Source organism: Anabrus simplex, chromosome 11, assembly GCF_040414725.1.
Source record: "Anabrus simplex isolate iqAnaSimp1 chromosome 11, ASM4041472v1, whole genome shotgun sequence".
Taxonomy (NCBI): domain Eukaryota; kingdom Metazoa; phylum Arthropoda; class Insecta; order Orthoptera; family Tettigoniidae; genus Anabrus; species Anabrus simplex.
The window spans coordinates 53,676,336-53,820,514 of NC_090275.1; the positions used below are offsets into that span (position 1 = coordinate 53,676,336).

At 41.0% G+C, this 144,179-nt stretch overlaps 1 non-coding gene across 1 annotated transcript; it reads right to left on the bottom strand.

Moving 5' to 3' along the window:
• Positions 1 to 7,445: 7,445 nt before the first annotated feature.
• Positions 7,446 to 48,056, bottom strand: LOC136883128 (uncharacterized). Its single transcript, XR_011018851.1, has 2 exons — positions 47,776 to 48,056; positions 7,446 to 7,990 (listed from the first exon to the last, which is right to left on the bottom strand). It is a non-coding gene; the product is annotated as an uncharacterized protein (transcript).
• Between the last annotated feature and the right edge of the window lie 96,123 nt (positions 48,057 to 144,179).

A 144,179-nucleotide genomic window follows, 5' to 3' on the forward strand; every position in this document is an offset into this window, starting at 1 on the left:
ATAGTACTCATAATAATGTTATTTGTTTTACGTCCGTCTTAAATGCTACTTCTTGACAGACGCCGGGGTGTGGGAATTATGTACCGCAGGAGTTCTTTAACGTGCTGGAAGCCAATGACATGGAATTGTTACCTTTGAAACAGTACACTGACAGAAAATATTGAACACACTGTGATAAAAGTGTACCTACATGGGAAACTGGAATTGTAAAATGATTATTGAATGCCCTAACATCAGTAATTACACAGTGTAAGCTATTGTATGCAATTGACATGCCCGAATTTATACCATAATTTGAAGCATTTTTGTATCCATTTTGACGTGACAAGACTGTACAAAGTGGTGGTGAATTTAACCGTTTTTAATTAGTCCTAACCTATGACATCTTCTGTTATACTGTGACCATAGTTTCCTCTCAAAGGAAAGTAGCTTCTCAGACCAATCAGTTACAAGATTTTTGGGCGACAGATTTAGAGGTGGATGTACTGTAGTTTGTTGAGTACAGTAACATTCCATAAATATGATAAGGTAAGTGAACTCTACAGTACATAAATGGGTAGAGTGCTTTCAGCATTGGCCTCACTAAGTGCCTCTTGTTTATTTTTTGCATTGTATGGGGAAGACTAAATCAGACTATGTGTACATAAAATTTCTGTAAGACATTGCAAAAGATACAACAATTTCATTACTAGCAGGTTTCGTATGTTCATGAAAAAATAGGTGCAGCTGATTCACTTAAGTAAAAGCAGCCCATGGTGTTCCCCGCGTGGTGGTACTAATTACAAGTAATCTCAAGTTTCTAATTCGATCATCCCTTGGTGGCCCCTTTTAGTCGCCTCTTACGGCAGGCAGGGGATACCGTGGGTGTATTCTTCGTCTGCGTCCCCCACCCACAGGGGTTTTGATTATTTCTATGCCGAGGGAGGTGCCTTGTTATATTGTTAAAGCATGACATGAACGAGTACTACATACAAAAATATGAACCAAGTACATGCTATGTGTTATACACATCTTAAGAATGTGCAGCTATTTATGCATTTCTAACATCTGTTACCTTACTTATTGATTTGTCCTGGGATTAATGATAGTTAATGTAAAAATAAATTGGATATATAAGAGGCTTGTAGTGGTGTCGCAACGGTGCACTAGCCGCCAGCGTCTTGGAAAGAATTCCAACTGACGAGCCCACTGCTACAATGGGGCGAAACGTTGGTAATTTCACAATTGAAAAGACCTAAAGAGCTTAATGTTTTTAAACAGGATGCTCTTACTGCATAAACTTAAATCTGTGTTTACTTCTTCTTCCTCTTTCAAAATTTATGTTTGTATAGGATCACTTTAGTCAGCCCATTATCATAGTCTCTTTGAAGGGACAGTTCGAGCCTTGCGGTCCTCCCAGTACTTTTTCGTGTGTTCTGATGTTTGTGCCTTTTCTGGTGTTTAGAACATTTGTGTTTGAGTTTCTTTCTTGTGAGTGTGAAGAGATGTTTTTGTCCTAGATTGTTTTGTTTTATTTTATTTTATCTGTAGTGTCTTTAAGAAAGCGGAGATTGTTATTAGTGGAATACTGTGTAGGAGGGATACTGACTGGAGGGTGATTGGGGATTTAAATGAGACTATGGAGTGGGTATGTGGAAAACTGGGAGTGAAATTTCTAGATCCTGATGGGTGGGTAGGAGACAGGGATCTGCGCTCAGATGGCCTTCACTTAAACCGCAGTGGTACGTATAAGTTAGGAAATTTGTTTGAAAGGGTAATAGGGAGGTACATTCAGGGAAACGGGGTGGCCTAGGGAGCGGTGATAAGGGAACAGGGAACTGGAAATCAAGTAGGGATGACATAAAATTGTTAGTGTTGAACTGTAGAAGTATTGTAAAGAAAGGAATAGAATTAAGTAATTTAATAGATATATATATTTACCACATATTGTAATAGGGGTTGAATCATGGCTGAGAAATGATGTAATGGATGCAGAAATTTTCTCACGTAACTGGAGTGTGTATCATAGAGATAGGATAGGAATGGTGGGAGCGGGAGTATTCATTCTGGTGAAAGAAGAATTTGTAAGCTACGAAAAAGTTAAAGATGAGACACATGAAATTCTAGGTGTAAGGCTCATTTCCAAAGATAATAGGCAACTTGATATATTTGGAGTGTACAGACCGGGAAAGGGTAGCACTGACACGGATTCAGAATTATTTGATAAGATAATCAGCTATGTAGGAAACAACACTGAAAGAAATGTGATTGTAGCGGGAGATCTGAATTTACCAGGTGTAAATTGGGAAGGAAATGCGAATGACAGGAAGCATGACCAACAAATGGCAAATAAGTTAATATGGGAAGGACAGCTGATTCAGAAAGTGATGGAACCAACCAGAGGGAAAAATATCCTGGATGTGGTGCTGATAAAACCACATGAGCTCTAAAGAGAAACTGAAGTAATAGATGGTATTAGTGATCATGAAGCTGTTTTTGTCGTAGTTAAAAATAAATGTGATAGAAAGGAAGGTCTTAAAAGTAGGACTATTAGGCAGTACCATATGGCTGATAAGGCAGGCATGAGGCACTTTCTAGAAAGTAACTATGATTGGTGGAAAACGGTAAATAAAAATGTAAACAGACTCTGGTATGGGTTTAAGCAATTGTTGAGGAATGCGAAAACAGGTTTGTACCTTTAAAGGTGGTAAGGAATGGTAAAGACCCACCTTATTATAATAGAGAAATAAAGAGACTAAGAAGGAGGTGCAGAATGGAAAGAAATAGAGTTAAAAATGGCTGTGGAAGTAAGGAGAAATTGAAGGAACTTACTAGAAAATTGAATCTAGCAAAGAAGGCAGCTAAGGATAATATGATGGCAAGCATAATTGGTAGTCATACGAATTTTAGTGAAAAATGGAAGGGTATGTATAGGTATTTTAAGGCAGAAACAGGTTCCAAGAAGGACATTCCAGGAATAATTAATGAACATGGGGAGTGTGTATGTGAGGATCTTCAAAAGGCAGAAGTATTCAGTCAGCAGTATGCAAAGATTGTTGGTTACAAGGATAATGTCCAGATAGAGGAGGAGACTAAGGCTAAAGAAGTATTAAAATTTACATATGATAACAATGACATTTACAATAAGATACAAAAGTTGAAAACTAGAAAAGCAGCTGGAATTGATAAGATTTCTGGGGATATACTAAAGACAATGGGTTGGGATATAGTACCATATCTGAAGTACTTATTTGATTATTGTTTGGTCGGAGGAGCTATAGGTACCAGATGAATGGAGAGTTGCTATCGTAGCCCCTGTGTATAAAGGAAAGGGTGATAGACATAAAGCTGAAAATTACAGGCCAGTAAGTTTGACATGCATTGTATGTAAGCTTTGGGAAGGCATACTTTCTGATTATATTAGACATGTTTGCAAAATTAATAACTGGTTCGATAGAAGGCAGTTCGGTTTTAGGAAAGGTTATTCCACTGAAGCCCAACTTGTAGGATTCCAGCAAGATATAGCAGATATCTTGGATTCAGGAGGTCAAATGGACTGTATCGCGATTGACCTGTCTAAAGCATTTGATAGGGTGGATCATGGTAGACTCCTGGCAAAAATGAGTGCAATGGGTCTCGACAAAACAGTGACTGAATGGGTTGCTATATTTCTATAAAATAGATCTCAGAGAATTAGAGTAGGTGAAGCTTTATCTGACCCTGTAATAATTAAGAGGGGAATTCCTCAAGGCAGTATTATCGGACCTTTATGTTTTCTTATATATATAAATGATATGAGTAAAGAAGTGGAATCGGAGGTAAGGCTTTTTGCGGATGATGTTATTTTCTATAGAGTAATAAATAAGTTACAAGATTGTGAGCAACTGCAACGTGACCTTGATAATGTTGTGAGATGGACAGCAGGCAATGGTATGTTGATAAACGGGGTTAAAAGTCAGGTTGTGAGTTTCACAAATAGGAAAAGTCCTCTCAGTTTTAATTACTGCGTTGATGGGCTGAAAGTTCCTTTTGGGGATCATTGTAGGTATCTAGGTGTTAATATAAGGAAAGATCTTCATTGGGGTAAATCACATAAATGGGATTGTAAATAAAGGGTACAGATCTCCGCACATGGTTATGAGGGTGTTTAGGGGTTGTAGTAAGGATGTAAAGGAGAGGGCATATAAGTCTCTGGTAAGACCCCAACTAGAGTATGGCTCCAGTGTATGGGACCCTCACCAGGATTACCTGATTCAAGAACTGGAAAAAATCCAAAGAAAAGCAGCTTGATTTGTTCTGGGTGATTTCCGACTAAAGAGTAGCGTTACAAAAATGTTGCAAAGTTTGGGCTGGGAAGAAATGGGAGAAAGAAGAAGAGCTGCTCGACTAAGTGGTATGTTGCAGGTTATAAATTTCATCTTCTTTGTCCGTATTGAAGATCTACTTGTGATACGAATTCTTATAATTTTGTAAATTACCACCTATTCAATACAATAAAAGCATAGTACAAACTTACATATTTATTAAGATGTTTATATGGTACATGTTTCGCTCCTTTTTCGTGAGCGTCATCAGCCAACTCTCATTCACTTAAGGTAGTATAAGATCATGAAACAATTCTTTTGGATCAAGATTATTCCTATAAAACTAATTGACAAATCTTATAACATTTTAAAAGTCACACAACAATAAAATTATGTCTTTAAGTTAAAACTTTTTGTCTAAAATCTATCTAAGTCTAACATTTTATTGATGAAACTCATCTGGTGAACATCTTTTAAATTGTTTAATAAAAATAAAAAAAAACTTTTGAGATCTGGCTAATTGTGTTGATTCATGTTGCTTAACTTGTATGATTGTCGTTAAAACTTCGTAAACTATATTGACAATTTTCTGCAGTTGATAATTGTCTATGTTATGGACATTTGACTTGTTCTCGTTGCTGGAGTAACATTTATACAAATGTATTGGTATTAATTTTATATTGTCAATAGGATTACATTGTTCATGAACAAACTGACAAAGAGGACAAACTGGGGCAAATATTCATTTATAGGAAGGGGAGTTAGGGATTGGAATAACGTACCAAGAACTACTTGTTGTTCTCAAGAGGCTAGGAGTAACACCAAACAATTACGCAGCAGAAAAAAAAATATACCAACAAGCCATTATGGAACGTACGAGAACATTTTAAATCCAATATCACATTAGAAAGTGTTTCATCAACAAGTTTGTTCACGAACAATATTATCCCATTGACAATATAAAATTAATACCAATACATTTGTATAAATGTTACTCCAGCAACGAGAACAAGTCAAATGTCCATAACATAGACAATTATCAACTGCAGAAAATTGTCAATATAGTTTACGAAGTTTTAACGACAATCATACAAGTTAAGCAACATGAATCAACACAGTTAGCCAGATCTCAAAAGTTTTTTATTTTTTATTTTTTAAACAATTTAAAAGATGTTCACCAGATGAGTTTCGTCAATAAAATGTTAGACTTAGATAGATTTTAGACAAAAAGTTTTAACTAAAAGACATAATTTTATTGTTGTGTGACTTTTAAAATGTTATAAGATTTGTCAATTTGTTTTATAGGAATAATCTTGATCCAAAAGAATTGTTTCATGATCTTATACGACCTTAAGTGAATGATAGTTGGCTGATGATGCTCACGAAAAAGGAGCGAAACATGTACCATGTAAACATCTTAATAAATATGTAAGTTTGTACTATGCTTTTATTGTATTGAATAGGTGGTAATTAACAGAATTATAAGAATTTGTATCATAAGTGGTATGTTCCGAGCTGTCTGCGGAGAGATGGTGAGGAATGACATTAGTAGACGAATAAGATTGAGTGGCGTTTATAAAAGTAGGAAAGATCACAATATGAAGATAAAGTTGGAATTCAAGAGGAAAAACTGGGGCAAATATTCATTTATAAGAAGGGGAGTTAGGGATTGGAATAACTTACCAAGGGAGATGTTCAATAAATTTCCAATTTCTTTGAAATCATTTAGGAAAAGGCTAGGAAAACAACAGATAGGGAGTCTGCCACCTGGGCGACTGCCCTAAATGCAGATCAGTATTGATTGATTCTTCAGATCCCTTGTTATTTCTCTTACCCATTTGCATCCTGTTGTATTCTTTGAGCCAAGATGATACTGTACCAGTTTTTTCTGAAGCCTTGAATCCCATGTTTTTACTATTCTATATATATCAGGGGCAGTGCATGGAATTGTTGCAGTGTTGCACAACTCCCAATAATTCATTTGTTGTCTTTTCTTCTAATTTTTTAGGTTAATAAACCTAACATACAGGTTTATTCTAAAATATGTTGAAATACAACCATCTTTGATCGTTTGATATATTAATCCTTCGCAATGGACCAATAAATGCTGTCGGCTTTGAATCAAACTCAGGGGGTTTGCTCTCATATGGCAACTTTCAAGTGGTAAACCTAAGTCTGTACGTAACATCAGGTAGCACACTTGCTAGTATCGGTCCTTGGGTGTTGCACAAGACCGGCAAACCTCCTATCGAGTAACAACTCCAAATATCCCCATTAGATTGCACCACTCTGCGGAGATGACTTCATGCCTGCTCTCTCTCCTCTCCCAACCATAATTTCTTTTCCACGCCACTAGAGTATGCCTTAGCGGTCCACCATCAATACCAGCAACATTTTGCATCAATGAAAAACAGGAGAGCAAATTTTCAGTTCAAGAGACTTACAAAGAATAACTGTAGTTAAACTTTGTAATTAGCCTCTTATTTTCTGTGTAGGAGTTCATTGCTTAATGATAATAGAGTTTCTCGTTATTTCTGTAAGCTTCTCACTACAAAAATTCTCATTGAAAAATTTGGTGCAATACCCAGCTTCCGATATCACCAGCTGCCACTGATGTGTATATACATCCCTTTAATTTCCAGATTATTTATGTGTTTGGTGAACCTGGTCACATCCACTTGTTTAACACAACAAGTTCTTGATTATGCCCTTGGGTTATCCAATCATTCAAAGTCAACTTTGAAACATTGCATCAATCAATAATCTAAATACCTGTAATGGGTAAGATTCAAATTCTATGGAGCATCATTGAATATTACATGTTGAAACACCGGGCCAGTTGGCCATGCAGTTAGGGGCGCACAGCTGTGAGCTCACATACAGGAGATAGTGGGTTCGAACCCCACTGTCGGCAGCCCTGAAGATGGTTTTCAGTGGTTTCCCATGCCACTGCTGCTTCCTTCCCATTCCTAGGCCTTTCCTGTCACATTGTTGCAAAAAAAAAAAAAAAAAAAGCCATCTTCAAACTTATTTGCCTAAAACAGAACAGAACAAAGAATCCCATATTTTTACTATTCTATATACATATCAGGGGCAGTGCGTGGTTTTGTTGCAGTGTTGCAACAATTGTATTTTTGTATATTTTTATAATATTATCCAAAATACTTTTTGATGTTCCTTTATATTAAAAATTATACTGAATCATACAAAGGATTACAAAAAATGAGTATATACACATGTCTAGAGATACATAATTCATCCTGTTTACATTCATAGTAAATATTCAGTACGTACATCAAAATCATGTCAACAAACTTGGAACAACAATTATTTTCTTTGTACTGGATTATTTTATAGAAACAATTTGTTGCTTTTTTTGCATGCAGATGGAATCACTAACCCATTTATTTAACATTTCACTAGCCAACACTTTTTTTCTTCTTCTTCTTCTTCAAATTCAAATAATCTGATTTCAAAGATCTGTTCTGTACAACAGCCATATTGATGGCAAAAAGAGGTACACTGGACGATACAATTTTTTAATAATATTAACAGAGAAAGAGAGAGAGATCAACCACAGCAAGAAGACTTCTCCTTGCTCAGAGTGTTGCCGTGACGACCAGAGTCGCGGAGAATGATGGAATCGTTGTGAGCTTCTTGGGCTTTGAGGTTTACCACCTTCTGCACCAAATATGTCATGGAATCCTCTGAAACAATGTGAAGCATATTACAGGGATTAAATTTATTGTTTCATTACCCCCTGATCACCACATACAAAATTATCAGGAATAGTTAATACTGTCTTGAATGTCACATCAGAGTGCATTAGAAAAGTAAGTAAATTTTATTGTTTAGTAAAGTATCTTCCTACTAGCTGTAGTACCCAGCGTTGCCCGAATAGTTTCTGAATATTTACCTTTAAGATTTGCATTACCAGTTATAGTTATGTGTGAAGTGAATTTTTATAGAATTCCTTTTTTGACTTGCAGATGGATATATTACGATTTATTATGTAGTTTTAGAATTATTTAGATGTGTTGAATTTCAAGTTTCAGATTATTTAATTTTCGAGTAATACTTCGTCCTTATGGAAGCTCGAATCGACTGGGAAGTATTTGATCCTATCAAAAATTAATAAGTGATAACTGTATGTATTTAGCCGTTGCTCTATAGATATGATGTACAGGATTTCAACTGTCAATGAGAGTGTCCACCTCGCCCCCCGCCCTTAAGAGATAAAAAATCTGAATTGTCACCATTCATCTCAGTGACCCCAAAAACTGTAGTTTCGACACTGTTTTTGATTATTTTTATATCTCACTCCCCCCCTCACCCTCACCCCAAATGGGGCTGAAAATGAACTTTAAAAAATTCGGAGTGTCACTATTCATTTCAGCGACCACGAAAACTATGGATTCGATACTATTCTAGATTATTTCTATACTACCCCCCCTCGCCCCCTGCCGACAAGGGTGCTAGGGGTGTCTTACCCCCACGCGGTTTGTCTCCTGATACTAATTGATAAGTGTACCAAGTTTGGTGAAATTGCTCCAGTGGTTTAGGAGGAGATGTGTCATTTACACACCCACGCACACACATACATCCATTTTTATATTTCATCCGCCTTTTGCCCCCACTTTGACTTTTAAAATATCTGGAGTATTACTATTCATCTCAGAGAACCTGAATTTTATGGATTTGAAACTGTTTTTAATTATTTCTATATCTCACCCCCTTTGCTCCCCACCTAAAAGGGGGCTGAACTTGGACTTTAAAAAATTCAGGAGTATTACTTTTCAACTCAGCGACCCCGAAAACTACGAATTTGACACTATTCTCGATTATTTTTATAACTAACCCCCCTGACCCCGCTCCCTTAAGGGTGCTAGGGACGGCTTACCCCCACAGTGCTTGTCTCCCGATAGTAAGTAATACGTGTACCAAGTTTGGTTCAAATTGCTCCAGTGGTTTAGGAGGAGTGTCATTTTCACACACACACACACTCTCTCTCTCTCTCTCTCTCTCTCTCTCTCCCTCCCTCTCTCTCTCCCTCTCTCTCTCTCTCCCTCTCTCTCTCTCTCTCTCTCTCTCTTATATGAAGTAAGATTTTTATACTTCACCCCCTTTCCATCCCCGTCCAAAGGAGTCCTACAAGTGCCTTACACAGCAGTATATTTTTTCCAGATAGTAAGTCTTATGTGTACCAATTTTGGTTGGCAGCTATGCCCAAACATACATGCATAATCTCGATGCTCTAGAATCCTGAAGCTGATGTTGCCATGGTTACGGCATTTCATTTCTTTTATCCGATTCCTAGAGCAGGGGTAGTGTAGTGCCAATATCTCCGTAATGGTTGGTTTTAGGGCCTTAAAACAGGGTTTTCGGGCCCATAGGGCTTACCGAGTTATGTTCTTTGCATCAAAAGGATTAAATTGAGCTTTGTCTCATCCTTATACGACAAATTCAATATTTTACCTATAATAGCCTATTATTTTTATATCTCCCCCCGTACCCCCCACCTCAAATTGTTTTCAAAATAAAATACAGCCCATGTTACTCACTGGCAATGTAGCTGTCTATAGGTGAAGAAAATTTTAAAATCGGATCAGTAGTTTTTGAGTCTATCCGTTACAAACAAACATACAAATATTTCCTCTTTATAATATTAGTATAGACAAAAGAACGATGTCAAATGTTTATATTTTGAACTTACAGTTTTTTATTACTTAATCCATTTACCCTCCAGGGTTGACACCCCCCGCCCACTCCCCTCTTCCCAACCCCTGAACTCAGTGAGAGATCCCACCTCTACAGCCTCAAGGGCAGCGTTCTGGTGTGTGAGACATTTGGTCAGGGATACAACTGAGGAAGAGTACTAGTACCTTGCCCGGGCAGCCTTATGGGGGATGGAAAGATTGGAAGGGAGAGGGAAGAAAGTGGCCATGGCTTTAAGTTAGGTACTATCGCAACATTTACCTGGAGAAGTGGAAAACCACTTTGTGAATGGTTGGGGTGGGGATCGAACCCCTCTACTCAGCTGACCTCCCGAGGCTGAGTGGGCCCCATTCTAGTCCTCGTACCATTTTTCAGATTTCATGGCAGAGTCAGGAATCCAACCCGTGCCTCTGGGGGTCGCAGCTAATCACACTAACCACTACACCACAGAGGCGAACATTTTCAACCTTCAATATCTACATTAAATTTCAATCAGTCTTCACTGATCTGCATTTAGAGCTGTTGCTGAGGTGGCAGATTCCCTATAAATCACTTCCCTAGTCCTTTCTTTGGGCCAGGCTCAGTGGCTCAGACAGTTGAGGTGCTGGCCTTCTGACCCAAATATGGCAGGTTCAATCCTGGCCCAGTCCAATGTATTTGAAGGTGCTCAAATACGTCAGCCTTGTGTCGGTAGATTTACTGGCACCTAAAATAACTCCTGCGGGACTAAATTCCGGCACCCGGAGACTCCAGATCCATAAAGGTAGTTAGTGGGACGTAAAGCAAATAACATTATTATTATGTCCAACAAGAACTAAATGCGAGCGCAGAACCGCGTCTCAGTATGGGGCCCCCGCTCAAACGTTTCTCCCGCGCGCAGTTACCCTCTGTGTCATTTGAATGATTCGATTTAAACAATCAGTTCTTAGTTTAGGCGGACCCGCAACCAAGTGCGCAAAAGGGTCAAACCCGCGCCGTCTGACAGAGGCCCTATCTAAGACATTTGGTAGGGTAGATCATGAGAGACTACTGGCAAAAATGAGTGCAACTTAACTAGACAAAAGAGGGACTGAATGGGTGGCTATATTTCAAGAAAATAGATCTCAAGAGAATTAAGAGTAGGCAAAGCTTTATCTGACCCTGTAATAAATAAGAGGGGAATTCCAAAAGGCAGTATTATTGAACCTTTATGTTTTCTTATATGTATAAATGATATGAGTAAAGAAGTGGAATCAGAGATAAGGCTTTTTGCAGATGATGTTATTCTGTATAGAGTAATAAATAAGTTACAAAATTGTGAGAAACTGCAAAATGACCTTGATAATATTTTGAGATGTACAGTAGGCAATGGTATGATTATAAACGTGGTTTTAATTACTGCATTGATGGGGTGAAGGTTCCTTTTGGGGATCATTGTAAGTACCTAGGTCTTAATATAAGGAAAGATCTTCATTGGGGTAATCACATAAATATGATTGTAAATAAAGGGTACAGATCTTTGCACATGGTTATGAGGGTATATAGGGGTTGTAGTAAGGATGTAAAGGAGAGGGCATACAAGTCTCTGGTAAGACCCCAACTAGAGTATGGTTCCTGTGTATGGGACCCTCACCATGATTATTTGATTCAAGAACTGGAAAAAATTCAAAGAAAAGCAGCTTGATTTGTTCTGGGCGATTCCTGACAAAGGAGTAGGGTTACGAAAATGTTGCAAAGTTTGGGCTGGGATGACTTGGGAGAAAGGAGGCGAGCTGCTCAACTAAGTGGTATGTTCCGAACTGTCAGTGGAGAGTTGGCATGGAATGACATTAGTAGATGAATAGGTTTGAGTGGTGAACCCATATATGCTCACCGCCCCATTTCTGGGGCAGCGTGAATTTTTTTTCAAAGAATTTATTTTGAAGGGAAGTTTGATATTATATTTCAGTAGAATTGGTACTCGTGGATATAAGATCTGTGTCCCTGCCAACATAGAGCTGCTCTCACAAAACAGTTCTTCATTGTTGACTACAGACCATCCCCAACGTGCAAAATGTCCATTCATAACAAGTAAGTATTTCAATTATTATTCTTAATATTTAATGTTTTTTGTAAAATTCCCCATTGCATATACCGGTACCTTATGAAATGTTGCTATAATAGAATATTGCTGGTTCTTCCTAATTGAAATGCTGCATCCATTAATTTCTTTCAATATCTCAAAAATGGGGCGATGGGCACGGGCGGGTACACCGGTTTTTATAAAATAATCTTCACGGCAGCGAATATTCTGCTGTATCAGAGGTGTTTTATGGTGTAATTAATGTATATATGAGCTACAAGTACTCTGCCCTATATCTTAAATACTGTAGCCTTAAAATATAAAATGCATAAAAGTAACCCAGCAAAATATTCTAAAAATAATTGAGAAAATCATTACTGGTATAGGCTATCATCTGTATTGCATAAGTGTTGTTACTATATTTGCATGTGTTTCTTGTCATATTTTTAGGTTGACTGTTGATGAAATGTTGGCAATTCTGGAGAGCGACGACAAACAATTTGAAAGTGCTACGGTATACAACTGTCCTCCAGAAAATCATTTTCAGAGTAATGAAGAAATTGCTGATGAAAATGGAAACATCGATCATTTATCTGGGAGCCAGCTTTGGGCTGAAGGAGAGTTGCGGGCTACTCCCATTACTAAAAATGGACTCGAAGATGTGGTGTTGGGATTAACAGAGAATGGGGTTGATACAACTAACTGTGCTGACCAAGTAGCATCATCAGTTAGTCACACTGAACAGATTACATCTTCAGCTAATTCTTGTGATAATTGCACTGTATCACCACCCCGGATCACCATTACGTGAGTGGAAACAGTGATATACCGATCAAACCAGAAGGTGAATGACCAAGACCAGTATTTGTAAATACAAATAAATCTAATAGAAGAGGTGTTTCGCCAATGGCCTTCTCGTGTATTATATGAATGTGTGCACTTAATTCCAAGTCTAAAAATTGTTGTGTATTTTACCTATACCTGCCCATGCCCACTGCCCCATTTTTAGGGTGGCTATTATTTTGCAACAGGCCAATGGGATAGTTATTTTCACTGTCTTACATCACTCTTCAGGCTCCTTATGTTACATTATAAGAATATGAAAGTAACTGGAAATAGAAAAAAAAAAGGTGGGCATATATGGGTTAAAAGTAGGAAAGATCACAATATGAAGATAAAGTTGGAATTCAAGAGGACAAATTGGGGCAAATATTCGTTTATAGTAAGGGATTGGAATAACTTACCAAGGGAGATGTTCAGTAAATTCCAGCCAATGACCTAGATGTTAGGCCCCTTTAAACAACAACAACAATAAATTTCCAATTTCTTAGCAATCATTTAATAAAGGCTAGAAAAACAACAGATAGGGAATCTGACACCTGGGCAACTGCTGTAAATGCAGATCAGTAGTGATTGATTGATTGATGGATTGATTATTTTCACCTACTTTAAGGCCAGTATTTACAAAGTCTCTTTGAAAGAGACTACTAAGCGAGACACTATTATTAAAAAGTTGCAAAGAAAACTTCAAAATGACTTGTACCATACAAACATAAAACGGACACATCTACCATGAACAAGCTGATGTCCGTACTTCAAAGTGAAGCCCAACAAGGTAGTATTTTTTGCTGGAAAATACTACCTGTAAAGTTGTTTGCAAGCTATTTCTCTTCCTGCGGGTGAAAGCCTGGTCCTCAGCCACATAAGGAAGGCTGAGGTACTCTAAAACATCATTTGTGACGTTACTAGAGAAGTTAAGCTATCCAAATCCCGTGCTGTTCAGCATCTGCCTCACAAGAACTTGCTTGCAAACGGTACAATTTTATTAAAATACTTTCTTTTTTCTCTAGAAAATAAAGTGTGAAAATTGGAATGAATCTAAACTTCTTAAACTTCGCATTCTTCTTCTGTAAAAATCTTGAAACCGCTCCTGGACAACTTAGCCTTTTTGTCACACAAGTAGGAATGAAAGAGTTTTGCAGCTTCACAATAAGCCTCTCAACAGAAAAGTTTTAATGAGTGACTGCTTGTTTATTATCTTCCGGTGAGTTTTAGATATATCTGAGCAACATGAAAGGTGTAAATATGCATAAAAAGAGTCAGTACTTTCTCTGATCTCTAGAATAAATTCATATGGTGCCCTCGTAATATTTAGGGTGCTAAAGCGCGATCCTGGAGGCAGAACTCTGGAGTCTATAGTTACCCAGTTGCTGTGCGGCCATCTCCTGGCCTTGTAAAATAACGTAGGTAATGGTTTTCACCGAAGTAGGCTATAGAGTACTTTATTGAGGAAGGTTTAGATGTTGTTGTTGATTGAGTCATCAGTCCATAGACTGGTTTGATGCAGCCATCCATGCCACCCTATCCTGTGCTAAACTTTTCATTTCTTCGTAACTATTGCATCTTCCATCTGCTCGTCATGTTCATACCTTGGTCTACTCCTACAATTCTTACCGCCTACACTTCCTTCAAAAACCAACTGAACAAGTCCTGGGTGTCTTAAGATGCGTCCTATCATTCTATCGCTTCTTCTCGTCAAATCTAGCCAAATCAATCTCCTATCACCAAGCTGATTCAGTATCTCTTCATTCGTGATTCGATCTATCCATCTTACCTTCAGCATTCTTCTGTAACACCACATTTCAAAAGCTTCTATTCTTTTTCTTTCTGAGCTAGAATATTTCCTGCATCACCTACCTTCACTCGACTGCACTCCATTACTTTTGTTTTGGACTTACCCAAGACTTCATCCATACCATTCAGCAGCTTCTCGAACTGTTCTGCAGTCTCAGATAAAGTAACAATATCATCGGCAAATCACAAGGTTTTGATTTGCTATCCTTGGATTGTGATTATCTTTTTAAATTTCTCTTTGATTTCCTTTACTGCCTGTTCTATGTAAACACTGAAGAGGAGGGGGGGGGCAAACTGCAGCCTTGCCTCACTCCTTTCTGGATTGCTGCTTCTTTTTCAAAGCCCTCGATTCTTATCACTGCAGACTGACTTTTATACAGATTGTAGATAATTCTTTGTTCTTGGTATCTGATCCCAATCAACTTCAGAATCTTAAATAGTTTGGTCCAATCAACATTAATGAATGTCTTTTCTAGATCTACGAACGCCATGTACATGGGCTTGTCCTTCTTAATTCGATCCTGTAAGACCAGGCGTAAAGTCAGGACTGCTTCACGTGTTCCTACATTTCTTCTGAAGCCAAATTGATCTTCTCCCAACTCAGCTTCAACTTGTCTTTGCATTCTTCTGTAAATAATACCTGTTAAAATTTTGCAGGCATGAGATACTAAACTAATGGTGCAATTGTTTTGACACTTGACAGCACCGGGTTTCTTGGGAATAGGTATAACAACATTCTGCCGAAAATCGGATGGTACTTCTGTCTCATACATCTTACACAATAAATGGAATAACCTTGCCATGCTGGTTTCTCCTAAAGCAGTCAGTAATTCAGAGAGAATGTCATGAATTCCAGGTGCCTTGTTCCTGTTTAGGTCTCTCACAGCTCTGTCAAACTCTGACCTCAAAACTGGGTCACCCATTTCATCAGCATCAACAACCTCTTCTTGTTCCAGAACCCCTTCATCTACTTCTTTACCTTGATACAACTGTTGGGTATGTTCCTGCCATCTTTCTGCTTTGTCTTCTTTCCCCAGAAGTGGCTTTCCATCTGAGCTCTTAATACTCATACACCTAGATATCCTTTCTCCAAAGGTTTCCTTGATTTTCCTGTATTTAGCCTCTACCTTTCCTTGGACTGTACAACCTTCGACATCCTTGCACTTTTCCTATCCACTTCATTCTGTATTCACCTGTATTCTTTCCTGCCCTCTTCAATTCTAGCATTCTTGTATTTTTGTCTTTCATCAATCAGGTCTAATATCTCCTGAGTTATCCACTGATTCTTAGTTGATCTTTTCTTCCTTCCTAACATTTCTTCACCAGCCATAATGACTTCATTTTTCACGGCTATCCACTCTTCCTCTATTGTGTTTCCTTCAGCCTTTTCATTTAGTCCTTGTGCAACATGTTTCTTGAAACAATCCCTCACACTCTTTTCTTTCAACTTATCTAGATCCCACCTCCTTGCATTTCTTTTCAGGGTTTAATTTAAGGACGGAAAATGATTGGGTAGAATGGTCGGGTTATGGGTGGATGGCTGAAGTCTATGTTTGGCTTCTTGAAAAGAAATGTTTACAGTACACATGTGTTTCTTAATAGCCGTATGTTGTTGCTGTACAGCACATCAAGAGGATCCTACCAGATGATTCTGATTACAGTGGAGGCATTTCACAAGCGTTTGTTGATTATTGCCACGTCGGCCACAACGAGGCATTTTTGCTCGACAGTTAGGTGCGGTATGCCCGTAACGCTGACAATGTTTGCAAATGATAGGATTAACGATGAAGACTTGAACATCTAAGATGACGCTAAAAATAGAAATCTGCTTTGGGAGAGTTTGAGTTTCAAATGTGATCTTCACAATTCCAGTCGGTACATACTCGAATGAGTCGGATGTAGATTTTCTTCTATTAAGGCACTTATAACCGGCACCGGCGAGTCTATAAATTGCTTAATTTCATCTTCAGATAAAGTCAAATCCGCTCCCCTTACTAGACCGACCCTGAATATATTGGAGGAAGGTATATAAGCTTTTAGATTTTTCTCACTGAGGATGGGGTGTCGCATAAAATTATTAGCAGCGTCAGCTCTGAAAAAGTTAACTGGATCCGATTTTCTCCTCTTCTATGAATAGTTTTGATGCTCGGAATTTTCAGCTCATAAAAGAGCCTACCCAGGGTCATTGGGTGTAAATTGCCCACATCTGTGGTGGCATTTGCTCCGACGAACACTAGGTAGGGGCTCATATGATTGCCAGGGTATCATGTCGCTGGTGGAATCTTACCCCTGGGAGTCTTTTGTGAATTATTATTCAGTTCATCGCCAGGCGGTGGGTTTTCAGACTGCTGAGTAGGGGTGCTTGGTGTTTGTGATGGGTTAGTAAGACTACCCGCTTGCGAATCAATAGAGTCATATGCCCCATTATTTGAATTGAGGATGATTGAATCGTCCATATCAACGGTACCATCAACCAATAAATCGTCACCCACTAGGAGGTTTGGATTACGATTACTTCCTCCTCTCCCACTGTCAAATGCTATTGTGAATGAATTACATTAAATTCACTATAGAACTCGGAATGTAGCACACGATATATAACACTAAATCACTATGCTACTAAGGTAGCAACTTGCACACGCTATGAACGACTACACTCGTCTGCGTTGTGAACGCTGCAGTCGGTGAGAGCTCGAATGCGACGAAATGGGGAACTCCTGTAACCCCTTTTTAATTAAAGACGACTTGGAACCTGACACTTTCAGCATAATTCATAGTGTATAGTGTACTACTCACCGCCGTCTCGATCCTCCTATACTGCTAGTGATGTGCGCGAGTGATGCCTGGAATCGCGGTACTCGATTCTTTCGAGTCCAGGCTCGGACTCGCTTCGCTTGCGAAGGCTCGATGATAGCATGACGTCACACGTTCGCTCACTCGCCGGCTCGTAGATGGATGAAGCATGCGTACAAGCGGTCGCCGAGGGTTTATGGGATTGCGACAGCGCGGTACGATATGAAAAAACTGAATGAATGCGCAAAAGGAATAACCTAAATTTGATAATTACTTGAGAACGATAATAATGCCACTTAATACGCATAATAAGATATGAAAATATCCGTTTACGGCGTCTCGCACACACTTCACTGAATATGCCATCTATTCTAATATTGATAATATAGCTTATCTGGCCTTCATAGCCCAACTTGGCCGGTTCGATACTGGTTTATTCCGCTAGTATTTGAAGGTGCTCAAATACGTCAACCTAGTGTCGGTAGAATTATTGGGACGTAAAAAATCTCCCGGGGGACTAAATGCGGTACCTCGGCATCCCCGCAAACCATACAAATGTACGTACTTGGACGTAAAAGTTATATTATTATTATTATTATTATTATTATTATTATTATTATTATTATTATTATTATTATTATTATTATTATTATTATTTCAAATCCCTGTCACGGCATGTATGTTGTAATTAGTGTATTTTAAACATGTGTTATTTGTAGACTATAGACGGTATTTCTGCACACATTGTATTGCTTCGCTACTGGTAAATTATATCTCATGTAGCCATTATGCATATACACGGGCGTAGATGTGCTAATATGATCGGTAGTATGACAGATTTATTGTAACCATAGCCTATTGCTAACCGCGCCAAAGCCTACAATCGTCCGGGGGAACAGGTGAATTACAGCAGTTTATATGTACATCATACTTTCGGCAGATATAATGTCGGGTATTAAGATGAGGCGTCCAGAATGTGACGCACGTTCACGCAGCAAATCAGCGGACAGAACGTCATTCTGTTCTAGCTAAACAGCTGACAGTTTGTTAGTAAGTCACAACCTTTAGAGCCTATGATGATGATGATAATAATAATAATCATAACTGTACCGGGCGGTACACCTCCACACCGTTTATTTAAAAGTTGCGCCATTTAAAACTCCTCTTCTGGAGGAAGTCTGAACTTTATCTACGGTCTTAAATTCCAAATTTCTCAGAAGATGTCACTACCTGGAAATTTTTGAGTTTGTGAACTGTGTCATTTTCGACGTACTTTTGTTTTGCTTGTATTAAGAAGTGTGAACTTTCTCTTCTAGAGGACACTACTGAAGATCTACAATAGTGCAACCTAGTGCGGAGTCAAAGAACTATTTTGTTGGAGAAAATTTAATTTCAAAAGTTTGTTCTTTGTTAAATTTCTTTCTGTCATTGTTTAAGTTGGCAATATTTACCCCTTTTTTTCCCCTTGTTATGAATGTATCCAATCCCGAAATTCTTCTATTAATTTCTGGCCAATCAGGGGTATCTTCCCCCAACTTGTATCTGTTGCGGGGTCCTACCCAATAAAATCTTTGTGGGAGGGTGTTTTCTTTCCCCTAACGCCTAGAATCTTCCACGAGAGGATATAAACTGCTGATTTTTGGGTCTCCGGGCCACTTCTGTTCCATCTTTCAGTGTGTAAAGTTCATAGCAGGAGGCGGGAAGCGCCTCTTTCCTCGGCAGCGGTCAACAATAAGGTAATGGCCGATTAATAACTTCTTTCTTTGCTAGCTCAGCAGTTTAACTTTCGGGGCGGGTTCTAAGCGTTCAACCATGTAACCTTTTCCTAAAAATGTAAAAACTACTGGTATCTATTCTATTTTCAAACGGCATATTGGGATAGAGAGTGCTTAACCCTCTCGAGCTCCCACTCACATCGTCTTGAGGTGAACTTATTTTCTCAACCAATTCTTCCGTAATGTAATGTAAATTGCTATTAAGTCACCTCTGTAGTATGGGATTAGCCCTTGTATCAACGGCCTAGTGCCAAGTAGGTCTTTATCAAGTGTATTAGGAGTGCAAGTTCGCCTCCTCTCAAATTGTTTTAGAGGTCATTTAATTAACCTGCTTTTCGTTTAATAGACCTCAGTAGATTGGGTATTTTACCCCTGTGTTTATGTCCGTTGAGGACAGCTTGAAGGTGAAGGTTGGTGTGGCCTGTGATTGGCTTACACTTTGAGAGCAGATTGCTCTTTTGAATTCGATATTGTATGCCTCGAGGAGGCTTTACTGTGTAATTTGGAGCAAGTGCTCCAGGGTTTGATTGGGGTCTTCTGCCCCTTTGTTAAAATTTGTATATCGGAAAGTTGGGCTAAGTGCTCAAGAAATGTGAACTCAGGGCTAGAAGCCCAAATTCTGTAATCCCTGTACTTGTACATTTCAAATTGTGTTTTCGGCTACTAAGTACCTGTTCTTTGTTATTACTTAATTTTGAAAAGAAAATATAACCTTGTTAAATTTTACAGTAACTTTGTTTCCGTAGTTTGAGACTCATTCACGCCCGCACCTTCTTTCTCCTCTACCTACCACCAAAACACGGTAACAAGTGGTAGCAGAGCGTGGTTGAATGGGTCTCAATTTTGCCCCTCTTGACGGTTAAACATTGCTTTAATTCAAACTCTAACCATTTTCTCAGTTGCTGGCATTTGTGAGTTTTTCAAAATCGTTCTGTCATCATGCCCGGCCCTCGCGATGTTCTCCTCCTTAACTATTTGCGCAAAGAGGAGTTGATATACGAGTTAACTATCAGAAACGTTCAATCTGGAGGCACGGTTGCAATAGACACTAACAAGCTTAGAGAGTCCCTTGATTTGCCCATTTCCATCCCCAATTTGGGAGAGAAAGAAATTGATGACTCTCTTTCCACGATCGTCGAGAATATTACTGGGCTAGCATCTGTAGTTAGTTTTTTTTGATGAAAATGATCCGTCTCCTAATCAAATTAAGCGTGTGCAAGGCAGACTATATCACTTTTCAAATAGAGTTAATGATCTGTTGTCTCTAAAGGTGAATGACGTTCAGAGGAAGGAAGCTAATACGCTCCTTGAAACTATTTCTGAATTGTCTAGTAAAGTCACTCTATTGTTAACCGGGGAAATTCCTCCCAAATCTGATCTACCCACCATAGTGAATGTAGGTAGCGAGGAAGAGTCTCCTAAGGGAGAAGTAAATAGGAAAACCCCCACTGCTCAAACTATCTCTGCCCCATTGGACACCGAGTCTGAACGCCGTGCATCGTTGGGTAACATCCGTTCTGAATTAACTTCCTTGCCATTGAAACCTTTACCTACTATGTCACCCGGGTTTAGTAGCTTGCCTCATCCATTGGCAATGTTGCTAAGAGGTATCTCTAAGTTTTCTGTCAACACCACCAGTGAAGTTATTTCATTTTTAAGATTTTTAGTTGAATTTCAGGATCACGCCCTTGTGTTTTCTCTTTCCCCTTGTCAGATTTTGCAAATTATCTATCCGTATGCTATTGGTGTTCTCTCAGATAAAATAGTTAGAGCCATTGCTGAACAGTCATCTATTGAAGATTTTCACGCACACTTGCTTGCAAATTTCATTCCTGCCCGCGCGAGGTCATCTCTGATTCAGAAATACTATTATCGAGTACAGAGGTTGGATGAAAACTTGGCTGATTTCATACAGGACATTAAGTTTTATACTAGGGTGTTTGCCCTTCATTTTCCTGAAGATCAGATTGTACAGGCTATTGTAGAGGGAATTTCACCTCCCTATAGGTCATATTTGTGTTTCGCGGCGTGCCCGCAAACTTTCTCTGAACTTGAAGCATTGGCCGTTTCAGCGGAAGGAGTTAGATATGCCGATTCTTTGCGTGTCGCGAAAGAACCCCCGCCTTCCTTTAGTAACACTCGGCCTCCACCTCGCCGACCAGTCAATCCCCGTAAATGTTATGCTTGCGGGTCGCCTGACCATCTGCGCGACAAGTGTCCACTGATCAAGTCAAGTGGGACAAGGAATGGAGCCGGGTCATCACAAGGCTGTTTTAAGTGCGGGGCCTTCTCACATATCGCCAAGAATTGCCCAAACTCAAATAGCACCCCCTCCTGCTCAACTTCCGGTGCAAATTCCAGCTATGCTAATAATAAAAAGTGACTAGTGGCTTCGGCTGAGTCGACTAATCCATCTTCCCGAGACTCAGCCCCTAGTAATCAGGTTGTAAATGCAGAGAAAGATCTGCCTTCAAATTCATCTTTTGAATGCCCTAAAGAATGTCTTAGGATTGCGGCGGATACCCCCGCACCTGTTCCTTTTCTTAAGATTGAGTTAAATAACGAGCCTATAACTGCTCTATTAGATTCAGGCAGTGTTTGTTCCATTATTTCGGCTGAATGGTACTCGAAATTGAAATCTGTTTGTAAACTTCCTGTCTATGACTCTTCCCCTATTCAATATGTTTCGGCTAATTCATCTCCATTAGAAATTCTAGGTTCCGTACTGGTCAAAATTCGTATTTTTAAATTTACATGGAAAATTAAACTGTTTGTGGCTAAGCACTTGTCTTGCCCCATCATACTGGGAGCGGACTTTATTTCTCACACTGGTCTTGTGCTCGATCTCCAGTCTAGGTCGTGCACATTCAAATTTGCGTCCAATTGCAATATTCCCTTGTTAAAGTGTAATTCTGTATCATGTTCATCTATTTCGCCTACCCAGGATGAGATGTTGTTAGACCTTAGACATCTACCTGAGGAGCAGGCTGATAGTATTCGTAAATTGTGTCAGTCGTTTCCTGAGGTGTTCTCTGATACTCTTGGTGTTACTGACCTTATTGAATACAAAATTGAGGTCACGGATTCGATTCCTGTCCGTTTTCCACCATATAGGCTATCTCCACCTAAAATGAAGGCTCTAAAAGAAATTATCGACCAGATGTTGAAGGATGGTATTATTAGGCCCTCTAAATCGGCGTATTCATCGCCTATTTTTCTAGTCCCGAAACCCCAAGGAGGCTTCAGGCCTGTCATTGATTACAGGGCTCTCAATCGGAAGGTGGTGTTGCAATCTGTGCCCCTTCCCGACCTTCATTCTTGCTTTTCATGGTTTCGTAAGGCCAAGTTCTTCACTATCTTGGACTTGAATCAGGCCTATAATCAAATTCCCCTTGCCGAAGAGTCTAAACACCTTACAGCGTTTGCCACGGACTGGAATTTATACGAATACAACCGCGTGCCTTTCGGGCTCCCCACGGGGGCAGCTGTGCTCACTAGGCTACTAGATAGGGTCTTCTCCGACATCAAATTTGAGTACTTATATCACTACTTGGATGATGTCGTCGTATTTTCAGAGACTTTTGAAGAACATCTAGATCATCTGCGAGAAGTTCTCGATCGCCTTCGTAAGGCTGGGTTAACTGTTAAGTTGTCCAAGGTTGCCTTTGCTAAGCCCTTTATGTCATTCCTAGGGCATATTGTGTCACCCGATGGTGTAGCGGTCGATCATTCTAGAACACAGGCCATCCGTGATTTTAAACCTCCCAAGGACATTAAAGGCATCGCCAGGTTTATTGGTATGGTGAATTTCTTCAGAAAGTTCATTCCTAACTTTGCTAATAGAGCGGCGCCCTTAAACCTTCTTCGTAGGAAAGGCATCAAATTCGAGTGGGGACCTTCTCAACAAGCCGCTTTCGAAGATCTGAAATTAGCTCTCTGTAATGCCCCTGTACTTGCTATGCCTGATTTCTCGAAGAAATTCATCGTCCAAACGGACGCGTCGTCGTCAGCTGTAGCTGCAGTCCTTCTTCAAGAGACTGAACTAGGGAGGCGACCCATCGCCTATGCATCTAGGACATTGTCAGCTCAAGAAGCCAAGTATTCCATCTATGAGCTCGAAGGTTTGGCAGTTTTATTTGCCTTAGAAAAGTTCCGTCTCTATCTGGAACATGTCAAATTCGACCTGGAGACAGATAACCAAGCCTTAAGCTGGGTCTTAGGTAGGCCGCGTCGTACTGGTCGTATAGCCCGTTGGGCCATCCGTATTTCTGCCTTCCAATTCGATGTCAGGCATATCAGAGGTACCGAAAATGTTATTGCTGATGGACTCAGCCGTATGTTTTCTAACGACGTCGAGACCCATGAACAGGTCGACAGTTCATCACCCCCCGAGTCCATGCTATCTGGTGTTAATGCCATCTTAACAGATGCTCCCATGCTTTTTAGGGACATTGAGAAATACCAACGTGAAGATTCGACGCTGGCTCCGATAATGGAAACCCTTTCTTCTGGGGAACATGTTGTCCCTTATGTTCTGAGGAATGGTGTTTTATGTTGCCCTTCGAGGCATGATAAGATGATGAAAGTTGTCGTTCCAGCTGTTCTTGTGCCTATGATCTTCAAGTATTATCATGAAACCCCATTAGGAGGGCATCTGGGTATCTTTAAAACTCGTGAAAAGATTCGTGAAAGGTTCATCTGGAAGGGTATGGACGGTGAAATTCGTGAACTTGTAAAAGCCTGTAAATCTTGTTTGCTTAGTAAACCAACCATGTCCACTAAGGTAGGCCTTTTGTCTTCTCATCAAGCGTCGCGCCCCATGGAACGCCTGTATATTGATTATGTGGGACCCTTCCCCCAGTCAAAGGGGAATGCCAACAAGTTCATCTTTGTATGTGTAGATGGTTTTACTAGATTTTCCTGGTTATTTCCGACTAAGCTGGCTACCGCTCAGTCCACCATTACCTGCTTAAATTCTATTTTTGCTTCTTTTGGTCCGTGTCAATATATTGTATCTGATAATGCTAAGGCTTTTACATCTAATTTATTTCGTAAATTCTGTTTTGACTTATCAATATCTCATGTAACTACTTCTGCTTATTACCCGCAACCATCTCTGGCTGAACGGGTTAACCGTAATCTCAGGTCCGCTCTCATTGCTTATCATCATGAAGATCCTTCCAGGTGGGACACGTCCCTGCATTGGTTAGCTTTTGCTTTGAATTCGGCGGTTCATGAATCTCACAAGTTTACTCCAGCTTCTTTGATGTTCAAGTTTGTTCCCAACTCGCCGCTCTCTAACCTCTGGTCTCTGAGTGACATTCTGCCCGAGACAATAGATCCGGACAACATTAAAGATCTTTGGAAGAAGGCTAAAGCCAATCTTAAAGTGTCTCATGAAAAGGTTAGGGAAAGGTATGATCGTGGACGGAGACCCACCCCTTTGAAGGTAGGTGACCAGGTTATGGTCAAAAATTTTGTTCCCGCGGGCAAGCTTGCCCCCAGATTTCATGGGCCTTGTATCATTCTCGATTTTCTTACGCCGGTTACCTTATTGTTAAGTAATCCAGCCACCGAGAGGATATTTAGAGTTCACCTGTCCCAGGTGAAACCGGTGTAATTTCTGTGTTAACTTGCTTCATATTATTTTGAAAGGATATGAAGGTTATATATTTTTTTTGAGTTTCACTTTTAAGGCATTCTGCACTACCTATAATATTTTGTTTCTGATGTAAGCATTTTGTAAAACCTGTCCCGACCCGTTAAACTGCCATTCTGTCCTTGCCACGGCCATTACCACGCTCCCGTCTCCTGCTCCACCTTACACTGTGGCTTCATAATATTTAATGCCATGGATATCTACACGCCGCCGGCCCCTCAACCTCTCCATAATGCCTGTACCCTCAATGAAGACGATGGTCCAACACAATTCTGCCGCCTAGCTTTAATGTTTCAGTGCCCCCGCAGCCGCGCAGCGCCGTGCAGCAACTGGGGAGGGGGATGGGCCCCCTCCTCTCCAGCGAGGCCGACATGTGCACGGCGAGCCGGAGCTCTCCTCCCGGCCAAGGCTGATGTGCGGCGCACGACCTGCTACTGGCCCGCAGCCTGTATATGTTCACCGCGGGCGCGGCGTATTTCAACACCTCTGCTCCCCTCATAGTGCGGGCGAGCGGTATCTCAGGGTACTTGAGGGGTCCGAGCGGCCTCCTTTCGACGCAAGCTGCAACGGCCGGTCTGGCCATCCAACTTAATCTACATCAACTACATGGACAGTCACCATAAGAGATAACTACACTTGGGAATTCAACAGCAATATTTGGTGGACATGGCAAAAGTTTCCTTCACTTTTAAGTATTAAAAGCTTATCTTCAGAAATTCAACTTCTATAAACAGAAAGACTTTACTTCACCTGCAACAACAAAATTTTGGAACCGAATTAAGAAATTTCTCAAATACTTCTGCAAGTTATCTGAATATCAACATCAAAACTTGGAACTTATTCTCAAACAAAAGTTTATGTTCTTCTGTGTTACCCCTTGGAGGAACTTTTGGGGGGGGAGGTCTGTACCGGGCGGTACACCTCCACACCGTTTATTTAAAAGTTGCGCCATTTAAAACTCCTCTTCTGGAGGAATTCTGAACTTTATCTACGGTCTTAAATTCCAAATTTCTCAGAAGATGTCACTACCTGGAAATTTTTGAGTTTGTGAACTGTGTCATTTTCGACGTACTTTTGTTTTGCTTGTATTAAGAAGTGTGAACTTTCTCTTCTAGAGGACACTACTGAAGATCTACAATAGTGCAACCTAGTGCGGAGTCAAAGAACTATTTTGTTGGAGAAAATTTAATTTCAAAAGTTTGTTCTTTGTTAAATTTCTTTCTGTCATTGTTTAAGTTGGCAATATTTACCCCTTTTTTCCCCTTGTTATGAATGTATCCAATCCCGAAATTCTTCTATTAATTTCTGGCCAATCAGGGGTATCTTCCCCCAACTTGTATCTGTTGCGGGGTCCTACCCAATAAAATCTTTGTGGGAGGGTGTTTTCTTTCCCCTAACGCCTAGAATCTTCCACGAGAGGATATAAACTGCTGATTTTTGGGTCTCCGGGCCACTTCTGTTCCATCTTTCAGTGTGTAAAGTTCATAGCAGGAGGCGGGAAGCGCCTCTTTCCTCGGCAGCGGTCAACAATAAGGTAATGGCCGATTAATAACTTCTTTCTTTGCTAGCTCAGCAGTTTAACTTTCGGGGCGGGTTCTAAGCGTTCAACCATGTAACCTTTTCCTAAAAATGTAAAAACTACTGGTATCTATTCTATTTTCAAACGGCATATTGGGATAGAGAGTGCTTAACCCTCTCGAGCTCCCACTCACATCGTCTTGAGGTGAACTTATTTTCTCAACCAATTCTTCCGTAATGTAATGTAAATTGCTATTAAGTCACCTCTGTAGTATGGGATTAGCCCTTGTATCAACGGCCTAGTGCCAAGTAGGTCTTTATCAAGTGTATTAGGAGTGCAAGTTCGCCTCCTCTCAAATTGTTTTAGAGGTCATTTAATTAACCTGCTTTTCGTTTAATAGACCTCAGTAGATTGGGTATTTTACCCCTGTGTTTATGTCCGTTGAGGACAGCTTGAAGGTGAAGGTTGGTGTGGCCTGTGATTGGCTTACACTTTGAGAGCAGATTGCTCTTTTGAATTCGATATTGTATGCCTCGAGGAGGCTTTACTGTGTAATTTGGAGCAAGTGCTCCAGGGTTTGATTGGGGTCTTCTGCCCCTTTGTTAAAATTTGTATATCGGAAAGTTGGGCTAAGTGCTCAAGAAATGTGAACTCAGGGCTAGAAGCCCAAATTCTGTAATCCCTGTACTTGTACATTTCAAATTGTGTTTTCGGCTACTAAGTACCTGTTCTTTGTTATTACTTAATTTTGAAAAGAAAATATAACCTTGTTAAATTTTACAGTAACTTTGTTTCCGTAGTTTGAGACTCATTCACGCCCGCACCTTCTTTCTCCTCTACCTACCACCAAAACACGGTAACAAGTGGTAGCAGAGCGTGGTTGAATGGGTCTCAATTTTGCCCCTCTTGACGGTTAAACATTGCTTTAATTCAAACTCTAACCATTTTCTCAGTTGCTGGCATTTGTGAGTTTTTCAAAATCGTTCTGTCATCATGCCCGGCCCTCGCGATGTTCTCCTCCTTAACTATTTGCGCAAAGAGGAGTTGATATACGAGTTAACTATCAGAAACGTTCAATCTGGAGGCACGGTTGCAATAGACACTAACAAGCTTAGAGAGTCCCTTGATTTGCCCATTTCCATCCCCAATTTGGGAGAGAAAGAAATTGATGACTCTCTTTCCACGATCGTCGAGAATATTACTGGGCTAGCATCTGTAGTTAGTTTTTTTTGATGAAAATGATCCGTCTCCTAATCAAATTAAGCGTGTGCAAGGCAGACTATATCACTTTTCAAATAGAGTTAATGATCTGTTGTCTCTAAAGGTGAATGACGTTCAGAGGAAGGAAGCTAATACGCTCCTTGAAACTATTTCTGAATTGTCTAGTAAAGTCACTCTATTGTTAACCGGGGAAATTCCTCCCAAATCTGATCTACCCACCATAGTGAATGTAGGTAGCGAGGAAGAGTCTCCTAAGGGAGAAGTAAATAGGAAAACCCCCACTGCTCAAACTATCTCTGCCCCATTGGACACCGAGTCTGAACGCCGTGCATCGTTGGGTAACATCCGTTCTGAATTAACTTCCTTGCCATTGAAACCTTTACCTACTATGTCACCCGGGTTTAGTAGCTTGCCTCATCCATTGGCAATGTTGCTAAGAGGTATCTCTAAGTTTTCTGTCAACACCACCAGTGAAGTTATTTCATTTTTAAGATTTTTAGTTGAATTTCAGGATCACGCCCTTGTGTTTTCTCTTTCCCCTTGTCAGATTTTGCAAATTATCTATCCGTATGCTATTGGTGTTCTCTCAGATAAAATAGTTAGAGCCATTGCTGAACAGTCATCTATTGAAGATTTTCACGCACACTTGCTTGCAAATTTCATTCCTGCCCGCGCGAGGTCATCTCTGATTCAGAAATACTATTATCGAGTACAGAGGTTGGATGAAAACTTGGCTGATTTCATACAGGACATTAAGTTTTATACTAGGGTGTTTGCCCTTCATTTTCCTGAAGATCAGATTGTACAGGCTATTGTAGAGGGAATTTCACCTCCCTATAGGTCATATTTGTGTTTCGCGGCGTGCCCGCAAACTTTCTCTGAACTTGAAGCATTGGCCGTTTCAGCGGAAGGAGTTAGATATGCCGATTCTTTGCGTGTCGCGAAAGAACCCCCGCCTTCCTTTAGTAACACTCGGCCTCCACCTCGCCGACCAGTCAATCCCCGTAAATGTTATGCTTGCGGGTCGCCTGACCATCTGCGCGACAAGTGTCCACTGATCAAGTCAAGTGGGACAAGGAATGGAGCCGGGTCATCACAAGGCTGTTTTAAGTGCGGGGCCTTCTCACATATCGCCAAGAATTGCCCAAACTCAAATAGCACCCCCTCCTGCTCAACTTCCGGTGCAAATTCCAGCTATGCTAATAATAAAAAGTGACTAGTGGCTTCGGCTGAGTCGACTAATCCATCTTCCCGAGACTCAGCCCCTAGTAATCAGGTTGTAAATGCAGAGAAAGATCTGCCTTCAAATTCATCTTTTGAATGCCCTAAAGAATGTCTTAGGATTGCGGCGGATACCCCCGCACCTGTTCCTTTTCTTAAGATTGAGTTAAATAACGAGCCTATAACTGCTCTATTAGATTCAGGCAGTGTTTGTTCCATTATTTCGGCTGAATGGTACTCGAAATTGAAATCTGTTTGTAAACTTCCTGTCTATGACTCTTCCCCTATTCAATATGTTTCGGCTAATTCATCTCCATTAGAAATTCTAGGTTCCGTACTGGTCAAAATTCGTATTTTTAAATTTACATGGAAAATTAAACTGTTTGTGGCTAAGCACTTGTCTTGCCCCATCATACTGGGAGCGGACTTTATTTCTCACACTGGTCTTGTGCTCGATCTCCAGTCTAGGTCGTGCACATTCAAATTTGCGTCCAATTGCAATATTCCCTTGTTAAAGTGTAATTCTGTATCATGTTCATCTATTTCGCCTACCCAGGATGAGATGTTGTTAGACCTTAGACATCTACCTGAGGAGCAGGCTGATAGTATTCGTAAATTGTGTCAGTCGTTTCCTGAGGTGTTCTCTGATACTCTTGGTGTTACTGACCTTATTGAATACAAAATTGAGGTCACGGATTCGATTCCTGTCCGTTTTCCACCATATAGGCTATCTCCACCTAAAATGAAGGCTCTAAAAGAAATTATCGACCAGATGTTGAAGGATGGTATTATTAGGCCCTCTAAATCGGCGTATTCATCGCCTATTTTTCTAGTCCCGAAACCCCAAGGAGGCTTCAGGCCTGTCATTGATTACAGGGCTCTCAATCGGAAGGTGGTGTTGCAATCTGTGCCCCTTCCCGACCTTCATTCTTGCTTTTCATGGTTTCGTAAGGCCAAGTTCTTCACTATCTTGGACTTGAATCAGGCCTATAATCAAATTCCCCTTGCCGAAGAGTCTAAACACCTTACAGCGTTTGCCACGGACTGGAATTTATACGAATACAACCGCGTGCCTTTCGGGCTCCCCACGGGGGCAGCTGTGCTCACTAGGCTACTAGATAGGGTCTTCTCCGACATCAAATTTGAGTACTTATATCACTACTTGGATGATGTCGTCGTATTTTCAGAGACTTTTGAAGAACATCTAGATCATCTGCGAGAAGTTCTCGATCGCCTTCGTAAGGCTGGGTTAACTGTTAAGTTGTCCAAGGTTGCCTTTGCTAAGCCCTTTATGTCATTCCTAGGGCATATTGTGTCACCCGATGGTGTAGCGGTCGATCATTCTAGAACACAGGCCATCCGTGATTTTAAACCTCCCAAGGACATTAAAGGCATCGCCAGGTTTATTGGTATGGTGAATTTCTTCAGAAAGTTCATTCCTAACTTTGCTAATAGAGCGGCGCCCTTAAACCTTCTTCGTAGGAAAGGCATCAAATTCGAGTGGGGACCTTCTCAACAAGCCGCTTTCGAAGATCTGAAATTAGCTCTCTGTAATGCCCCTGTACTTGCTATGCCTGATTTCTCGAAGAAATTCATCGTCCAAACGGACGCGTCGTCGTCAGCTGTAGCTGCAGTCCTTCTTCAAGAGACTGAACTAGGGAGGCGACCCATCGCCTATGCATCTAGGACATTGTCAGCTCAAGAAGCCAAGTATTCCATCTATGAGCTCGAAGGTTTGGCAGTTTTATTTGCCTTAGAAAAGTTCCGTCTCTATCTGGAACATGTCAAATTCGACCTGGAGACAGATAACCAAGCCTTAAGCTGGGTCTTAGGTAGGCCGCGTCGTACTGGTCGTATAGCCCGTTGGGCCATCCGTATTTCTGCCTTCCAATTCGATGTCAGGCATATCAGAGGTACCGAAAATGTTATTGCTGATGGACTCAGCCGTATGTTTTCTAACGACGTCGAGACCCATGAACAGGTCGACAGTTCATCACCCCCCGAGTCCATGCTATCTGGTGTTAATGCCATCTTAACAGATGCTCCCATGCTTTTTAGGGACATTGAGAAATACCAACGTGAAGATTCGACGCTGGCTCCGATAATGGAAACCCTTTCTTCTGGGGAACATGTTGTCCCTTATGTTCTGAGGAATGGTGTTTTATGTTGCCCTTCGAGGCATGATAAGATGATGAAAGTTGTCGTTCCAGCTGTTCTTGTGCCTATGATCTTCAAGTATTATCATGAAACCCCATTAGGAGGGCATCTGGGTATCTTTAAAACTCGTGAAAAGATTCGTGAAAGGTTCATCTGGAAGGGTATGGACGGTGAAATTCGTGAACTTGTAAAAGCCTGTAAATCTTGTTTGCTTAGTAAACCAACCATGTCCACTAAGGTAGGCCTTTTGTCTTCTCATCAAGCGTCGCGCCCCATGGAACGCCTGTATATTGATTATGTGGGACCCTTCCCCCAGTCAAAGGGGAATGCCAACAAGTTCATCTTTGTATGTGTAGATGGTTTTACTAGATTTTCCTGGTTATTTCCGACTAAGCTGGCTACCGCTCAGTCCACCATTACCTGCTTAAATTCTATTTTTGCTTCTTTTGGTCCGTGTCAATATATTGTATCTGATAATGCTAAGGCTTTTACATCTAATTTATTTCGTAAATTCTGTTTTGACTTATCAATATCTCATGTAACTACTTCTGCTTATTACCCGCAACCATCTCTGGCTGAACGGGTTAACCGTAATCTCAGGTCCGCTCTCATTGCTTATCATCATGAAGATCCTTCCAGGTGGGACACGTCCCTGCATTGGTTAGCTTTTGCTTTGAATTCGGCGGTTCATGAATCTCACAAGTTTACTCCAGCTTCTTTGATGTTCAAGTTTGTTCCCAACTCGCCGCTCTCTAACCTCTGGTCTCTGAGTGACATTCTGCCCGAGACAATAGATCCGGACAACATTAAAGATCTTTGGAAGAAGGCTAAAGCCAATCTTAAAGTGTCTCATGAAAAGGTTAGGGAAAGGTATGATCGTGGACGGAGACCCACCCCTTTGAAGGTAGGTGACCAGGTTATGGTCAAAAATTTTGTTCCCGCGGGCAAGCTTGCCCCCAGATTTCATGGGCCTTGTATCATTCTCGATTTTCTTACGCCGGTTACCTTATTGTTAAGTAATCCAGCCACCGAGAGGATATTTAGAGTTCACCTGTCCCAGGTGAAACCGGTGTAATTTCTGTGTTAACTTGCTTCATATTATTTTGAAAGGATATGAAGGTTATATATTTTTTTTGAGTTTCACTTTTAAGGCATTCTGCACTACCTATAATATTTTGTTTCTGATGTAAGCATTTTGTAAAACCTGTCCCGACCCGTTAAACTGCCATTCTGTCCTTGCCACGGCCATTACCACGCTCCCGTCTCCTGCTCCACCTTACACTGTGGCTTCATAATATTTAATGCCATGGATATCTACACGCCGCCGGCCCCTCAACCTCTCCATAATGCCTGTACCCTCAATGAAGACGATGGTCCAACACAATTCTGCCGCCTAGCTTTAATGTTTCAGTGCCCCCGCAGCCGCGCAGCGCCGTGCAGCAACTGGGGAGGGGGATGGGCCCCCTCCTCTCCAGCGAGGCCGACATGTGCACGGCGAGCCGGAGCTCTCCTCCCGGCCAAGGCTGATGTGCGGCGCACGACCTGCTACTGGCCCGCAGCCTGTATATGTTCACCGCGGGCGCGGCGTATTTCAACACCTCTGCTCCCCTCATAGTGCGGGCGAGCGGTATCTCAGGGTACTTGAGGGGTCCGAGCGGCCTCCTTTCGACGCAAGCTGCAACGGCCGGTCTGGCCATCCAACTTAATCTACATCAACTACATGGACAGTCACCATAAGAGATAACTACACTTGGGAATTCAACAGCAATATTTGGTGGACATGGCAAAAGTTTCCTTCACTTTTAAGTATTAAAAGCTTATCTTCAGAAATTCAACTTCTATAAACAGAAAGACTTTACTTCACCTGCAACAACAAAATTTTGGAACCGAATTAAGAAATTTCTCAAATACTTCTGCAAGTTATCTGAATATCAACATCAAAACTTGGAACTTATTCTCAAACAAAAGTTTATGTTCTTCTGTGTTACCCCTTGGAGGAACTTTTGGGGGGGGAGGTCTGTACCGGGCGGTACACCTCCACACCGTTTATTTAAAAGTTGCGCCATTTAAAACTCCTCTTCTGGAGGAATTCTGAACTTTATCTACGGTCTTAAATTCCAAATTTCTCAGAAGATGTCACTACCTGGAAATTTTTGAGTTTGTGAACTGTGTCATTTTCGACGTACTTTTGTTTTGCTTGTATTAAGAAGTGTGAACTTTCTCTTCTAGAGGACACTACTGAAGATCTACAATAGTGCAACCTAGTGCGGAGTCAAAGAACTATTTTGTTGGAGAAAATTTAATTTCAAAAGTTTGTTCTTTGTTAAATTTCTTTCTGTCATTGTTTAAGTTGGCAATATTTACCCCTTTTTCCCCCTTGTTATGAATGTATCCAATCCCGAAATTCTTCTATTAATTTCTGGCCAATCAGGGGTATCTTCCCCCAACTTGTATCTGTTGCGGGGTCCTACCCAATAAAATCTTTGTGGGAGGGTGTTTTCTTTCCCCTAACGCCTAGAATCTTCCACGAGAGGATATAAACTGCTGATTTTTGGGTCTCCGGGCCACTTCTGTTCCATCTTTCAGTGTGTAAAGTTCATAGCAGGAGGCGGGAAGCGCCTCTTTCCTCGGCAGCGGTCAACAATAAGGTAATGGCCGATTAATAACTTCTTTCTTTGCTAGCTCAGCAGTTTAACTTTCGGGGCGGGTTCTAAGCGTTCAACCATGTAACCTTTTTCTAAAAATGTAAAAACTACTGGTATCTATTCTATTTTCAAACGGCATATTGGGATAGAGAGTGCTTAACCCTCTCGAGCTCCCACTCACATCGTCTTGAGGTGAACTTATTTTCTCAACCAATTCTTCCGTAATGTAATGTAAATTGCTATTAAGTCACCTCTGTAGTATGGGATTAGCCCTTGTATCAACGGCCTAGTGCCAAGTAGGTCTTTATCAAGTGTATTAGGAGTGCAAGTTCGCCTCCTCTCAAATTGTTTTAGAGGTCATTTAATTAACCTGCTTTTCGTTTAATAGACCTCAGTAGATTGGGTATTTTACCCCTGTGTTTATGTCCGTTGAGGACAGCTTGAAGGTGAAGGTTGGTGTGGCCTGTGATTGGCTTACACTTTGAGAGCAGATTGCTCTTTTGAATTCGATATTGTATGCCTCGAGGAGGCTTTACTGTGTAATTTGGAGCAAGTGCTCCAGGGTTTAATTGGGGTCTTCTGCCCCTTTGTTAAAATTTGTATATCGGAAAGTTGGGCTAAGTGCTCAAGAAATGTGAACTCAGGGCTAGAAGCCCAAATTCTGTAATCCCTGTACTTGTACATTTCAAATTGTGTTTTCGGCTACTAAGTACCTGTTCTTTGTTATTACTTAATTTTGAAAAGAAAATATAACCTTGTTAAATTTTACAGTAACTTTGTTTCCGTAGTTTGAGACTCATTCACGCCCGCACCTTCTTTCTCCTCTACCTACCACCAAAACACGGTAACAATAACAATCGAATTATTGACGACCGATGACTGAACAACATCAATCATCAGCAGCAAACATTGCACTCCACACCACAAAAATATTCTGTGGGTGACCCTGAATGCCGTGCACTCCAGTACAGTAGATTTTAGTTCTAAGGCATGTCCACAGATAGCGACACCAGTATGCTTGGACTCGAGTCTGGAGTCGAGTAATACCGATTCTAAGGGTCGTATCCATGAACGAGACTTTGACTTCGACTTACGTAAGTTCACTAGTTGAGTTTCGTGGAAGTCTGTTTCATAGACGCAACTTTTACAAAGTAGACTCTGGCGTAAGTAGACTTCGGTAAGTTACGATGTGAAGAATTAGATATGAAGTTGGCAATGAAAACAATGAAGAGCAGTATAGCATCTCCCATCACTCAATGTTTTTTCTCAATAAAGTAGCAGAAGAAGAAGAAATTCAGCTGTTTCCTGCGTTATAGATAGCGTTATAGACTCTAAACTCAATCCAATCCACTTAATACAGTTAATTTTTATTTCTCGACGATGGATGGAAAGAAAAAATTGCCAGCCTTCAACAACTATGAAAGGGAGGTGTTACTAGAACTAGTGAAAGAGAAGAAAGATAGCCTATAGTTGAAATGGAAATCAATAAAGTTCATCTGGTGTTTGACCATGCCCTGGCAATTGAAACTAAAAATCCCTTTCCTATTACGGAAAACCTCAGCATGGTTGCCACCTGGACTTATTATTGGTACATGGGTGCAATCAGTCTAGCTCGAGCGGTCGAGGAGAGAGGTTGCGTAGCGAAGTGCGTGCTGTAAACATGGTCGGCATTGAACAGTACCGGGCCGCTATTGGGAAATGGCAGGCAAGGCAGAAGAAGGAGGCCAGGAGTGGATTGGTGACGGACGGATTGAAAATGAGTGAAGCGGTGCTGGTGGTGACAGTGATAGCAGTGTTACTGGTTATTGGGGGGGTGGAAGTAAACCCAGGCCCAAATACCAGTGGAAAATATAGTACGGAGGATTTGGCCGCACTCAGGGTGGTTGTAAGTGAAGTTATGCAGGAGAAGTGTCAATGGGATAAGGTGCAGGAAATAAAGGACATGATGGAGGAGCAGAGAAGGGAGATAGGGAACATGAAGAAATGGCTTGAAACGAAGACAGAGGAATCGAGCAGGAGAGTGGTCAATAACGAGAAAGAAATCGAGTTATTGAGAGGGGAAGTGAAACATCTGAAAGAGGAGGTGATGAAGATGAAGAAAGAAGCGGAGGGGTACAGGCAGGAGAGATTGAAAAAAGCCATATTTATATATGGAATTGAGGAAGGGGCGAGAGAGAGCAAGATTGAGCTGATATTTAAGGTGGTGGAAGCTATACGTGATGTTATGAAGATAAACTTTAGTGAGGTAGACATTGATGATGTAGAGAGAGTTGGTAAAATCAAAGGTCGGAGGCCAATTAGGGTTAAATTGTTCTCAACCTTAATGGCAGATTCTGTGTTAAGGAACAGCAAGAATTTACAAGGGCGGAAAATAGGGGTGAAAGGAGACATGGGAAGAGAAGGAAGTGAAAACGCGAAGATCTTGAATAGGCACCTATGGAGAGCGAGGAACCAGGGGCTAAAGGCCCGAATAAGAGGTCTGAGGTTGGAGGTGACAAACGGGCGATGGGTCAGAGTTCATTCAGTGACTAAGCTAAAGGAAATGGACGAAAACGAGAGGGTTGAGAGTGGTGAGAGGACAAGGCAAGATGGGAAGAAGAAAGAAGAAAAGAAGAGGAGGAGGGACGTGGCAGGAGAGCAGGGCATCTCGGAAGAGAATGGGCAGTGCAGCCGGGAGACAGAAGACCAAGATAGTGAAGTGGACGGTGAGAGTGGGTCGAAAGAAACTGGGAGAGGAGAGTGTAGAGGTGCAGTGAGTAAGAAAGGACAAAGGGAGGTGGATTCAGAAGTCCAAAATAGTGAGGGGGTGAGTGGGGGTGAGCAGCAAGAAGGGGTGAGTACAGGGTGCAGTGGTGTAGTGAACAACAAAGGTCAAGAGGAGACAGATCGACAAGAAGGTAAAAAAATTATGAGTAAAGTCAGGAGTAAGAGCTTAAAAGACATATGGGGAAAAGTACGTAAAGGGATGGAGGATACAGAGGGAGAGAGGTCGATAAATACTAGAAGTAAGAATAGAGGGGGAGACCTAGAAGGGAGGGAGGGAAAGTTATAACAATATTGGAAGATAGGATGTGTGAATATTGAAGGAGTAAGGAGCAAATTAGGAAACAAGAAAGTTAGGGAAGTAATTGAAAGTTTCGATGTTGTGGCACTCTTGGAGACGTGGTTGGAAACAGGGAGGGAGATTGCATGGAAGGGGTTTGAGATAAAATATAAATATAGAAGAAAAGAGAGGAATAAGGGACGAGCACCAGGAGGGATGATAGTTCTAATTAGGGAAGAAATTAGTGAAAGAGTAGAGGATATAGAGACCGATATGATGGAAACCATATGGCTGAGATTGAATTTGGGAGGGAGAGAGGGATGGAGGAAGAAAATAAATCTAGCTTTTGTTTACTGCCACCCTAGTAATTCAGAATATGCAAATAAATATTTTTTTGAAGAGTTATTGGTGGATATTGGTAGGATAAGGGGAATGTATCCAGGGGAGGAGGATATGTTGTTATTTGGGGATTGGAACGCGAGAATAGGAGAACAGAGCCCAGTTTATAGTAGGGAGGATGGAATGTGTTTGTTAGAAAGCAGAAGGAGTGAGGACAAAATTACAAATAGTTATGGAGAGAAGCTCCTAGAGATGTGTGCTGTGGGAAACTTGTATATTCTGAATGGGTGGATAGAGGGTGACAGGACGGGGAAATTGACATATGTTACGGAGAAAGGGGGTAGTGTGATAGATATGGTTTTGAGCTCGGAAGGGATGATTGAGGAAGTTGTAAGTATGGAAATAGGAGATTGGATTGAGTCACACCATTTCCCGGTGAGGGTTATGCTGAAAAGAGAGGAAGAGAAGTGTACAATGAAGGAAAATGAGACAAAGGATAAACGAGGGAGGGGTTATAATAAGTATAAATGGACAGAGAAGGTGGGCCGGGATTGGAATAGGGTAGTAAAGGAGGAGCTACATCTTCTGAAATATGGGTGGGAAGGGGCGTTAGAAGAGAATAATACTGATAAAGCCTTGGAATTGTTGCTACATCCAATAAAGATGATAGCGCAGAAGGTGAAAGCTAGAAAAGGAAATAAGAAAGAGGGAGAAGAATGGTTTAATAGGGAGTGTGAAGGATTGCGGAGGAAGGTGATGGATGCGTTAGGAGAATATAGAAGGAAAGGTGGGAGCCAAGAAAGGGAGTTTTTCTGTAGATTGAGGAAGGAGTATAAAAAGAAAATCTCTGAGACAAAAAAGACGTGGTTAGAGGAACAAATGGAAGCCATAAATAATGACTGCAAGACTAACAATTTTGAGAGAGTCTGGGATAAGATTAATAGAATTATTAAGGGTGGAAGGAATATGGAGAGAACGAGTATTGAGGAAGTGCAATGGGTCAGGCACTTCGATGAATTACTAGGAAAAAAGGGGGGTGGTAGATGGAGAGGTTCGGGAGAAGAAGTAATTTGGAGGAATAGGGGAGTGGCAATTTATGACTTGGATAAAGAAATCACAAGAGAGGAAATCCGGGGAGTGATAAGCAGAGCCAGAGCGAAGTCGGCCGGGGGGTGTAATGGTATAAATAATAAGTTTTGGAAGGAAATTAGTAAAAATGAGATAATGATAGAGGGCATGGTGAAACTATTCAATAGGATATTCGAGGGAGGAAATTACCCTAGGGAATGGGAAACAGGAATTATATGCCCTATATACAAGGGAAAGGGTAGTAGGAACAATGTGAACAGTTATAGGGGTATATCTTTGTTGGATTCTTTGAGTAAAATATATACTGGGGTGCTAGCGAACAGAATAAGCGGGTGGGCGGAAGAAAATGAAATTTTGACAGATTACCAAGGGGGATTTAGGAAAAAGAAAAGAACAGTGGATAATATAATGATAGTAAAGACTATTTTAGAAAAGTATAAGAATATGGCTAGAAGTACGGTTTATGTAGCAGCAATAGATTTTGAGAAAGCTTTTGATAAGGTAAATAGAGAGGCCCTACTAGAGAAATTAGGAAGGTTAGGGATTTCGGAGAAGATGTTGAGGAAGGAATATATAGGGACGTCAGGTTTTGTGTAAAATTGGGAGAAGGGAGAATGAGTGGACCATTAGAGTCCAAGGTGGGTTTAAAACAAGGATGCAAGTTATCGCCCATACTGTTTATTTTATTTATCAACGATATTTTAGAGGGGTTTGGGGCAGAAAATTGGGCTGTACCAGTAATTAATGGTTTGGAAGTGCCAGGACTGATATTTGCGGATGATGTGTTATTGATGACGTTAACTTCAGGGGCGATGAATAGGGCCTTAGAGTCAGTGATGCTATTTGCGAGGAAATGGGGATTGAAAATTAATGGAAATAAGTCTAAAATATTGGTAGTACAGGTGAACAAAAGAAGAAAGATAGAAGGGAATTGGGTAATTCAGGGAGAAAGATTGGAACAGGTAAGGAAGCTGGAATATCTAGGAGTTATTTTTAATGATAAAGGAACTTGGAGTGACCAGATCAAAAGAGTGAAATATAGAGGATTGGCAGCCTTAGCCTCAGTCAGAAATTTGCTACTCAAGTACCCGGGGATCAGTTACAAAACACTGAGACTCGTGTTCAGGTCGGTAATCGTGGGGAGGGTATTATACGGAGCAGAAGTTTGGGGGCTGGATGAGAAAAGAGAGGAACTAAGAAGGATTGTTAGTAGTTTTGCCAAGTTAGTGATGGGCTTACCGAGGTGTACAGCAAATGTAGGGGCGGAATTAATGTGTGGGGAGGATTTGGAATCAGAGGGTGTGAAAAGAATAGTTAGATATTGGATGAATTTAAAAAGACAGGAAGGTGGGAGAGTTTTACAGGCAGCATATGTACAGCAATTTAAGAGCATGTATAAGGGTGGATGGTTAGAAAAAATAAAGGGATATTTGGAGAGGATAGGATTAGGACACCTGTGGGGGGAGGTTTGGTCAAAGACAGAAGTGAGAGGGATGAATATACTGGAAAGGAGAATTAGAGATATCCATAGGCAGAAATTATTGGGGGAAAGCAGACTAAGAAATTCGCTGACTGTTTTGACGAAAATAGAGGAGATAGCAGGGTTGAATATTAGATACGTTGATAGGTCAAAACGATATGGGATGATGTGGTGGCTTTTAGGTCTGCCAAGGAATAAAGGCTGGTTACAGGGCAGGGATAAGACAAGGTGTGTACTTTGTGGAGATGTGAATGATGAGTTTCACTTGCTAAGAGACTGTGAGGTAACGAGGGGGTTAAGACATGGATTATTGAGTGCCGAGCATCGGGAAATACTGGGGAGAGGGGATGAGAACGCAATACTGAGATGGATTATTAAACAATGGGAAAAAGGGGGTGAATTGAACAGGTATTTTTGTGCGACAAAAAAGGCCTGCGAGAGTAAAATGAAGGAGAGTGAGTTAGAGGGTGGGCAGGGGAATAGGGGGGTGGAATAGTTATCTGTATAAGGGAAGGGGATAGTATGTTAAAATTCTAATGGATTAGGGAATATAGGGACTGAGTACTTAGTTAGGCGGAGTTGGGTAAGAGGACAGGATTGCATGGTCTGTTTGTTTTATGATATGTTAGTAATTGTTATTCATTGTAATTTTATTAGGTTATGATGGTAATTATTTGTGAAGGCTGAAATGTGGTAATGGTGAAGTGGTATATTTATTGTTGATATGTGGAGTTGGAGGAGTGGTGGTATAAATATGGTAATGGAGAAGTGGTATAGGATGAAGAAATATGTTGGAAAGGTGTTGGTATATGCGTGACTGGTATTGGTTATTCATTGTAATTTCATTAGGTTATGATGGTAAATAATTTGTGAAGGCTGAGATGTGGTAATGGTGAAGTGATATATTTATTGTGATATTTGGAGTTGGAGGAGTGGTGGTAAATGTGGTGTTGGAAAAGTGTTATATCGTTGGAATGTAGTGTGAGAGAAGTGGTGATATAAGTAGAGGTGGTATATAATGTGGAGTTGGTGCTGTATTGCTGAAATGTGGTGTGGGATGTATTGAAGGTTTAGTATTTAGGTGATGTATGGTTTGGTACTGAGATGGTTTATTTATGGTTGACTTCGTGGGAGTTGGGAGGTGGTATTATTGTATTGGTGTCTGGTATAAGTATTTAATTTCTGGAGCTGGATAGAGGTGAGTTTATTGCTATTTTGTAAATTTTGGTTTGTTTGTATGGAGAGGAGGAAGAAATATGATGTTGGAGAGGTGTTGGTATGTGTTGTATTGCTGAGATATGGTGTCGGAAGCATTGGAGGCTTAGTATGTATGATTAGGTGATGTATGGTATGGTATTGAGATGGTTTATTTACGGCCGAATTCGTGGAAGTTGGGAGGGGGTATTATTGTATTGGTGTCTGGTATGAGTATTGAATTTTTGGAGCTGGAGAGAGGTGATTTTATTACAATTTTGTAAATTGTGGTTTGTTTGTATGGAGAGGAGGAAGGAGTGTGATGTTGGAGAGGTGTTGGTGTAGGCGTGATTGGTATTTGTTATGCATGGTCGAAGTTTTTGGGGGATGGAGAGGTGATTTTATTATGGAGTGTTGTGGCGGAGTGAAATGATATGAAGCAATGTTAACGCTGATTGGTAAAAGCTGTGGTATGATGGATTGGAATGCAATGACGGAATATTGTTGTTATTATTTAGACTTGTACTATAGGAGGTGGAATCTGAAAGATTGAATGCAATGTTAGTGTCATGGCTGGTTTGGTATGCAATAGTGTAATGTTGCTGGTGTAGCTTATTTTGGAGTAGGTCAGGGAACAATAGAGGTGATGAAAATGCTGAAGCAAGAAGGTCGCGTGATGAGTGGGTACGTGTGAGTGATAACAAGCAGCAAGTTGCAACACCAGCAGCAGATTGTAAACATAGAACAGGCTGATGAGGTGTTCATTTCATTTTATTTTGTATGTGGTGGAGAGTGGTGGCTTGGGTTGGACTGCGTTTATTATTAGTTTATTATTAGTTATTTATTTATTTATTTATTATTATTGTGAACATGTATTCGGGGCTGAACGCCTGTTTTGTTCATTAATAAATACAAATACATGGGTGCAATCAATAGCTCCAACCACTCCAGGGAAACGGGATCTTTCATACACACGTCGCGCATTATTTCGACATTCAGCTTCATTTGGGAACGAAACAAACTGTGGTCTCTTTCGGGCAGTCGGGATCGATATTCTTCTGATTATTCTACATACTCGTAAATCAGCGGAATCAATTTGGAATTTACCTGAAAACCATGGAAGTGTGAAAGGCTATTGTATTTACCATAAGGATGCATTAATCTGTACTGATCATCCCTTAACCTAACTAGATAACACGATGAGTAGAAAGTGAAAAACTGTGCGCTATAGTAACAATAATTTTACTCTTACCTGTAGCATAATATCTTAACGACCGGGCGATTTGTCCGTGCGGTTAGGGGCGCGCGGATGTGAGCTTGAATCCGGGACATAGTAGGTTCGAACCCCACTGTCGGCAGCCCTGAAGATTGTTTCCCGTGGTTTCCCATTTTCAAACCAGGCAAATGCTGGAGGGCTGTACCTTTATTAAGGCCACGGCCGCTTCCTACCCATTCCTTGGTCTTTCCTATCCCATCGTCGCCATAAGACTTATCTGTATCGATGTGACGTAAAGCAAATAGCAAAAATAGTTAACAAAATTAGCAACTGTATCATTGGAGGTATGGGTGATCCTCGATTATTATGTTTCTGTAATTCGTCTTCAAACATCGTTAGTACATCTAATACTGTACGTTTGTCGAATCTATATCGTTTTCTGAACTCATTTTCTGTATAAAATTGAACTGGGTTCCGTGCATCTCTTATAATACGCCGAGGATTCGGCACAACGTACTAAATAATTTCCTGGATCTCTTCAATTTCGTCTACAAAATTAACTACATCGGCAATATCTGCCATTTTATTGTTTTTCTTATCTCAGAGTCTACTTATGTACGGAACATCGGCGACTTGGAAGTAAAGTCGCCATCTAAGTTTACTTACCTCCAAGTAGCGATTATGAAATGGAAATGGCGACTTACCGCCTTCTAAGTCTAGTCTAAGTCAAAGTCTCGTTCATGAATACGACCCTTAAATTAGAGCACATTACTCGATTCTACTCGATTCCGTCGCTAGCCCATCACTATATACTGCCTGCTCTATGCGAGCCTTTTTGCGACTACGCTGCGACAATATTTCTCCGCTAGATGGCAGACATAGATGCACAATGGTCTAAACTTATTCTAATGACGACAGCCTACAAAACACTATGCAGTATGGTCATATGTTCACTGAAACTCGTAAATTACATCAGTAATATTAAATATCGGCTATATTACCTGCACGAAGTCGCAGTTGGCCTCTTCATGCACAATTTAAAGATTTTCCTGGACGAAGGCTTGGAGTGGTACCGTACTTTTTGTGTTCTTGCCAACGCAATATCAAATAATAGAGGTCTTACGAACTTGGTTAGGATAATATCACTAACATTTTGCTGATGTTCTTTGACCTCACACTGTAACAAAACACATTCTGAAAGTTTTTTTAATATTTGTTTTACGTCGCACCGATACAAATGGGTCTCATGGCGATGATGGGATAGGAAAGGCCTAGGAATGGGAAGGAAGCGGCCGTGGCCTTAATTAAGGTAGGCCCTACAGCCCAGAATTTGCCTGGTGTGAAAATGGGAAACCACGGAATACCAACTTCAGGGCTGCCGACCGTGGGGTTCGAACCCACTATCTCCCGGATGCAAGCTCATAGCTGCGCGCTCCTAACCGCACGGCCAACTCGCCCGGTATTCTGAAAGGGAAGACGTCGCAAGTCCTCGTATTACGCTCATACGCTTGAACGACTTTGACAATAGGACACATCAGTTTAAACGAACTCTTGGAAATGCTTCACCAGAGCAACAAAACTAGGATTTGGGTATCGAACTCCTCCTCTGTCTTTATGTATAATCAGTTCCTTTTAGAGGTGTCGAAGCTCTAGGCAGTGAGATGTTGCTGACACAAATGTCACACTCCATCCTCTCTTCAACAACACGAACCTAGTACCCGCAAGTTAGGATTTGATTTCCTGTTTCTAGTTTGATTGGAATATTATCGTCTGGAGATCTGAGGTTGTCCAAAATGTCTAAACATGAAGGCGTTTTGTGATTGTCCGTCACAATTTTTATCACAAGGAATCCACTATCCTCCATGGCTTTAATCACCTTCTGGAAAAAAAATCCGCAGCCTTTTTCCAGTCATTCGACCGGGCCAGGAATGGAATGAATGAAGCCCCCATCTACCAGGGAGGATAGGAATTGTGCCGGCTGGCGAAGCCTGTCGCACCCCTCCGGGGCAATGATTAATGAATGACAGATGAAATGAAATGATATTCGAGAGTGTTTCTGGAATTAAATATGACAGGGAAAATCGGAGTATCCGGAGAAAAACCTCTCCCGCCTCCGCTTTGTCCAGCACAAATCTCACATGGAGTGACCGGGATTTGAACCACAGAACCCAGCGGTGAGAGGCCGGCGTCTACCGCCTGAGCCGCGGAGGCTCCATCAAAATCTGAAATAAGGTGTGAAGGCACAGATGCGAGAGTAATCTGAGGATATCCAATTACTTCCTTCATTAGGTCCTTGCCTAGATAAAGCCGACAGCCGCTTTTCTCTCAATTTTCTTCTAGACGGTATTTCATGGAGTCGTATATTTTCTGGCTGCGAACAACCCTGCCGAGATTGGCAACATGGTATACAACAGTTGAATATTTCGGGGAAAGAATCTGAAGTTTCAGTTCTACGAAAAATATACCTTGCACGAACGGAAAGAAACAAGTACCAACACCTTAAAATCACTTTTGAAATATCTAGAAACATAACATAATTAATTCATTTCACAGTTCTATTCAAAATATATCTTGTACAAACGAAAGTGACCAGACACGTTTACTCATTGTACAAAATAACTCAGGTTTTCACACACATTCATGCACTGACAGCGAAGATTGTGCGTCTACTGCTGCACTCTTACGGCGATTTGGAGAACTATTGGTAGTCGCACCTTCCTGTGTTAAACTACAGTAGGGCCCACGAGAGTTGAAGTCTGACGTTTAGCGCCACCGGCGAGAAAAAGTTGACTAACGCTGTTCGAAAATGGCCTGTTGCTATGGCAACGATAACAGAGTTGCAACATTTTAGGACGCTATCACCACGTGGGTTGGCTTGCTCTCAGTACATTTTATTGCTATTTTCTGAGCAATTACGGGGAAAAGTCTAAATGTCTCCTTAATTCCATTATTGTCATTCATATTCTGACTGATTTCTTTTCTCGATGAAGTATCGTCTTCCTATTGTGTTCATTATACCGTAGTTTATTCCTGAATTGTACAAGTACCGTTAACAATCGGCGTTAAATAATAAAAAACTATCAATGTGGGTAGTGTTGTTCTATACTGTAATTAACATGTGCATTTGTTGAGGTTATTGTCAGAAACTGATGTTTTTGTAAGTGATTATGAAATCTTTTATATATATCGACAATGTCGTGTTCTGTCTTAAATGCTGGAATTATTAACACGAGCTTAGGAACCGGTCAAGGGTAAATGAATTGCATTAGGCCTAGGCCTACATGTTTTATTAAACACTCGGCCTGTCTGAAAGGGTGGTAGGCCGCAAATGGAGTTAACTATGACAACGCAGCGTACTTCGTAGTTAGAGCTTTCGCCGCTCACCTGTCAGACTTCAACTCTCGTGGGCCCTACTATAGTGGCATAGAGCAGGCAGTATAAGAGGATCGAGACGGCGGTGGTACTACTACACTCAGTTTCAAGGCCGTCCCGCTAGGTGCGTTGGCAATATCTCGCAAAACGGCACGTATTTTCTACAGTGTATTTGATAGCATTACTAGCATCGCCCATACCTCAGTCATTTTCATACAGTATCAAAGCCAAAGATGGGAATGTGACAGGTGAATGAAAATAAGTTTATTTCAGCCCATACCAGAAGACCTAGTGCACTGTAAACAATAAATCTCGCCAGCAAAGGCATGGTACTGTACCTACGTTCTGTAAAAGTTAGCTCTGAAGCGGGGCTATAGTTGACAGTATATGCCAACGACCTATATTATACTAGTGTAATACGCCGTATGCCCTCTGCTTAACTCTATATACTCTAATGAGTATGATTTCTCGTGTACACCTGCTCTATCTCCCCCTCTCCTCTCTGACTACGCTCGTAATCGCGAACATAGAAGATTCAACTTGATGATTAACATCATAAGTCTTCACTGACAGAAGGTCATCCTGTTCGTTGCTTACGTATCCAGCCTTAAGTTCATACATTAAAATGCCCGATTTATGCGTGAGAAATGTGTGAAGACGTGACTGCAACACATACCAATTTAAGAGTTTGTTGCAGTGAGAAGTGTGATCACAAATCAGAAGAGGCACTTTGGAATGTTTTCTAATAAAGGGCTGTAGGTAGATCTAGTAGAAGATTATTGTGTAAGCAAAATAAAATGAATGTCGTCGTCTTCATCTTAAAATGCCCTTTACACGCCTCCTTTATGCCAAGTTGATAGAGACTTTTCTAACATGTATTTCTTTCTAAAATATGCTGCTGTTGGTTCATCTTTTTCTTCTCACGGTCAACTTCTTGTAACTGTTCAGAGCCTGTTTCAAATCGTATGGTTGGATTGATTATAAAACCAGACTTGATTTTTCTTATAGACATGATGATACAGTATAGGCTTTTTGGGCTTATGCCGTGTCAAGAAAATAAGGCGAAATTCTTTACGTTTTGCAGAGAACTGTGCTCTGCGTCATCAGAAGAAAATCTCGACTGTCCACGAGAAAGGCTTCTAAAATAATGGCTCTAAGTTTATAGACGTTATAATAGAAGTGGAAATGGTACGTTCGTTGATTACAATAATGCTACTGACGTTAAATTGAAATTGAGACTTGTACCTAAATGAAATGGTAGGGGCCCCAAAATTGATGGTCCACACAGGGCCTCGCGTGGTGTCTTTACTTGAATCATCTACTAATTCCCAACGAGCTAATAACAGTGCGTCCTCTTACGCTCTAAAAACGTGATTTACTTCCCTGGTTTTAGAACATAACACACCATAAAAGTAGGCCTACATTAAAAATGATAACATATCTTGTGCGTCAATGAGGTGACAAGGAAAGCATAGTACCGTAGATACAAATACCTAAGTGACAATCGAAAGAGCTTCCTGGAACAATAAACCTTATCGGGGTTATATTATGTTAAGTTACGTTAATCATTAACAATACCACCAAGTGCCACTTGCGTCGCTCACGAAACTCAAACCATTGGAACATAGTTACAACAAGACCGACTCCAATCCTCAGACCTTAATGCTAGTCTCGATCGTTCAAAGATGGCAAATCGAGTAGCCGGAATTGTTGGAAATGTCGGTTCGTTTTGGTTTGTTGTTATCGTATGTAGTCAGTGTAATTTTATGAAAGTTGACGATAAATGTTAGTTTCTTTGTAGATTATAAGTTCAAGGAAGAAAGCCACTGGTGGGGTACATGAATTGTCTGCTTCGCTCTTCTTTAATGAACTTGGTTTTACATTGAATTGTCAGCAATTTTATCTGCGAATCGCCACTGGTCTATACTACTACCAGTAAATGTTTTCATTCCTCCCCTGAAGGGCGAGGCGGGCCTCCTAGATAGTGGCGCCGTCTCTCAGGCTAGGAGATTTGCTACAGTGAAAGAGATGTGCGGATAAAGTGACAGGGTTGGCGGCCGTGGCCTATCTTAGGAAATGTCCCGGCATTCGCCTTAGTGCAGGAGAATGGAAAACCATTCTCAGGACAGCCGACGGATGGGACCGGCCCATCTCCGTCTTCCGAATACAGAGGCGTAGAACCGTGGGCACCCCTCCTCTGCTCGGTTGTCCGGTCGGAGTGGAGAGCTGTCGGACCACGGGCCAGCCGTGGCGACTCTGCATCAGCTGACCTCTGTAGCTCTGCACAATACATTAGTTCTATACCTTTTAAGTATTCATCCTGTGAAAGGGTGACTATTGGCGACAGAATTAAATCGTGATTGAATGATGAGATCTTACCAATGTTTACATTCTCCTTGGCCGACGTCAAGAACCAAGCAGCAATACCGTTCTCTTTACAGAACTTGGTGATTAAGTCATGAGGAACGCTTGTGCCATGGATGTCACATTTGTTAGCCAGCAGCACGATTGGAATGGGGCAGCCATCGTGTAACGTCACCTTCTCTCGAAGGTCGTTCAGCCACTGCAAGAAAAACACAATTTTGTATCAGTCTACACTCTTAATGTGATTGATTTGAAAATTACGGCTGAGTTCTATCTACTGTGAGACTCTATATGCTCCCAGAGGTGGGGTGACGGAACACTAACCATTAAGTACACCCTAACTTGGAAGTTAACGATCATTAATAAGAATTTCAGAAAATGTCAATTAAAAAACTATTTATTAGGATGAATAACGTGACGGCATATTTATCAAATCTGAACTTACGGAAGCAAAAGAAAAATTGAATTAAATAAATTTGAAGAAAATGAACTGCTACGCGGAGATTTGCAGTAATTTATGCCATTAGCTCACCATTTGTAGACCGTTACCTGGATACGATCTCTATAGCAGCTGATTTTGATGGAACTCTAGTACAGGCGTCGTCATTACCCGTTGTTGGTACCAGTCCTATTTCTGATTCGTGCATAGTCCACTAGTTGTACTACGATTTTCCTGACTTTAACACTTCCCGCAATACTCCTTACAAAAATTGTAATGAGTCCTAATTTCAATAGCAAAACCACCTTGGGTTACGTTCATGGAGACAATACACTTGTATTCTTCCGTATTACAGAACTGTAGCGTAACTAAATACATAACAAAATTTCTCCTGTCCTATACCAGTCAAAACCGGTCTCTCGTTGACTTTAACTCTCGTCATTGAGATAATCAGGTCTCAATGAGAGTAATTTTGAGTAGTGCTCTACTCAGATGCTAAGTGAACTAAGTTAAGATCTTCAGCAGTTAAGACCTTGTCCGATGTAAGACGTACAGCCCTCCTCCGATGTAATGATAGATTAGAATTGTACGATAGGATTGTCTCTCCAGCTCTTGTCGTTGATGTATATAGTCTCCAAAGACTCCCTCCATCAACCATATCACATGGTCCAGTAAGATCTGATGTACTATCCCTTCTCCTATCCATTGCTGTATATCCATCATCTTGTTCCATAACGTCCATTCACACAGGTTGAACTTTCCCGGGCAATCAAAGCGTCAGGTAGCGAGCTTCGAAAAGTAGGCATTAAGAAGGCTTCAACTGTGTCTTCAGAGTATGGAAAGGGCAAGGTCTCTTGCAATCTTGATGACGTACATTTCCTGGTAATGGACTAAAATTAGCATGGTGAGTCCGGTCACCTGACCTCGGCTACTGGAAATTTACTGCAAGCTATTAATACGAATGATGTAATACTATACTTAAGAACTCGTTCGTTCAGGATACGTTATAGCCGTGATACAAAGAAATGAGATGATGTGTCATGGATGAATAAAAACCCTATATATAATCATAATAATTTAAAATGATGTATCACTGATTAAATATATACATATTTCCAATTAATTACACAGTTTGATCATTTAGTACATGCTGTGATGTTCCAAGCATCACATTCGCCCCTCTGAGCCCGATACAAGTGGCACTTCACTTGAGGGCTCACACCTGCACTCTGCCACTTACATTTCACTTGTGTTTACACTTGTGTGTAAAGCAGCTCTAAATTCCGTCATTGTACAACATAACACATGAAACAATATCTTACAAAATTATATCTTGCTCTCTTCTATGACTGTTTGTTATCTCAATGATTCCACATACAACTTAATTACAGCAGATAATATTTAACACTTCAAAATTTCCTAAAATAAACATAATATTATAACTTAGCGATCCTCTGATGTCTCACTTTTTCAAATGTTCATCATATCTTGCTGATTTCATGAATCCAGTGTATGCAACACTTGACAATACAATTTACACCGGTACAAAATTAACATAAAGATAATATACTGTATTACTCTTTCAAGTGTTTTACACGTTCTTGCTGTACAACTACCACTTCATACACGCTAACACATCCACGTGGTTTTAGCCTAGGGTACAATTATTGCAAGTCTTTAGGATGAATTCATGTAGTCTACGGGGAATCTACAATATTAATGATCCTTGTATTAGTACATCAAATTCTAGATTACCACATACATGGCATTACATAAGGAGAACAGACGTAACCTTGGTAATGAATTCATGTCTATCGTACACACACACACTGTGCACATATCGCATAGCTAACTCGGCAACACTTCAAATGATTTGCTTAGTACGAAAATACACTACATTTCAAAGGTATCTAGCTAAAGAGTGCAGCACTGAGGTTTCGGATGCAAGATGGCGGATGACAGATGTGACGTACCACATTTCAAAGGTAAGTAGCTAAAGAGGGCAGCACAGTGCTCTGTGGTTTAAAGATGGCGGATGACAGCTGTCAAAAAAGCACGTGGCTTTGTTTACCACACGCTAGTTAGGTTAAGTTGGTACCACTAAGGTTTAGGCCCGTCAAGATGGCAGTACTGAGGTTAGCGATGCGTTGTTGTCTGTCAAAAAGCACGTGGCTGTCAAAAAAACACGTGGCTTTGTTTACCTCGCACTAGTTAGGTTACGTTGGCACTACTGAGGTTTAGGCCCGTCAAGATGGCAGTACTGAGTTTAGCGATGCGTTGTTGTCTGTCAAAAAGCACGTGGCTGTTAAAAAACACGTGGCTTTGTTTACCTCACGCTAGTTAGGTTAAGTTGGCACTACTGAGGTTTAGGCCTGTCAAGATGGCAGCAGTGAGGTTAGCGATGCGTTGTTGTCGATGACAGCTGTCAAAAAGCACGTGGCTTTGTTTACAAATTCAAATCTCCCGCCAAAATTCAAATTTCCCGCCAAAATTCAAATTTCCCGCCAGAATTCAAATTTCCCGCGGGAGGAGGCGCCAGAACCATCCAATTATACTACTCCTGTTGTGTTATAAGCTTCGTAAATCTTTCCTCCATTTTCTTTAATTATTAACAAAATTATTTGCGGAAATACGCACAAAATGTCATTCGTCACGGCTAACCGATTTGTATTGCGCAACAGCAAGTAGTAGCGATCTTGTATGTGCTATGAGGATGGGTAGCAGGGGTATATATAATTAATTGGTTAAATTTATTTATTTATTTATTTATTTATTTATTTATTTATTTATTTATTTATTTATTTATTTATTTATTTATTTATTTATTTATTTATTTGCACCGGGATGAGTGGCTCAGACGGTTGAGACACTGGCCTTTTGACCCCAACATGGCAGTTTCAATCCTAGCTCGGCCCGGTGGTATTTGAAGGTGCTCAAATACGCCAGCCTCATGTCGATATTTACTCCTGTGGGACAAAATTCCGGCACCTCGGCGTCTCCGAAAACCGTCAAGAAGTAGTTAGTGGGACGTAAAAGCATTATTATTATTATTATTATTATTATTATTATTATTATTATTATTATTATTACCGTGTTTTAGCGGTAGCTAGAGGTGAAAGAAGGTGCGGGTGTGAACGGGTCCCAAGCTACAAAAGTAAAATTAATTTAAAATTTAACAAGGTTATATTTTCTTTTCAAGATTAAGCAATAACACATAGAACAGGTACTTGGTAGCCGAAACACAATTTGAAATGTACAATTACAGAGATTACAGGATTTGGGCTCCGAGAGCCAAACACACTATTCTTGAGCTAGAAGCCCAACCTTACGATATACAAAATTCAACCAAGGGGCAGAAGGCCCCAATCATGCCCTGGAGCACTAGCTCCTCTTTACACAGAAAAGCCTCCTCGAGGCATACAAAAGTCAAAATTCCAAAAGAGCAATCTGCTCTCAAAATTTAAGCCAATTACAGGCCACACCAAACTCAACCTTCAAGCTGTCCTCTAAGGACAAATACACAGGGGTAAAATACCCAACCTACTGAGGTCTATTAAATGAAAGGAAGGTTGATTACATGACCTCTAAAATAACAATTTGAGAGGAGGCGAACTTGCACTCCTGATACACTTTGTTTAAGACCTACTTGGCACTAGGCCGTTAATACAAGGGCTAATCCCATACTAAAGAGGTGACTTAAAAGGAAACAATTTACATTACGTGAAGGAAGAATAAGTTGTGAAAACTAAGTTCACCTCAAAACAATATGAGTGGGAGCTCGAGAGGGTTAGCACTCTCTATCCCAATATGTAGCTTTAAAAGAGAATAGATGAAAAGAGTAGTTACATTTTAGGAAAAGGTTACATGGTGGAAACGCTTCGAACCCGCCCCGAGAGTTAAACTGCCGACCTAGCAAGAAAAAAAAAGTTATTAAGAGGCCATTACCTGGTGTTGAACTGCTGGTGAAGAAAGAGGCGCTTCCCGCCCCCTGCTATGTACTTTACACACGAAAGGATGGAACAGAAGTGGCCCCGAGACCCAAAAATTAGCAGTTTAAATACTCTCGCGGAAGGTTCTAGGCGTTTTAGGGAAGAGAACACCCGCCCACAATCACTTTATTGGCTAGGGTACAGCAACATATCCAAGTTGGGGGAAGATACATCAGATTGGGCAGAAATTAATTAAAGAAATTCGGGATTGGCTAAATACAAAACAAGGGGAAAGAGAGGGGTATACAGCCAACTTAAACAATGACAGAAAAACATTTAACAAGAAACAAACTTTTGAAATAAAATTTTCTCCAAAAAATAGTTCTTTCACTCCGCACTAGGGTGTACTATTGTTGATCCGCAGTAGTGTCCTCTAGAAGAGAAAGTTCACACTTCTTACTACAAGCAAAACAAAAATATGCCGAAAATGACACAGTTCAAAAACTCTAAAATTTCCAGGTAGTGACATCTTCTGAGAAACTTGAAAATTCACACCGTCAATAAAGTTCAGACTTCCTCCAGCAGAGGAGTTTCAACAGGCGCACATTTTAAATTAGCGGCGTGGAGGTGTACCGCCCGGTACAATTATTATTATTATTTTACCAAGGTTATGGACACTGATGTACTATTCACCCGCTTTCCACGCGCATTCGTCAGTCTGGCAGTCTCCTTAGTGTGCAGTCAAATACTAAATGATTTTTAATTGTACGTAAATTCACGTCGTACTTCTCTTTAATTCTAACGCATGTGTAATTTCGTTCCTTTGGTGAAACGTGCATTTCATAGTATTCAATCAAAATGTCAGAAAAAACTATTATTACTTTACTGAAGTTTGTAAACTGTCAACTTTTACCTCTCTGTCGACATTCCCTCAGACATACACATAGCTACTTCCAGGGCAAGGATAGCTAATCTCATCTCTCCACACTTCGCCAGTCCACACTTTTTTCGGCTGGGTGGCCATTCTCTCAACAGCTACTCAGTCGGCCTAAGAACAATCAAACGGGCAGACGCCTCGTTGGCTGTCGCCTTCCCGCTCAACATGTCCTCCTGCCTCGTCAAGAATGTGGACACCGCTTATTCGCCATCTGAGATTCGCACCTTGCTCAACAACTTCGGCAACTCCTTAGTAGATGTGGTTCTCCGCCTCCATGATGCCTCATCTGGTCACCCGTCTCCAGACATTGTGGTCTTTTTCCACTATCCATCGATAGCATCTCTCTACACCACTAAAGGCACCATCAACCTCTTTCACGCTAAGCATATAGCTCTCCCTACTCCTGCCCACATTCTACACCAACTGGCCTCAGATCCCGACTTCCCTCTCAAGGTCCCGTTTCCTACTACTATTCCTGCTTCTGTCCATCCTTCCTCATCTACCACTACTACTACCACCACGGTTACCATTTCCGTTCATCTTTCCCCAGTTTCTTCCGTCTCCACTCTTACGTCTAGTCATCCCTCTCCGTTAATGTCTACACCCACCACTTCCTCATCTATGACTCTCACGAGTCCTCAGTTGCCTCCTGCCGACTTCGTAGACACTGCCACCACTGTTCAGCCTGCCTCCGTCAGAGAGTCTGGCGATACCACGACTCATCATCCTCCGTCATCTTCAAGCTGTGTTCTTCGTGGCGTTGACCCTACCATCACTGACCGAGACCTCTTGAACGATCTCCACCTGGCAGGCGTCCCGGTACGGCGAGTCATCCGCATCTACAACGCCCAGGGTCCGACGTACATGGTTCGCCTTCAGCTTCCCACCAATGAAGACGTCAACCGCTTGCTCAGCACCGGCGTCCATCTTCACCAGCGAACTTATCGTGTGGAGCCTTCTCGCTCCCCACCTCGCGTAGTGCGCTCTCCCTCCCATCCCCCCTCGCCTCGTATGCGACCAGCACCGCCACCCACCCCACCGACGCAGATCATCTACCCCCCTGTGCCACAAACTCCTTTCAGCCTACCGCCTCCTTCTATTCTGGAACTTCTTCGCCTACTTGCCACATCCGTCACCAATCTCACAACCAACCCCTATTATCTACTCCTACAATATTACCCTTGTCCTCCTCCTTATCACTTCCTTCCGATCTCCCAACTTAACGTTGCGCAAACTCTGTAAATATGTACATCCCTGTGAATTTCTGTCATTTCTGATTTGCGCGCCCGAGATACATTAATAAAGTTTCGTCCCTTACCTCTGCTGTTTGTTGGGGTCCGCTCATGCGGGGTGCTTTGTGGGTCCCCCCTGGGGTCTGGCTTGTTCTCGCGGTGCCCCTGCGCCACTCAACACTTTTGTGCCCCCTCATGGTATGTACCAGACATACCTCCTCTGTTTCTTCGGTTTTTCTTAAACTATTCTCCTCTATCTACGGCCAAAGAGCTAATAGTTTAGCTGTCAGCCCGCCCTCTCCTCGTTTGAGGGGAGGGAATGAAATAACCCCTTTGATTGATTGATTGATTGATTGATTGATTGATTGATTGATTGATTTCCCTCAGAGAGCATCAAGAAACTTACCATTTTGTAGGGTTTTCTCCCCAGTTTTTATACCCCCGCCCGCTATATGCATAAACCTGGGTAATTTTTGTTGTCCGTACATTCTGCCCCCCCCCCCACTTCTAATTCCCAATCGCTGCTACTGCTGTAATAGCATCTAGGTGGTGAGTTCCGGCACTTTTTTCTCATAGAAGGTGAGCCCTGCTTATTACAGTTTCTCCCTAATATCACTAAGTGAAATCCAGCTAAATGTGAACACTCGTATTTCTACCCAATTTGACATGAATGTTAGAATGTTAATTTATGAATATGCGAAGGCTATACTGTTCCGTTCGTAAACACACTGACCTAGGGTAAAGTACGTCACCAGCAGCCGTTTGCCTTGACGAAGTGGCCAGTGTCCTAGGTAAGTTCCCTAAAGGCTCCGCAAGGTTAGTAACATTATAGCGAATGATAAATGAGGTTGTGTGTTCATTATTAATGCCTGGGACACACCGGTCCACCCTCAGAAGTGTATTTATGTTTATAACCTAATATAATGAAGCACGCGACATTTTCCATGTTTTCTGCAGATTTTTGTTTTATTTTATTTCATTTGTTTTCATTCCCCAATCTGAAGGGGTGGGGCGGGCCATCTAGAGGATAACGCCCTCTCTCTGACCAAAAGATGCGGGCGGGTTGGGGAGGTGTGATGGAAGTAGGAGGTGGATAAAGGATGTGAAGAAGTAGGAGATGGGAGAGGAATTGTGCCTATACTAGAGTAGAATGCAGCCCGGAAGACGGTTTGAAGAGGGTTGCGCAGTAACATTCGCGCGCTTTGTAGTATGACGTGTTTTCCGCTGAGCCAGTAGAATCATTTCAGTAAGAGGTGCCTGTTTGTGCTGGTCACGAGTGAATGTTTCGAGTTTTATTTGTAAATATCATAATCAACGAATTTAGGGAACTATTTGCGTGTGTACGATAGATCCAGGAAGAGCAAAAAGACAAGTATTCCGTCGACAGGCGAGGGAAATTGTATTTAAAGTGTATTTGTATTTGGTAAGCATGCAGCAGTAGGCGTTCATAGGCGGAGAAGGTGAGGAACGCCATGTTGCCACGCTTCAAAAGAAGACAGCACTCGCGTGTGGTATCGGCCTGCAAACAGTACAGAGGATAAAACAAGCTTCGGAAATAAAAATAATGCGGTGTTCAGGTCGCCAGAGAAGAACCCTTAGAGGAAGAAACCAGTGACGGTCCTCGATGATTTCATTAAAAATGTTCTGCGTACAACAATATTGGATATGTATAAAAACGGCGAATATCCTACGGCATTGAAACTGGACAGTTCATTTACCTTCCTTAATATCTCGAAAATTTTCCTCAATACTTTCGCGGGGTTTGATGTTAAAAATTAATTTGGACTTTTAGGAAACGTTTAAGCCCACGAAAAATATAGGTCATCGCTTTGGAATTAAAGATATAACTGGATGAAAAAATGTTTGCACATACATGCTGTTATGAGTAGCCACATTGGCATCACCGAACCGCATACTTCTGTCTCTCTCTGCGCAACGAAACCGCCTTCCGGGCTGCGTTCTACTCTATTAATAACTAAAGTTGGTATATGACATCTCTTAGAGGGAGGTCCGTTTACTGCCTGCCGAGGTGGGATAAAGGGAGTGGCTGTGTGGCTGCCATGGAAACGAGGGTGGGGCGACTGCGGTTGCCATGGAGATAAAACTTCTGGGCAGCTCGTCTTGCTGGGAGTTGGCAAACCTCTCACTTCACTTGTGAGTTAGATCTTGTCGCCAGCAGTTCAGTGTGAGTGGCATTCTGTTTCTGTTTTGTGGCCGTTAGTAAGGTACTCTACCGCTGGGTGGTGTTGAAAAGAGTACACGTGATTTTTGCCCCCTCCTCCCGCACCCTTTTCCCCTTGAACTCACTTTTTTCTTACTTGTTTTACGTTTTATATTTATGCCAATAAGGTGTACAGAGACAAATTATAGGACAAATGGCATGTTGAAGGATTTGAGAGGCTATAGTTACCACCCTGTTAAAGAATAATAATGTTACTGATTTTACGTCCTGTCAACATCTTTTACGGTTTTCGGAGATAACGAGGTGCCAAAATTTAGTACCATAGGCGTTCCTCTACGTGCCAGTAAGTCTATCGATACGAGGCTGATGTATTTGATCACGTTCAAATACCACCGGACTGAACCGGGATCGAACATTCTAAGCTGGGCTCAGAAGGCCAACGTTCTACTGTCTGAGCTGATCAGTCCGGGCCCTGATAACCGAACACGAGACCATGTCAGTCATAGTCTGGCCAGGTAGTCTACAATAGAACACAGCGGTGTGAATGAATGAACGAACAAGTGAGCTGGAAGCGAGGGGTAGGAGAAAGGAATGCAGGAATGTGGCAACACCGTGAAATGGCACGTGCAATGATCCTTCCTCCAGCCCCAGCTGTCAGAATGCTCCTTTCGGGTGTAGATCATCATACCACTTCCACCAACCTGTCTCCGCTCGACCGAAACCACGTTCCATAGCCTTCGATGAAAATCGGCGTACACGCGCTCGGGCGTCGACGTGATGAACCAAACATCTGGACTCATCGGACAAGGCGACCTTTTTTCAGTTATCCATTGTTTAGTGGAGATGATTTTTTGACCATCTCATGCACTGTTTTCGGTGGAGTGCAGTCAGCGTTGTGGTACGACTGGGTCATCGACTTCGCAATCCCATCCGCAGCAATGTTCGATGAACCGTGCGCTGGGAAACATTGCCCTGGCCATTACCGTTGTATCTGTTGACGATTTCCTTAACTGTGCCCCCCGCGATCGCTCCGAACAATGCGCGACAGCCTCGGCTGGCCTGTGGCACCTATCAGCCGCTGTCAACACACGGTTGGACGATGTGGTGTTGTTTGCCCACCGTTGCACCACTTTCGATACGTGCTTACAACAGCGGCACGAGAGCAGTCCTCAGGCCGCGTCTCCTCAGAGACGGTGGTACCAAGGTGGCGTGGCTTCGTAATTTGCCCTCTGTTAAACGCGGAGAGATCGGCCGCTTTTCCCATTCTGAAGCCAGACACACTACTGACAGCAAGCCTGTATAGAGCCCATCCATACAGAGTGTAACAATAAGAAAATATGTTATATGGACTCGTATTTTTCATTTTCTATAACTCCACATAGTGCATTAATCACAAACAGGAACAGAACGTACTATACTTGGGGCCACCTTTTGAAAAGACCAAAAATGAAGTAACGTCATTACCTCGTCACACTCGTCTTGGTTGCCAAATGACTCGGCGCGTGATTGAAGGTTGTACTCCAACACCAGAACACAGCACAGCTGACCGATTTACCTTGAGCATATTTTGTTACGAATGAAGCCATACTTTTCAGTGTCGACTTAGTTAAATAAATAATGCATCGACGTATTCGTATTTGTGGAGTCCCATACCATCACTGGTGTTTCAAACAAACTATGATAGTAATTGCACCCACACGTCAAGACATCTACTGAATAAGTATGGCAACTCCGCATTCGCGACAGCATTGCCGTAACTCACGCTGACAGGAAGCATGAAACACACGCGCCCCGTTGCCGCTCTCCTACCATGTGCCAACACCGTAGGCGCAGCCCCCCCATCTCCCTCACCCGCGTCTCCCCCTGTTCTATACCATCGCATCCGCTTTTAGTCTGCCCAAAAGATGGCCCGTAGAATAGAACACCACATTAAACTCTTTCTTTCATGTAATTTTCAAAATGCCCGCCATCGCACTGAATCCCCGATTATAAATGGAGAAAGCAACCACAGAACTTAAAACAAGAACCTTTAATAGACACCTTAGGCCTACTATCAGTGGCGTGCGGTGAACACGTTTGTTACCCCAGCTAAAAAAAGAAACACAGCCCTGCCACATTATTATTCCCAAATTGGTATTCACGGCAGCATCATAACATAAGCTACAGCATATTTTAAACAATGACGTTACAGTTTAACCCGGTGACGCATCGTAATTGTACACTCATGGTTTTCACGGAAGTGTTCTGGGACTTCATTGTTTCTTAACTTCAAATCATAAACTAAACTGAGTGAGCAAAATATACTGTACATGAAATTTTACAGTTTCACTCGCTTAGTGAGTGTAAGTAAAGCGGCAACAGACGTGGGAAAGTATTCCTCGCGACGAATAACACTGTTATATTCACGAAGAATGCCACAGAACTCCCGCAAACTACACCCATACAAAATTCTTGTACTTCGCGCTTGGCTCTGTGTTCTTGCTAGGCAACCCTAAATATTTTCCTAGAAATGGCTATCTATGTAGGCCTACGTGTGTATGTTCAACCTTCAGCCCTAAGGCTGGTTGGATCATCAACAGCTCCGCCATTAACTGTCACAGAATGCCTAGGCATCACTGAACAGGCGTACTAGAGAAATGAGGAGCGAGGTAGTTTACCGTTGCTTTCCTCGCCGAGCCAGAATTTGCAATTACATATCAGTCTGCCAAGCCCACTGAAATGCATGCACCAACCGATCCTATGAGCAACACTTTCACACCATTCATAGCAGGGACTTGCTGCAGAAGGAATGGCACTATTATTATCGCTCATACCTCAGTCACTTTCACATTGTCAAAGCCAAGGATAAGGCAGAGACAGACCAACGAAAGTAACAAAATTGCTCTAGCCCATACCAGAAGACATAGTACACTGTAAACACTATAGTTCAGTTACACTGACTGACAGAGCAAATGCAACACCAAGAAGGAGTTGTTCGAAAGGGGTGAAAGCTGGGGAAAAAACAGAGACGGCACGGACGAATAATTGATGTTAATTTCAAACCGATATGCAGGTTACACAATGCGCACGGCATCGACTCAGTAGGATGTAGGACCACCGCGAGCGGCGATGCACGCAGAAACACGTCGAGGTACAGAGTCAATAAGAGTGCGGATGGTGTCCTGAGGGATGGTTCTCCATTCTCTGTCAACCATTTGCCACAGTTGGTCGTCCGTACGAGGCTGGGGCAGAGTTTGCAAACGGCGTCCAATGAGATCCCACACGTGTTCGATTGGTGAGAGATCCGGAGAGTACGCTGGCCATGGAAGCATCTGTACACCTCGTAGAGCCTGTTGGGAGATTCGAGCAGTGTGTGGGCGGGCATTATCCTGCTGAAACAGAGCATTGGGTAGCCCCTGAAGGTACGGGAGTGTCACCGGCCGCAGCACATGCTGCACGTAGCGGTGGGCATTTAACGTGCCTTGAATACGCACTAGAGGTGACGTGGAATCATACGCAATAGCGCCCCAAACCATGATGCCGCGTTGCCTAGCGGTAGGGCGCTCCACAGTTACTGCCGGATTTGACCTTTCTCCACGCCGACGCCACACTCGTCTGCGGTGACTATCACTGACAGAACAGAAGCGTGACTCATCGGAGAACACGACGTTCCGCCATTCCCTCATCCAAGTCGCTCTAGCCCGGCACCATGCCAGGCGTGCACGTCTATGCTATGGAGTCAATGGTAGTCTTCTGAGCGGACACCGGGAGTGCAGGCCTCCTTCAACCAATCGACGGGAAATTGTTCTGGTCGATATTGGAACAGCCAGGGTGTCTTGCACATGCTGAAGAATGGCGGTTGACGTGGCGTGCGGGGCTGCCACCGCTTGGCGGCGGATGCGCCGATCCTCGCGTGCTGACGTCACTCGGGCTGCGCCTGGACCCCTCGCACGTGCCACATGTCCCTGCGCCAACCATCTTCGCCACAGGCGCTGCACCGTGGACACATCCCTATGGGTATCGGCTGCGATTTGACGAAGCGACCAACCTGCCCTTCTCAGCCCGATCACCATACCCCTCGTAAAGTCTCTGTCTGCTGGAAATGCCTCCGTTGACGGCGGCCTGGCATTCTTAGCTATACACGTGTCCTGTGGCACACGACAACACGTTCTACAATGACTGTCGGCTGAGAAATCACGGTACGAAGTGGGCCATTCGCCAACGCCGTGTCCCATTTATCGTTCGCTACGTGCGCAGCACAGCGGCGCATTTCACATCATGAAAATACCTCAGTGACGTCAGTCTACCCTGCAATTGGCATAAAGTTCTGACCACTCCTTCTTGGTGTTGCATTTGCTCTGTCAGTCAGTGTATTATGAGTTTCGACTTGACGTTTGAGCGCTGCCTTTTGGCGGAGGGTAAGTGAATTAATCAACAGCCAATCATAGGCAGCCGATCGCTCCGATAGAGCGCGTTAGACTCCAGTTCTGGTTAGCGGTGTTGTCGACCTGTTGTTTACTGTAACCACGTGCTATCAGCTGTGTGTTATTGTGCTCAGTTCTTTTCGCGGTCTTTGTGTGTCTTCGTGCTAGGTTGTTGTTCGTTTATATTTCGTAGTGTAGAGTTTATAAATGAACTGTTTAGTATTTTTAATATTATAACGCGTTATATTGTAGTGAATAGTGTGTAACAGGTGATCTAGTTTATATAGTAGCTTAGTTTAATATTTCGTTCGGTAGTTATATAGTAGGTTAATTGTAGGCCCGTGTGTGAATTTGATATTCTGTCACGTTGACGCCTACGTCTAAGGATGAAGCTCCCACCAAGAGAAGAAAGCCCTTCGGGCGCGGTACTCCACTACGGAGCCAGACCCGCGAAATTGTAATGTTAGGGAGTCATTCTTGACAAAGCACCAACAATGGCGGCTAAAAAGAATGAGTTGATTAAGTGGTTGAAGGAGCACAATATTTTGGTTCGCGATGACATGGGGAAGGGGAACTTATGCATCTCTTGAAACAAAACAAGCCCCAGTGCCCAGTTTATGTGGTGCATGAAAAAGCCAGAAGGAACGGGCATAATGTAGTTCACCTTCCACTATACCATTGCCATTTTAACGCCATAGAACTGATTTGGGCCCAAGTGAAGGATTATGTAGCTGAGAATAACCGACTCTTCACAGTTTCGGAAGTTGAAAGACTTATTTTCGAAGCCGTGGGCTGTATAAGTGCGGAGGACTGGAGCAACGTTGTGAGACACACGAAATCCGAGATAATTAAAGCTTGGAAGAAAGAAAGTCTCACAGACGATTATGTTGAAAACTTTATTATCTCTTTAGGGTCAAGCGAGTGTGAAACCTCAACAGACGATGAAAATGCCGATAGTGACTCAGAAATTAGTGGTATATTCGCTTTGAAGGATTATTTCCTTCGTTACGGGAAACTGAATCTAACAGCAACGCGAGATCTTCTGCATGGTGAGTAGAAATTTAATTTTTCTCACGTTTTATCTGTTCGAGCATTGATATATTTTTATCTTGTAGCCTTATGCTAAATGTGTTGTGTATTATTGCTCATCTTGTGTGACTCGTGTATGTTGTTACAAAGAATAACTGATTATGGACTTATATTCCAGTATTTACATTTCTGTTCGTGTTGTGTATCGTCAATCAGCTGTTTGTATTCGTAGCAATTTGGCACCACCGTCTGACTTCCGGCTAACTGTCAAGTCGAAACTCATAAAAACAGAACTATAGCTCCTGCCAGCAAAGGCATACAAATGGCTACACTGTTAACATACTGATATTTTTCTTGCATCTTTTGATGCCTGGCGCTGAACACTTGGAGTGTTAACTGTTACAACTAACTGTTTTTACCTTACGCAAGCTAGCTGGTCTGTCGCCATACGACGCTGTAAGTCTCGAGGGTGGTCCATAGCCCACCCGGAGGCTTCACGCGCAGACGTCAACACAGCGACTTGAATTTCGGTGGGTAGGTCTCTTTCGCGCCAACAAAGAAATCCAGCTCGCTGGTGAGTGGTCAACTGCTGTAGAGTGAGTGGATTGTCGAGGCAGCTGTACTTCCACAATGTAGGTGTTTGCAGTTTTTAAAACTTGATAAAAAGGGTTCTTAAGGAATAATAAGAAAGTGTAAATACAAAATTCTTTGCCCTAGCAGCGCCGGGGTAGATGGGGTTCAGTGCACACCACCGCTTACTATTATAGACACCTGCAAAGGATGGAAGACTAACCAGCATAATTCACAGAGCCAAGACACGTAAAAAAAAAAAAGACGTCGCTTTGGTATAAACAGGTCAAACAAAGCTTGAAACTTTTAACATCGTTAAAGCAACAATTCGTGACAGAAAACTTTCCGAAAATTGATAGAAGAAAATTCACAAATTGAGTGTAAGAAAGGATTGAGACGAAAATGATCAGTTAACAACAACAATACAGAGGAAAATAAAGAGAAATTGAAACGGAAGGAATCTCTCAAAAACCCACTAAGAAGCCCCGAGAACCTAAGCTGCAAATCTATTTCGAAATGTACAGTTAGCTCATTAGAAAATAATAATATAATTAAGAAAACGACTTACCAGAGTTGCAAATTAATCTTCGTGTTACCATCCCACTGCAGCGACTTGATAGCGAAATCGGCGCCGATCGTGATTTTGTAGTTCGATGAGAATTTCCCTGTTAACAGACAGAAAATAAGCCAACTTAGTACAAATTGAAGATTACTTGCTTCAAGTAATAACCCTAGTTTTACGGTGGGAGAGAGGTTTTCCATCAATGTAGTGAGTATACCTTCACATAAAAATGTGAAGTATTGTGAATAACTATCGTTATTACCAGAGCTCGGATTCGAGCATATTAGCATGTAACGTTCCAGACGTCACAGTGTAATTATGTTAATTTTATTATGTGTAATTAATTCAGGAATTTAACGTCATGATATTTATCTTGGTATGTAATTTTATTATAATTCATGTTTAATCATTTGCTCACTATCATTTCATTACTTTGTAACTACGACTTGTAAACGAGGGCTGGATATCCTAATATTCACTTTGATTCTTGCGACATTCGTTTAAAATTAACTTGCAGTAGATTTCCTCTATCTTGCCACATCACCGAGGAAGAAGGACAAATTTAGACATCAAATTCTGGGAAAAGCTAGCACGTGTTCAAGCACTGTAACGACAACTACCGTATTTCGACCAGAATAATTCAAACTGATCACCGCCTATATTTTCAAAGGAGCGTCATGTTGCCATGGATACTGAATGAAAGGGCTAATAGAAGAACAGTTGATATCTTGGTTGGGACCCATCTACTCTAATATCTGGAGTGGGGAGAGACGTGTCAACTGATTGGACCACGTGTAGCGACCTGTAATTAGCGCCAGAGAAGGTTATAAAAGGGCGTGTTGGAGCTCTTGGCTTCATTCTTCTCGATTCTGCATTCGTCTTCTGCATTCGTTATTATTAATCTTCTTGATTCTTCGATCTTGTATTTCGCTGTAGGTCTGAGAACTTGTCTTATGGTTGTTGTACCATAGTGGACTAGTGTGATAGTTTATCACTTCTACATTAATTACTTCATTACCACGACGTGGTACTTAGGAATTTCTGAATGAGGGGTGTATAGCCACTCTCATCAGGAAGTACGTACAGCTCGGCTACTAGACCGGTTTGTACCAGTCTAAGACAATAGGTAGTATTAAACTAGATAGAAATGAAACTTCAAGGCACATTTGCAGTAAAGTTGGAAGGATTATTAATTGAGTATCCTCTCCACATAACCCAAGGAGGTTTTTCTAACTATGACTTAGGGCTCATCTCCAATATATGGGATAGAGCATAATAGGGAGTGTTAGTGTCGAAGCCATCTTCCAGTTAGTGGTCGGTGCACTTAGCAAGGCAGGAATGGTACTTAGCTGCAGATGAAGATATCTCAAAGACGACCGGGGATGTTCCAGCTACAAGGATGGAAGCTTTCCAAGGACCAGCAGAACAAGACTACATGGTGAGCAAGCGAGTTAAAAATATTGCAAGTTTTCGCGAAGTAGAGTCATTCAACTTTTTGTTAAATTCATTTCCTATTTTAAATTCAGTTCTCGTTAAACCGTCGTCATTTATATTCAATATAATAAATAGTATTTTTCTAGTTCACTTTAATCAATCTGCCTTAATTAGCCTTTTGATTTCTAATTCTCCTGCTTAATGATTAGTGCACTTTCACCCCACCCCTGTGATAAGAGTCCGTCCAAGCTTGATTATAAATTTTTATCTTTAAGTCATCAACTTAAAGATTGGCGCCCTTAGCTTGCATGGTTGCATTTCTCGTTCAATGATTGTTCTCCGAAAGGGGAAGTCACAAGCATACTTTTTCCTGAATAGTACACATTGAAAGAAGCCTGTCGGTGGTATTTTCATCTCTCTGGGACAAACATAATTTTAATTCATCGAGCACATAAATGCATAAAACAGCGGTTTTTAGAATAGAAGCATATAAATGTAGGTCTATTATTGTGGTTTTCGACTAAATAGTTTATTTTTCTTCGAATTCACCTCCGAATTCGGGCTCTAACCATCCTTAAGGTTCGAAAACAGAAATAATTATTAAAAAGCCTATCTGGTGAGAGAATCGCAGGTTTTTAACCTTTAGTGAGGTCATTCACACGCCCTATCATTGGCCTCTGCCGTATTAGAGTGCGACTCGACAGATAAGCTCTGGAAGCCCCAAGCACCCTTTCACTTTGAAATGTGAGGTATTTTAGTGGTGTGCCTAGTTTGGGAACCAGAATTGTTTAGGTGGCTTTTCCCATGAAGTGATGGAAGATCCGACCCGGTCAAGTGAAGTTTCTGCATTCTACTCTCAGTTCTCAGTTCGTAATCGTATCCATACGTACCTATCGTGTTCTTGTGATTTCTAAGTACGCGATGCCTAAAGTTAAGGAATCTTTGAGTGTTTTACTCCGACGATTTTTTGCAAAATGTGCGAGAAAGAGGTAAGTTCATACTGACATTTTCACATCCACGTTCTTAAAGATATTACAGGTCAAACAATTGAAATTTCAAGTAAGCCCTATGCGCAGCATACGGTGCCTATCTACTAGGTAAGTAGAGATAAGTCTAAGAATTCGGAGTGTAGACCCGTTAGATCCTCAGATTTTACATTTCCGAGGTGGAAATTGACATTTGAATTTACTGATTTTTCATGGGATTTACTGCAATATTTGAAAATAATTTCATAGTCCTCAATGCTTTATTTTTGTTCATTCAATGTATTTTTTTCTCACTTACCTATCTATTTATTTTCAGATCAAGATTTCGAAGGCTTTTCAATTTTCCCAACATAAAGCCACACGTGGGCACTCAGCAAAAGTCGAATAACTTTAAAAAAGGAAATCGAAGAAACAAGCGCCGATACAACCTCTGTTCAATCAGCATCAACACTCGGTCGAGTTCTCTTCCAGAGTTTGTAGGGCGTTCTTTAAGCGCCAACATACCCCTCTACAAGGTCGAACATGCTGAGATCAGAGCTCTCTTCAAGGACCTTACAGGAAGACAGTTGCCTCATGAGTCGACCCTACGTAAAAATTACGTTTCTTCAGAGTATGAAAAGGTATGAATTAATGCACGATTGCCGTATTCCGCATTCTCGTTTAATTTAGAAGTAATTTTAACACGGATCTGTCGTAATGAAGGTAATCTCTCGATACCTTCATTCCATGAAGAATATTCATTCAGGTACTTTTATCACCAGGTTCTACACGCATTTATGGACGACATCGGGAACCACCCAATTTGGTTATCTATCGACGAGACCACAGACAGTTGTGGAAGATACATGGCCAACGTTATTGTTGGAAAACTCAAACGCGGTGAACAAGGGAAGGGCCACCTAATTCTGTGCAGGGAGCTGGATGTGACAAACCATGGTACCATTGTGAGAACAGTGCAAGTAGCTCTGCGTAAGTATATTTTTGTAAATTTATTTTCCGAGCGTTTTGCCAAAGAAGAATAAGTGCAGTCTGGCTATAATTTCAATGCATGCTACGTATGCTCAGTGAAGACTCTGATAGTTCTGATAGTTAAATATCTCTTACAGTCGTACGACATGTCAGAATACCATTAACAGAACGGTTCACCTTTCATTTTATGCATTCCTGTTTCAGGCTTGCTGTGGCCAAGCTTTTCAGATGAGGTAAACAAAGTACTCGCATTGGTGACTGACGCTGCTCCCTACATGATTGTGGCTGGGAAGAGCCTCAATCTTCTCTACCCGAAGGTGATACATGTTACTTGTCTTGCCCATCCAATGCACAGAATTGCGCGAAAAATCGTCCATCGTCAACAGCGTCATTTCTTCGGTGAAGAAAATTTTCGTCCAGGCTCCTTCTCGAGTCCGTGCCTTCAAGACGATGCATCCAGATCTCCCTTTACCCCCCAAGCCCATATTGACGTGATGGGGAACTTGGATCTTGGCTGCCTTGTATTACGCTGAAAATCATAGGGCAATTGAAGAAGTAAGACTATCTGAAATGTTTAAAATCTTCTCATTTTCGAGGTTTTCTCTATCACTCTTTTTATACCTTTTATGTTTACTTCATCATACGGCGCCTAATTTTGTAATTTTCTCTGTTATTCTCCTCGGCTAATGTTTTTCAATTATTTTTTTTTCAAGTAATCAATACGTTTGATGAGGCAGACACACTGATCTCTATAGAGATCAGTGGGCGGACAGCAAGTACATTGCAAAAGCTAAGGCTGCTTTTAAAATAAAGGGCTTGATGCCATCCTTGACTGTCATAAAAGCCTACATGAGCGTCATTCCTGAGGCCATCCTGAAGTTGGAATCGCGAGGGATGGAGTTTGTTGAAGTGGCCGCTACAATACAAGGAGTCATCCAAGAACCCGACTCGTGGCCTGGAGAGACTGGAAAACCGTGAAACAAAAGTTGGAATTCGTGCCGGCTCGAAATTCCGGTTGGAGTGCAGCGTTGAACTTGGAGAGGATGCTGCGTGGCGAGTCTGCATCGTCAGAGAATTTTCTGAACTACTCTGCACAAAAAGCAGCATGATTCAAGTATTTAGGGGCCTACCTCTCGTGTCAGTTGACGTCGAAAGATCGTTCTCATCATTGAAACTTTTATTGACTGATTGAAGAAAATAATTCAAAACTGAAAACATAGAAAAAATTCTTGTTGTACAGAGCAATGCAGACCTACTTCACTGACTCACCTAATTCTCAACATTTTGTAAATGAACTTTTAAACTGTAACTTTTATAAGAAAACTTCTCATATATACAGGGTGAAGCGAAATTCGCGCACTCGGGCGTCGCAGCGCGACTCCTCTCATACCAGCAATAAAAAATATCTCTCACAAAAGTTTGTCCTGCGAGTATATCCGGGAGAAAAAGGACGTTGAAGAGTGGCAATCTGGCAACACTGTAACCACTACCTCTGTCAGCACACATTACTCGTGCTGTATAGTTGGTGCAGTGGATAGAGTTTTGTTTTAGCATGCTGGAGATTGAGGGGGTCGATCCTGGGTTGAGGCGTATGTTTTTTATTTCGTGAATGTAGTCCACGTGGTACGGTATCTGGCATCTTAATCGTCAACAGCGATTGCAGCGTGTCCTCTAGAAACCATTTGCACTTACACACTACGATCCTAGAAAGGCACGAACATTCGTTTTCATTGGTCAGCTTTGAAAGACGCCCTTTCCACGTTGTGGGCGTGAATTTATTCGCACCACTTCATCTACTAGGTCCGTTACTACGTGTTCAGCGTTACTAAATTTTGTAAATGTAGGATACATGTGACCTAAGAAACGGTGTCTTACTGTATTACAGTATGTAATGTCCGAGGGAAATTAGCAAATAAGAAAGTGCGCCTCAACCCAGGATCGAACCCTCTTCCTCCTGCATGCTAACCCGAAACTCTATCCACTGCACCAACTGTACAGCACGACTAGTATGTGCTGACAGAGGTAGTTACCCTACATGTAGTTACAGTGTTGCCAGATTGCTACTCTTCAACGTTCTTTTTCTGCCAGATATACTCGCTGGACGAACTTTTGTGAGAAACAATTTTTTATTGCTGGCATGTGAAAAGTCGCGCTGCGACGCCCGAGTGCGCGAATTTCGCTTCACCCTGTATACTTGAAACTTGAATGCGAGTATATCGCAGTGTATCATACATACAATTAGAAAATAAAGCTCGTATATAAAGATATGTTATGGTTTTTTTCGTTTCACTTTCCTTTCTGTAGTTTTTAACGGTGTTTTTCGAGCATATCTATGGAGCATATAATGGGTTTTTCGAGCATATCTATCGAGCATAAAACACATGGGTTTCGAGCATGCGGCCGTGGCCTTCATTACGGTACAGTCCCAGCATTTGCATGGTGTAAAATGGGAAACCACGGAAAACAATTTTCAGGGCTGCCGACAGTGGGATTCGAACCCACTATCTCCAGGATGCAAGCTCACAGCGTGGGTTGGCGACCAGAGGGTCTTTAGCTGAGTCCTGGCATTGCCTGTGCCAGGCTCCTCACTTTCATCTGTCCCACCCGACCTCAGTTGATTAACTCTTGTTCATTTCAGACCCCGACGATATTAGGTCACTAGGCCTAGGGAGTCTTTCATTTTCATGCCCGTAGTGGACTCTGTCTTTCTTTGGCCAATACCTTCATTTTTCTAATTGTCGGATCCGTTCTACTCCCCATCCCCTCTGATTAGTGTTATCGGAGGATGATTGTCCAGTTGTACGTCCTCTCAAAACAATATTCACCACCACCGCTGTGACAACAATGGTGCGGCACCACATTCTCTATGCGGTCCGTCCTTAATGTTGTAAGTGGCGGCTGCATTAATATCCTACTTTGAAGGGGGTATGCGAAGTAGCTCCTTTGGGAAAAGCTTTCGCATTACTGGCCATCCGCATGGGCGTTTGCAAGACTACTTTTTATTTCTTTATTCTCTCGACCGCGCGTCAAAATTTCTGTTTTATTTTATTAACTTCTCCATTTTGTACCTTGAAAGCCTTGCAGGCGGCCATGGACCGGGGGTGACAGTGGCTCTTGAGCGGCAGTGGTCTAGCGCCGGGGATGTCTTGGTATGACCGCGACAGAGTAACCAGTGCCGAAAGGAGATATGGGATTGCCTGGTGGGTTTAGGGAGGTTTCTCGTAACTTCTCCTTTACGGAGGGGTGGAAGTAGCTGGCAGAAGACTAGCCTTTGCACCTCAAGTTATTCTGTACTCTTGTACTAGGCTATGTTCCTGCATTAGTACTCGCTTGTCGGTCATTTTTCCAAACAGGTAGGTCACCACGGGCTGTGAGGCGGGGCGGAGCCTCACGGCACCCACTCCATAAAAAGGACACATAGGCAAATCTTGTCGAGCTGGGCTGAGCGATGACCGTCCCACCAGGCTTCCAGTGATTTCCATCTCTTCGGATCGTTGATGAAGCGCGAGGATGAACGTCATGACGTGGCTTCAGAAACTGGAAGCAGATTTCTGTCTTGGCAACATCGATGACTTGATGTAGAGGAACAAGAGCTTCGATAAGAATAGTGAGTATGTTGAATAGCAATGTGTACTACTATGTATTATTTTATCTGCCTGTAAAATGAAGTTTCTCCGTGCAAGAACTTGTTTCCTTAATTTGTTAAAGGTACATTTGTACTTATAACACATGGTGCCCGTCATCGTTGAAGGGTCTACCTTACAAAGGCTGCATCACTCTTAATAACCATACAAAATACACCCTGGGGTGTAAAAAATTCCCTGTACTTGCGGCAAGGTATTCGTTGGCCAAACATTCCGGTTCCATTGGTACTCGTATCAAGGAACACCAACGTATTATCCTTCTCATCCAGACAGACAAATCAGCAATAGCTGAACGCGCCCTATCAACGGGTCATGATGTCGCGTTCCAAGATGTTCGACTACTACTAACATGTTCTCATTCCTTCCTTGAAGAAGGAGGTGAGCCTCTTAGACGGTCATGCCATCTCTCAGACCAGGAAATTCTTGGAGAAAGTGAAGGGGTAGGCCTTCGTTGCCTATACTAGGAACTGTCTCGGCATTCACCTTAGTGTAGGAGAATGGAAAACCACAGAAAACAATTTTCAAGGCAGCAAGGTGGGAACCAGACACACCCACAGGATTTTATTGGTTAATGTTCACAGTTACACACAACATCGGAGAAGAAGCACAGGATTGGCAGCTCAAGATGGCGGATGACAGCTAACAGAACTTTTCAAATTACCCGCTACTACAGAGAGCTCTGTTCATTAAAAGATGACAGCTAACGAAATTGCCCCGCATGAGGGCAGCACGGTGCTCTGTTCATTAAAGATGTCGGATGACAGCTAACGAAATTGCCCGCAGCATAGTGCTCTGTTGGTTAAAGATGGCGGGTGACAGCTGTCAAAAGAGCATGTGGCTTTGTAGAGCACGTGGAATTTGCCGCCACAACAAAGAGGGCAGCACTGTACTCTGTTGCTTAAAGATGGCTGTCAAAAAAAGCGCGTGGGTTTGTAAAGCATGTAGAATTTGCCGCCACCACATAGAGGGTAGCACGGTGCTCAAAGATAGCTGCTGTCAAAAAGCATTTTTTCAAATTATCCGCCGCCACATTTCAAAGGTATCTAGCTAAAGATGGCAGCACGGTGCTCAAAGACGGCGGATGATAGCTAACAGAACTTTTCAAATTGCCCGCTACTACGTGCTTAAGGTAGTAGCCATAAAGAGGGCAGCACGGTGTTCTGTGGATTAAAGATGGCGGATGACAACTGACGAATATGCCCGCAGCACGGTGCTCTGTTGATTAAAGATGGCGGATGACAGCTGCACATGGCTTTGTTTCCAAACAAGAGCACGTGGAATTTGCCGCCACCGGGCAGCACTGTTCTCTCTGGATTAAGGATGGCGGATGACAGCTGTCAGAAAAGCATATAGGTTTGTAAAGCACGTGGAATTTACCGCCACCACATAGAGGGCAGCACGGTGATTAAAAATGGTGGATGACAGAAAAGCGCATGGGTTTGTTTCCAAACAAGAGCACGTGGAATTTGCCACCACCACAAAGAGTGCAGCACTGTTCTCTCTGGATTAAAGATGGTGGATGACAGCTGTCAGAAAAGCATATAGGTTTGTAAAGCACGTGGAATTTACCGCCACCACATTTCAAAGGTAAGTAGCTAAAGAGGGCAGCACGGTGCTCAAAGATGGCTGCTGTCAAAAAGCATTTTTCAAATTATCCGCCACCACATTTCAAAGGTAAGTAGCTAAAGAGAGCAGCACTGTGATTAAAGATGGCGGATGACTGCTGCACGTGGCTTTGTTTCCAAACAAGAGCACGTGGAATTTGCCGCCACCACATAGAGGGCAGTATTGTTCTCTCTAGATTAAAGATGGCGGATGACAGCTGTCAAAGGTAAGTAGCTAAAGAGGGCAGCACTGCGCTCTCTGGATTAAAGATGGCGGATGACAGCTGTCAAAAAGCACGTGGCTGTCAAAAAGCACGTGGCTTTGTTTACCACGCGCTAGTTAGGTTAAGTTGGTACCACTAAGGTTTAGGCCCGTCAAGATGGCAGTACTGAGGTTAGCGATGCGTTGTTGTCTGTCAAAAAGCACGTGGCTGTCGAAAAACACGTGGCTTTGTTTACCTCGCACTAGTTAGGTTAAGTGACAGCTGTCAGAAAAGCACGTGGCTGTCAAAAAGCACGTGGCTTTGTTTACCTCGCGCTAGTTAGGTTAAGTTGGCACTACTGAGGTTTAGGTCCGTCAAGATGGCAGTACTGAGGTTAGCGATGCGTTGTTGTCTGTCAAAAAGCACGTGGTTGTCAAAAAAACACGTGGCTTTGTTTACCTCGCGCTAGTTAGGTTAAGTTGGCACTAGTGAGGTTTAGGCCCGTCAAGATGGCAGCAGTGAGGTTAGCGATGCGTTGTTGTCGATGACAGCTGTCAAAAAGCACGTGGCTTTGTTTACAAATTCAAATCTCCCGCCAAAATTCAAATCTCCCGCCAAAATTCAAATTTCTCGCGCCGCGGGCGGAGGAGGAGGCGGCAGAACTCTCCCATTATACTACTCTCTAAGCTTTAAAATAACATATTACTCCATTATTTAGTAGTGTCATCTTTTGATCAACGTCCCAACTTCTTGTACTAGATGTTTAATTTGCATGTGATAGATAGCGTTCTTCAAGGCGCTTCATTTAAATGTCCGGGGTTGAAGTGTACCTCCCGGTACAATTATTATTATTATTATTATTATTATTATTATTATTATTATTATTATTATTATTATTATTATTATTATTATTATTATTATTATTATTATTATTATTATTATTATTATTATTATTTGGGGATTGCCGTCTCATTTAGATGGAATTTAGAAATGATCTTGGTGTGGGGGAATTTGGACTTAAGTGTTGGCAGCACTGAAAGCAGGGTGCACCACGTGCAGGTGAGGTTGATATTTGAGTAGGACAGATTCATCCTACCCCTTACAAGTGGCAAGAATCATTCTTTGGAAGTATATATGTCTGATCATATATTTCCATTTTTGGGTAATATTCGCCTATTTTTAAGAGCATATTTGGGCGATTTTTATTCATAAACATCCGAAGCCTATTCATAACAGTATCGCCATCACATGTCTGTAAAGACGTTTGATACACGACGGCGATAAGTAAATGTTCGGTAGGAAGATAAATAATGTGCCTTGATAACAACTACAACTTCTAGCGAGCGTTGAAAGGTATGGTAGTGTGTGTGATTATAAAAAGCAGAGATAAAGAACTGGGTAGTGATGTTGATAACACGTTGTTGATAAAGAAGTCTGTTGTTCACTTAGGCTGTATAAGCACGTCATAACATAATCCACTCTCAGCACAGCTGGATCATTAGGCTTATCTCTGTCGGCATACGAGCAGATGGCTGGCAGCAGTGTATGTAGGGCAGAGTGAGATTTCCACATTCAACAACAACAAAAGCTCTGTACAGAAGTATTAAAACAAGTTGATTCGAAATGTTGCAAATGACCAGACCAGATGCCATGGCGCAATAGACCCGAAGGACCTTGGCATACCAAGCGACAGAACGCCTGCAGATTACGAGGTGTCGTGTGGTCGACACGACGAATCCTGTCAGCTGGCATGAGAATTGTTACGGAGGTTTTCCGTGGTAGGTAGAGGTGAAAGAAGGTGCGGGTGTGAATAGGTCTCCAGCTACGAAAGCAAAATTAATTTAAAATTTAACAAGGTTATATTTTCTTTTCAAAAACAAAGAAATAACAAGCATGGCAGGTACAAAGTAGCAAATCAAAAAGGGTAGTTACAATATTTACAGGAATTGGGCTTCGCGCCCTGATTTTACACTGCTTGGGCAATCAGCTCAGTTTTACCCCAAACACGAGTTTTAACAGAGGGGCAGAAAACCCCATTCATACCTAGGAGCCCTTGCTCCAAATTACACAGAAAAGCCTCCACGAGGCATACAAAACTCAATTTTCAAAGGAGCCACTCGCTCTCAAAATTTAAGCCTCTCCCAGGCCACACCAAACTCCACCTTCAAGTTGTCCTCACTGGACATAGACACAGGGGTAAAATACCCAACCTACTGAGGTCTATTAAATAAAAATGGGCAATTACATGACCTCTAAAATAACAATTTGAGAGGAGGCGATCTTGCACTCCTAATACACTTGTTTTTAAAAACCTAATCTGGCTCTAGGCCACTAATGCAAGGGCTAATCCCATACTACCGAGGTGACTTTAGAAAAGAGCAATTTGTTTTACATTAACGAAGAATAGGTTGAGAAAATAAGTTCACCTCAAGACAATGTGAGTGGGAGCTCGAGAGGGTTAGCACTCTCTATCCCAATATGCAGCTTAAAAGAGAATAGAAGAAAAGATCGTTACATTTTAGGAAAAGGTTACATGGAGGAACGCTTCGCACCCGCCCCGAGAGTTAAACTGCTGAGCTAGCAAAGAAAGAATTTATTAATCGGCCATTACCTTATTGATGACCGCTGCCGAGGAAAGAGGCGCTTCCCGCCTCCTGCTATGTACTTTATACACTGAACGATGGAACAGAAGTGGCCCGGAGACCCTAAAATCAGCAGTTTAAATACTCTCGCAGAAGGTTCTAGGCGTTAGGGGAATGAAAACACCCTCCCGCGATGATTTTATTGGTAGATCAATAAACCCCCTACACAATACTAAGAAGAAACACATAATTGGTGGGAAATTAATTCAAGAAATTCGGGATAGGCTAGATTTAAAACAAGGGGAAAGAAGGGGTTAATATTGCCAACTTAACCAAAGACTGAAAAAATTTAGCGAAGAACAAACATTTGAAATAAAAATTTCTCCAACAAAATAGTTCTTTGACTCCGCACTAGGTTGCACTATTGTTGATCTTCAGTAGTGTCCTCTAGAAGAGAACGTTCACACTTCTTACTTCAAGCGAAACAAAACCACATCAAAAATGACACAGTTCAAAAACTCAAAATTTTCCACGTGGTGACATCTTCTGAGAAAGTAGAGAATTAATAGCGTAGATAAAGTTCAGACTTCCTCCAGCAGAGGAGTTTCAACTGGCGCACATTTTAAATTAGCGGAGTGGAGGTGTACCGCCCGGTACAGACCTCCCCCCCCCCCCCAAAAGTTCCTCCCGGGGTGACACATGAAATTGTTTGAAAACAAGGTCCAAATTTTGATGTAGATATGGAGATTAATTGCCAAAAAAATTTATAAGATTTTCTTAATTTGGTTTGATTTAGTTTCAAAATTTGTTGTTGCAGATGAAGAATAGTTTTTAAGTTTGTAGAAGTAGAATTCTGAGGATAAACTTTTAATACTTAAAAGTGATGAAAAATTTTGCAATGTCCACCAAATATTGCTGTTGAATTCCCGAGTGTAGTCATTGCTTATCGTCACTGTCCATGTAGTTGAGGTTGATGAAGTTGGATGGCCAGACCGGCCGTTGCAGCTTGCGTCCAAAGGAGGCCGCTCGGACCCCTCAAGTACCCTGAGATACCGCTCGCCCGCACTATGAGGGGAGCAGACGTGTTGAAACACGCCGCGCCCGCGGTGAACATATACAGGCTGCGGGCAAGTAGCAGGTCGTGCGCCGCACATCAGCCTTGGCCGGGAGGAGAGCTCCGGCTCGCCGTGCACATGTCGTCCTCGCTGGGGCCGAGGGGGCCCTTCCTCAAACCCAGTTGCGGCGCGGCGCCGCGCGGCTGCGGGGGCACTGAAACATTAAAGCTAGGCGGCAGAATTGTGTTGGACCATCATGTTTCTTTTGAGGGCACAGGCATGTAGAGAGATTGAGGGGCCAGCGGCGTACAGATATCCATGGCATTTCATCTAAGCCAGCCACTGTGTGTAGTGGAGCAGGAGACGGGAGCGTGGTAATGGCCGTGACAAGGACAGGATGGCAGTTTAACAAATCGGGGGAGGTTTCACAGAAATGCTTACATATAAAATAAAATAGAAGGAGCAGAATGCCTTAAGAGTGGAACTCAAAAAAATATATATATAACCTTCATATTCCTATCAAATTATATGAAGCAAGTTGACACAAAATTTACACCGGTTTCACCTGGGACAGGTGAACCCTAAATATCCTCTCGGTGGCTGGATTGCTTACTAACAATGTAACCGGCGTAAGAAAATCGAGAATGATGCATGGCCCATGAAATCTGGGGGCAAGCTTGCCCGCGGGAACAAAATTCTTGACCATCACCTGGTCACCTACCTTCAAAGTGGTGGGTCTCCGTCCGCGATCATACTTTTCCCTAACCTTTTCATGAGATACCTTAAGATTGGCTTTAGCCTTCTTCCAAAGATCTTTAATATTATCCGGATCTATTGTCTCGGGTAGAATGTCACTCAGAGACCAAAGGTTAGAGAGCGGCGTGTTGGGAACAAACTTGAACATCAAGGAAGCTGGAGTGAACTTATGAGATTCATGAACCGCCGAATTCAAAGCAAAAGATAACCAATGCAGGGACGTTGTCCCACCTGGAATGATCTTCATGATGATAGGCAATAAGTGCGGACCTGAGATTACGATTAACCCGTTCAGCCAGAGATGGTTGAGGGTAATAAGCAGAAGTAGTTACATGAGAGATGGATAAGTCAAAACAGAATTTACGAAATAAGTTAGATGTAAAAGCCTTAGCATTATCAGATACAATATATTGGCACGGACCAAAAGAAGCAAAAATAGAATTTAAGCAAGTAATGGTAGACTGAGCGGTAGCCAGCTTAGTCGGAAATAAGCAAGAAAATCTGGTAAAACCATCTACACACACAAGGATGAACTTGTTGGCATTACCCTTTGACTGGGGGAATGGTCCTACATAATCAATATACAGGCGTTCCATGGGGCGCGACGCTTGCTGAGAAGACAAGAGGCCTACCTTGGTGGACATGGTCGGTTTACTAAGCAAACAGGATTTACAAGCCTTTACTAGTTCACGGATTTCACCGTCCATACCTTTCCAGATGAACATTTCACGAATCTTTTCACGAGTTTTAAAGATACCAAGATGCCCTCCTAATGGGGTCTCATGATAGTATTTGAAGATCATAGGTACAAGAACCGCTGGAACGACAACTTTCATCATCTTATCATGCCTCGAGGGGCAACATAGAACACCATTCCTCAGAACATAAGGGACAACATGTTCCCCAGAAGAAAGGGTTTCCATTATCGGAGCCAGCGTCGGATCTTCACGTTGGTATTTCTCGATATCCCTAAAGAGCATGGGAGCATCTGTTAGGATGGCATTAACCTTAGATAGTATGGACTCGGAAGGTGATGAACTGTCGACCGGTTCGTGGGTCTCGATGTCGTTAGAAAACATACGGCTGAGTCCATCAGCAACAACATTTTCGGTACCTCTGATATGTATAACATCAAACTGGAAGGCAGAAATACGGATGGCCCAGCGGGCTATACGACCAGTACGACGCGGCCTACCTAAGACCCAGCTTAAGGCTTGATTATCTGTCTCCAGGTCGAATTTGACATGTTCCAGATAGAGACGGAACTTCTCTAAGGCGAATAAGACTGCCAAACCTTCGAACTCATAGATGGAATATTTGGCTTCTTGAGCCGACAATGTCCTAGACGCATAGGCGATGGGGCGCCTCCCTAGTTCAGTGTCTTGAAGAAGGACTGCAGCTACCGCTGACGACGATGCGTCGGTTTGGACAATGAATTTCTTCGAGAAATCAGGCATAGCAAGTACAGGGGCATTACAAAGAGCTAATTTAAGGTCTTCAAAAGCGGCTTGTTGAGAAGGTCCCTACTCGAATTTGATGCCTTTCCTACGAAGAAGGTTTAAGGGCGCCGCTCTATTAGCGAAGTTAGGAATAAACTTCCTGAAGAAATTCACCATACAAATGAACCTGGCGATACCTTTAATGTCCTTGGGAGGTTTAAAATCACGGATGGCCTGTGTTCTAGAATGATCGACTGCTACACCATCCGGTGACACAATATGCCCTAGGAAAGACATAGAGGGCTTAGCAAAGGCAACCTTGGACAACTTAACAGTTAACCCAGCCTTACGAAGGCGATCGAGAACTTCTCGCAGATGATCTAGATGTTCTTCAAAAGTCTCTGAAAATACGACAACATCGTCCAAGTAGTGATATAAGTACTCAAATTTGATGTCGGAGAAGACCCTATCTAGTAGCCTAGTGAGTACAGCTGCTCCCGTGGGGAGCCCGAAAGGCACGCGGTTGTATTCGTATAAATTCCAGTCCGTGGCAAACGCTGTAAGATGTTTAGACTCTTCGGCAAGGGGAATTTGATTATAGGCCTGATTCAAGTCCAAGATAGTAAAGAACTTGGCCTTACGAAACCATGAAAAACAAGAATGAAGGTCGGGAAGGGGCACAGATTGTAACACCACCTTCCGATTGAGAGCCCTGTAATCAATGACAGGCCTGAAGCCTCCTTGGGGTTTCGGGACTAAAAAAATAGGCGAAGAATACGCTGACTTAGAGGGCCTAATAATACCGTCCTTCAACATCTGATCGATGATTTCTTTTAGAGCCTTCATTTTAGGTGGAGATAGCCTATAAGGTGGAAAACGGACAGGAATCGAATCCGTGACCTCAATTTTGTATTCAATAAGGTCAGTAACACCAAGAGTATCAGAGAACACCTCGGGAAACGACTGACACAATTTGCGAATACTATCAGCCTGCTCCTCAGGTAGATGTCTAAGGTCTAACAACATCTCATCCTGGGTAGGCGAAATAGAAGAACATGATGCAGAATTACACTTTAATAGAGGGATATTACAATTAGAGGCAAATTTGAAAGTGCAAGACCTACTCTGAAGATCGAGCACAAGACCAGTGTGAGAAATAAAGTCCGCTCCCAATGTAATGGGGCAAGACAAATGCTTGGCCACAAACAATTTAACTTTCCATGTGAATTGAAAAATACGAATTTTGACATATAAGGAACCGAGAATTTCTAATGGAGAGGAATTAGCCGAAACGTATTGGATCGCCGACAAACAATAGTTAGGAAGCTTACAAACAGATTTCAATGTTGAATACCAATCAGCCGAAATAATAGAACAAACACTACCTGAATCTAAGAGAGCTGTTATAGGCTCGTTATTTAACTCAATTTTGAGAAATGGGACCGGTGCGGGGGAATCCGCCGCAATCCTAAGACACTCTTTGGGAGCTTCAAAAGATGAATTTGAAAATTGCTCGTTCCCTGAATTTACAACCTGTTTACCCGGGGCTGAGTCTCGGGAAGATGGATTAGTCGACTCAGCCGAAGCCACTAGTCACTTTTTATTATTGGCATAGGTGGAATTTGCACCAGAAGTTGAGCAGGAGGGGGTGCTATTAGAATTGGGACAATTCTTGGCGATATGTGAGAAAGCCCCACATTTAAAACAGCCTTGTGATTACCCGGCTCCATTCCTTGTCCCACTTGACTTGATCAGTGGACACTTGTTGCGCAGATGGTCAGGCGACCCGCAAGCATAACATTTACGGGGATTGACTGGTCGGCGAGGTGGAGGCCGAGTATTACTAAAGGAAGGCGGGGGTTCTTTCGCGACACGCAAAGAATCGGCGTATCTAACTCCTTCCGCTGAGACGGCCAATGCTTCAAGTTCAGAGAAAGTTTGCGGGCACGCCGCGAAACACAAATATGACCTGTAGGGTGGTGAAATCCCTTCCACAATAGCTTGTACAATCTGATCCTCAGGGAAATGAAGAGCAAACACCCTAGTATAAAACTTAATGTCCTGTATGAAATCAGCCAAGTTTTCATCCAAGCGTTGTACACGGTAATAGTACTTCTGAATAAGGGAGGACCTGGCCCTAGCCGGGATGAAGTTAGCTAGCAAATGGGCATGGAAATCCTCAATAGATGATTGCTCGGCAATGGCTCTTACGATTTTATCTGAGAGAATACCAATAGCATACGGATAGATAATTTGCAAAATTTGACATGGAGAAAGAGAAAACACAAGGGCATGATCCTGAAATTCAACTAGAAATCTTAAAAAAGAAATTACATCACTGGTGGTATTAACGGAAAACTTAGAGATACCTCTGAGCAACATTGCCAATGGATGAGGCAAGCTGCTAAACCCGGGTGACATAGTAGGTAAAGGTTTCAATGGCAAGGAATTAATTCAGAACGGATGTTACTCAATGATGCACGACGTTCAGATTCGTTGTCCAATGGGGCAGGGATAGTTTGAGCAGCAACGGTTATCCTATTAACTTCTCCCTTGGGAGGCGCTTCCTCACTACCTGCATTCACTGTGGTGGGTAGATCGCTTTTGGGAGGAACCTCCCCTGTTAACAATTGAGTGACCTTGCTAGATAATTCAGACATATTTTCAAGCAGCGTACTAGCTTCATTCTTCTGAACGTCATTCAACTTTAGAGACAACAGATCGTTAACCCTATTCGAAAAATGATATAGCCTAGCTTGCACACGCTTAATTTGATTAGGAGAAGGATCATTTTCATAAAAAAAACTAACTACAGAAGCTAGCCCAGTAATATTCTCCGTGATCGTGGAAAGAGAGTCGTCAATTTCTTTCTCTCCCAAATTGGGGATGGAAATGGGCAAATCTAGGGACTCTCTAAGCTTGTTTGTGTCTACTGCAACCGTGCCTCCAGATTGTACATTTCTAATAGTCAATTCATAGATCAACTAATCCTTGCGCAAATAGTTAAGATGGAGAACATCGCGAGGGCCGGGCATGGTGACAGAACAATTTTGAAAAACTCAAAAAATTCCAGCAACTGGGAAAATAGTTAGAGTTCGGAACAAACAATGTTTAGCCGTCAAAAGGGGCTAAATTGAGACCCATTCAACCACGCTCTGCTACCACTTGTTACGGAGGTTTTCCGTGGTAGGTAGAGGTGAAAGAAGGTGCGGGTGTGAATAGGTCTCCAGCTACGAAAGCAAAATTAATTTAAAATTTAACAAGGTTATATTTTCTTTTCAAAAACAAAGAAATAACAAGCATGGCAGGTACAAAGTAGCAAATCAAAAAGGGTAGTTACAATATTTACAGGAATTGGGCTTCGCGCCCTGATTTTACACTGCTTGGGCAATCAGCTCAGTTTTACCCCAAACACGAGTTTTAACAGAGGGGCAGAAAACCCCATTCATACCTAGGAGCCCTTGCTCCAAATTACACAGAAAAGCCTCCACGAGGCGTACAACACTCAATTTTCAAAGGAGCCACTCGCTCTCAAAATTTAAGCCTCTCCCAGGCCACACCAAACTCCACCTTCAAGTTGTCCTCACTGGACATAGACACAGGGGTAAAATACCCAACCTACTGAGGTCTATTAAATAAAAATGGGCAATTACATGACCTCTAAAATAACAATTTGAGAGGAGGCGATCTTGCACTCCTAATACACTTGTTTTTAAAAACCTAATCTGGCTCTAGGCCACTAATGCAAGGGCTAATCCCATACTACCGAGGTGACTTTAGAAAAGAGCAATTTGTTTTACATTAACGAAGAATAGGTTGAGAAAATAAGTTCACCTCAAGACAATGTGAGTGGGAGCTCGAGAGGGTTAGCACTCTCTATCCCAATATGCAGCTTAAAAGAGAATAGAAGAAAAGATCGTTACATTTTAGGAAAAGGTTACATGGAGGAACGCTTCGCACCCGCCCCGAGAGTTAAACTGCTGAGCTAGCAAAGAAAGAATTTATTAATCGGCCATTACCTTATTGATGACCGCTGCCGAGGAAAGAGGCGCTTCCCGCCTCCTGCTATGTACTTTATACACTGAAAGATGGAACAGAAGTGGCCCGGAGACCCTAAAATCAGCAGTTTAAATACTCTCGCAGAAGGTTCTAGGCGTTAGGGGAATGAAAACACCCTCCCGCGATGATTTTATTGGTAGATCAATAAACCCCCTACACAATACTAAGAAGAAACACATAATTGGTGGAAAATTAATTCAAGAAATTCGGGATAGGCTAGATTTAAAACAAGGGGAAAGAAGGGGTTAATATTGCCAACTTAACCAAAGACTGAAAAAAATTTAGCAAAGAACAAACATTTGAAATAAAAATTTCTCCAACAAAATAGTTCTTTGACTCCGCACTAGGTTGCACTATTGTTGATCTTCAGTAGTGTCCTCTAGAAGAGAAAGTTCACACTTCTTACTTCAAGCGAAACAAAACCACATCAAAAATGACACAGTTCAAAAACTCAAAATTTTCCACGTGGTGACATCTTCTGAGAAAGTAGAGAATTAATAGCGTAGATAAAGTTCAGACTTCCTCCAGCAGAGGAGTTTCAACTGGCGCACATTTTAAATTAGCGGAGTGGAGGTGTACCGCCCGGTACAAGAATAATAAAACTTCGCCAGGGGAGAGGTTTGAATACAGACCTCCGAGCTAACAGGATCGCGCAAAAGCAAGTACGCTATGGTAACACTGGGTGAAACCAACGATGTGTTTGTATTTGAAGCTGATTTCTCGGCTTGGCTCTCAAAGCCATAGCGTAACCGTTGCCAACAGTATGATCTTTAAAAGCCAGCCCCGCGGTGTAGGGATAGCGTGCCTGCCTCTTACCCAGAGGCCATGGGTTCGATTCCCGGCCAGGTCAGGGTATTTTACCTGCATCTGAGGGCTGGTTCGAGGTTCACTCAGCCTACGTGATTACAATTGAGGAGTTATCTGACGGCGAGATGGCGGCCCCGGCCTAGAAAGCCAAGAATAACGGCCAAGAGGATCCATCGTGCTGACCACACGACACCTTGTAATCTGCAGGCCTTCGGACTGGACAGCGGTCGCTGTTGCGCCATGGGGTTTGTTTGTTTTTTAATGATCTTTGAAAGTGCAAGGAAGCAGGTTATACAGTAGTATATTTGCAGACGCTTTCCGGATATAACTTCCGAGTTACCGCATTGCGTGGCGTGTGTGGTCATTCAGTAACACGAAGCGCATCAAAATAGACGTGTTGTATTAACTGGTGTTTTCTTTTAAGTTTTTGTGTTTTCTGAGATGGATTCGGTATCGGATAGTGTGATGACTGGACTTCTACCTCGTCAAAAAATAGAAAGCCATCGTTTAAACCCGAGAAGGCAAAAGAGAAAAATAAACGCGTATGTGCGTATAAACCAACACACCATCTTATCTCCTAATGAAAGTAATGTCCACAAGGCGTTTTACTTTGCAAGAAGACGTTCTGCACATCTCATGGATGAAGGGTCTTCAACCCACAGATTGAAAAAGAAATTGTACGAGTAGGTACAATGAAGATGATCTTAATGCCTTTTTTCTATGTTATTTCTGCAGTACTCGGTTGCTGAATTTTGTAGTCCCGTATGGATCAACAGTGCACACGTAGGAAAAATTGATGTCCAGTTAAATGATTGAATGAGGACAATATTAGGCACTCTCAAATCCACGCCACTCAAGTGGCTACCAGTGTTATCCAACATTCATCCTCCACACCTTAGAAGGTTAACAGCTCTAAAAAAGGAATGGATAAAATTATTATCTACAAGATATTAGAATCGTTCCGTATTGACGGTTTTCACTTTACAAAGGCGAAAAATGAGAGTATCCTCCTAACTCAATACATCATATTTTCCGTCATTAGACGGAGCAAACAAATTCAAACATGTTTCGGCTCGCTTAGCCATCTGACCCTTTATAATAAGGCAAGACACCAGCCAACATTATGAAACAATAATGAAGAAAGGGACTGCTAGATTGATAATATATTGAGAATGCTGCTGTTTCTAAAGCTTTAAATTCCATTGGTGTTTTTTCCTTGTCACAGGCTTTTCGCCTGCACGTTATACCAGGCATGGTTTCTCAAAAATGTTTGTTCCCGCTCTCCTCCTGACCAATTTGATGTAATGGGTTTCTACAAGGATGATTTCGACAGTAATTTCAACCTGTTTTGTCATTGTTACTAAACCAATATTTTGTAAACTATGAGGTCCACAACCTCACCATGTGCTACTATTGTTCATTTCCATCTGCATCATTTGTTTTTTCATTCCTTTGTTTCTTAGGTTAACACAGTTTTTAGTTTCAATTATTATTTTAAATTAACACCTGTTTCACTGAATTTTGTCGCAATGAGTTGTTTTTTGCTCTGCATATTGATGTAAATATTGTATATTTGTGCTAATTTTGTTTCCGTCTAGGCTCTCTTTTGTTTTTGTTTTTTTCATTTGCTCCCTCATTATGTTTTTTAGCATTTTTTCAACTTATATTATGTCAATTATTCCAACCCCCCTAATTTTTCACTGAAGATGGCTTAAGCGAGCCGAAACATGTTTGAATTTGTTTGCTCCGTCTAATGACGGAAAATATGATGTATTGAATTAGAAGGATACTCTCATTTTTCGCCTTTGTAAAATGGATAAAATGTATTGCAAATGATTTCTTACCCATACATCAGGACTGCTATCCCCAGAAGCAAGGGAGATCCCTCATGGCAACTAGGCAAGAGGTTGATTGAATCAAAGTACAATATGGACGACACTTGGCGGGAAGAATGGACTACATCAAACCCTGATCAGCTAGGACTGATCACCGATCCCTACAGGAAACATCCTGGCTTCGATCTCTCAAGAAGGATATGGATGTCTCTGAACAGAGTGCGGACCGGTCACGGGGGGGAAACTCCTAGCCCTCAGTGTGACTGTGGTGATGCAGTGCAGACAATTCATCATATTGTGACGGAATGCCCAATACGGTCCTTCAATGGAGGATATGAAGACCTTCAGAATGCAAGTGACGATGTAGTGAAGTGGATTACTTCTCTGTGATTGTGATTTTTAGTGATCGTGAGTGGATATTACTAGATATTTATTACTTGTATGTAGTTTTACCTTTATATTTGTAACCGTATCCTCTGCATGCCATAGGAAATAATAAGTAAGAGTACTCTTGGTCAAAAAAGGAGGGAATGTGACAACACTATGCTTTTGGATATGTTCACATTTTTGTCGTTTTAAAGTTACTGCTTAAAATGTAGCCGTCCTCAAAAATTGTTGAATGCCCTCCCTTTTTTGATTGTCATGTCCCTCATTTCTTCCTTCAACAGTTGGCTCACATTCTTTCCGACCACTCTGTATTAGTAAGAGAGGCTAATGTGAGTCTTCGGTGCTGTAGAATACTATTGTAAACACCTACCATGAACTCTCCCTGCCCCATTAGGACCTCCGCGGCTGATTCAGATTGAAATTCAGTGTGTGTATTTAGCTGCTGAGAACAGCCGTGTAAAAGCTGAAGTCATGAGTGCGTTTGGCTGAGCACTGCGTCCTGTCAAATGGTTGAGGATACGTTTCGCTGTGATGTAACGCGTCTCTTCACCTCATCCAGTTATGAGTTCCCACAAAAAGGCAGACTGGATGCAATGGTAATAAGATCCCGCGACAGCAAAACCAAAGAACCGGTTCTTAATTCTTACATCAGAAAATTACTATAAGTCGCGACCCATGAAAACATTCTCTTTATTAATTCTGTTTTAGGCCTAAGGGTGCGCTGGTTTGTAACAGAGCTAAATTTAGACTAGTCTTGTACGTTTTTGCTTTCGGAGGGTAGGAAAGTTCAAAATAGTCGCACGTAACCAAGCTCTCTCTCAAATTTGTGGTTTATCAGTCGGGAGATCTGATTACAACCGTATCAAGTCTGCTATACGGAACGCACTACGTTAAAACTGGAATATTCTTCCGGGAATATTTATCTTTCATTATTATTAGTCGATGAGACACGTTGAAACAGAAGGATAAGGTGCTCCAAAATGTACTTTACAAGTCAACATCGACTTTATGTATCTTACCATATAAATTGGCATAGAACGGAAAAGAGAACAGAACTTGATGTATGTGAATCACCAACAAAAAAAGTTTTGTTCAGTCCAGGGGCGCAAAAATCTTTTTTTTTTACTATTTGCTTTTACGTCGCGCCGACACATATAGGTCTTCTGGCGACGATGGGATAGGAAAGGCCAAGGAATGGGAAGGAAGCGACCGTGGCCTTAAGCTACAGCCCCAACATTTGCCTCATGTGAAAATGGGAAACCACGGAAAACCATCTTCAGGGCTGCCGACAGTGAGGTTTGAACCCACTACTCCCGGATACAAGCTTACAGCTGCGCGTCTCTAACCGCACGGTCAACTCGCCCGGTTGGAAATTGGTGGGAGTGCTCTAACTCGAAATTTAACAGCAATGGAAATGCAGATTTATGTGTTTTTGAATGAGCAATACTTGTTAGAAAACATTAACTATTATTTCATTAGACGCTTTTTCAACAATAATGAATGAGCACAAACAAAAGTCCACATAAATTCACATAAAAACCTCATAAAAGGTAAAGGTGTGTTTTAATCATGAAAGAGTAAGATATTTTACATTTTAAATATATGTGAATTAAAAGAATGGAAGCTAAAGAAATACAAATTGTGCGTCTAAAATCTTAAGTTAGGCAAATTGCCTCAAATTTGGCGCTTATTATTAGTATAATAATAAAAGGGAAACTGAACATCTGAAGCCTTTAGTACAAAATTTAAAATCTTTGCGGAATTTGTAATTCTCACTCATGAAGATTGTGCGCCTATGAAAATGTTTGCCACAGTTTTCAGGTTCAATTTTTATCTTACTAGCATGCACCCGTGGCTTTGTTCGCGTTCATTAATTCAACCGTTAAATGTTGTTATGCTCGACGATACCGAAATGTAAATATTAGCCTATATGCCAGAAAACTGAATCTTAATGAAGCTCATTGTAGTTCAAGTTTCATTATGATACAGGTTCTCCACCAGTCAGAGTTCAGATTTTCATTATGATACAACTGTTTGACCAATTAGGTAAGGATAGCATCGCACCTGCGCTCAACGCATTAGCTTCGCACTTGTTTCCAAAATCAAACATGTCGGACACACATATTAACATCAATGAATGAATGAATGAATGAATGAATGAATGAATACTGATCTGCATTTAGGGCAGTCGCCCAGGTGGCAGATTCCCTATCTGTTGCTTTCCTAGCCTTTTCCTAAACGATTTCAAAGAAATTGGAAATTTATTGAACGTCTCCCTTGGTAAGTTATTCCAATCCCTAACTCCCCTTCCTATAAATGAATATTTGCCCCAGTTTGTCCTCTTGAATTCCAACTTTATCTTCATATTGTGATCTTTCCTACTTTTATAAACACCACTCAAACTTATTCGTCTACTAATGTCATTCCACGCCATCTCTCCGCTGACAGCTCGGAACATACCACTTAGTCGAGCAGCTCTTCTTCTTTCTCTCAATTCTTCCCAACCCAAACTTTGCAACATTTTTGTAACGCTACTCTTTTGTCGGAAATCACCCAGAACAAATCGAGCTGCTTTTCTTTGGATTTTTTTCCAGTTCTTGAATCAAGTAATCCTGGTGAGGGTCCCATACACTGGAACCATACTCTAGTTGGGGTCTTACCAGAGACTTATATGCCCTCTCCTTTACATCCTTACTATAACCCCTAAACACCCTCATAACCATGTTTAGAGATCTGTACCCTTTATTTACAATCCCATTTATGTGATTACCCCAATGAAGATCTTTCCGTATATTAACACCCAGATACCTACAATGATCCCCAAAATGAACTTTCACCCCATCAACGCAGTAATTAAAACTGAGAGGACTTTTCCTATTTGTGAAACTCACAACCTGACTTTTAACCCCGTTTATCAACATACCATTGCCTGCTGTCCATCTCACAACATTTTCGAGGTCACGTTGCAGTTGCTCACAATCTTGTAACTTATTTATCACTCTATAGAGAATAACATCATCCGCAAAAAGCCTTACCTCCGATTCCACTCCTTTACATATATCATTTATATATATAAGAAAACATAAAGGTCCGATAATACTGCCTCGAGGAATTCCCCTCTTGATTATTACAGGGTCAGATAAAGCCTCTACTTCTACTTCCAATATTCCACAACCACACGGCACATTCCCGCAAATTCGCTTCGCCAACTGTACAATAAACAATTTATGTTTGAAATAAAGCTAGGTTATGATAGCCTATCGAAGCTTTGAAAACATATGACATTGTCAAGGTCTCTGATCCACTCACGGAAAATCAATAACCCAGCGCATGCGCCCTGCGTTATGTTCAGCAAACTCAACTGTCAAGCGATATCTCGACAGAAATTTATGAATTTCGGTATTTAAAAAATGGAGTTATAATTATCGTCGAGCATAAACAGTCGTATGGAAATTATAAAACTCGCTTCGCTCGTTTTAGAAACATACTCGTGTCTTAATTATTGTCAGTATAGGCTTGTTGCATAATGTACTGTTAAACCATTCACTTAAAAGCAAAATAAAAACATGATATTTATTAACACTGTTTTTACATAACTTGTATGAATTACGTTACTTTAATTATGTTACATTCAGTGTTTAAGAAGCCGGATAGTCTATAAATTATTAGGAAGGGGCTGCCTGGCCGAGGCGGTAGGCGTGCTCGGTTCGCCCGGAAGGACGTGGGTTCGAATCCCCATCAGGAAGTCGTAAAAAATTTAAGAAACGAGATTTCCACTTCCGGAGGTGCATATGGTCCTGAGGTTCACTCAGCCTACACCAAAAATGAGTACCAGGTTGATTCCTGGGGGCAAAGGCGGCCGAGGTTAACAATGGTGGAAACCTTTACCTTCCACTCCTCCAAGGGCCTTCATGGCCTGTACGGAGGTGACTTTGCTTTACTTCCGTTAGGAACTAAGATGTATAGAGTGTTTGCCTATTCAACTCTTGAATAACCAATGCACAGTTGACCGAAGATCGAATCCTACAACGTTTATTGTCCTTGTGTCTTGTTGATGCACACAGCGAAACCCAAATGAACGGGAAACTGCATATCAGAAGGGATGAACTGAATCCCAAGAATGAATACTACAGTACTTCGCCCGCGGCATGTCCAGTTGATAACGTTTACAGCTTCATTTCTCGGAGCTGGAATTTCTCTTTGACACAGCCACGCGTGAACATTTTAAGCGAAATAATGAATATCGGGAAAATATGAAATAAATAATTGAAACAATAAAAAAAATACTCAAATAATAAAGGCCTGTATAAAAATTCATCTAAGAATACGCCTCTGTTAACAATTTCAGATCTCTGCTTGCTGTAGATTTGGCTGGTCATCGTATACGTACACACAGACAAACAGTTCCGGATATTACATAATGAATATGGTTCTTTGTGTTTATGACCGAAAATGGCTTCTTACGCCATGGACTTAAAATGACTCCTTGACTTATATTACCTATCTTCTTATGTACGTTGCCTAGCGACAGTGAATGTATGCATGTAATCCTGATGTCAGCACGATGGATTGTCATATCCCAACTCAAGTTTTCCGACGGTTTTTCGTTCATAACTCACCAATAAAAGCGAAAATTAAAAGTGCATCTTAGAGGTGCATTCGGACCCACTTCCATCTACTTATGTTAAAAATTTCAGATCTCTGCATGCCGCAGATTTGGCTGGGCATCGCGGGCGCACCCACACTTCCTTTTATTATAATAAACTAGCAAATGTACCCGTGCTTCGCTACGGTATTCTATATTGTATACGGATTTCTCCGTAAATTACTGAAAATGCAGTGAGTACGACTAAATAAAATTTCACCTACAAACGGACTTCACCATTAGACGACCCGTTCAGTGTTCTACATGGCTGGTCCTATGACATTTTCCCGTATGTAATATATTTATGGGTTAGAATCAGTTATTCATTGAATGGGGTGAAATTTGGTACGGTTTTCACACACTAGTTTATTTTTTTTGATACTCATGTGAACTGGGAATCATAAAATTTTGCGAACGTATGGCCATTGGACATGTCACTGTGCCTGCCCAATGTCATGATATCATCTTTCGTATAAGTGTGCCGAACAATGAAATACACGTGTAAAAAGTACGACATTAAATTGAACTCAAGAAATGCAGTACTATTTAAGAAATAAGGAATAGAGATACGACAAAATGCCATAGTCCCAAAGTTGTAGATCTCTCCAAATTAAACGCGACATTTTGTGATACGACTTGCGGTTTAGCCACCAATTACTCCGACAGGAAGGTCTGCACCGTCGTTTAAATTGCATCCATATTTCGATATTTTCCGGGGCCAAAAGTTATATATTTTCATAGCTTAGAATATTTCCTAAAAAGGAAAGAGTGTCCAGCTTTCGGGATTAGCACTCGCATACATACTGAGTAATTAAGGAAGAAAATAATGCAGCTAACAAAGCTGACATTAATAGAAAATGGATTACAACTGAGGATAGCCGGATGACGACAAATGTGTAAATACCAAGTAAATGTGTTGGAAAATCAAAGGCCCCTCAATAAATTATGCTGGTGTGAGTTATGGATGTAAGAAATCGGTAACAGAGGATAAATTTAGGCGCAGGGATTCTTAGGTAAACAGATAAGAAGATGACTAATGGTGTTATTACTTAAGCTATTCGAGGACGGTTATAACCTCCAACGATATTCCGCCAATATCCCGCAGAATGGCTGATTGACGCCTCTCTTGCCTTCTACCCAAGGAACAACCACGAATTTAAAGGCATGATGAGGAAAATGGCAATACGTTACTTCCCTGCTGGCATGCAGTCAGAGACGTTGCCATGGTAACCTGTAGGTTCGTTGTCGGTCTGTCGGTCACTCAATGCAGAGTATGATACCCGCAGAAAATAATAAATTTCTTTGTCATATGAAGAGTAAGGTAAATTATGAACATAACGTAAGTTGTTTATAATGAAGATGCGTTTCACATACGGTCCACGAAGTTTACAGAAAATCAATAGTATAAGAGAAAATGGAGGAAAACCGTTCTGGTTTTCCTATAAACCCCTCGTCTATTTAAAGATTTTAATATGATATGCATATCGAAACCTTCCTCCGGATGAGTATAATCTAAATATGAAGTTTGGCTGAGATCAATCTAGCCGTTTTCGCCGTGATGGTGGAACAAACAGACACGAAAAATAAAAACCACCGATTCGGTCTTGAGTTGACCTAAAACGGATAAATATCTGAAAAATTGACAAGACAAACGAAATTACAGACAGCGGACCCCCTACAACTTTATTTATATACTAGCGAATGTACCCGTGCTTCGCTACGGTATTCTACATTGTATTCGAATATCGAAGTAAATACTGTACATGCAGTAAATAAGATTGTTTTAAAATTGTATTGTATTGTATTGTATTGTATTGTATTTTATTTCGTCCAACTGATCATACAGTGATATGGGACACGTCAATAATCATATTTACAGTAACAAAGGATAAAACAGTAATATACATGCCATGATAAATAAAGAGAAATATACAATGTGGTAAAGAGGCACAGATTTATAAAATAAAATAAAAAGTGATACATAAGTTAATTTTCAAGAGCTAAGTATTCTTCAATAGAATAAAAACAATGGTTAGAAACAAATTTGAATAATTCTTTCTTAAATTTTGAACATGGTTTTATCTGCTTAATGCAGTCTGGTAATTTATTAAATAAATGTACTCCTGCATAACTCAAACTTGATTCAAATAGCTTAGTTTTGTGTGGTTCTATGTGCAGACTGTGTTTATTTCTAGTATTATACCTATGTACATCAGAATTTATGGTGTAGCTGTTTACATTCTCCTTCATATATACAAGTGTATGGAAGATATAAAGGCTAGGCAATGGTAAAATAAAATAAAGTTTAAAGTATTTCTTGCAGCTTGTCCTCCTGCCGACGCCGGCCATTCCTCTAATTATTTTCTTTTGTAACTTAAAGATGACTTTGCTATATCGTGAATTCCCCCAGTAAATGATTCCATAGGTTAGTATAGGATGGACATATGCAAAATACATAATTTGGCAAGCCTTTAAATTAAAACTATTTTTCAAAGACATTATCATGAAATAAATTCTACTAAGCTTTTTCCCTATAAACTCTGTATGTTTATCCCAGGTTAATGATTCATCCATCCACAAGCCAAGAAACTTTGTTGATGATGAGTACTCAATTATGGTCTCTCCAAATGATATTGGACTAACTTCCATATTTAAATTAATCTTATGGTGAAATCTAATCACAGAAGTTTTCTGTTTACTTAAAATTAATTTATTATCCTCAAGCCAGCTCAGGATATTACTCACTATATTGCCTGCCTTCAATTCTAACCCTTCAGAACTTTCATCAGCTACAAAGACAGTAATATCATCTGCAAACAAAGTTAATTGCACTCCTTGAATATCATCAACAATTTGGACGATATCATTAATAAATACTAAAAATAATAATGGTCCTAAAACTGACCCCTGTGGAACACCATGATCTATGTTTCTGGCACAGGAATACACATTCTTAATTACATTTTTGCTCAAATCAGTACCAGTATATGATATTTCAACAATCTGCCTTCTATCCCCTAAAAATGATTTGAACCAGTCATAGGCCATTCCCCGAACTCCATACATGTATAACTTTTCTAAAAGCAAGCTGTGGTCAATTATATCAAAAGCTTTTGTTAAGTCCAAGAAAATACCTAAACATGCACCCTTCCCATCTAGTGTGTCATATATCCGTTCAATAAAGTTAATGAATGCTGTGGTAGTTGATCTATTTTTACGAAAGCCATTCTGGCAACCAGCTAATATATTATGCTTCTCTAAGAATGATAACAGTCTATCGTACATAATTCTTTCCAGTATTTTGGAGAATACAGAGGGGAGGCAGACAGGCCTATAGTTACCAGCATCTTCTTCACTACCCTTTTTATGTATCGGAACAACTTTGGTTACCTTGAATTTGTCTGGAAATTTACCAGTGGTTAGTGACAAATTTATCAAGTAACAGAGAGGCTTGATTATGTATTGGTAACAGCATTGAATAAGGTAGTTTGAATAACCATCTAAACCAGAAGACTTCTTTTTACCCATCTGTTTTATTATCTTATCTATCTCTTGCTCAGTCACAGGAGTAAGAAACATGGATGATACATTCCTGTGAACTGTATTCAAGTTTGTTCTTGTCACTGGTGTTTGAAAATTTTCCGTTAACCTCAAAACTGCTTCTATAAAATAGTTACTAAATATTTCTGCAACTTCTTCTGGATCACTGATTTCTTTCCCTGCATTTGTAAGAGTAATATTATTTTTTAATGGAACTAGAGTACCTTTCTCCCTTTTTATAATGTTCCACATACATTTAGACCTGTTTTTAGAATTTTTTAGCTCATTCTCATTATGCAATCTTTTGGCAGCCTTCAAAACTTCTTGATATATGTTCTTATACTTCTTATAATAATCCTTCAATTCAGATGAGGTGTTACTCCCTTTCACACATTTGCTTAAAAACCTTAATCGTCTACTTGAATTTCTAATTCCTGTTGTAATCCACCCATTCCTATAATTCTTTACAATTATCCTTTTGACTGGTATTGCCACTTGATAATAATAATCGAACAAACCCAAAAACTCACTGAAGGCCTCATTAGTTGAGTTATTTCTATATACACTCTCCCAAGTTTCCTTGGCCAATAACTGGTTAAAATATGAAATATTTTCCTTGTTGCACATTCTAGTTTCCCTGTAAATTACATTGTTATTTTTTAAATTATGGTTTCCTATTACCCTAAAATTTAGATGCACAATTTGAGCAGAATGATCTGAAAAACCTGTATCATAAACTTCTATTTCATAGTTCCACATTTCCTCATTCAATACGACTTGATCTACTGCTGACTTTGTATCCCCAGATATTCTAGTTGGTTGATTTACAACTGCCTTTAGACCGTACAAGGAAAACAACATTTCTAGCCTTTGCTTATCTCGCCCACCATTATTCCCTAAAAAATCTACATTGAAGTCACCCATGATTATTACATTTTTGTTATGATTCTGTAGGTCATCTAAAATAATTTCAATATTATTATAAAAAGTTTCAACATTACTAGAAGGATTTCTATAAATGCATATAAGTATTAACTTATAATCCACTAGTTCAACAAAGCTAGCCTCGAAATGCTCCTCTACATTCAGATATTCAAATTTATCCAACTGCTTACATTTGATATTATTATTCACATATATACATGAACCTCCACACTTCATTTTCTTTCTACAAAACTTACTTGCAAGAGCATAACCTTCTAATACAAAATTTGAAATCTCATCCTCCATCAACCAATGTTCAGTTAAGCATAAAACATCATACCCTTGTAGGTTATCTGCCAACAGAACCTCCATACTTAGAATTTTATTTCTTAAAGATTGAACATTCTGGTGGAACAAATTTAGCTCTCCCTTTAGATTATAACTATTGCTACCTTTTACCATAAAAAATCCTGCTCTAGTAATACTGGTCGTTTCCTTGTCCTACTTGACGTTCTTATTTCTGGTTGTTTAGCTTGCCCTCCTTCAGTTCGTCCTGATGGTGCTCCAACATCCAACTTCTCCAGTAACTCCTCTCCTCGTTCATCCAACTGACTGCTACTGATGATCTCAATGGTTTCCTCACAAGTTTTCCCTGAGTACTCAGTGCTTTCTGGTATTGCTGTCTCTGATGATTGTGGTAGAATCACATTAATCCCTTTCAGCTGATGTTCTTCTCCTAGGCATCCTTCTTTAGTGGTAGCACTCACCTCAACTACTTCCTCAACTCTTCTTACTTTCATTACCTGCAAATGTTCTGCAACTTCCTCATCTTTATCGAACAGCAGTGGTATGGCATTGGTTGTGATAGTTGTTCCTGAAGTCTGTTGTATTTTCTTTCTTATCATATTACATAGCTGCTTTTTCCCTCTTCTGCTAAGATGCATGCCATGATTTGTGAAATATCCTCGATCCATATTGCTCATATCAATTATTTCTGTATTTCGAAAGCATTTGACAATTTTCTGTAGCCGCCTGTTTGTATCATCAACTAACTTATTTACACAAGACCATTCAATTAAATCATGTCGATGTGGAATATTACATAATATTACATTGGTGGTCTTTAATTTGCAAAGTGCTTTCTTCACCCCAGAAATCACATTTGATGCTTCATTTCTGGCAATATCATTCGTCCCTGCCATAATAACCACGTAGTCATTCTCATTAAGTGTTCCCATCTCTTCCATATCTGACTGAAGAACCTCTTTGAACAGAGCACCTGGCTTGACAAAACCTACAACTTCAGTCTCCGGTAGCATATCACCAAGTTCGACAGCAATACCCCGACCATGGCTATCCCCGTACACAACTACCTTACATTTTTTCTTCTTCAACCCCAGTGCAGGCTTCCTTGTAATGGCTGGAATGTTATTAATCTTTACACATTCTTCTTCACTAGCGGTAATTGATTCAAGGACCTGGAACTTATTCCTTAATTCAATACCTAGGCCTACGCCCCGATCATGATTAGTTTTAGGCCTACTGTTACAACACCTCGTACTTACTTCCGACCATGTCTCAGTTTGCACTTCAGTCACACCATTTAAACTAAGTCTATTACGTTTAATACTTTCAATGTCTTCCCTTAACATTCGAATAATTTCATCCCTTGAGGCCAATTCGGATAATAAAGTAACACAGTCAACACACTTTCCCGCTTCCGCATGCACGATGCGTGCGTCACATACACAAACACTTCGCGAATTATTTTTCCCTTGGCCTATGACCTGATCCACACTTCCACTGGTATTTGACACCTTCTTCTTCCCGTCGTTAAATTCTATGCACTCACTACTTTCCATTAAACTATTACATTTCTGAAAATTCTCAACAGCTTGAGGAGCAACACGACCGGCAGGCGCCATTTTACTCATTAGTCTCTTAGCGTTATCCGAGAAAGAGCATGGGGAGGTCCCCGTACGTTGTTTCCAATGTAAAGTGTTTGTTACGGATTTGTGATATAACGGCAGGCTCACTTGCCTACTGCCATTCACAATCGAGTTGGGAAGTTTACATTATAACTGCAGGCCCCATTGCCTACTACGCGGACAGAATCGATTTGGGGAGTTTTCGTTAAAATGGCAGCCCCCTTTCCTACTTCCAGACAGATTACAGTTGAGGAGTTTCTATTATAATGGCAGACAATTACCCTACTATCACTCGAAATTGAGTTGTGCAGTTATCATTATAATGCCAGGTCCATTTTCCTACTGCCAGCCAGCTTACTGCCAGTCACACCAAGTTGGTCAGTTTCCATCAAAATAGCAGGCCACTATGCCTAATGCCAGTCACATTTTAGATGAGGACATTTCTTTATAATGGCGGGCACCCTTGCCTACTGCCAAACACAATCGGGTAGGGGAGTTTTAAACAAAACTGCATGCTCACTTGCCTTCTGCAACTCAAATCGAGAAATGAACTATTCATTACAATTGTAGGCCTTCCTTACTAATGACAGTTACACAGGAGTTGGAGAAGGAACCCTTTCCTACTGCCAGTCAAAGTCGGTGTGGGGAGTACTGATTACAATAGCAGACCCACCCTTTCTCGATCACTACAAATCGACATCGGTGAATATATATAGACCGACATACGAAAGTATATGCGTGTTTACAATATTGAAGACCTTCATTTACAGATTAACTGCTACTAAACGTACGTCATATCGACAAAGGATTATACCATAAGACACGCCGGATTTAGTGGCCTAAATGGCTGGTCCTATGATATGTCATCTATTCTTGGGTCAGATTGAGTTAGAAACGTGGAACAGGGTAAAGGTTTTGTAAGATTATCTCACATTACATTACTTTTCGGATAATTATGTGACAGCTACATACATAGCATGTGGCTCATATATGGCTACTGGGTGGGCCAATTTTCGTGAAGAGTTTGATGATTCTGTATTTGATATAAGTAATTGAAAGTATGAATTATGCATGTGAAAATTCAAAATTGACTTAACATCGATTAATAGAGAAAAATCAAACGTAAAATGGATACAGATACGGCAAAAGTCATAAGACAAAGGTTGTAGATCATTCCAAATTGAACGGAGATTGTGCAATCCGTTATGTGATAGGAATTTCCGAAGGTCTGCACCATCATTAAAATTGCCTGCATATTTCGATATTCTTCGGGGATAAAAAGTGAAAAATTTAATGATCTTGGATGTTTTCCGTTCGTTACAGGCTAAAACGTATAATTTTGTCAAATTTCAATTATCTTTTTCTTCTGGCAGATTATGCCGCAATCTGGATTTTGGGCGAGGCGGGTAAAAATTAGGACTTTCAGGAAACTAAACCAAAAATTATGGAGATGGTCAGTATTACCCCTTAAACGGAAAGCTGTACGAAAATTTCGCCAAAATAGTCCCAGCCGTTTCGACGTGATGGTGGAAAAACCATTCTGGTTTTCCTATAAACCCCCCGTCTGTTCAAAGATTTTAAAATGATATGCATATCGAAACCTTCTCCGGGATGAGTATACTCTAAATATGAAGTTTGGTTGAGATCTATCCAGCCGTTTCGACGTGATGGTGGAACAGACAAAAAGACAAACAGACAGACAAACAAACAAACACGAAAAGTAAAAACCACCGATTCGGTCTTGAGTTAACCTAAAACGGATAAATATCTGAAAAATTGGCAAAACAAAAGAAATTACAGACAGCGGACCCCCTACAATTTTATTTATATAGATATTTCCTGATTATAGGCATGCATGGTTGCGTCGTCATTCAATTTTCCTTGCGTCATCGCTCTGCTGCGCAGGTAAGTTTTTACTCTTCGCACGGCGGATAAAGAACGTTCTGATGTACATATCGTTCTTATGTACATATAAACACGGGGATAGTTAAAGTGACCTTTAGTAACTTAACTACCTCTGGAATCAATTAATCTTGATGAAGTTTAGGATAAATGAGAGCTAATGAATAAAATGAAATATCCATATACCTCATGTGTGATTGAGAATAAAGTACACAACATTTCTTAGTGAGCTGCTCAGCCCCGCCGCTGGTAATGCACGGGACAAAAATACCTTGGTATTGCTAGGATTATGAACTACAACGAAAAATTAAGATTCCCCTTTTTCTTTTCTTTTTTCTCCTGGTATTAGCTCTTCTTTAATCTTTCTTATCCCTGTTTAAGGGAGGTGCCGAACAAGCCCCCAAAAAATCTGAGGGGTGCTTGAGCATCGTAGAACCCCCGGGGTCGGCGCCCCTGATTCAGTCCAATTTTTATTTGAATAACTGACTTCTCTACTCCAGGAGACATCAGCGTATTTTTGGAAAGAATGGCATCAACTGCAGAGGAAAATGCTCAGCGTGAAAAATTGTACACTGAAGCCAAACTGGAGGTTCAAGTATGACGAATATAAGAACACGTGTGAGGACTCCTCGAGTTCAAGCGCGCCCCGCCAGGCAGCGCTCGAGCGGGGAAGCTCCATAGTACCGATCAGCTGGTCTTAGGAATGATGCCAGAGGAAACTTATTACTCCGTAACTGATAAGTACATACTTTGTCTTTTAAAAACAATCAGATATTATAAATAAAATAATACGGCAGAGTACAGTGGAAAAAAATCATACATGGAAATAAGAGCTACGGCCTTCATCACATGTTGCGGAAAGCACAGGTTACTGCAGTGTACATATAACAAATAAACAGCACATAACTCCCAGAACATTAAAACAAACCCCCGTGAACTATTTAAAGGTAATACTCTACTTACCACTCAATTTGTCGGTTACTGGAATTTCGAAAGCTTGCGTGAAGATTTAGCAGCAAATTAGGAAAATGCGAGGCACTGCTCTTGGCCGTGATTTCCATCTCACACGAGAGATATCCGCTTTTCACCATTCACTATAAAATTATCTGATTTTACTATCAAATTATCAGAGAAATGATCATGACAAATTCTGCTATTACGCGTTAACTCAGTATCCTTCCGTGGAATAGCTCTGGCCCATCTTTCAAATTGATTTCTATCCTTCGGTGGTGAAAAAAAAATCACATACCACCAACTACTCTACCATAGCCTGACTTACAGCCAGGCACAAAACAGCACGGCATTCTGAACTATTAAATTAATCAAGCCACATAAGATACATGCTTAAAGTACTCAACAAATAATGAACTGGGTTTAGGAACTGAAAGCAAAGAAAATTCAACTTATTCACTGAAATATCTCACACAGTAACATCTCCCGCACTTTTCTATACCCGGCTTGGCGGAACTACTGGAGCACGGTTTGGATATAATCGCTTGCAGTGCTTGCAGTGATGGGGCCACAAACTACCATGTTATAACGCTAAGCCCTCACACTTCGACATGGTTCAAGTGGAGAAAAACTTGAAAATACATTACAGAAATCCGTCACCCTCTTGGCCATCCATGTACTATTTCCAGCACGTTCAACATGAAGAGATCTTGTCGTTCCCTGGCCTCCTACATCTCCTGACATAACACATCTTCTGGACTTCTGTCTGTGGGGCCATGTCAAAGACAGAATCTACAGAACATCTGTGGTGTATGGATGGCCGAGAGAGTGGCGGATTCCTACAACGTGTGCTGAAGTTTGTCTGCGTCCGATCTGGTTTCAGTGGAACATGCCACACACAGCTTTTTTATTGCACAAGCCATTTTGTTCATTCTCCTGTCACCTAAATGGAGAAATCAGTATTTCAACTTCTTAATAAGGAAAATTGGAGTGGATAAAAGTTTTTGAGTTGGTTATGTCAATTACAAGTAGGTTACACGATATTAAAGTACGGTACCTACTAAAAAAAACTTTCGGGACACCCGTATTATATACGGTGGGTCAGCTAAAATGTTCACATCAAATAACTCTCAAACTGTTAGAGATAGCTTTTTTTATTTTATTTTTTAAGTAATGTTACCGTGGAATTCACAATCGGACTTGAAGCAATTTTCTGGAGTGTTAGTATCTGCCAAGGTAACGATACTAACTTTGATTTTTTTAAACGAAACTAAGCTATTTTGTACACTTAGCATTAGATATATAGACATTGTAAATTCATGGCTGTGCTTATTTTCAAAATCAGACAAGCAGCTCGGCGGTTTTAATACCCGCAAAAGTGGTCAGTGAGACGGAAATTTTTATTATTATTATTATTATTATTATTATTATTATTATTATTATTATTATTATTATTATTATTATTATTATTATTATTATTATTATTGTGCCTCTATGGCTCAGGCGGCAGCGCGTCGGCCTCTCACCGCTAGGTTCCGTGGTTCAAATCCCGGTCACTCCATGTGAGATTTGTGCTGGACAAAGCGGAGGCGGGAAAGGTTTTTCTACGGGTACTGCGGTTTTCCCTGTCATATTTCATTCCAGCAACACTCCCTAATATCATTTCATTTCATCTGTCAGTCATTAATCATTGCCGCAGAGGAGTGCGACGGGCTTCGGCATCCGACACGGTCCCTGGCCCGGTCACTGACTGGAAAACAGGTTGTCGGTTTTCTTCTTCTGTTATTATTATTATTCATTTATTTGCAAACTGACCACTGAGGATCACGCTACAATTTCATTTTTTCTTTGAAGTTTCCGCTTCTTCCAGCACTCCTTCATAGGGGTGCTATGCTGTTTCTTCTGTTTATCCGTCCAGGCTTTTCCCTACTTTTCAGTTCTTTCGACTTGAAACCCTTCCAAAATTTGAATCATGGTCCGAAACGTTTTCCTGTCTAACATCTGAACTTCTTGTTGTTATTATTATTATTATTATTATTATTATTATTATTATTATTATTATTATTATTATTATTATTATTATTATTATTATTGTTACCGTATTTTTGTGGTAGTTAGAGGTGAAAGAAGGTGCGGGTGTGAACGGGTCTCAACCTACGAAATTAAAGTTAATGTAAAATTTAACAAGGTTATATTCTCTTTTCAAAATCAAGAAATAACAAGCATGGAAGGTACAGAGTAGCAAGGCAACAAAAGAGCAACAACAGTATTTACAGGCTTTGGGCTTCGAGGATTTTAAGATATCCGTCAGCTTTTTGACGTAAAGACGTTATATGACGCTGCCAAGCGAGCTTTTGATCAAAAGTTCTCTCAAGATATTTATGATGAGTAGTAAAAGGTACCGTATACTGAAACCATTGAAGGTAATTGGAGAGTTGTTATAGGAACACGTATGAGTAAAGATCATTGCAGCACATTTACCAAGGGAAAGCTGGAGACCATGGGAATGAAACCACTTTTGAACTTTACTCATTACATCTGCCATGAATGTTCGTGTTTTCATCTATGTAATCATGAGAGGCATACAGAACAATGTCATCGGCATAAGTTAATACCCTGGCTGATTGTGTGATTGATAAGGTAGTCTAAAACACTAAGATAGAGGGTGAATAGAATTCCACTTAATATGTCACCCTGAGGCAAACCGCTTGATGAGTGTTGGCTAGATAGTTGGTGATAAGCAGATTTGATAGTTCATGAATGGTGTGTATATAATTTTTGTAAGATGACTAAGAAGGTAGGAGGTATGCCTTTCATAGCGAGTTTGTCACATAGGAGATGTAAAAGTACAGAATCATATGCACTTTTCATATTGAAGAATATTGCAATTGTACTATGTTTACGATACTTGGCAAGGAGAAGATCTATAGTCAGAATATTGGTTGGGTCATGTGTACTTCGTCCTTTAAGGAATGCGTATTGATATTTGGGGAGTAAATTATAATATTCCAGTGTCCACAACAGCTGTTGCATGAGGATTTTTAGGAAAGTTTTACAGACACACAATCCTAGAACTATTCCACAATAGTTCTCAGGGTTCGTTGGTATTTTTTGTGGTTTTAGAAAGGGAATTAGGAAAAGGTCATTCCACTTAAGAGGTATATGGATAGTGATTAGAATATTATTGTAGAGTTGAAGAAGGACTAATTTTTCGTGCGAAGGTGGTAATCAGAGCATGTTATATGTGATATAATTCAGGCCGGGGGAAGAACTTGATGCAGAATGTAGGGCGGATTGTAATTCACACAACTGGATGGGTTGCAGCAGGGTGGAGTATTGCAAGTTTGGAGGATAGTTGAGAAAATCAAACATGGCACAGAATAATCCAGGGTTAGGGAATTAAAAAATGAAGTTAGAGTATCACGTGGTATAACATGTTGTGTTTTGTGTTGGGAAGCACGAGTCAACATCCTGATAGCTTTCCATATCTGAATTGGAGAGATATGAGAAGTGAGTGAGGATACGAAAAATCTTCATGTGGCACGCCATTTCTGATTGAAAATTCTTTTGGTTCTAGCAATGTGGTGTTTCAGCTGTAAATAATTTGTATGATATGTGCAGAATAACAGTTCATTGTCCCACCAATGGATATGTTGAAAAGGACAGGGGGTGGAAGTAACAAAGGGTTTGTGGGGTTGGAAAGTATCAAGATATTGGTTTAAAAGTGCTATAAGGGACTGATACATGAAATTGGGTCCCGGTAATCGTCGAAGACGATGCTGGAGGTAGGAATTATATGTCTGTTCATCAGAATTCCGTAAGGATCTAATGTTACTTGCTGGGACAGGAGTATGGAGGAAATGTAGTGGCTTTCCGACACCATATGTTATCCAGATAGGATAATGATCACTGGTGTATGTGTCCGATAACATTTTCCACGTGATAATAGGAGTCAAAGGAGAACGGTAAAAAGTTAGATCAACAGCACTAGGTGGTGATTCAGGTGAAGAGATCCTCGTAGGGGGGCCATCATTGAGAAGGGTTAAATTGTGATTCTGTGAAGACAAGAGAAGGTGCGAACCTCTAGTGGTATCCTTATTGCCACCCCATGCTGTATGATGAACATTAAAATCACCAAAGATGATGATATTCGATAAATGATCAAATTGATGGATAAAATGGAACCATTGCATGTCCATGATACAGACATCTAGGGGACAGTAAATATTAATAAGGTGTAGATGATTATAGGTAATTCCGACAATAAAGCTCTTTGGGATATAATACGGAATGGGTATGGGTTGGTAAGGAATGGTGCGATGAATGAACAGGGCAGCCCCACATATCTTGGTCTGTCATGACACTCATGATTATAACCTGGTAAAGAAAATTTGGTTTGGGCTGTGAACCACGTCTTGTATTGCAAGAATATGTGCTAAAGTTTCATTAATAATTAATTGGAGTTCGTATTTTTTATTAAGTACGCTCCTGGCATTTCATTGAACTATATTTATCATAAAAGTTTAAAATGTCAAACAGGCGGTCTCTTATTTGATATACAACGTGAGATATGGATGTGTTCTCTCCTATAGCTTGTAGTAGAAGTATAATTATATGCTGTATTTCTTTTTGAAGGTGCACGTTCTGGTGGTGAACTGGGTTTTCGTTGTATGAGATCGGAGCTGTATTATGGATATCGCCGGCAGTAGATGTAGAGGGGTGTGGCTGTGGAGGAGGTGGAGGGGAGCAGTTAGAGCCATAGGCGTCGTATGCAAAAGAAACTGATCTCTGATAAGGGGCGTATTACCAGCTCTATCAAAACCAGGTAGGGGTGTGAGTGTAGGCGACTGCATGAGGACTTGGGTAAACTTGCGTTTTCGTGGATTTTCAATGGGAGCGGAATCTAATTCTCGGTTGAGGGGGGGGGGGAATGCTGTGGATGTTGATCAGGGTAATAGATAGGGGGAGCGAATTTGGATTTGGCTTTGGAAAAGGAAATGTGTTCAGTACTCATAATTTTTTTTACTGATTCCTGGTATTTATGTTCCGGGCACGTAAGGTGGCCGGTCGAATGTTCCCCTTTACAATGTACACATTTCCATATCTGTTCCGTGCACTGGTCCGTAGCATGCTGCATTGAGCAGTTGCTGCATCTATAGGCTTGAGCTTTACACTGTCGTGTGGTATGTCCGTATCACTGACATTTCTTACAGATAATTGGGGTAAAAGTGATCGGTTCAACTTCTAAATAGGCGCTATAGAGTGAGACTTGCCATGGTAGGTTTTGAGAACGCTAAACCACCTTAACAGATCCTACTGGTATGTACTCAATGGTTTCATTTTGGACAACCTTATGGTGTAGCCTATGAACAGATTTAACTTTTCCAGTCCATTTGAGATTTTTGAGAATGACCTCATCTGTCAAATGCTTATCCAGTCAATGTATAATGCCAACACGGAATATATTGGAACTTGGGATGTAAGCTTTATCATTAAGGGTTTCGAGTATGCTATTTTGCAAGAATTCATTGGCCTGCACAGCATTGTTGAATTCAACCTGTAAGCGGTTCCTCCCCTTGTGCATGATTGACTTTACAGGAATGTCCTTATCATAGAAAATTCAGCCTAAAGCCATTGGATGCAGTTGTCCTACATTTTAATCACCTAAGGATTCCACAAACACGATAAATGTCCCATAGTATTTTCGTGTATAATATTCCTGTATAGCTGGAGGTGGAGGTATCTGTTCAAGGTTAGCATTTTGGTTATCATTTACTTGCTCCTGATTTGATTGGTTGGTAGACTGGGTAGCTGAAGCCTCCTCTTCCATGGGCACTATGACCTCCTTACCTACAGTCAACTGTAAATTATCTAATAGCACGTCCCCTCCACTGGAGGCCGCCATCAATCATATTACACACTGCTGAATGTATAATATAGGGTATACATACTGACTGTCACCACAATACACACACTGAAAATACAACCCACACACGACACGACCTGCTTGGTTCGCTGCGCTGTAGGAACTGAGAACTCAGAGTTCACTCTATCCATTCACAAAAGTGGAGAGTTAACTTTACAAGGTTTTTCAGAAAATGCATTTGAGTTAACTCAGAGTATACTCTTTTTACTCGGCGGCAGAGGAGTTTTCATTCCCCGCCCGAAGGCCTGGCAGGCCCCCTAGAGAGTTACGTGCTCTCTCGGGCCGAGAGAAGTGAAGAGAATACTGCAGTTTTGTTAGATGAGGAAGCTGGGTAATAGGAGATGAATTTTGATGGAGGAGAAATGATAGCGGCCTCTTGGCGATGGTGTTGGGAATGATAGGGTATTTGTGAGAAAGATGTGATGGAGGGAGGATGCGTAGAAAATGAGTGGTGTTATACAAGAGTGCCAGGGTGCAGTTGATTGGGAAGGAGTGTGGCAGTGATCTGGCTTAACGAAGTGGTGAAGAATCTGAGAAGGGCAGCTTGCAAATGCGGTGAGAAGAAGGAACAAATGGAGAGAGGAGGTGGGCGAACAGAATATCTAGATTGAGGAGGAGGGGCTGGCAGGGTGCACGTCATGTGGGTCTACGAGATGTTCGAGGAGGGGAGCTTGAGGGTTCAACTCGATGTCAATGCCTGAAGAGATATACTCCGTTGACAAGAAGATGGCGTACGTTTGCTTCTGTAGGCAGGTGAAGTCGAACCAAAAATGTGGGTCCAGTGGGGTTCTTTATACGAAAAGCTCTGCATGTCGGGATGCGTGCAGCGTGGAGTTCTCGTAGTATGGCAGAGACAGAGATGGACGGGTCGACACCTCTGATGACGCAGCTATACATGCCTGGGTGAAACGGAGTTGGCGTTGGTGTCGATGGTAGAGTTGTGTCGGCAGTCGTAACTGGTGATGTGGCACAGGTGCGTCTTGAAGCGACTGACATTGAAGATGACTGGGTGTTGAAGGTAGAGATGCATCGGCAGTCGTAACTGGTGGTGTGGCGATTTTGTTGTGAAGCGGTTGAAGATGACTGGGGCGGTCCGGTGGCGTTAGGAGAAAGGAAGACATGATCGGAGAAGGATCAGAAGACGTAGACGAAGTAAGAGAAACAAAAGGACAGATGCAGACGGAGGCTGTGGTGGTAGTGATGGTGGTGGTGGTGATCATTTTGGTAGGAGAAGAAAGGATCATAAGTAGGGAGGCCAATTGCCAGTGTGCAGTCAGCCTATATGCCTGCTTGAAGTCAGCAGGAACTGTAGTTAAAGATGATTAGCCACCCGGCCAAGCAAAAATAATAGGAGAAGTTGCAGAGATTGGAGATGCCCAATAACAGCGAGGTCGATGAAAGACCCTCTTTTTACTCCGCTTAAATAGGTGGGTAGATTTAACTCGACATGTGCAGTAATGCATTCATTGGTGGCAGTGAAAAATATTAAAATGCGAGTATATTGATACGGCAATGAATTCAAATTATTTTCTAGTTGTTGACAAAGACGGGCGTTATGTATTGAATAAAGGAGATATTTTCATTTAAAACAGGAAAAATAGATACCAGTTTTCATAATCAAGGGAAATAACATGATTGAATTTTTATAAGAATGCCCATGTTATGAATGATCAGCTGATTTATTAACCTCAGCTTTCTAAGATTTCCTTGGTAAATGTATAGTACATAACTTTTTAATTTTATTTTAGACGACCTTCTGAATGAGACCATTTCATTTTATATGATCAGAAATATCACACAGTGTATTTATAACTCTCACGGAACGGATCTGTATGAATCAGGTGCTAAGAGCCAAATTACAACCAGAAGTTGCTTTCGTGGGTCTTGCAATGGTCTTCCTCGTTCCCCAGTTTTGGATTTAGAAAGTTTAGGGCCAACGACTCTGATTAGATATTCGAATGCTGATCCTGGCAATCAGAAATATTTAAATTCAGTTAATTGTCCTAGATGGCTTATTGTGCTCCAGTGCAGAGCCAATGTATTGGTATTCATCATCAATGTAATCAGATTGTTCCTATGAGATAAAGAATAACGGATACTGTTTTAAGGCACAACTTGGTGAGGCGAGTAGTAAGAACTCATAGGCTATAGCACACTGCTATGAAAAAACTCACCTGGAAATTAGCCATTAAATTCCTCGCAAATGAGATTATAGTAATTGATTAGCCATATTCTGTTACTCTGTATTCATTCCAAGCGTTCACAAAATACTGTTACTCAGAGTTAACCTTACTAGTTACTCCGCGATACTCTACTCTATTCGGAGTCGTATTTTGGGAATGCAGCCCGAGCGAACAAGTGATTGCTTACTCGAGTTTCAGGAAAATGTTATGAATTAATCATCCTTGATCAGTCGTGTTCGGGCTCTCAGCGAGTGAAGTCGTTCACAACGCAGATACGAGTGGTGGTGTTCATATCGTGACTAGCGGCTACTTGGTAGCATAGTGACCTTGTGTTACATATCGTGTGTTAAATTAAGTGTACTATAGTGAATTTAATGGAGTTGTGATTTCATGATGGCTTTTGACAGTGAGGGAGGAGGAACTAATCGTGATCCGAACCTACATGTGGGTAACGATATAATGGTAATGGAACAGTATATGGATGATACAATTATCCTTAATTTGACTAATGGGGCACATGGTTCTATAGGTTCACAAGCGAGTAGCCCTACTAACCTACCAAAAACACCAACTAGACTTACTCAGCAGTCAGGAAATCCCAGTTCTGGGGATGGAATTAATAATAATTCACAAATGCATATCAGGAGCAAGCTTCCACCATCAACACGCTACCCTGACAATCATATGGGACCCTACCTAGTGTTCATCGAAGCAAATACCACAAATAATACAGGTAACTTACACCCAATGACTTTGGGTAGGCTCTTTTATGAGTGGAAAATTCCGGGCGTCAAAGCTACACACAGAAAAGGGAGAAACCATATCCAGTTAACTGACGCTGCTAACATTTTTATGAGACACCCTATCCTCATTGAAAAAACCTAAAGGCCTATATACCTTCATCCAATGTATTCAGGATCGGTCTAGTCAGGGCAGTGGATTTATGTTTATCTGAAGATGAAATTAAGCAATTTATAGACTCGCTGGTGCCGGTTATAAGTGTCCAAAGACTAAATGGAAAGAAATCTACTGAAGACCCATTTGAGCATGTACCAACAGGAACTGTAAAAATAACATTCGAAACTCAAACTCTACCCAAGCAAATTTCAATTTTAGTGTCATCCTGAATATACAAGTATTCATATTTAATCCTATCATATGCAAAAACTGTCAGCGCTACGGGCATACTGCAACTAATTGCCGAGAAAAATGCCCCGATGTAGCAATAATCATAACACCAGAGACTGTCAACAAATGACGGTGAAATGCCTCCATTGTGGTTACAATCATACGGTAGGATCCTCTCGTTGTGCTGTACATCAACAACAGACAGCTATCAAAAAACTCATGTGTACAGACAACATCTCTTTCGGGGAATCCAAAAATAGACTTCAGCCATCCACTTACAACCGAATCATCTACCCAATCATTTCCCAACATTACAAGAAACCCTAGTTAACAGACCTGGTAATGTCAATCCACGAAAGCGCAAAATAACTACACACGTACACAGGGAGAACTGCCCACTCCCACGACCGGGCTATGATAGAGAGTCATATCTAAACTTACTAAGAACCCCTCAAATTGAGCAACAACCAACTACACTCACTCTGAAAACCCATATTCCTACACAGGCGATTCCTACAAATCATTCTTGCGACAATGACGCGGGAATAACCCCTCCCACATCAATTACACTCCAAGTTGAAGATTTACTTAAGGAGATTCAAGATGACTTCATCAATTTCATGGACGCTGTGAGTCAAAACGCAAAATGGAAACACTTATTAAAGCTGATTCAAGATAAAATGATCACCCTTTTAGATTCCAAGCATGCAGATCCTGTAATGGAACTGTAGAAGTGTAGTGAACAAACGACGCGAGCTTTTTTTGCTTATTAGCGAATTCCAACCCGATATAATCTTCTTACAAGAAACATGGCTTCCAATCTTTTTAAAATTTATAATCAAGGGATATAATATCAAATAATTAAATGGCCCAGGATACAGAGGAATTGCAACAATCATAAAGAATCATATTCCTTATAATCTTCTACAATCAGAACAAGCCTTATCAGGCACTTACTTACATCACATACAAACTTTTACTGTCCCCCTGATATACATGGTTCTTATCAACATTGACTTAATTTTTTTACCCAGTTCACCAGTATGAATCATAATACTGTATTATATGTGAATATTTTAATGCCCATCATATAACCTGGGGAAGCAGCAGCATAGGTCCAAAGGAATGCGTATCTTTAACTCCTCCCTTAAAACCAACCTCACCATCCTTAATGATGGATCACCAATGAGGTTAACAGCCCCCTCAAATACTTCGAGTGCAGTAGATCTAACTATATGTAATACCACTATGGCACATAAATTGACTTGGCAAACTATTAAAGATTCTCAATCTAGCGATCACTTCCCCATCGTTGTAACATGTTACAGTAACAAGAATCCATACAGCAACACTGTTTCTAATATACCCACAAGCAATCTCCATAATATTGATTACAATCTTTTATGCAATTTATACAAGACTACTTCAGCCATACTTCCAAATCGGCATCAGCAGAATATGAATCGCTCTTATAATGTATCAGATCATACCTTGACACCTATTACCCGATTAAATACAAAACTCAAACCATAAATAAACCGACGTACACCATTCGTTGGTGGGATAAGGAATGTGAGAAGTGGATTAAGCGACGGAAAAGTCTGTTGAAAATTTTACTGAAACATTTCACACTAACTAATTATACACAATATAACCGCATCTGTACAAAAATTACATCCATATTCAACAATAAACGTAGAGCCACATGGAAGACCTTCATAGAGGGCATAAATAGTACTACACCCAGCAAAATCATATGGGCCAAAATTAGATCCCTCAGTAACTCCAGGTGCACACCTCAGCCTATTGCCCTACCACCTAACAAATTATATCAATTGTACCAAAATCTAACACAGGGCCTCTCAGGGTGCATGCGCATGGTGCATGCACTGTGCACGGTGCAAAAGACCAACTTCGCTTGGTTGACCAGAGTGCAGAACCCCCACTCCTCGATTTGGAGCAATAGCGCTTACTCTCCCTTTCCTCACACCTGTCTCACTCGTTCCCCCTGTCTCCCTCTACCACACTTGCTCCGTAGCACTCCAAATCCGAGCTGAGTTAAGCCGAGTAGAGCCGAGCTTAGCCAAGTAGCCCAGAGACGAAGCGTTGGTCTGAGCCAGCCGAGCAGGGCCAATGTACAGTGCACAGTGCATGGAGCTCGTGCGCCTCGATTTGCACGCATGAGATTTTGGGCGTTTGAGAGGCCCTGATCTAACACCAGATTTTGTTAATCCTGAATGTCTATTAACTTGTCCAAACCCATATACACAGTATCAAACCCTACTGAATCCAATTACATATCAGGAATTAGAAGTCGCACTTCAAAAGATAAAATTCATCCCTAGGCCAAGATTTAATAACTTACAAAATGCTCAGCTCCTTACCATTTAGAGCAAAATCAATCATCCTTAATCAGTATAATAAGATATTAACTGACACAGTAATACCATCGGACTGGAACATTTTGACATTATTCCAATTCATAAGACAGGCAAAGATTCTTTAAACCCTCAAAATTACAGAGGCATAATATTAGGGTCATACATGCGCAAAACCTTTCAAAGAATACTACTTCGAAGATTAATATGGACTCTAGAATACTACAACGTATTACCGAAATATCAATTCGCCGTCATAAAAGGCAGAAGTACCACTGACGCCATAAACATTTTTTTACAGCCCTATTGCTAGTGCGGTGCCAAAAACAAGACACTCCAGCTGTTTTTCTAGATGTGAAGGGAGCATACAACAATGTGGATATTAGCATTCTACTTAAAAAATTACAAAGGTAAATCTCCCAATATCACTCATTCATATATTCAAGAACATTCTAATAAATCTCGCATTAAATTTGAAAAATTATCAAATTAGTTTGAATGCACAGTGTGCCAACGTTGGGCTTCCACTGGGATATATAGTCAGCAGAATACTATTCACAATATATACAAGTGATTTAAAAGTAGTAATTCCTTATGCACACATACTGCAATTTGATGATAATGCTTGCTGTCTATAAAACCTAACATCAAAGGTCATCGGCCCCTACTGCAATTTGCAGATGACATACTCATATACTCCACACAACATAACATTGATATATGTCGTCACTCAATTATACAAGCCCCCTCACATATCCACATATGGATGGAAAAGCACGGATTAGAAATAATACAATCTAAAAGTGCCGCGATTATTTTCACCCAAAAACGGAAATATGATAACTCCGCAATTCCCTATGCAACTCAACATATTGACATTAAATCCAACACCAAATACTTGGGAATCCGCATTAACAATAAATTAAATTGGAAACCACATTTCACCCAGCTAAAACATAAATTTGAGAACACCATTCAAATCCTGAAGAATTGCCAGATATTTGCAGAAATTGGGGTTCAGACCTGGCCATGTTACATCTCTTATACAAAAACATAATCAGAGCAAGTATGGATTATGGCTGCCATTTCTTCGACACAGCTCCAACAACAACCTTAAAAAAATTAGACACGTTGCAATACACTTCATTTTAAATCATATTAGGTGCATTAAAAACAACACCCACCAGTGCCTTATTGGTTGAAACAACAGAGCTACTCCTATTTATGCGATGGGAATTCATATCGTCCAAATATTTATCAAAAAAGATATACCTGAACCAACATCCCATATTGCCAAAACTACAGCTATTAAGATAATATCAACAAAGACACAAATTTAAAACCAGCAACATACCTGCTCTTCTACAGGCCTATATTGCACTCATCCCATTTAGAAACAGTATCATAAAAACAAGATCATTACCGGCTTACTCCTACCAATACAACATAACAACACACCAACCTTCAATTATTCTTACAACCTTTGAGCACATATCTGGCAATTTGAAAAATAATCCCACATTGGTTAATAAAACTCTACAGGCATATCTCCATCAGCACAAACAATATACCAATTGCTTCACCAATGGATCCAAAACATCCGAGGGTACAGGAGCCGCCTTCTACATCCCTCAGCATAACATAAAGCAACAATTTACTTTGCCAGTCAATGCCTCAATTTACACTGCCGAAACCTTCACTATCCGCCAAACTCTTTTATACATAAAACAATATAACATCTCAAATGCAATAATATGCACCGATTCCTTAAGTGTACTACAAAGCATTCAAACTCCAAAAGAATCTAACTCTTGGTATATTTGGAACATACGCAAGTTATTACATACCCTTTCATTTAATAATCATGATATAATACTGGTCTAGATACCAGGTCACTGTTATATAACTGGCAACATTCAGCTTGATAGGTTAGCAAAAAAGGCAGCCAAAGGTACAGGACTTAGATATCCAATAGCCATTCTGCACACAGACTATTTACTCAACATCAAACAGCACATAATCCAAAAATGGGCTTCCCCCTGGAAAGATTCAGCGAAAACGAAGGGTAAATCTTGTTACCAAATACAACCGGAGCTTCAGAGAGCCCCTTGGTTCCTCGCAGGCAAATACTCAAGGAGACACATTACCAATATAATCCGCTTAAGATTCAATCACGTGCTAACGCCAGAATATAAGTTCAGATTTCACATAAGCGACACAGAAACATGCTCCTGTCAACAAGCTCTAGGCACCATCCACCAAGTATTATTCCAGTGTCCTCAATACTCCAACCAACGGAAAGGTTTTTTTCCCAAGAACTAATTCATCATAACATTCAACCACCGACAAGTGTCGTTTGCCTCACTCACACTCCTACAGAACCTTTAGTTAAAATACTCAATGATTTTATTGATGAATGTAGAATCACATTATAAATTCCTAAACAATCACTACCTCCCTAATATCATTAACTAAATCTTCATTTCACATATATAACGCATACCCCAATTTTTTCACCTAACCTTCATATGAATTTCAACAATACTTTATACTCAACTAACCGAATATAGAAGAAATCCAATGTCCAACTTCGATGACATATACCGGCGAAACTACACGACTTTCAAACTTTACCATCAGGCTAGCGTATATATTTCAATAATCTTTTACAAGCACACGAGCACCATCCACATCATCTACTCCCAACGACCAAGTTCATAGGTTTTCATGACTGCCACCATATGAATACTTAAATAATAATACAAAACAAAAAATATATAAACAGTGTGGTTACTGGGTAATGAGTTGATTTGAATTTACGCCAAGAACTGACTCTGCTAGCAGACGGACCTATAGTGCTTTTGCTCTGTACCCGGGCTATCTTTGGAGTGAGTGCACACAAGTGTTTGACGGGAGTATTGTGCTGGAGATTGCCGAACTACGCCTGTACCTGAACTTGATTGGGTGACAATGTCTGAGCCCCAACCTGATGGTGGGTTCCCGACCAACCAGCCAGCCAACCAGATGACGACCCCTGCAACGACAACGGACTACAACCGGGTAAAGTTGGCGGAGGCTGCTGCCACCCCCTCTACGAGTGCCTCCCGTTTGGCGCCACCATCGTCTGTGAGTGACAGGAATGGGACTGCCAATGCCACAGCTCATGGTGAGGAGGACGAGCGCATGGAAGTGCAACTGCAACAAACCCCCCCCAAAAAAAGTCGCTGCCGCCGGTAGTGGATGATGATAAAACTAACTACCAGCAGCACTATAGGCACTTAAAAAACAGCAATGCACTGGTGATCCTCGGGTCATCAACACTAGGGATGCCCTTAAGTATCATGTTGACTTTGAGGAAGACCACCGGCTGTCAATATTTTGACACAGCAAACGCAAACTTTTATACCTATCAACTGCCTAGCCAGCGGTTATTAAAGGTAATTATACGGAATATCGTCTCAACAGTCGATGTTGACTGGGTCAAAGGAAAAGCTCACCACGCTGGAGTATGAACCCAACGATATCCCACCAACAAAAAGGTTATCCCTATGAGCGTGATCAGCGTCAATCTTCCGAATGAGGAATTTAACAAGACAATTTACTCGGTCCGCTACCTTTGTGGTTCTCAAGTTGCAATTGAGGCATACCGGGATCAGGTGGGGTCTTCCCAATGTTTTTGATGCCAGTGGTTGGGCCACACCGCCAATTACTGCAAGATGACCCTTAGGTGCATCAAGTGTGGAGGCGACCACTTGGCTGCTGCCTGCCCGCTTACGCCGGAGTCACCCGCCAAGTGCGTTAATTGTCAAGGGGAACACCCAAATCCGAGGAGAGGGTGTCAACTGTTCGGAGAGGCCATTGCTAAAAAGCAAACAACAGAGTGACTCAGAGCTTAGAAAAAGAGTGCTCTACCACCCTCTCGACCTGTCACCGAGGGAATCTCGTTCATGAGCCTTTTCGGTGGCGCTGCTGCCCCTGTGACATCTCCTGCTGCTACCTCTTCTACAAGCATTGGGAACTCCCTTCCCAACCTGTCCGGTCTAGGTGACATCATCGGTCTGCTTCGGCAGATCAATTTTTAAAGACTCATCCGTATACTTAAGGATACACTGACAAAATTGAGCTTGTGCACTAGCACTTTTGACAATATTCTGGTGCTGACTGACGCCGCTATGCGGTATTTCTCAGCCCCTTAGACGGCGCGACAGACTATGGACTTAAAGGTTGGTGCTTGGAATTGTCAAAGTGTTATCGGTGAGAGGTATGAGCTTGAGGCTTATATCTCTGACCATAACCTAGACATCATGCTACTAGGTGAGATGTTTCTGAAGGAGCGTATGCCTTTTAGAATCAAAAACATGGTAGTCTACCGGAAAGACAGGGCCGGAATAAAGTGTGGGGGCGTGGCCATGCTGGTTAAGTCTACTCTTACCCATCACATGCTCGACCCCCTCCCCCACTCCGTGCTGGAATCCCTCGGGATAGAAATCTGACATCAGGACTATCATTACAGAATATTTTCAGGCTATTTACCACCTTCAGCACCTTTAAATCTCGTCGAACTAAATGCACTTTTGGAAAACCCTGGCGGCGTACTGACCATAGTGGCTGGTGACCTCAATTGCAAGCATCAAGACTGGAACTCCAGGGTTGCGAGGGGAGAATCTTAAGTGCCTACATGAGAGACAGTGACGTCAAGGTGTTTCACGGAGCCCACGAGATACCTCACTAATGGGTTGCCTGACATCATAGATGTGACAGTATCAAAGTATTACAACAGGACCATTGATTTTGTTGTCCCCAGCAAACTAAATTCTGACCACAATCCCATTGTTTTCAATCTTACCTGGGAGCGTCTAGAGGGGCTCACTTGTTCGATCCCTCCTGCCAACCTGGACTACCGCAAGTTTACCAAACATGTGGATCGAAATTTAAAAACTTTCTACATTCGCACCCGGGATGATGTTGACAGGGCAGTTGAGCACCTTACTCCTAAGATGCTCAATGCTAAGAAACACATCCAGGAAGTTGCTCAAAATTCCCACTTGGACCATAGTCCACACATTGAAGAGGGTATTCCAGATTACCTCAAGGATTTGATCAAGATAAAAAAATCTCTATTGGAAGAGGTAGCAACTCTTCCGCCATCCAGCCGACCGGGCAGAATACAAGGAACTTGCCAAGGTTGTCCACCAATAACTGCTGGAACATAAGATATGAAAATGGGAGGAACTCTGTCGCAATCTCACTGAAAACGACTCAGACCGCGAAATTTGGAGGGTTACTCACGGTCTGACACGAACCCAGGAACCTCATCGTGCCTTTCATGGCCGACAGGGACCCATATTCTCCCCTTTGGAGAAAGCTGACGCTTCCGCTGACTCAATTGAGAGTCAGTGTGTAGTACATTGTACCCGCCATGATGACGACCATACCGACCGACAGATTGAACAAAATGCTGCAGCTTTCAGGCAAAGTAGGACGCCACGTGACACTGTGACTGACATCACACCTGCAGAGGTTCACAAGTGTATTAAAAGACTTAGTGAGAATAAGTCTCCTGGGGCTGGTAGGGTCACTGCTAGGGAGATCAAGTCCCTCCCCTACAGGCCAGTGGTATTCCTTGCCACCATCTTCACGACCTGCCTTTCCCTGGGCTACTACCCACCGGCCTGGAAGACAGCAAAGATTTGCCTTGTTCCAAAGCTTGTGAAAGACAGGCTGTTTCCTCAAAATTACAGACCTATCAGCCTTTTATCTCACCTCTCCAAGATTTTCGAGAGACTTATTCTCAAACGCCTCAATTCTTGCCTTGAGTCCAGTACGATATTGAGACTGGAGCAGTTTGGTTTCCGGTCCAAACGATCAGCTCCATTGGTGGTATTGCGTCTGGTCCAGTATGCTACGAGATCGTTCACACTATGGTGTAGCGTGCCAGCGGTCTTTTTCTACATCAATAAAGCCTTTGACACCATCTGGCACGACAACCTCATTGTGAAACTGGGGGAACTGTATCAAGTCCCCCTCTATTTAGTCAAAATTATTGCTTCCTATCTACGTTATCGCCAATTTTTTGTCACCTGCGATGGTGAAAACTCCTCCCTTTGGCCTTTATTTGCAGGAGTGCCACAGGGAGGGGCACTGTCACCAAACTTATACGCTCTATATGTAAACGATCTCCCCAGGGGTCGAAACCGGTACCATTTCCACTTTTAATTAAATAAGAATGTAATCTCTACATCTCTTATTTACTTGTATTGAATAGGTTGAACTACCATATTTATTATTTCAATTTAACTCCCTAGGGTAGGACGAGTAGAGATTCAACAGTTCGCAGGTGACATTGCAGTTTATACTGCTCAGCGACGACATAGTGATGCCATCACGAAAATGCAAGCCTGGATTAATCACTTTTTATACTGGTGTACCAAGAACAATGGGAGCCTCAACCCCGACATGGTGCGTCCCAATGGCTGATAGGGGAAGTTCCTGTAGATATGCAGGGCGGGTACTAATAAGGTTATACCAAATAAGGACCCGCGGATCAACTGAGGTAGTCCACTGCCTTGTGGATAGGGTTTTGACCCAAAGGCTATGGGAGTAAACCCAGAAAGAAAATCAAGCAAGGACAAAGGCTTTAAGGGAGCAGCCCTCTCCCTGTCCTATCTTCATCACAGGGTTAATTACCCGTATGGAGTGAATTTCAAAACAGTTCAGAGAAATATTATATTTGAAGCTGGACGGATCACAAGACGATGAATTGGCGAGAAATGGAATATGAGAATCGGAACCTGGAATATTACCTCTCTGATAGGCAAGGAAGTGGAAGTAGATGAAGTGGAAGTAGATGAAGAAGTACAAACTCAAAATTCTCGAGATCAGCGAAGTGAAGAAAAAAGGGAACAGGGGATATGGAACTGGACCAGGGATATGTTCTGAGATATTCAGGAGTAGTCAAGAGAAGTAGAGCCTTATGCAGCCAGTCCGTTATGAATGGTATGAAAATGTTGCTCATAGATCAGTTGGTATGGGCATTTCAATGGGCTTGGCAGACTGGTAATCGATGGCAACTTCTGGCTCGATGAGGAAAGCAATGAGAAACTACCTTGTTCCTCTTGTACGCCTTTTCAAGGCCATCTATGATAGCTGATGGTGGAGCTGTTGAGGATCTAACCAGCTTTCAAGCTGAATACTAGCATACTAGGATATACCGCTGGGGGCTTTTGTGGTAGAGCTTTTTTATATTCAACAATTCATCCACACATACTTGGGCCAGGAGTGTCTGTCGTGGACGGTTCGGCATCATAGTCAGGAAAGTGCTCGTATGGCCGTATTTTCTTTGATTTCGACACACAAAATTACTACTGCTCAGCTTTTTTGCAAGTTGCTTTACGTCGCATCGACACAGATAGGTCTTATGGCGATGATGGGATTAGAAAGGGCTAAGAGTGGAAAGGAAGCAGCCATAGCCTTAATAGAGGTACAGCCCCAGGATTTGCCTGGTGTGAAAATGGGGAAACCACGGAAACCATATCCAAGCTCCCGAATGCAAGATCACAGCTGCGTGCCCCTACCTGCACAGCCAACTTGCTCGGTGCTTTTGTTGTAGATTAATGTTTTATACATCTAAATTCCTCCCCTGCAAAACATGCAACCTTGCCACGGTGGGGAGGCTTGCGTGTCCCGATGAAGCAGATAGCCAAGCCGCAGATGCAACTATATTGGATGGGTATCTGTTGAGAGACGAGACTAACAAATGGTTCATTGAATGGGGGGTAGCAGCCTTTCGGAAGTTGCAAGGGTGGCAGTCTAGATGATTGACTGATATGGCCACGTAATAATACTCAACTTGGATTAGTTGTGTTGATACTGCTACACGGCTGAAAGCAGCGGAAACTACAGCCGTAACTAACTCCCGAGGGCATGCAGCTCTCTCTGTATGAATGATGCACTGATGATGGCTTCTTCCCGCGTAAAATATTCTGGAAGTAAACTAGTCCCCCTTTCGGATCTCCAGGAAGGAACTACACGAGAGGGGGCGATCATCAGGAAGGTGGATACTCACATTCTGCAAGTCAGGGTATGGAATGTTAGAAGTTTGAATCATTGTGGTAGCTTAGAGAATCTAAAAAGAGAGATGGATAGACTAAAGTTAGATGTAGTTGGTTATAAGTGAAGTACGTTGACAGGGAGAACAGGATTTTTGGTTAGGTAACTACTGAATTATCAACACAAAATCAAACAGGGGAAATGCAGGAGTCGGTTTAATAATGGATAACAAAATAGGGCAGCAGGTAAGCTACTATGACCAGCATAGTGAAAGAATTATTGTTGTCAAGATAGACACCAAACCAATACCACCACAATAGTGCAGGTCTATATGCCTACTAGTTCAGCGCATGATGAGGAAATCGAAAGAATCTATGAAGAGAGAGAAGATTTAATACAATATGTAAAATGTGACGAGAATCTAATTGTGATAGGAGACTGGAATGCAGTGGCAGGCCAAGGAAGAGAAGGTAATACAGTACGAGAATTCGGAATTGGGACAAAGGAACGAAAGAGGAAGTTGACTGGTTGAATTCTGCACCGATTATCATTTAGTCCTTGTCAATACTTGATTCAAACACTACAAACAACGGCTGTATATGTGGACGATACCTGGAGACACTGGAAGGTATCAAATAGACTTCATTATGATTAGGCAGAGATTCAGAAACCAGATTTTGGATTGCAAAACTTTCCCAGGAGCAGACGTGGACTCTGACCACAACTTGTTGGTCATGAAATGCCATCTGAAGTTGCAGAAATTGAAGAAAGGAAGGCATGCAAGGAGGTGGGATCTAGACAAGTTGAAAGAAAATAGTGTGAGGGATTGTTTCAAGGAACATACTGTGCAAGGACTAAATGAAAATGCTGAAGGGAACACAATAGAGGAAGAGTGAATAGCCATGAAAAATGAAGTCAGTAGGGCTGCTGAACAAATATTGGGAAGGAAGAAGAGATCAACTAAGAATCGGTGGATAACTCAGGAGATACTAGACCTGATTGATGAACGACAAAAATACAAGAATGCTAGAACTGAAGAGGGCAGAAAAGAATACAGGCGTTTAAAGAATGAAATGGATAGAGGAAGTGCAAGGATGTCGAAGGTTGTATGGTCCTAGGAAAGGTAGATGCTGCATACAGGAACATCAAGGAAACCTTTGGAGAAAGGAAATCTAGGTGTATGAGTATTAAGAGCTCAGATGGAAAGCCACTTCTAGGGGAAGAAGACAAAGCAGAAAGATGGCAGGGACATATCCAACAGTTGTATCAAGGTAAAGAAATAGATGAAAGGGTTCTGGAACAAGAAGTGGCTGTTGATGCTGATGAAATGGGAGACCCAGTTTTGAGGTTAGTTGGACAGAGTTGTGAGAGACCTAAATAGGAACAAGGCATCTGGAATTAATGACATTCCCTCTGAATTACTGACTGCTTTAGGAGAAACCAGCATGGCAAGATTATTCCATTTAGTGTGTAAGATGTATGAGACAGGAGAATTGCCAGGGGCGTATTCTCCTTGAATGCAAGGCATTCACTGCATGCGTTATGATAACACAAAGAACTGTCTGATGTACGATTTTAGGTTGTTTTAAGTCAAATATTAACGATTTCATCTCTCAGAAGTTCAAGAGGTCTGCGCAACTGTACTAGTTCCCTACGTGTGGTGCTGGTGTAGTCTCGCCGTCTACTCCTCTCTAGGAAGAAAGAGACAGCATGGCGGAGTTAAGGATGCAAGGCATTCAATCTTAAAATTGCATTCGGTGGCAGACGTAGTTCTGAAACCCTCCGAACGATGTCGCTGCAATTGAAACTTGGTCAGAATTTGTCACCCCATACCCGTGCTACCCTCTGCCATCTGTTAGTAACTTGGAGAAAGTCGACATGTTTACAGCGAACGGGACCCACAGATTATCCCCCAGCGAGAACCCAACGTGACGAAACTGACCAATGCCACTGAGGTGACTTTCCTCCAGTGCTTGAGTTGTGGCTAACTAGTGAGTTAATTCATTGTGTGTTTTGCTGATTAGTGAGTTCATTCTGTGTGTGCTGTTCCTGTGCTATTCGTCCTTTTCGGTCTTTTATTATATTTTGCGCTTATTGTGGTATTAACGATGGATGAGTCTAAAACGGATATAATTGTAAATCAGTTTACTGGCCGTTCGTTTGATGAAAAGATTCAGATAGTTCAAGGCGGGAGACCTCTACCTTCCCTCGTATATTTCTTCTTTACCGGGCGAGTTGGCCATGCGTGTAGAGGCGAGCGGCTGTGAGCTTGCATCCGGGAGATAGTAGGTTCGAATCCCACTATCGGCAGCCCTGAAGATGGTTTTCCGTGGTTTCCCATTTTCACACCAGGCAAATGCTTGGGCTGTACCTTAATTAAGGCCACGGCCGCTTCCTTCCAACTCCTAGGCCTTTCCTATCCCATCGTCGCCATAAGACCTATCTGTGTCGGTGCGACGTAAAGCCCGTAGCAAAAAAATTCTTCTTCTTCTCCTTCTTCTTAATCTGCTTACCCTCCAAGGTTGGCTTTTCCCTCGGCTTTTCGGACTCAGCGAGGGATCCCACCTGTATCGCCTCAAGGGCAGTGTCCTGGAGCTTCAGACTCTGCGTCGGGGACAAAACTGGGGAGGATGACCAGTACCTCACCCAGGCGGCCTCACCTGCTATGCTGAACAGGGGCCTTGCAGGGGATGGGAATATTGGAAGGGATAGACAAGGAAGAGGGAAGGAAGCGGCCGTGGCCTGAAGTTAGGTACCATCCCGGCATTTGCCTGGAGAAGTGGGAAACCACGGAAAACCACTTCCAGAATGGCTGAGGTGGGAATCGAACCCACCTCTACTCAGTTGACCTCCCGAGGCTGAGTGAACCCCGTTCCAGCCCTCGTACCACTTTTGAAATTTCGTGGCAGAACCGGGAATCGAACCCGGACCTCTGGGGGCGGCAGCTAATCACACTAACCCCTACACCACAGAGGCGGACTCTCGTAAATTTAAAAATAGAAAACAAGAATTGTGTACGCACGTTCAATCCAGGAACTTACAGTAAAACTGTTTGGCTCGAGTTCACTTACATGTAATTAGGGTGAGTAGAATTGAAATTTACTTAATACATTGTGTTAATTGCATGGTTACTAGTTGTATGCCTCAGTGGAGATTCCAGGATACGCCACTGAGAATTGCCATCCAATTTTTGGCAGAATGTTGTTATACCTATTTCCAAGAAAGCCGGTGCTGACAAGTGTCAAAACTACTGCACCATTAGTTTAATATCTCATACCTGCAAATTTTTAACATGTATTATTTACAGAAGAATGGAAATACAAGTTGAAGCTGAGTTGGGAGAAGATCAATTTGGCTTCAGAAGAAACGTAGGAACACATGAAGCAATCCTGACTTTACACCTGATCTTAGAGGATCGACTTAAGAAGGACAAGCCCACGTATATGGCATTCGTAGATCTAGAAAAGACATTCAATAATGTTGATTGGACCAAGCTATTTAAGATTCTGAACATGATTGGGATCAAATACTGAGAACATAGAATTATCTCCATCTGTATAAAAATCAGTCAGCTGTGATAGGAATTGAGGGCTTTGAAAAAGAAGCAGCATTCCAGAAAGGAGTGAGGCAAGGCTGCTATTGTTCCCTCCTTTTCAGTGTTTACAGAGAATAGGCAGTAAAGGAAATCAAAGAGGAATTTGGAAAGGGAATCACAATCTAAGGAGAGGAAATCAAAACCTTGAAATTTGCCGATTATATTGTTATTTTATCTGAGACTGCAGAAGAGCTCAAGAGGCTGCTGAATGGTATGGACGAAGTCTTGGGTAAGGAGTAAAAGATGAAAATAATTAAGTCCAAAACAAAAGTAATGGAGTGCAGTTGAACGAAGGCAGGTGATGCAGGAAGTATTAGATTAGGAAATGAAGTCTTAAAGGAGGAAGATGAATGTTGTTACTTGGGTAGTAAAATAACTAATGATGGCAGAAGTAAGGAGGACATAAAATGCAGACTAGCACAAGCAAGGAAGAGCTTTCTTAAGAAAAGAAATTTGCTCACTTAAGCATTGATATAGGAATTAGAAAGATGTTTCTGAAGACATTCATCTGGAGCATCGCATTGTATGGAAGTGAAATATGGACGATAACTAGCTCAAAAAGAAAGAGAATAGAAGCTTTTGAAATGTAGTGTTACAGAAGAATGCTGAAGGTGAGATGGATAGATCGTATCATGAATGAAGAGATACTGAATCGAATTGGTGAGAGGAGATCAATTTGGCTAGATTTGACGAGAAGAAGCGATAGAATGATAGGACACATCTTAAGACACCCAGGACTTGTCCATTTGGTTTTTGAAGGAAGTGTAGGCTGTAAGAATGGTAGGGGTAGACCAACGTATGAATATGACAAGCAGATGTAGGATGCAACAGTTACGTAGAAATGAAAAGTTTAGCACAGGATATGGTGGCATGGAGGGCTGCATCAAACCAGTCTATGGACTGATGACTTTGAGTGGATAGCTAGACTGGACATTAGGCTCTAATGCTATTTTGTTTTGTGTCATTCCATTAATATGTATTTGATTAAATCTTCTTTTATCAACTTTGGCCAGCTGTAAACCACGTAAATAATTCCTCATGATTTAAATTTTCTTTGGCGCCAGTACTCCTTCATCCTCCTGCTTGCTGCTTCTTTCCTTTCAGCCGTCCATTGTTGTTTCTTCTTGGTCACTGTTTCTGGCTCTAGGAAACCCTTAAATGTGTGTAACTTTTCTGAAGGTGGTTCTATTGTGGATGTCTTGATTAACTATTTATTTATTTATTTATTTATTTATTTATTTATTTATTTATTTATTTATTTATTTATTTATTTATTTATTTATTTATTTATTTATTACTACTACTATTATTTAACATTTATATGTGTTATCTTATTATTATTATTATTATTATTATTATTATTATTATTATTATTATTATTATTATTAGTATTTATAGTAGTTTGTGTATATAATTGTTTTTCTTCCTTGTATAATGTCATACGTCATATGGTAAATCAATCAATCAATCAATCAATCAATCAATCAATCAATCAATCAATCAATCAATCATTCAATCATTAATCACCACTGATCTGCATTTAGGGCTGTCACCCATTTGGCATATTCCTTATCTTTTGTTTAACTTGCCTTTTCTTAAATAATAGCAAAGAATTTGGAAATTTATTGAACATTTCCCTTGATAAATTATTCTAATCCCTAACTCCTCTTCCTATAAATGAATATTTGTCCAAATTTGTCCTCTTGAAATCCAACTTTATCTTCATATTGTGAACTTTCCTACTTTTAAAAACACCACTCAAATTTATTAGTCTACTCATGTCCTTCCATGCCACCTCTCCACTGACAGCTCGGAACATACCACTTAGCCAAGCAGCTGGCCTTCTTTCTCCGAAATCTTCCCAACTCGAACTTTGCAACATTTTCGTAACGTTACTTTCTTTTGTTGGAAATTGACCCAAAATATATCGAGCTGCTTTTCTTTGGATTTTTTTCCTGTTCTTGAGTAGCAGCAGCAGCAGCAGCAGCAGCAGTAGTAGTAGTGTCTCAATGACACACTAGCCACCAGCATCTTTAGAAGGTGCGGCAATCCAACTAACGAGCCCACTACTAACTGGGGGCGAAACACTGGTCATTTCACAATTGAAAAGATGTAAAGAGCTTGAAATTTTATATTAATAAGATTATTTATTGGTTAGAGTCAACTTTCCGGTTATTGTATCGTACAGTACAGTAATATGCCAACAAAATATGATGATAATCACCATAATTATGAATACAGTCTGGATGTTGATGCAGTAATAAGAAGAATGTAAACCAATTTACCTGGCAGGAACTGTCGTCTACCTGCTCTTCCGTACTGTAGCGAGAGTAAGATAATTGAACTTTCATGATACCCTGACTTCATTATATTCTGTCAGGTCATGTAGTTCAAGGAAATCGAAATGCATTCGACTTCACATGTGATACTAGTGTAGGATTCAGTCTATATTCCCTATGAGTTGAGAAACAATCTACTATCACTCTATCACCATGAAATAGTTAATGGCACTGTCTTTACTTCTAACCATGAAGTATTAGGCATGTAGTTTCCACAAACAAAGTCCTAACTGGTTAATTTACCTGTAGAAGTTTAACACGTAGACTCGTCGTATTAATTGACAAGTTAATCAACAGTTCTATCACACACGGTATTAACATGTCCGACGTCTAACATGTGTATATTATAAGTCACGCAAAATGTTTAAATATTTGGAAAGACTTAGAATGCAGGATTAATACCGCTGTCGAAGTTAGAGTTCTCGGCTGTACCTCACGGTACTTAGTTCGGTATTCGGACCCGACACTCACGCACAAAGTTAAACTTTACTGCCGGCACAACCTCGGGCAGCAGGTCTCTACTATGCTGTACTGTCCCCACACTTACTTGCTGGAGAAACTGGCCCGTCTTATATACCCAGGCTTGTCCTTGAGCATACATGTCATTGAACTTACTTGATATATTGACGTTGTGTTATTTCCTTATTGGACATGAGCTATCTGTTATTATAGACCACACGGTCCCATTGTCTGTTAGTCAATATCTCATCTAGAAGGGGAGATATAAAAAAGCTTCCAGGTGGTTCCCTTTGACGTGTGGGTCACACGCTTTGTGACGCTCACTGCTGCCAAGTCTCACGAAACGGGGGATGCAAGCCAGAGGTCTGTGTTACTTCTTCACCATTGCAATTTGAATTGACATTCCTGGTCTCAAATTTTACATTTCGTTATCATTCATTATTTTTCATCTTCAAATATAATTGAAAATAGGGCAAACAAGGTCATGAACTACTATTTAATGTCATTATATGCAGCCATGGCTAGCGCATGATCGTAGAGAGGTTTGTGAAGATGCCTTTACTCCTACGGACTCTGCCGAGCTTAAAGCCTCTTCCCGTACCCTTCGACCCTCCGAAACCGTCCGCGGGCATGTTTACCCTTAAGCCCCATTCTCAATGCAAACATAACGTAAACTTAAAATCAACATTAAATTAGAAGTTTGTGGCCGTGTTATCTGATGGAACCATTCACAATGCGCCAACGTAAACTTAACCACAAGTCCCAGTGTACTTACTATTCACACACGCACGCATGCATGTACGCATGCACGCACGCACAGGCATTCCTTCAGCTTATAACTCTCTACTCACACTTTATTTTCGTCTTCCACAGATAATAAATACCAACACACAGTTATAGATGAGGAAGGAGCCACGACTACAACTCTGCATCAAGAAATACTTACGTATGACCAAGACCACATCTGCTTCTGAGATTTAAAGAATAATATTCAACTCACAGCTGCACATACTTACCTCTGTCTATACAATTGGATTTTGTTAACATAGAAGCTTTTCACCACACATACAAGTGAAGACATTATTTAAGTAAATAATAAGACTTCTTAAGAGAACTACAGCATTGCCTACGAACGCAAGCACTGAATTATTTACAACATTGCACAGTGGGTAATTTCTAGCATCCAGCCGGCCAAAAATAATATTTACAACCCTTGTCTTTGGTGCGCATTTTCTGTGAGTCGTGTTTATAAGACTCTTGGGTACAATAATTAAGTATTGAAAAGTCGCGCTGTCTGATTATCTATTCTCAGCGAAGGCCTAAAGTGGCTCTCCTCCGTTAGGGCATCATATTCTGGCGAGGCGAGCGCGCAGTTATTATTATGTGAGCGCTCAGTAAAGACATCAGAACTAAATATTTATTTAGCTTGCAATATGATTATATTAGATGAAGGTATGTATTTTTATATAGTATGTAGCATTTTATGAAAATTACTATATTGTTGTCTGAAATATGCACTTAAAATTCAGGTACACGGTGTCCAAGCGCTATCTAATTATACAAATTCGAGCTGACTTTCAAAATGGATTGCCTTTGATTTCCGCAATGAAAGTCTTTTAGATGAGTTATCTATACTTCAAAGAATAGAAAACTGTGACATTTTGCTGCGACCAGGCGCGACCATGAGAGTAATTCATTTTTTTCAGAAGCCATGTACTCTGTAAGCCGGAGGTCGGTTTTCGAGCTGTTGAGGAACAGCAGGAAATATAAGCGGAACGATGATATTGCGAATGTTGTAATTGAACATTTAGGCTTTGAGGATTGTTCCGATGATATATCCAAGTCAGCAAGGAAATCTGTCAGTATTTTGTGTGCTAAAATTCGATCACGCTGGACAAAATATGGTAGAAAAAGGGACAAATTGCTGAAGTACAATAAAAGTTGGTTCGAGCAGAGAATGAGCCGTGCACATGGACGTGCATCACAACAATGTCAGGATGAGCCTGCCAGTACTATAGCTCATGTCACGTTAAGAAAACAGTATTGCTCTTATGACAACAGGGTTGCCATATCGAACGCTCCGCTTAACGCCATCACGGGAAAACGGCGGCACATACATGTGTGAAATTCAATATGTAAGTTCAAGACAAAAGGCTGAAGAAACTAAGCTGAAAATTACTTTTATGAACTGACGGGGACTTGGGGTTTACAGGGGCCACTTTCGGTTCGTACAGAATCAGAAGTAAACTACAGCACATAAGAAACCTCAGCACTGAAATATAAGGCGAAGTGCGAGAGAAAATAGACAAATAATTTTTATGGAGTTGAGGGGCGGGTGATGTATTTAATTGCATTTGATAAATTTATCCAGACAATAAAAGCTAGAAAAAAGACGCAGTAAATAAATACTGCAGATGACTACAAAATATCACAGTATTAATGTTAAAGAAATAAATCACACACGTAGGCTTATCGCATAACTCTCATTCAACACAATACATTTACGCACTGATTTAAAGCCTAAAATACACACGCAATAAATAAATACTGTAGATGACTTCACTACAGAAGTTCAGGGAGGAAACGCGTCTATTGGTTGATATCCGAAGCAAAGTGTTGGCAATACCGCTAGAAGATTCTTCAGAGAGGCTTCCACTTCTGCGGATATTACTGGAGTAGATATAAATTTAATAAACCATCTACGTGCCACCGTAGAAACTCTTTCGTGTGGGTATGCCATTGATAAAGTAACATTGGCATGTACGCAAAGGAAACTATACAATTATACTTACATAAATACAAATCGTACTACATGCCTGTAACTTTGCACAAACTCTTGGGTCATGGCACTGTATTATACCTATTGGATACCTCTCCGAGGAAGCCCAGGAGACCAGGAATAAAGATAATAGGAAACCTTCCAGAAAGACACAAATACTGACCTTTTCCATAGGTTGCTTATATCATCGGACACTTATATTACCAGCTTAGGGAAATCAAAGAAGTTGATTTCGCTTTCACGAGAAGTGCTCAACTTACTGTCTGAGCCTCCTGTATCTGGTTCTGCCGAAGAAGATAATGAAAGTGACGATAGCGATTCTGATGTAACTTCATCTAATGAATAAATTGTTTGGCAAGTACATGCATTCCTGTATCCGTTTTTAAACATTCTAAACAGCATGTCCCACTATTAACATCTATTTAATTTCTTCAAGCTATAACGAAAAATTATTAAAATTACTTAGATTACTAATTCTATTCCTGGCGTAGTAATTTGTTCTGTGTACTTGATTGACCACACGCTTAATTATCTCCAATAATAGCAGTTACATACTAAGTTTTATGTAAATCGGTCCATTAGTTTCCGAGATATGATTTTTGGCCGGCTAGATTCCTGAAATTACGCAGTGTGCATTGGAGTCAAAATGAGAATTAAGATACATGCAAGACACACACATTCATTTCCATGAAATGTTTTATACTAAATTATTTTACAGGATTTTAACATGTACTGTGTATTTTAATGTGTTTAATGTATTTGGAACTTAGATATAAGCTTAAGTTAGGTTTCATAGACAAATTCTAGTCCTGAAGGAGATAGCTTTATACCCAAGTACCCGAATTCCAAAATTAAAATATATAATCATTTTACACTTAATATGCCCAGTTTGGACAGTCAGACATGATGCTTTCCTACGGCATCTCCCTTTAGAAAGGGCAATACCAATTAATGCTTGACTTACTTACTTACTTACCTAATCCGGTCCTCTTGTACCATGAGGTGTCGAGGTGCTCTTGGCCTCTCGTACAGAGAGTCCTCTCTCCTGCAGTGCTTCTCTAATCCCCTCCTCCCATGTCTTCCGTGGTCTTCCTCGAGCCTTCCTTCCTTCCACTCTCACCTCCCTCATTAACCTCGGCAAGCGGTCTGTCGACATTCGGTGGACATGGCCAAACCATCTCAATTGATATTCTTGGATGGTTTTCTCCAGTGGCTTCATATTCAATACTTTCCAGATGGCTGTATTCCTGATCCTGTCTCTCCTGGTTTTGTCCTCTACTTTCCGGAGATATCTCATCTCCGCCGCCTGGATTCTGCTCTTGGTTCTTTCTATTAGCGCCCAGGATTCGCAGCCATAGGTCAATGTGGGTACAAAGGTGGATTTGTAAACGATAATTTTGTGCCCTTTGAGATCTCCTTCTTGTTGAGGAAGTTTGTTCGGGCGGCATTAAAAAAGTGCCCTGCTGTTCCTATTCTTTCTGTTATTTCCTCCTCCATCTTCCCGCCTGAGCCGATGATTGAGCTAAGATACTTGAACTTGGTGACTTGCTCTAATGGTTTACTATCGACCATGATACAGTGTCTCTCCTCATTCCTGCTGATAACGATAGTCTTTGTCTTGTCCACATTCACCTCCATACCTTTTTTTCTTAAGCTCTTCGACCCATACATTGATGTTGTGTTGCAGGTTTTGTTCGCTGGAGGCAACAACAATCAGGTCATCAGCAAATGCCAGGTCAGAAAATCGTACTGGCCGCATGAGGTAATTTCCGACAGTCAATTTCTTGATTCTCTCATGACACAGCTTCATAATTTGATCGAGGTACACGATGAAAAGAAGAGGGCTAAGACTGCAGCCTTGCCAGACTCCTTGTCTTGTAGTGAACTCTGCCGACCTCACATTTCCTGTCCGCACGTAATTCCGACAATTCTTATACAGACTCGTGGTTGAACTGCAAAGTGACTTGCTAACTCCATACTCCTTTAGGACTTTCCAGAGTTTGGGCCTCGGGACTCTGTCAAATGCCTGTTTCAGGTTAATAAAGGCAGCATGAAGGGTCTTGTTCTTCTCCAATAGCTTTGCACAGGCCATCCTAACAGTAAATTTGAGATCTTGCGTGCTTCTATTTGGGCGGAAACCACACTGGGCTTCTTCAAGTTTAGCCTCTACTTCCTTTCTTAATCTAGTCTCCAGGATTGATAACAAGGATATGCCATGATGATTACTGCACTCTCGATTGTCTCCTTTCTTGAATATGGGGATGATGACTGCTACTTCCCAATCCCTAGGTACCTTTTTTGTTCTCCAGACCTCCACCATAATCTTGAATAGAAAGTCTTCTGCTTTCTTTCCCAAGTTCTTAATCATTTCTGGCGAGATTCCATCATGCCCTTGGGCCTTCCCATTCTTGAGTTGTTTAATAGCCAACTGCATTTCATTTATACTTAAGTCCTCTCCTTCTTCTTGTTCTCCTTCTCCTTCTCTCCCCGTCTCCTTCCTCACTTGACCATGGGCTGTCTTCATTCTCATTTCCATTCAGTAAATCATTAAAATATTCTTTCCATCTCTCCATTATTTCTTTTTCAGTTAAGATTTTCCCTTCCTTATCTTTTATAAACTTTAGAGGGCACTGTTTCTCCTTTCTCATATTTTTCAGTGCTCTAAAGAACAGCTTCTGGTTTTCTTTATAATTTGTCTCCATTCTTTGCCCGAATTCTTCCCAAAACTGTCTTTTCACTATTTTCACTAGGTCTTTAACCTTTCTTCTTTGTTCCTTATACATCTCATGGTCCTCAGCATCCTTGCTTCTTAAGTATTTCTTCCATATTTCCTTTTTTTTTTTTCTCTTATTTCTTCCTTGATGTCATCATTCCACCAGCTTGTTCTTTCCTTGTACTCCCCCACCTTTGTTGTTCCACATACTTTACTTGCAACTTCTAATAGTATCTTTTTGAACACGTTCCATTTTCCCTCCAGGTCCATTTCCTTGATCCTCTCCTCTATCCTCTGACACTCCTCCTCCACTTCCTGTGTGAACTGCTACTGTACCTCCTTGTTCTCTCTTAACTTATACACCTTAATCTTTTCTTGCTTCTTGTTCTTAGGTTGTTTCCTCTTTAACTTTGCTGTTGTTTCCATTGTTGTTATCAAGAGAAAACGGTCACTTCCTCTTTCGTAGCCATGGTATACTCGACAATGTGTCACCTTCTGGAGGTGATCTCTCTTCACTAACACATAATCTATGATGGAGCGCTCATCTCAGCTGTATTCATCCCTCGTGTACATATGTATCATCTTATGTGGGAACATGGTGTTCACTGCGACGAGATTATTGGCAACACAGAAATCAACAATCCTGTCACCATTGTTGTTAACCACGTGTTCACCATGCCAGCCAACAGCTCCGCCACTTCCCTCTGGCTGGTTCCCGACTCTGCCGTTGAGATCTCCTAATACAATGATTTCCCCTCGAGTGTCATCCACCACATTCTGGAGCTCTTCGTGGAACCTATCCTTCTCCTCCTTTCTTACATCGTCGATCACTCCGTAAACCACTATAAACGTCATCAGCTCTATCTCAGGATCTAATCGTATGCTGACCGTTAGAATCCTATCCATGTGGAATTTCCATTCTTGAATCTTGTTTCTGAAGTTCTTGTGGATCAGTAGTGCTACTCCTGATTTGGCCCTTAGTCTGATGCTAACTCCACTATAAATGAGTACATGATCGTTCACCATTATATCCACCCCTTGACCTTTCTTTTTTGTCCCTGTCAATGCCAGCACTACAAGTTTTGCTCTTTCGAATTCTGCCACTAGTTCATTCTCCTTTCCAGCTAATCCTCGTATGTTCCATGTTCAAAATCTCACAATTCTTTTACCTTGCCATGTTGTCATCGGGTTCAGCAGTCTGGTGTATCTCTGATTTGACTTTTCATGGAAGTTATTTCGGGCATGTGAGATATGGGCCCACAGTGCCTATAGGACAGTGAGGGGGCTGCCCTCTTTTGGCCTCTGCCCCTGCCATGCTGCGACTTCAGGACTGATGGTGTTCTCATTCCCTACTCCCTGAGACAAAGATTTTCTTCCTTCAGGACCTACAGCTGAAGGAAGGTCTGTCATTTAGTCTGGCCCCTCACCCTCGACCTTACCGGCAAAGGTGACCCTGCCAGGAGCCGACGCTCCCGCCGGCATCACTCTTGGGATCACTGAGGCACGCAAGCCTCCCCACCACGTCAAGGTACCAGACCATGGGGTAGGTAATGCTTGACACATATGAAAAGGTATTCATGTTCAGCTGATGACTACTTAAAGTCGAAACCAGTCCTGTAAGCTAATTCTTACCATAAAAACTATATTGATAAGGTGGAACCTTTTCTTGTCTATACATATGTAAACTATCAATACGGAAATGAAACTAGTAAATCAAGAAAAAAAAGTTTGTTTTCAACAACAAAACGGTTACCATTTCATGCCCTCTCCCGTATAAGAATAAAATGCTGTCTGGCTGCCTTCTGAAATGACATCACATTTAAACTGCTGCTGTGAACTTTCTTCAGATTGTCCCAGCTATTTCAAAGGTTGCTAAAGCCACCCAGAATCATTTTGCTTTTGGATTGGGGTTTAAAGGCTGGATGCCCTACCTCATACCACATGATTTTTGAGATGAAAATCTCAACCCAGAATTGACCAGGATTCAAATCTCAGCCTTCCAGTGGGAAGCCAAAAGCTAAGCCACTGAGCTTATCATTGAATTCATGAAATTTTGAACAAACATTCTAACAAGGTCTGTCACATGATTATTTTATTTCAAAATACTGACCTGAAAATATATTATTTGCAAATTAATTTGCCCAAAAAAATCGAGTAATAACTTACTAGTTTCTTACATTTGTGCTTATTTAATTATGTTTGAAAATTAGTATCTTGGAATTACTTTCGCAGCTCAGGCAACAAAGCACCGGCTTCTCATTGCTGGCTTCTGTGGTTCAAATCCCAGTCACTCCACATGAGATTTGTGCTGGACAAAGTGGAGGTAGGTGGTGGTGGTTGTGGTGAATATTGTTTTAAGAGGGAGTACAACTAAGCAACCATCCTCTATTAACACTAATCAGAGGGGAAAAATGGAAGGGATCCGACACTTCAAAAAATGAAGGTATCGGGCAAAGAGAGACAAGGGCCACGAAGGGCATGGAAATTAAACGCTCCCTAGGATTCGCAACCTAATATCGTTGGAGTAGGCAGGAGTTGACCAAGGGAGGTCAGATAGGATAGATGAAAGTGAGGAGTCTGGCACAAGTAAGTAGAAGCAATGTCAACACTCAGCCAAGGTCCCCTAGGTCGCCAACACACATACTCCATTTCATTTCATTTCATTTCATTTCATCTGTCAGTCATTAAGCATTGCCCCAGAGGAGTGTGACAGGCTTCGACAGCCGGCACAGTTCCTATCCTCACTGCTCGTTGGGGGCTTCATTCATTCCATTCCTGACCTGGTTTAGACTGGAGACATTTCAATTCATATCTTGGTATTGTATATTCAAAGTTCCTGCACAGAACATCCTAGTTCAGTACCTTCTATCACATTCTTCCTCTTCTACTGCATCTTACATAACGGTGGGTTGCGAATCACAAATTGAGTCACACATGTTGGTCTGCCTTGGTTTTACAGCTGGATGCACTTCCTGACTTCATTATTCAGAGTTCTTGTGGTGGTTGGTAGCGTGATGCTTTGTGTGAATATTATGAGGAATGTGTTGGGAGACAAGGTCAAACACCCAGTCCCAGAGCCGTAGTAATTAACTGCACACAGTTAAAATCTCCGGACCAGCCAGGAATCGAACTTGAAACCCTCTTAACTGACCATTCAGCCAAGGAATGGAACCTAGCACCTTCTTTCACATTTCAGGAATATCTTCTGCAGAAATATGTTAATAGCCAGTATTTTCAATCTTACCTCATCCTATTCCGTATTGTGCTAACAGCTTGTACACTGACAGTGTAGTGAAGTTAAATGAATTGAAGCTAAGTAAGGTGGTAGTAACTGCATCATTTTATAGTGCTGCGAAGAACTATAACATGTAGTACGAAAATAAGTGTAATAATCTGTTGAATAATATAAGTTACATAGTTTTATCTATATTTCTATTGTTTGTTAACCTGTTAGGCATAACTGCAGTTTAGAATTGTAATGTGGTTATTACATGGTATCTTGCTTCCTTAACTGCTGTATAATTTTTCCATAGTCCTTTTGAAATTTCATATTAAATTGTTAATGCGTAAAAGATTGCCAAAACCGTGCAAGCTGGCATTGCAGTTAGGGGCGCGCAGCTGTGGGCTTGCATTAAAACCACACTGTTGGTAGCCCTGAAGATGGTTTTCCGTGGTTTACCATTTTTACACCAGGTAAATGCTAGGGCTGTACCTTAATTAAGACCATGGCTGCTTCCTTCTCCTTCCTAGACTTTTCTTATCCCATCGTCACCATAAGACCTGTCTGTGTTGGTGCGTAAAGCAATTTGTAGGATTGCCAAAGATTAAAGAATTGAAACTGAAAAATGAAGAAATCAAGAAGGATTTTCAAAATATCATAGCAACTAAATTGCTGAGAAATGAGACAGGTTGAGTTGATGAAGAATGGACACATTTAGAACTGGTGCAGTGATAGAGTACGGAGGGTTGCCCCAGTTAAGTTTGGATGATTTTGACGTACCTTTTGTCCTAGGTGATTCCTTTTTTCCAGACCCGGTTGTGCTCGATGTAATAGCCGCAGGCACAGACTAATGCCGTACATCTCAATTTTCACTGTAAAATACTTGGAGTACAGGAAGAGAAATATTGTACCACACCTCCTTCCACACTTTCCAAAGACACCCAATAGTGGTGGGACGTCTAGAAGAAAGCCCTCTTTTCAGGAGACTAATGGCACAGAAATCCATCTGCAATTCGGCAGGCCATGAGGCAACAATGGTATGAGTCCATAACATTCTTCTGGAAGTAGGTAGCATAGATCTTCATACTTTTTGGCATGCTGAGTTTACCCCAGGCACAATAACCTGCCACTCCCATGAGCCCCCTAGCAAACTTTTCTTTGTTTTCCTTGACGAAGTATGAGTTTGGCATTTTGGATGACAGTAAATTGCCAGGGCCTTTCTGGTGTCATCCACATAAACCAAAGCTTCATCCAAGTAAGAACTGACTGCCATTTATCCCCTGCGAGGTTGTTTTCATATAATTTTCTGGCATTAATGAACTGTTCTTTAACGTGCCTTGCTTTCAAGGCATGTCTACGTGCCTTTTCTGCTTTACCAGGTTCAGATCTTCTTTAATTATACGCTATACTGTACCTTTAGATGGGCTTGTGTAGCTGGCAAGGTGTCTTTGAGTTGGTGTATTTTCCTTCAGGACAGCAGCCTTTACTTTCTTAATAATGTCCGGAGTTCTGGAGGGTCGAACTCTCTTCCCTGGCAGATTTTTTGAAGTTATTGTTTCGAGCCGGAAACCATTATGATCTAATTCTATCACATTGCCTACAGAGGACTTTCTAGTGTTTAGACCTTTCATTTTACACTGTTCTACAAACCCTGATAATGAGGAATTAGCATCGGAAAGGCCAACAATGTAGCCTTGTCATATATCTGCAATTCGGCAGGCCATGAGGCAACAATGGTATGATATGACTCTACATGGCACTTCTCTAAATCACACTGACAAGACAGAACAAAAAATAATGACATGCAACTGCTTCCAGGAATGGCACGTGCACTCAGGGCAACCCTCCATAAATCATACAATCAAAGAAAGAAACATGGCAAAGAAAAACATTAAAAACACAATCAGGATCAGGGAATTGTACCAAAGAACAATGAAAAAATAGGCAGACTGGACAAGGAATAAGAAGCTCCAGGCAGAAAGAGTAGTGAAAGAAGAAGAGCTGGAAACTGTGAATATTTAATTATGATTTAAGTACCGTGTGACAATCGAATTATGGTATAAATATGAGTTAATTAGCATGTAAATATTTAATTATGATTTGATTACCGTGTGACAATTTAATTACGGTGTGATTATGAGTTAGTTAGCACGTGAATATTTTATTGTGAGTTGATTACCGTGTGACAATTTAATTATAAATTAATTATGTGTTAACCATAAATTAATGGGGGTTTGATTATGAGTTAATTATTGTTTGATTATTTAATTACGTTCTAATTATGAGGAAGTTTCCGTGTGATGGTTTGATATGATTTAATTACCAGCTAAATCACGTTAGGAAGTCAGTGGACAGCCGAAATCAATAATAATTATTATTATTATGCAAATGTTAGTACGGTATTATAAGAGAAACATATATGTTGAATTGAGGTTATTTATTTGAAGTTGATGCGGTTTGACAAATGAGGAATAGACCTCAGTATTATTGACAGTGTACCCGGGACGAGGTGTTTTTTAAAGACATGGTTTGTTATGCCCGTGAAGGCCAAGGCTAATGATCACCCGATGCAGATGGTGGAAACTCTGGACCGTGAACCAGATGAGTTCTTTTTTGTGTGTGTCTCACCTCTAAGGGAGGGAGCTATTGTTGTGAATGGAAAGGCTAAGAGCTAGAAATATTCAACATGCCAGAATAATGTATTTGCTAATAAATGACACGGCAACTGGTACTAATATTTGTTAGGCGATTATTATTATTATTATTATTATTATTATTATTATTATTATTATTATTATTATTATTATTATTATTATTATTTATTTGAGTATAATTTAGCTAGGGTTTTCAGTGCCACATGTTCATCTCTGGGGTCTTCAGTTCAGTCCTCTACGTAAGCATTGGTATACCACAGTGCTGGAATGAAGGATGTATGCCTCACATGTTTATTGTAAATGATGTGTGATTCTTTATGTTGTTTTATGTGATATATTGTGACTGTAATTAGCGTCGGCCATGGTTCATCCTATCGGCATGGCTAATTGTGTTACATTGAGGGTTTGGTTCGAACCCGGGTGTTTGATCCACATCTGTACAATTTATTTTATGATATTCCTTTGGGGAAATAATTGTGTGCTTTTAGAATAGGGATCACTCAGACCCGTTGCATGATTGTCAATGTCATTTGTCAATTATCTGAGATATCTTCAGTATTTATAGTAAATGTTTCCGTTCACACTGTGTCATGGCATATCGCTTTGCGATAAATAATAACTTACTCGGATCTATCATACAAGACTACAAGTCCATAAATGATCCACAACAAATGTCAATAAATAATGTACTTCATTTGTGTATTTATGCATCATCCTCACGTCATCAGGATTTAATAACCCTTTGCATTTAACTTAATTTCTATATGAATAAATTCTCATTATAGTTAGGTATGCCCCATTTCTCCTACCCTGTATGCTGCTAAGTTAATTTAAGATATGCGCCTACCTATCTTACCCAGTAACGCCCTGTGGATTTCTCGCCGGAGACACTTTTTGGGTAGGGGGCGGGTACAGTATGTACACGCATCACAAGAAAATGGCTGAAGAGAATCTAATGAAAATTGGTATGCAAAGTCGGGGAATAAGCCGCTACAATCAAGGTCATAAATAATTGTATTCACCCTGAGTGCTTGGATCTTACTATCTTGCCTCTTAATAGTTACTAGCGTTTCTAGTCCATATGTTATAATTGGTATGAAATACTGTTTATATAATGTTAATTTCATTCTCTTGGGTAGTTTGTCGTCCCATAAAGGCTCTCTGACTTGATGATAAAATGTTGTACCTTTACTTAGTCTGTTATTAATTTCAGGGTTGATTTCATTACTTCCATTAATAATGCTACCCAGATATGTAAACTGTTCTACATTTTCTAAACATTCTCCGTCTATGTTCACTTGGCTTCTCTTTTCCACAATGCATGACTAGTTTTCTTTTTACTAATTACCATTCCGAACTCCTTCAGAATTTCACTCCAAATGTCCAGTCTCCTTTATACTTCCTTTTCTCCCTTTCTCCAAAACACCACATCATCTACAAATACCAACGCATTCACTTCATCACTACTGATACTCTGTTTTACATGTTTTATGATTTCATCCATTAATATTATCTATACTGATATCATAAAGAGGAAGAATTTGTATATTTGTTTGTAACGGATAGACTCAAAAACTACTGAACCGATTTTAAAAATTACTTAACCTATAGAAAGTTACATTGCCAGTGAGTAACATGGGCTGTATTTTATTTTCAAAACAATTTGCAGTGGGGGGGGGGGGGGGTAGATATAAAAATAATAGGCTAATATAGGCAAAATATCGAATTTGTCGTACAAGGACGAGACAAAGCTCAATTTAATCCCCTTGATGCACAGAACAAAACGCAGTAAGCCCTGTGGGCCCGAAAACCATGTTTTAAGTCCTTAAAACCAACTGTTACGGAGATATTGGCACCACACTTCCCCTGCTCCAGGAATCGTATAAAGTACTGAACTGCCGTAACCATGGCAACGTCGGATCCTACAGCTGCGAAATTGTCTACAATATATCACAAAAGCCTACCATGTTACAGACATGAAAATTGGTATTTGGAATCCCCTTTAAAAATAAAAGAACACAAATGTTCGTTTTCATAAAATCCCCTTGGGGGGGGGGTCTGAAAAGAAGTGAGGAAAGAGTTGAATTATTTATATATTATTTATATCTCAGAAAATGAAGATGTAAAAGCAAAGTCATCTCCGTACTGGCCATGCATGAAGGCCCTTGGAGGAGTGGAAGGTAAAGGCTTCCACTATTCGTAACCTCAGCACGTGATGGGGTAGAGTGGTTAGCTTCACGCCCGACCGCCTTTGACCCCAGGAATTAACCTAGTACTCATTTTTGGTGTAGGCTGAGTGAATCTCAGTGCCATATGCACCTCCGTAAGTGGAAATCTCGTAAGCAATAATGGCAACAGTGCACTTCCTTGCTTGAGACCTTTTTTTGGTATAAAATGTTCCCCACTTGTACACTGCATTTACTCTCATGATACAACATTTTTATCTTGTTAATTAATTATTTTGGTACATTCCTTTTCAGTAGGCGTTCATATACATGTTTTCTCTTAACTGCATCATAAGCTTTTTCCAAATCCAAAAATACGAAGATGATTTCCTTGTTCTGTTCCAGGCGTTTCTCCATTATCTTTCACACTGTAAATATCAAGTCTATTGTTGATCTATTTGGTCTAAAGCCATATTGTTCTTCCTCTAACTGTGTTTCTATTATATCCCTCAGTCTTTTGTCTATGACTTTCTCCAATATGTTTAGCCCATGTGATAATAGGGTTATACCTCTATAATTTTCATATTTCTTTTTTTTTTTCGTACAAATGGTACCATGCTTCCTTGTTGCCAATCTTGAGGTATCCTTTCATCCTTCCATATAGCAATGAGGGCTCAGTATAGCCACTGTAGTCCACTGCTTCCTGCTGCCTTAATCATATCAGCATTGAATTCATCTTTTCCACTTGCTTTACCATTGTTTATTGCTTTCACTGCCCTTTCAAGTTCCAACCACATTTACGGGTTCTCTTCTTTTTCTCCATCTATTATTTCCATTTTCTTATCTCCTTCTTCCTCCGAGTAGTCATCTTCATTATAAAGTTTTTCAAAATATTTTGCCATCACCTTCTGAAGACCCTTTTCGTCATATATTATGGATCCATCTTCTTTATCTAAGGCTTTGATGTTTTCTTGATTTTTCTTTTTGATTTCATTATTCTCTATAATAGTTTCTGATTTCCTCGACTATCTTGCTACATGATTACAATTGAAGAGCCATCTGAAGGTAAGATGGTGGCCTGGTTTAGAAAGCCAAGAATAACGGCCGAGAGGATTCTTCGTGTCGATCACATGACATCTCATAGTCTGCAGACCTTCGGGCTGTGCAGTGGCCTCTTAGTAGCCCCCTTTGGGGCTGTTGCGCTATGGGGAAATTTAATAGATATATTTTAGCCTAAGCAAACAATGCGTGTGGACGTGCTGAATGGCAAGTGCCGAGCAGTATGGTTTGAGGCGAGCAGTATCAGGCCACGATTGGGAGATGGCACTGGAGATTGAAGAAAAATATAACCAAACGAACGGAGTGGACGGAAGATACGGGAAAGATGGGAGGAGCATTTTTGGTGGCAGCAGTGATAACTGTGCTAATAGTGATCGAGAGTGTGTAATTATACCCAGGCTCGAGCAGTAGTGGCAATATCGGCTGGGATGATGCTGAATAGATTAAGAAGTTGATGAAAGAGGTAGCAAAAGAAGTATTCCCAGAGGACCAGATCAAAGAAATTAAGGAAATGATACAAAACCAATCCAAGGATTTGAAAATATGAAAAAGTGGATACAAGGAAAAAGAGAAGAGTCAGTGAACAAAATGGGAAGTAATGAGTAAGAAATAGTGATACTAATGAGGAAGAGGAGGTGTTGAAACTAAAGAAAGGCAGGAGTGAATGAAAAAAATGCATATTTAGCAGTCAGGAGCGCATGAAGAAATGCATATTTATATATGGTGTGAAGGAATATAAGAAAGAAAATAAAGTGGACATAATCTACAAAGTGGTGGATATGATTCAGAGTAAAATGAAAATCAACTTCAGTGAAGTTGACATAGATGATGCAGAAAGGGTAGGTAAAGCTAGAGGACATAGACCAATAAAAGTGAAGTTGTTATCAACCGTGATGGTGGACATAGTGTTAAGAGATGCAGGAACTCTACAAGGAGAAAAAATTTGGGTCAAGGGAGACATGGGAAGAGAAGGGAGTGAGAATTTGACAATTTTAAAGGGACATTTAGTGAGAGCCAGACATCAAGGACTGAGGGCACACATAAGAGGCCAACAGCTGTTGGTTTCCAATGGCAGATGAGTTCGAGTGTGGCCAGCGACAAAACTGCAAGCAATGGAGAAGAAACTCAAGCAGGAAGAAGACATTGTGACAAGAAAAGATGGAGGGCAGAATGCAGATAGAATGCGGGACGATAAGAGGTAAGAGACAGTGACCAGTGCAGTGTGGGAACAGAAATAAGTTAATGTATTGAACAGGTGGAAACCTTTTATCCTTAATCAACATTGTAAACAGAAATAAGGGCCAGAGAGGTGGTGGGGCAGAGAGTCTCTCAAGAAACGTCACGTGCGGAGTGCAGTGGATAAGTGCATAACAAAGGTGAAGGTTCTAGGGACAAAATGAAAGGAAGAGAAGCCATGATTAAAGGGAGAAGTATGAGTTAAGAGACCTGTGGGGTAAAAAAAAATAAAGGTACGGAAGACAAAGAAGGTAAAGAATGTCCCAAAATACCAAGAAAAGAGGTAACTGAGGTAGAAGGAGGGAGAGCCATAGTAACGAGAAACAAAAATAAGGGAGGAAATGGAGACAGGCAGAAGGTTAAGTTATAACTAGATTGGAAGATAGGGTTTGTAAATATTGAAGGAGTGTTAAGTAAATTATGTAAAAAGAATGTCAAAGAAGTAGTGGAAAGCTTTGACATTGTGGCACTCATAGGGATGTGACTGGAAATAGGAAAAGAGATAACATGGGAGGGGTTTGTGATCAAGTATAAGTCCAAAAAAGAAAAGAGCGCAAAAAGGGGAAAACGCTAAGGCAATAGTAGTGTTAATTCAGGAAGAGATTAGTGAACTAATAGATGAGCTGGAAGAAATGGTTTGCATTAGGTTTAATATGGGAAAAGAAAAAGGAAGAGTAAAGAAGGTATGCTTGGCTTTTACATACTGACACCCCAAGAGCTTTTTATATGCTAATAACAAATTTTTTGAGGATCTATTATTGGAAATTAGAATCATAAAAGGGAAATTCGAAGAAGATGGAATGTTACTATTTGGTGACTGGCATGCTAGGATTGGGGAGCAGTGCCCAATGTTCAGTAAAGAGGATGAGATAAAAATAAGGGGAGGAAGATGAAGTGAAGATAAAGAAAGCAATAGTTATGGAGCAAAACTCTTGGAATTGTGTCAATCAAGTAAATTCTATGTTCTGAACGCTTGCTGGGAGGGAGATAGGGAAGGAAAACTGACATATATTACAGCCCAGGGAGGAAGCTTTATTGATTTAGTAATTAGTTCAGAAGATATGTTAGGGCAAATCAAAAGGATGGAGGTAGGTGACTGGGTTAAATCCCATCATTCACCGATCTGGGTACTGATAGAAAGAAGTGCGGAAGAGGTAAGGAAGGGAGAGATAAAGAGGGGAATCAAGAAGGGAAGAAGTTACATTAAATATGTATAAATGGATAGATAATGCAAAACAGGAATTGAATGCCCTAATAGAAAATGAGTTACAACTAATAAGGGGAGGTTGGGATGTTGCTTTGAGGGAAGACAAATTAACAGAGTGGTGGAATTAATTGAATACCCAACTAAAGGGTAGCTTATATAGACAGAAGCAAAGGAAATAAGAAGAAAAGGGAGGTAGTGTGGTATAACAATGGGTGTGAGGATTGAAGAAAAAAGGTTATGAAATCACTAAAAGAATGTAGAAAAAATGAAGGGAGTATGAAAAGAGAAATTTTCAGTAAATTAAGGAAGGAATATAAACATAAAATCATTGATGAAAGAACAGAGTTAATAAATAGGGAGTGTAGGATGAATCAACCCGAGAGAGTATGGGATAGAGTAAACATGATTAATACGGGAGGAAACAGGTTTGATATACCGGGCATTGAATATGACCAGTGGGTGGTCCACTTCCGCGAATAACTAGAAGGGAAGGATAATTGGAATTGTAGAAAAGGGGAAAGGGTTATATGGAGAGATATGGAGGCAATGATATATGAAGAAATTGCAAAAGAGGAAATACTCGAGGTGATAGGTAAACTAAAGGGTAGGTCGGTGGGGAAAGGAATGGTAACAACAATCAGTTTTGGAAAGAGATAGGTAAATGTGGACAGATGCTAGAGGGCATAGTAAAATTATTTAACAAAATCTTTGAAGGTGATAAATTTCCAAAAAGAGTGAGGAATAGGAATTATATGCCCAATTTACAAGAAGAAAGGTAATAAAAATGTCCCAAGTAATTATAGAGGGATAACTCTATTGGACTCATTAAGCAAGATTTACACAGGTGTACTAGCAAATAGATTAAAGGATTGGGCAGAAGAGAATTCGGTATTGTCAATTTTCCAGGGTGGTTTTAGGAAGGGCAGAAGGATGTCAGCCAATATAATGACAGTGAAGATGATACTAGAAAAATACCTGAACAGGGAAAGAGGCAAAGTATAATTAGCTGCCATAGACTTCAAAAAAGTGTTTGATACTGTAAGTAGAAAGGCCTTGATAGAATAGGAAGGTTTGGGGGTATAGAGGAAAATCATCAGAGCAGATGAAGCGATGTATCAGTTTATTGTTGTATTAAACTGGAGGAAAATATAATAAGTAGTCCAATAGACTGTAAGATGGGATTAAAACAGGGATGTAAATTATCGCCGATTCTATTTCTATTAGTCTTTAACGATATATTGCAAGGGCATGGAGGAAATAACTGGGTGGTGCTGGTGGTGACTTGATTAGAGATCCCAGGACTGATTTTTGCCGACGACATGATTCTGATGACTTTAACGAGGTGGGGGGAGCTGCAGAGAAGTTTGAATAAGATCTCGCAATACGCTAGGAACTGGACACGGAAAATTATTGGAAACAAATCAAAGATGATAGTAATACAAAAAAATAAAGGAAGGAATAAAGAAATGAACTGGATAGTTCAGGGGGAGAGGATTGAACAAGTAGATAAATTAGAATATTTAGGAATGATTTTTAAACAGAAGAGGCAGATGGGAAGATCAAATAAAGAGACCAAAATGGAAGGAGGTAGCAGTCCTCTCAGTTGTTAAAATCTTAGAGTCAAAGTTCCTGGGACTAAATTATAAAATACTAAGGTTAGTGTTCAGGACATTAGTGTTAAGTAGAGTATTATATGGGGCCGAATTATGGGGTCTTGAGGAAAAGAGAGATATGCTAAAGCAAATTATTTGTAAATTTAGTAAGGTGGTAATGTGGCTCCCACAGTGCACAGCATATGCTGGAGCGGTAATAATCTCTGGGGAATTTATGGAAATAGAATATGTTAAGAAAGTACTCAACTACTGGATGCGTTTGAAAAGAGGGGAGGGGGCGTGAAGTGCTGCAAACAGCTTACGAACAACAACGGAAAAGTATGTATGCTGAGAGCTGGCTATCAAAATATAAAAGGTATGTGGAGACGATTGGGATGGGATATATTTGGAAAGAGGTCTGGAACAAGAAGTGCAGTAGAAGCCAGAGAACGATTATAACGACGTTTAAGGATACACAGAAAAAGAGACAGATAGAAGAAAGCAGAAATAGAGCATCCCTCAGTGTATTCAATAAGGTAATAACAGTCGGAGAAATAAATATTAGGAACGGGGTTAGAATGATGAGAGGAGGTTTACTGTGGTGGCTTATGGGATTATACAAAAATAAAGCGTGGATCAAGAAAAAAGATAATGCATTAGTATATTTTGCAGGAAAAGGATTGATGACCTACACTTGGTAGGTCAATGCAAAGCAACGGAAAAGCTAAGAGGGAAGCTTTTGAATGGCAGTAACCAAGAGATATTAAAACAAGGAGATGAACAAAAAAATTCTAGCGTGGGTGA